Consider the following 143176-nt stretch of genomic DNA (forward strand, 5'->3'; position numbering starts at 1 on the left):
CTCTGTCAGCCAGGCAGGTTGGGCAGACTTGTTTCTTCCTGCTGGATTTTACAACTGTAAACAAGTCTTCAAAACAAAACAAAACAAAAAAATCAGCAGCAACACCAGCAGCCTTATTCTGAGCATGTGGGATGCTTCCCTGGATGCCTTTTCATTTCCTGGAGTGAAACTCAGACACACCAGTTCACTGCTGCCCTGAAGTGTGTGGAAGCTTTTTTTCCTTCTCCCTCCTTTTCTTTTCCCTCCTTCCTTGTGTTGATTTGTGGGACCAGAATGACTTTGATTTCAGCAAGTTTGCTGTTTATTCACGTCACAAGTTTGACAGCTTTACACCAAATCAGATTGCTGGGTTTCAGGAGAGCTCTGAGGCGTCACTGGGAGCTCCTTTAGATTAAACTCGCCTCCCCGGTCTCCCCCCTCTCCCCCTCCTTCAGAGCCATTTAAACCTCTCTGGGGCTTTAACAGAAACGTGCTCCCAAAAGCTGCATTTCATTCTGCCACTAATATGGTAAGTGCTCTTTGCATTTCTGTCGACCTCGAGGCAGAGGAGGAGAAGCTGGTCTCTCCCTTGGGGGAGTGCAATAGATTTTGTGCCCTCTTAAGATGGGAAAGAAAGGGGGCTCTTCTCTACCTGCCAGTGCAGTCTCTGCTGCTGTGCCTTCCCATGGGTGGGCAGACTCCCTGACTGAGACTCCAGGTTCTGCCGTTGCCTTTCTTGCAGAGATTTAGAGTTGCTGCAGATGAGGCTTATTTGGAGGAGGGAGAAAGGGTGAATCCAAAGACAACCCCAGGCTTTGCGGTCTGGGACTCCTGCAGAACTGCAGGGGCAGAAGAGAGTGCTAGCAGCCAGGAGGTGACTCTGCTGGCTCTGTGCTGCTGCTTTAGAGCTGAGTCGAACACCCATGGTGGCAGGAACGGTCTGGCTAAGGATAGCATTGGACCCCCCTTCACCCTAAACCCTCTCAGGACCGTAGCATTTCCCAAGAGTTTACAGGTGACCGAGCCGCCTCTCTGGCACAGCTGTGCTCGGAGCCCCAGTGCTGCGGGATCTGGCGGGGCGGCACTGCCCGCGCTCGGCGCACGGAGCGGTGCCACCGGGAAAACAGGGAGCGGGCACCGGGTCAGGGCTGGGCGCTGCCTCGGGGGCCGGCGGCGCCTGGCAGGGGCGGTGGGGCTGCCCCGCGATAGCACCTGAGCACAGCCCGGCCGGACAGCAGCGGGGAGAGCGCTGCCCCGCCGGGGAGCTTCTCCCGGGGCGGCACCGCTTCTCCCCGGGGCGCGCCGACCCCGCCGAGCGCCCCATCGCCTCGGCCCCTTCCCTCCGCAGAGCGCCGGCCGGCCGTGCCCCGAGCCGGACTTCGCCGGGGGCTCGGGCTGCGCCTGCCCCTGGTCCGCCCCCGCCGGGGTTTCCAAGGAGACCTGGGCCGCCGTCTGCGCCGCGGAGCCGCCGCACAGCCATGGCCGGCGGGAGGCTCGGCCGCCGGGTGAGTGCTCAGCTGCCGCCGGGGCGGCGGGAGCGGCCGCGGTTCCCAGCCGCGCTGGGAGCCGTACGGGGCCGGGATAACCCTGGCTCTCGTCCGCAGGCCAGTTCTGCAGCCCGCAGCTCGGTGCCCAGGACGCGGCGTGGCAGGGAGACCAGCTGTCCTCCCAGCTCTACAGAAACAAGCAGGTAAAGGCTCCGCGCCCCCCAGCACCCCCGGGTTTACCCCACGAGGCTCCCGAACTTTGTGTCACGGATTTCACCTTCTGGGTTAGCTTATGGCATGTCTCCCTGTCGCTGGCACAGATGTCGGAAGTGACACAAAACTGTTGTTCCTTGCTTGACATATTTGTCTCCCCCATGTTGTCCTGTGAAGTTGGACCAACTGTGGTGGGATTCCCTGTCCCTTCCTCCCCTCTTACATCGTATTTCAGCAGCAGCCTTGGCACTAAAGAAAACCAGGGGAATGAACAGGGGGGCCTCAGGCTCTGATGATGCTGTTGGCTAAAAGTGTGTCCTGATTCCACCAGGTGTAACTTCATGGGAAATGATTGCAGCAGAATTGCCTAATTGCATGGAAGATCAACCGTTTTGTTTTGACCAACAGGTTTTCCTTGTTACTTTATTTTCTCTTATATTTCATGTTTTTGTAAATCCCAACAAGAGACAGGAGAAACTCAGAACTGTTTTCAATGAAGGAACTCCGGTTTGATGACTATGATCAAGTACTTGGAATGATGTTTTGACACAGTCAAGTCAGTGAAAATTCAGATATTACCTTAAAGGTCCGTGGAATCAAACCATAGTTCCAGATGTCAGTGTACTTATTTCTTGGACTCTGCCTCAGTCATTTAAGTCTGTTTCTGACTAAGCCTATGCTCAGAAGATGCCTGTGATCCTTGCAGAAGATTCTTTGTCCTCCCAAAGAAGTCTCCAGAGCTATGATTAGGAGCCAAAAATCTATCTGTAAACTCTTAGATTTCCCATGGAAAAGTGTTAGGTTTCTGCCATACCTGTTCAGCTTTTGAGACCAGGGATTATCTCAACTCTATACATGTACCAGGGCTGGCAAAGTAGGGTCCAGAACTGAAGAGATCACTGAGTGCTACTTTATTATAAAAAATGGCAACTGCATCTTCCTTCTGCACTCTACTCCCATAAATTGTTAGTTTGCAACATTTTTTTTTTCACCAGCCAGCTCTAAATGGGAAGGAGGGGTGCAAAGGGATGTTTGCTGTGGCTCAAGAGATCCTGAAGCTGCTGTCATGCCCGTGACCATTTCTGGCTGCTCACAGGGCTACTTGTAATTCATTTCTATTATTATTCTGCGGTTGCAGGTTTTTTCAGAGTAATCTTTTCAAACACTCACTTAAAGATTAAAGGAAGTCAAAAGTGAAAACTGAACAGTCATGCCACTTAGATTTATAGAGACAAGAGGCTGGAGGGGGTGAGTTGAGCTCACAAAGCAAATACCCAGATCATCAAATCCAAGCAGCTTGTACCAGAGGGCAATTGCTATTAAGTTACAGAGTCAACATCTATTCATCAATATCTCTATTCCACAGCTTCAAGATACTTTGCTTCAGAAGGAAGAGGAACTTGCTAGGTTACATGAAGAAAATAATAACCTCCGACAATACCTGAATTCTGCCCTGATTAAGTGTTTAGAAGAAAAAGCCAAGGTATTGTGTTCAAACCTGTCATACAAATGTGTGCAGAAGGAACAGGTTGATTAGCTACATGCCAGTAAAATACATGAAAAATCTAAGAGTGTAGACAACCTGCAGCGGAACCCACATTCACATTTAAATTCACAAAAGTGACAGTTTGCTCCAGGAATGATATCCTATCAGGTTCTGACTGTGGAGACAGTGTAGCACCTGAGATAATTAAGTTTAATTTATTAGTTAGCTGTACGTAAGATAAGATTATATAGTCAAGGTAAAATTATTCCCTCTAATGCTTTTTTTTCCAGTAAAAAGTTCAAATTTGAATATATGTATTTTGAATGTCTCTCTTTTGTCCATTATCCCTTTGATAAGGATTTTTTTTTTCCAGTTTATTAATTAAAAAGTTGGGAGGGGGGTTTTATGTTGAAATACAAAATTAAACATTTCAGGTTAGATGAAACATTGTATTAAACTAAGTATGAAGGGTTGTTTCTTTAACATTTGAATTCTTTGTCTCACACCCAAACAAAAATAAAGAAAAAAAAAATTCTTTCTTGTCAGCTTAAAGACATTTTTTGCTATTCCAGCCTTGCCCATGAAACTGAACTATTGATTATTTGCTCAACTCTGTGGATTGGGCATGAGATAAAAAAAACTGTAGGACATAGGCAACTTTCCTTTTCCATCCTGTTGATGAGTTCATAGGATGACATCCTCCTTCCCATGGCCAGACCTGGCTCCTGGCATTAGAAAAGGTCTCATTTGTTGGCACAGCAGGGAGACATGGCCACCCCCTGTGGAGAAGGGTCCAGTGTGGAGCAGTGAATTCATGACATGGTGGGGAGCTTCCTTGTTTATTCTTGCCTTCATTTGACCGTACCTGGATGCCTGAAGGGCCCTTGTCCTGGGATAATGACAACTGAGGTGAATTGATGAGTGCAGTGCCACTCAGGCTGCTGCTCTGAGCAGTGCTTTGTCAGGATCACCCCGTTCCAGCAGGAGTTACCTTTGCAGGAGTTACCTTTGCAGGATGCAAAGGTAAGGCTGCCACTTTGCCCCCCATGCCCTGCTCACCTGCAGAGCATTGCTGGCACAGAGGCAGGTAGCAGCTCAGGGCTAGGAATGCCATCAAAGCACAGGTCTTATTGACATGGTCACACTCTTCTCTTTCAGGAACAGGGTTGTTGCAGACACTGTAAAGATACAAAATAGTTGGTCATACCCAACTGTTTAAGCAGAGGTTAAAAACAAAATGGCTCTGTAAGTACAGTAGTAATCAAGTAGTAACCATCTTGTGCATCTGAGGTCAGAAGCCTTCAGGTATCTAGAAATGCAAATTTTAATCTTCTGTCTCCACCTTGTTGGTTTGGTTTTTTTAATAGAAACTACTGTCTGACCATGGGCAAAAAACCTGTGCTATCCTCAGAAGTACCAAGAGGAGATTAAAGGAGGACCACTGCTTTGTTCCTCAAGAAACTCCTCATGCTTCCAAAGCTAGAAGGAACCTCTTCAATGAATTCACTGCCTGTGAAGAGCAAGCCAGCCCTGCTGTGGACAGCTGGGTCTTGCAGACCTTAGGATTAAAAGATGTGAACACCATTGATGAAGCTTCAGCTAACTACAGTGCTCTGTCCCCAGACCTTGGAAAAGACACCTACTGCCTGAGCCCTGGGGGAGCAGCAGACTATGAGCACAGGGAAGGAGCAGCAGCAGTGTTTAGCTGCAGCCATGTGCCTCCATCCAGCAGCAGCACCCACCCATGCAGCCAGGATTCTCCATTCCTTCCTCAATTTTCTTCAGCACCATGCATCTCTTCACCAGTGCCAAGTGTTTCCTCTGTCCCAGCCTATGGGTTGCCTTATTTGACTGGTGGTTTGTCACCCAACAAAACAGAAGTGGCCTTCACAACGTGCCTGAGTCCCCACCGCAATGTGAGAACGCACAGCTTCCACCAAGGACAGGCCTTTGTGCGCAGGGACGACGATGGGGGGTGGAGGTTCACCTGGGTGCCCAAGCAGCCTGAATGATGCACCTGATCAAGGCTCAGCCATAGAGGATGGAGGAGTCACACTTCACCTTGTGCATCAGACAGGTTCAGGCAGAAAACAGGACCCCTTTTGGGCTTCTCTAAGTGCTACTCTGTCACTAACCCACTCCTCATTCCCTCACAGATTTTCACAGATGTGACTCCAGATTGCACTTGGACAATTTTCTGCCTCACATGTTCAAGCTGGATTCCTTTCTCTTGTGCCTGTGTTGAGAAACCTGCTTTTACTTGTTTCCTGGGGTTTTGTCATCAGCTCCTCCTTGTTGCTGGTAATTTCCAAGCTGGAGGGCTTTCACCTTTGATGATTACTTTCAAATCCCCCAAACAGGAAAGCACTTTAGGAATATACCTCTCTCCCTTTGGAAATAGCACCTGTCTCATAGATATCCACAGATAACAAAGGTGGCATAGGTTGGGGGCTGAGGATCAGTTGTTTCTAAATGATTTATGTCTCTCTTGACTACACAGATAGCCTTGGATTTTACAAGCACCCATGGTTGCCTTAGGTGCTGCACAAGGCTGACCTACCTGCAGTTCCATGGTGCTGTCACATTCTTTGATGATGCCTCAAAATAAAAACAGGATTTACTTCTAATGCTTGGAGACTCCTTAGTTACAAGAGATTCAGCAAGGGCAGGGGATCTTCCTAAGGTGTGATTAAGAGACTGATGTGTTTACTAATATGTTTTAAAGGTATTTTGTCTTAATAATTAATTATTATTATAATGTCTTAATTTTTAAGGCTTTTTTGTCTTAATAAAGGGAGTTCACATGTGGGGAGGCAGTATCACTTAGTGGCTGGAGTGGGTCTTTGGGAACCCCAGCCTTCAATGCCAGCTCCTGCCTCTCTGTGTCTTCCAGGCTGGGATGGGCTGAGGGTAAGACCAGCATTTCTTTGAGAAGGCTTTAAAACTCTCTGAGAGAAAGTGCTGTAGCACTGTACAGGACTTAACTGTCACTAGTGCTTCTAAATGATATGAATATTTGATGATATGAAGTCAATGGCATGAAGGAAGTTCACTAGTTCTGTTTTCTGTTACCTTTGTCTTCAGTTCTACAGTAGTTTGACACCTAATATTCAAAATAGATTGACTTGGTTATTCTTGCTTTCAGAATGGAGCCACTGACATTGAGGAAGGACTTAGGTAAAAATAACCAAAATAGAGGATTTTTTTCCAGTGGCTTATTTTTATATAGAAAACAGGATATTCCTCTATTTTTAGAGGATATAAATATCTTCTAATAGCCTGTTGTGCCTTAGAATTGCAATATTTGAGACACTCCATGAGGAGCAGTAATGATTTCCCAAAGGACTTCCAAATAAACAAACTATATTTCTGGGTAGTTACTTTAACTGTGGCAGACTTCCAGAATAGGCATTATAAAATCATTGATTGTAGGCATTATTTCACTGGATTACAAAGCCAACTAAACTAAAAGATAAACATCATAAACCCACACAACAATGACTGCAGAAGAAAACCACGACAAAAACTCACTAAAACCCCAGAAAACCCAAACCAAACAATGCTCATGGAATAAATACAAGTATTTGTTTGGGGAGCTTGTTGTAGTCCATAACATTGTGGTCTATTGATGAAGACTGGTCAGACAAGACCACTGTTTCTCTAGCACCTTTCAGCTTTTCAGTGAAAGCTGAAGAAAAATCCTGTCTGACAAACAACTCATTTTTTTTCTCAAAGCATTTCTTTTCTACTCTCCCCTTGACCCACTATATAAGAGAGCATTGAAGAAAATGCTCCTATAACTGGAGTTTTTGTTGATGTGTGTGGTAGTGCAGGAAATGCCTGAACTTAACCTGAGTATGTGATGGGAACCCCTGGTACAGGTGATGTGGAGCATGCACAGCAAACTGGGAATAAGGCAGTGTGGCCAGAGGACTACACCCAACACAGCTGTAGATGCCACATCTCTCACAGCAACTGTAAAACAGAAGTAGAGAAACATCTGTCTATGTTTTCTAACAATAGAATGCTATTACATGTGAACTTCAATGTTATGGAGTCAGCAGCACTAAGAAGTGCTTTTGTACTACCAACAAATCTTAAATCAGGGCTTTTTTCTCTGAAGAGAGAGAAAAGCTTTCCATTTGCCTGACATTTCCTTTCCACATTTCTATATCACTGCATGTGAGAACTTCTCCTGCAGAGAGCCAGAACAAAAGTGTGAGATCTTTAGTAGAATCCTGAATTAGAGTTTCAGTAGGAACAAACTGATGCTTGAGCCTTTGCCAGCCTTTTGTACAGGGGTGACCAACCCTTTGTCTCATAGCAAATAAATTATGAATGTGAGGAAATAATTTACCTGAATGAATCCTCTTCTTTTCCAGTGGGTTCCTGAATTTTACTCTATATGAAGGATCTGAGTCCTGTTGGAGAGATTTTTTTTCTGAGCCTGACTTTACTGGAGTTCATTTGGGTAGAGGATCCCATGGTGCTGCTCCTGTCAGCTGATGGGTGCTCCTGATCTGCACATGCAGACTTAAAATTCTGGTGTAGGCAACTGCTTGAGCAAAGTTCTCTGTGGTAATGATGCTGCTGGGCACTGAAGCAGAGGGAGCACACTGGAAAGGAAACAGAAAAATCCGCAAAGCATTTTAACAAATAAATTAGAGTGATTTGTTTTACCCTGACACCACCATTTGAAGCAATATTTCCTGAGTTACATGAAGAAGAATAGAAGCAGGGTTTGCCTAACACCAACCCCTAGCAAGCAAATCAGTGACCAAACCATTCCTTTAGATAAATATTGCTCCTACTGCCAAAATAAAGCCATTGTTCAGCATACCTCACTCTAAACTGCCTGCTTCCTCTGAAAATCCTGCCTTCCTACAGGTGTAAATAGGTGTGGAAAATGAGCAAGAGTCTGAAAACATCTCCTGGCAGATTACAGTCACATGGTGGGATGTGAGGACAGTTGCTGCCTGGTCTGGTGCTGGGTTGATGATATGCTGATTAACCTGCTGTGTGCCCATGATTTCCTTGGGCCTGGAAGCTGCATTAATGTGGTGCAGTTCTTTGGCCTGCAAAGATGTGGGGGAAGCACTCTTGCTGGTACAAAGCCTAGATGGAGCTTTGAAATGGGTATTCAGTCTTATTTTGTGGTCCATCCTCCCTGTTTGTCCTTTTGTATTCATTCCCAGTGGGGGAAAGAGGTTCAAAGCCACCCTGCTGCTCATGGAATGTCCGAGGTAAAGCTCAGGGAAGCTTGTGACACATTACTGTGCTCCAGAGGTAACTAGAGATCAATGGCAATGAAAGCAAATAGTGGAAACAAAATCCAGTTCTTCACACTGCCATCACAACTAGGTAGCCAGGAGATAGCAGAGACAAGTTTCAGCTTGGTACTGTATTTCTAATTTCAAAAAAACAGGCAGCTGGAAACAAAGGCCAGAAGGCAAAAGTTCTGGGTTCTGATGCTGCCTCTGGTGTTACAGTTGATTTCTATGCTTTGGATTCGATGGACTTCACCACTGGACCAGTTCATAGCTGTTTAACAAGAAAACACAACTCTTGCTGCTGCAAACTCCAAGAAGTTCCCTCTTGACAAGGATCAGTACCAGGCCCATAAAACTCCAGAATGGGGAACTGTGACTTGAATGGCCATAGGGCCCTGGGTGGTTCTTTGAGCAGCAGTGAACTTCCTTGTCTGTAAATATTCATCTTGTATTAACATAATTTGTTTTATTTTTTTATTTGAAGTTTGCTTTATTATGTGAATGTAATGTGCAGCTGCATAGTTTAAAATAATCTATGTTTCTAGAAAGGTACACTAACAGAAATGGAAGTTAATTTAACACTTAATATGCTGATGTTCCTGATTTTTGTGATTTAAAAAGGCCATGATTATATGTAAATGTCAATTTTACCACTGTCACTAAGTTATGTCTAATAAAACTTAGGATCCAATTGATGCAATTCTTTCTGCCCACTTTAGCACCCCTTAAACCATGCAGCTGTTGTTCACATAGCACAGCATCCACCTGGCACCTACATATCTCCCCAGAGCACTGAAAGGCACCTTTATTTCCTGCAGTCACAAGTGTCCACACAAGGACATGCCATGTTTTATGATACCAGATCCAGCTATATTGACAGCCACAGGTGTGCTCCTTTCAACCTGGGCTTGCCCAGCATATTGCAGTGATCCATTATTGCTTTGACTCAGGAATAGATGCCATGCTACCAAACAGCAAGGACAGAGGGAAATATTGTGCTTTTAGTCTGTTGTTTTTGCAGCATCTGGCTCTCTCACTTATACCTTCCCAGGCAGCTGAGCATCCTGATCCAGAACAACCTGATTCATTATAGTACTCTCACTTCTCCTGATTTTGACTCTGAAATGATGAATTGCAAAATGGCACTGAGGCATCACATAAAGAGACTGGAGGTGAGACAGAAAAGCCTGATTAAAAAATTCAAACCTTTACTTAGATCTACTTGACAACAAAGGAAAGCTGTGTTAGTTATTAACTTTCCCTTCTGTACATGAGCTGGTTTATTGGTAACCATGCACCAGCTGGGACCAGAGAGATTTTTCATTGGAATGGAGATGGCTTATTGCTTATGAAAAGGCACAAAGTGAACCTTCCTTAATCTCTTTTGCCCTCATCTTGAAGCCATATTAAGTCTATGAGATGATTCATAAACACTCTGGCCTGTTGCCGGGTAGCTGACACCCTGTCTTAAAGAGAGAGCAGTCTATAAATAATTCGAGGAATGAGCTGTGATTCACCTAAAATGCCATCTCTCCAGTCATTCCTCTTTCATTAGTTGTGCATCACTGAGTTATTTTAAGGCTGAATGCTGGAACATAGTGCAGCCCAAGGAAATCAGTATAATAATAGTTCACAAGGAACAGATTACAAAAATCAGTATAAGTATGAGGAGCTGGGAGGTCTGAGGTTCCCATTTTCCCTAATTTATTTTTTTAAACAACTGCTGCCTCCAAAGCTGTTACTAGTCAAAGATCACTCTAAATATTCATTTACCAAACAATGTTTGCATGTGTAACGTCTTCCACCACGACATTATTCTCTGTTAGTGATCACAGAACACAGGGTCAGGAACTGGGAGCTCTATGACGCTTTCAGGAGCACAAACAACGTAACCAAAGCCAGCTTCCAGCTGTGCAGAATGGGGGGCTGACGGCCCATTAGAGATCGCAGATGTGCTGTCAGTGTCCCAGATGTGCAGAAAGCAGCAGCCGCACAGCAGCGCAGTTACACCCAGGGGTGTGGAGCGATTCCCGCTGCGGGGCTGTGTCCCCAGGCTGGGACATCTGGGGGGTCTCGGTGCCCACCGAGCCTCTGCCGGCTCCCGGCACGACCCTCCCGCAGCCGCGGCCGCCGGCCCTGGCCAAGGTGCTGAAACGGCCGCGCTGCGGGCACGGGCTGCGAGAGCATCAGGGCGAGCTAGGGTCCCGAGCAGAGACAGAGCTGAGATATCCCACCCAAACGTGGTGCGACAGCTGGGACAGCCCTGTCCCCTTACCAGCAGCTACCAGGGCTCGAAGAACGCTGTCACACGTGATGGCATTGGTTAGAAAGAGGACTTTGCTTTGATCTCGATGCAATCTTTACCTGACAACACAGCCGGGGGCGAGGAAGCAGGGAGAAATACCACGGCCACGGTGCTACATCCTTGGTAACCAGAAGTGACACTTGACAGGTACAAGAAGTGCTGGGCTCCTCTGCACAGGCTGTGAGGCAGCAGGGTAATTTCAGAGTATCCTACTCTGTATCACTGCATGTAGAGGAAGTGTCAACTGGAAAACTCCCCATTATCAGTGTTATGAACTGCAGTTTATCCTGGATACAGAATAAAGAGGTTATCAACTGCCTCCCAGCTGGGACAGAAACCAAGAAATCCTTGTGACCTTTGAGAAGAGCATCTTTGTAACCTCCAAAGCATTGCATGTTTGATTATAAGCTTGATTCTACAGAAAAATCTGTTACTACAGATTTAAAATAATCATCACTCTATGTTATTGGATTATTTAGACTATCCAGGTAGGAATGTGATCTTCATTATATCGGAAATTATATCACAAATGTTAAACACTCTGTAGTAAATTTTGTTCTCCTTCCCCCCAGACTAGGATTCCCAACAGCCTCCCACATTCTAAAAGGTTTTTCCAAGTTACATTTATAAGTAGCACCTAAAATAGACATATATTGTTTCTGTTTTTTCTCCAACATCCACTCTGGAATTAATGAAAGACAGCTGCTATAATGATTTTCGGTAATCAAGAAACAGAATATAGTAATAACTACCTTTCTGCTGCTCTCCTACTTTTTGCTCATGCAGTCCAACTTGAAATCCAGGAGCTCAAAATTATCTGACAATATCAAAAATGATGAAAAAAAGGAAAACCTCTGCTGATATAAAGCCTCTAAGGAAACACTGGTTTTAGAGAAGTTTACATCTCTTTTGGTTATAAAACCACACAGTTCCAAGACACAAACAACTCCTCTTTCTAAGAAATACACATTCTTGTCCAAGTCTAGACAAAGTCTTCACCAACAGTGTCATCCAGGTCAGCTCATTCCCAAGTTCTGAATATTACTGTAAAGCAAAGATCAGCTCAGCAATATTCAAACTCAGCTGTAACTGTTGCACCTACTTTGAGTTCCAGTTCCCTCCCTTGGAGATAGACTCAAACAGAACAAGTAGGAACTACAGGATCCCTTCTTGCTTCAGAAAACAGGGCTAATTTTGTTTACCTATGGGTCATGAAATATTTAGTGATACCTTTCTGCAAGTGAATGGAGAAACACTGACTTAATACTGGTAGTATTGTTTAAACCTGCCAGCTTCAGTTCCCTCCAGAGCGTGATATTAGCCTGGTAATTTCTCTTGCCTTCTTACCTGAACAAATCAACAACACTGCTAGGGGAAGATGCTGCGTTCCTGCACTATAGTGGTTTCATTTAAACAAAAGTGTTTTTCTGAACTTTTACAGTCTATAAGAATTGCTGTAACCCACTGAAATCAGCATGGCTAAGTCTGACCCCAAGAATAAAATGGAGCTGAGAGAGCTTTAAGTTTCTTCTTAGTAAAAGAACTTTTATCAAAATGAAATATCATTACCTCAATGGCCCTGTGGCCATTCCAGAGGTATATAAACATTTGCTCCCTATCTGTAAGCCATTCAATTATAAAGATCTTGATGCTGTGTAAATATTTAACTACAATAGAGGATATAAATCAGAGAAAGTGATTCTGTTTCATTTCACTGGTGGCAGTAAATCACAGGCTATTCAGACTACTGGGCTACACCCAAATAAATTACTGAGCTGTGAATACAGGCAGACATTACCTAAAATTTCCTGTAAAGCAAGTCCTAATTTAATCCAGAATTCATAGAGGGAAGATTAGCAGTACCACAACTCCAGAAACCTGAAACACTTCCAGATATTTTTACTGTATCATCCAAGAAGGGAGAAGTTGCCAACACCCAACCTTTGGATGAGTTTACCAGAAGATGTGACCAGAAACGTGAAAGGGCTGCAAAAGCAGGTGCTCTTGAGTTTGGGCTCCTGGATATTAATGACAGAGGCAGCAGAGAAAGGGAGTAGCCAGTAAATTCTGGTCTCATTTAATCAGATAGGACTGAGTATAATTAGAAGCAGCAGCATGATGTAGTACAAGAGACCAGTCAATCCTTATCCAAGGGCTGGTCCACATTTCTGTGCTATAATGAAGGTCCTGGAGCTGCCACATGTGGAACAGCCATGCTGTATGTTACTGCTCCAGAGATGCAACACTGGGCTCCCCATCCCAACAAGGGCATGAGTTCAATGCACTGCAAACTGAAAGTTAAAGTCTTGTAGGACTTGGCTTTTTCTATGAGAATAAAAACTGCAAGTGCGTGGACTCGTTCTCAGCTGCAGCAGCAGCCACCAGGGACTGAGTCACTGGTCACCATTCTCCTGTGAACTGCCACTGCAATTCCTTCTCTTTGGTTTTCTGATGCACAAGGTTTGATGCCAGCCCTGGGTCCACAAGGATGGGTCACACTTCCTCATGTGATCACACTTTCTCATTTCAATACAACCGCTTATTTTGTCAGGACTTGTTTATACTCACATCCTCCTTTCTGCCTGTCACATCTTCTGCCATCAAAACACTTCAGCCAGAGGAACAGTTAGTGTCACCCAAGTGGCTTACAGACCCCTTCTGCAGTATTTAAAGGGACATCAAGGAGAGAAGAGACCAGACAATTTGAGAATCTAGAGTAGCAATGAGATGCTTCTACTGGGAAAATATGGGATGCTCCTGTGAACAACATATCACTGTCCTGGGGCACCTGACAGGGTCTCTGCTTACCTTTTGCTTTGCTCTGGAACTGGCTCTTTATCAGAGAGAAAAGCAAGATTTGCTCATGAAAAGATAAGAAATGGGTTTATTTCTATCAGTTTAGACTTAGGGTTTATCTTCCTGCTCACAGGACACTTCATCCCATCAATGCCACCTGAGGGGCCCAGCTCCACAGACCCATCCCCAAGGGGAGGAAGAGGAGGGTGAGCCAGAGATCCAACAACAATCAGAAATTCTGCACGACGCTGTGACTACAGAGACAGCAGGTATAAGCTATACACACTTTTCTCAACTTTTCCAAGCTTTATGCCCTCACCTTTTAATCTGAGCAAGAGCAAAAATTCTCTCTGCCTGCCCTCTTTTTTTCACTTGGCCCACAGGCAGGTACAAGTTCAATGAGTGCCTGCAAGCCCCAGTGCATACAAACGAGCCTTGTGCAGCATTATATTTTTTTGGTTTTCTCTACCCCCCTTTGGGCTCCCCAGCTAAAGCCAAAGAAACATTGAAAGCATCCAAGTAAATCAGTCTATTGCATTTTCTCATCAGCTTAAAATGCTCTCCTTGGTGCCAAAAAAATGACAATCCACCGAAGAACCAGGCTTGCAGGATAGTTGTATTGAAACTATTTCTTTTTGCCTTGCCATCTTGAGAGGGCTGCTGGCAGGGAGCACATCCCCCTGCTCTCCAGTCCAGTGTGCCATACTGAGCACACAAAATTATACACATGGCTCTGACAGAGGGTGTCCCAGCAGAAACCTGCCCCATGAACAGTTGCCTCCTACCATGGTCATCCTAAAACAGGTCAAATGCACCATAATAAAATAAATGCACCATAATAAAATAAAACTACTCAATAAATATCATAATAAATGTCATAAGACAGGAACCCAGATGTGTTTTTAACCCACCTTGAGGGACAGGGCTGAATCCATGAACCACCCTGAGCCCAAGAGCTTGGGGGTTGGGTGACCCCCAGCAGGCTGAGCCCTGGGCTGGCAGCAGGGTCTGAGCCCTCTGTCATGTTCTGCAACACTACCCACTCTCCTCTGCCCTGCACCTGAGCAGTTGAGCCCATGGCAGCTACTTCTGTCACCAGCAAAGCTCAGGCTGCCTGTGACCAACTGCAGCACTTCACCCTGCTCTCCCCTTCCACAGCAACAGAGGACAGGCACAGAACCCCAGAGAAAGGAAGAGAGGAAAAGTGGGTTATCCACTGCTGAAAACAATGAACATTGACTACAATTATTATTTGTAATATATTATCCAAACAAAAAAAGCAGGGTCTGAACATCAGCTCAGAGAAAGGAATTAGTTGCTGAGTTGCATGTGAACAGTTTAGAAACACCTGTTTTACAGAAGTCTGGGGAAGTTTTAGAAGGATAGAAGAGATATAAAAAATATAACTCTGAAACTCTGTGATAACAGTTTCCTGGCTATTGCCTGAGTCCAAGTCAGAGCAGTTAACATGCAATGGGAGGCAGCAGTCAAGGCTGGAGTAAAGGGGAGCAATAGTGGCATGTTTTTCTTTCTTATTGATTTAATTTTCAGCACACTCTGGAATTGGCTGTTCATTTCAGCATGGATGCACTCAGCAGTTTGTGACACACTGTGCTGCTTTGCTCTGCCAGCTGTGCTGTGCCTGCCAACATTTGTTGAGAAATAACAGGAGGTCACACATGGTGTCAAAAAAAAAATACCCCTGGCACAGCACATAGAAAAAAGGCATTGTATTAGTGGCAATGAATTCAGACCTACTGATGGTGGAATTAATGAAATCCATGGCTGGCACTCTCTTTGCATCCCAATGAAGGCTACAGCAAACAAAGAAAATGTACTGGCCACTAGCCCATGGGGTCAGCAAACCAGCCTTGTCCAGGGCAGCTGGAAGCCCATTGCCTTCCTTGGCAGGCCCTGAAGTGGAGAATGGAATTCAAGTGCTTCCCTTGGACCTCTCTTCTCTGACTCTTAGGCAACAGGAAACCAGGAGACAGGCAAGCAAGGAGCTAAGTAATGCTCATGGAGAAAAAAAGCCCAGAATGGTGAGAGGCATTTGATTATTTTAGTTTAATTTTCTTGGTTTCTTAAGCTCTTTTTTTATTAGCCACAAGGAAAGGACATCTTTCCCTTTGATTCTTATTTGCCCTGAAGCTGAAACTCATCTCCTGAGCATCAATATTGTTCTTTTTTTTCCTCAAGGGTTTCAAGTCCCTTTCAGGAAACCCTCAGAGACATTTATCTCCCTCAGAGAATTTGTCTCCCCATTCTCTTTATGCTGCCCAGAGACAACTAAGGATACATACATCTCCACATAAAGACAAAATTCCTCACAATAAAAGCAAGGATTTAGGTAGTTGATGTGCATCCTTGGACATGGTCAGCAGGTGGCTGGACAAAGCCCCGAGCAGCCCAATTCCATTTTGAAGTTACCCCTTTGAGCTGAAATTCTGAGCAGAAAACCTTTGTATGTCTCTTTCTACCTTCATGTTTTCAATATTTTAGTGATTCTAAATCCACATCTGATCAGCCATCTCTTCATGTACTATCTACATGCAAGTGAAACTCAGTCAGCACTCACCAGCCTTAGACTAGCTGACCTTAGCTGGAGCATGATTCACCACTTGCCTTTTTCCCTTATAAAACAGGACTATGGATTTTTTGCTTTTATCTTCACACTTTCTACCTTTGTCCAAATGCATTTGGGAGCAGAATCCAGAAATTGCAGCTGTTGAGGCATCTCAAAGCACAGAGTCACTTGTTGATGCTTCTGCATTAACCCCAGCTGGGTGTTTATTCCCTTTTGAAAGGATAATTTAACTCCTACTGCAGTTCAAAAATATAGTTGGGTGCACCAAGCCACACACATGCCAGTGTCAAATCTAGAAGAACCACCCACTGATCAAAAAGACACAAGTAATTCCTTTCTCCTAGAGCATTTTAATGCAACTCTTTCATGTTTAATGTGAGTGGAATAGTAGTTTGTCTCTTGCTATCCCCCATTAACACAGATCAGAGGCACCAGATGCTTATATTCAACTTAATACTTCCCAGTTGGTCACCCAACCAATAAGTTCAACATGGGGAAAAGACTGTACAATTGGAAGCCTTTCCTCTCAGATAGTTTCAGTAACTAATCATGGATGCGAGCCCCTCCTCACACCACATTATTCTGCAATTCCACTGTAACTCATCCCTTGTAGCAACCTGAGAAATCTGATAACAATTTTTACCATTACAGATTGACAGATTCTCCCTGAAGCTAAGCTGAAAACAGGTGATTCTGTCATGTTGGGTACTGATATTATACCCTTTTTTTTCTCTTTGGGAAAAAAAAAAATCACTGGACAAGGAAAATTAAGGATTTTTACATCAAAGGCTTTGAAGTAGAACATTTGTGGTTCATTTTATGCCTGAACTGGAATTCTACTCAAAATCAGTAGCATCCATTACATCCCCTCTCATCTGGAAGACCACACTGCTCACAGACAAAGGTCCTGGAAGAATCAGTTTTTCACAAAAACTCTGCTTAAGCTGAGCAAGGAGGTGGACAAAGAGACAGTAACTAGTGATTTATGGATGCTCAACTGTTTCTCCAAGCTCATGACCAGCCTGCAGCAGGGAAGCACTACTCATCAGCTCCAAGGAAGCCAACTGTCTAGGGCTTGCACGTAAGGAGGGAATTGCCAGATAGTACCAACGATCTGGTCTTGGGGTTGAAACAGCTTTTGGAAGACAGAGGAGGCAACCATGTGTGCTGATAAAGCCAAAAAACTTGGAACCAAGGCCTTTTGTTTTCTTTCCTCTGATGCCAAGGAGAGGAGCGTGCCTGGGTCTGCACAGAGTGTTCCCACTGAACAATGTCAGACACACGCCAGTTTGGAGGTCTGCCAGTCTAGAGCCACCTCAGTGAATTCATGTGGCAAGGCAGAAGAAACACACAAAGACCAGACCAAGGTTATCAGAGTCTTCCCAGAGAAGGCCAAAGCAACCATTTGTCATCATTATGTTCACTCTCTATTCTTATTTCTGTGCTCCCTAGAAAATAAAGTAATGCTTACAAAGAAATAAAAAGAAGGAAGAAAAAACCTGAATACCTGAGACTGGCTAAACTGATGGAGAAGATGATGAATAACCAGCATGGATGGCAAAACTCCTATTCTTCCTTTATGAATGTTAGACACCCACTGCTTAAAATATCAGAGCCTTGATTTATTACTTGCCACAGTGTAAACAGGTTTTGATTGCTTGGCACCTCTCTTCTGTCAAAAAAAGAATTTGAAGAAAGCATCCATTGGTGGTTCTCTATGCATGTCCTATATAGCTGAGAGTCACTTTTGCAGACTCAACTTCCAGCAGACTTCTCAGCAAGTACCCTGCTGGACTGGAACTCATGTCAGTTCAGTGGAGGCTCTACACCTCCTACTAAAATACATTTACACGTGAAAGCCCGGAATGCGACATGTAAGTACTAAAGGAACAGAAACCAGAGAAAAACAGATAAAAACAGTGGGAAAATGCAAAGATAGAAATGATAGTATTTTTCCATCAATTAATCTATATTTGCAGCATTTTGCACTTGTCTCAGGTTTTGCTCGCTTCTCCTTAGCAGAGAAATTCCCTGGTCAGATTTGCCTTTTCACTGTAGTCTTACATAAGAGGAGAGTAAGAGCCCAGCACCACACAGCCCACAGCTAAAATGTGCCAGAGTCAAAGACAGGGACAAGCCTTGCCTGCATAGAAGGGCAAACTGGAACACACACCCTGAAGCACACAGCTCCTGATTGAACCTTCATCTCAGCTGTTATCCCCACACCCTGTCCATGGTGCCTGGGAACAGGCAGGAGAGGATGGATGGTCATCCTTGCCTCTGACAGACAGCCCTGGTATCACAGCAAGTATTCAGCCTCTGCCTCACATCCATCATCCTGCTGGCTGAGCCTTCACCACAAACAGTGACTGCCTTGGCTCCACAGATCCACTCCTGTAATCCCAGCACTGAGCAATCAGTGAGGGACAGAATAATTAAAAAAAAATCACAGTTCAGCATCAAGTGACACAGAAGAATGAACACATTCATGTTGCATCCTGCCATATACCTTTGCAGTCAACCCTCCCCAAGCATGAATTAGGGTTTCAGAAGGTGTCCCAGGAAGCAAACCAACCAATTTGGACTATTTAACCAAAGTTTTCCCACTGGGGACATAACCTCTATAGACTGTCCCTAAAGAAATCTGAATTGCAGCCTGGCAAATGATATCAAGCAGAGAAAATGGTACACTCAGATACTTCCAGTGCCATGAAATGAGAGGGTTGTGATCATCAGCCCCCACAGGAGGAGGATGTGCCAGGTTAATCCAAAACCAAGGAAAGGCAAACAGAGTGGGCATGGGGCACCTGTGGAGGCGTGTGCAATAATTGTGCTGTCCTGGGTCTGATCATTTATGCCAGCAGCCCTTGATTAGCTTCTTCCTTGTTGACACTGGGTCTGGCTGAGTTGTTAAAGAACAGCAGAGGACACTGGAGAGTCTTCATTGTAACTGCTGAATTGAGAGCAAACAAGGAAGCTAAAATTAATCACTTGCTCTTAGATTGCCATCATGGTGCACAACACACACCACAGATAATCTCCCTTCCCCTACAGGGAGAGCCTTGAATGCTGTCCTGCCCCAAAAAGGAGATGCAGAATAGCAGGTCTGGGAGCTACAGTCAGTTTGGGTAGCTGAAAGCACCTCAGCAGGACTGTGAAATGGTGGGGTATGAGCTCCTATCTCAAGAGATCACCTGAGGCAATCAGCATGGATCAGGCAATGAGGCAAGCTGTCAGCCTGGCTCTTTACACTAACTTCTGACTTTGTCCCCGTGGTGGTTTTACTTCTCTTCTAGTCTGATCTCTTCAGCATTCTCCTGCTGTCCATCTTCCTCCTGGAAACACATCTCACTTTCTGGGGATCAGCAAAGGACCCTGTGCAAAGTTTGCAAACACTTTACTGTCTTTGTTTCTGTTTGAGGGGGAAGTTTGTAATAACTGATCATTCACTGAGGTCAGAAGAACTGCTTGGTTCTAAGTTATTCCTCAGTAGTAAAACCCCTCTGTTTTTGGGTACTCAGCTTTGCAGTCAATCATGGAAAAAGTAAAGGAGGAGAGAAATTTCCTCTTCTACCACAGTGAGTTTGCCTCTACCAACTCCACTCTCCTACTTCTGATGGGTATTAGGAGTCAGCATAATAAAAATTATAGCAAGAGTTTAGTGGCAAATATCATCTTTTGAAGAGTCCCATGAACTTCTTATCTTATGTGAAGAATCAAGGTCTTTCTAGAGGTGAGAGTAAAACCAGAAGAAATGCAGCACAAAGTGCTCTAGGGGATACATCTCATGATGGAACCAGAGCTGCCACACCAGGAAAAACACCCTCATGTCCCTGGAACAGAGTAATACTTTTTCTGAGCCTCTAGCTCCTGAAGGGCAACTACACAGCTTCATTTTCACTGGTGCTGAGGAATCTCTGGCAATGAACCTTGTGTTAAAACTACATTCCCGCTTTAGAAATCAACACATTCTAACAAATCTTCCCCTACACTGTTAAAAGCCTCTCAGCTGAAGCTCCAGGGGAATATCTACCCTGGGCTCCAGTGCTCAAGTGAATCTTCAGCCATGTGGTCTTCCCAAAGTCCTTAAAACACAGCTGCTAAATGTTTTTTGGGCTTTACAACCACTGTGCAGTCCATGGAAATCAGATATGAAAGATCAGTTAAGGGACAATTGATTTTAAACTTGCACCTCCATTCCCTCCCTGCTGCATGTGCTCAGACACTGCCCACTGGTGACTTTGTGTAGAGGTGGAGCTGGGTTTTTTAATTATTAAAACAACAACAACAAAAACCTGCCTGGAAGGATTTGACATATAAACTGTGATCAGCTTGAAGCATCACAGTACGATACTTGATAAAAAAATAAAGTGTAAAACCTCATTTCTCATTGCCATCTTCTGGCCAGAGCAGTGTAGTGTATTCTCTTACTAAAACAAGCTGCAGTGTAGAGCACAGGCATGCAAGATGCAGCCCTGGTTTGGCTGCAGTATGTGCTGCTCTACAGGCAGGGTATGAAAGCAGCTATCTGGGATTCACCATCCAGCGGGAACAGCTGCTCAAGAAGTGAATCTGTGAAAAATTATACATTTGAAAGTATTTGAAAGCAAATCTCACTGAAACCTTTATCTGAAATGGCATTTATCCACCAAGCTCTTTCTCAGACTCTAGTTATATTAAAATGGTTATCAATTATTTCAACACCCTCATCATGCTAAAAGTAAAAATACCCTTTAAAAATCACTCTTTAGTTAATCTAATTTCTTCCAAACCACTGTCCTCCAGCAAACTGTAATCTTTGGGGCTAGGCTAGTACATCTATATTCAATGAACAATACTGGCAATAACTGACCATTTATTTCTGATCCAGAGGCCAAATTAGACTTGGCACAAATGCACCACACATCTTGCAGTAGTCTGATTGTGCACCTATTGCCCCACTATTCAGATTACAGTCCCAGTCAGTCTGCAAGTTTATGTTTATACACCAAATAGACACAGATAGGAGATGATGTGGAGGAGATTGATCACTATCAAACTGATCTGACAACTGGATGGGAAGCGAGTCTCCCTGTCCTTAGTTCTTCCTGCTTTGTAATCACCTGCACAAGTGAAAGATTCTTAGTCTTAGCAGAGAACACTATTCTCTGCATCACTGTGGAAGAGCATTGCTCATAATCACCTTTCCCAGTATTTTCCCATCTTGAATACAACATCCCAAGCTGCTTCACCTAAAGGCCATTTAAAATACACACGATTTCTCCAGATTTCCAGATTAAGAGTCAGTGCACAGAGGTTTTTTCCAGCTCTCCCTGCAGAGTGGAGGACAAAGGAGAGATCTGGATGCCCTCTGCTTGCCTTTACCCTTGTAGGGGAGCACCTGCCCTGTGGCCATGAGTAACACCTCAATGGAGAAGCAGCATGTGTATATTTACACATGACACACCTCTTGAATCTATAAGAATTTTGACAGTTTTTGACCAGTCCCTAACCTCTGCTGTCTTTAGCCTTTAGTTAAACAAGTTGGAGGGTTTAACTGGGAATTTAAAATAGAATAACAAGAAAAGAGCAAAGTAAATAAGTTCAATCAAAGGTAATATAATGTAGCAGGATAAAGGAATAAAACCACAAGCATCATAGCAGTGGGTATTTGCAATAATCAAGTTCCCTACTCCTCTTGCAGAAATACACCTGAGTCAAGGAGTGGTACAGTGCCAGAGCTGCACCAGGTGGTCTGGAGGCTCTGCAATTTTTCTCCAGAGCAGCACAGCACTGGGATTCTGCTCATGCTTTCCCAGACATTCTTCACACTGCCCTTCTTCCCTGTGCTCTCTGTAGAGGTTCCCTGTGTTCTCTGTTTCAAGTCCTTCCTGTGGAGCATCAGCACATGCTGGCAGCTTTTCCTAATCCTGTGCTGCTCATCATGTGCTACTGTGACAGTGCTGACAATCCTCAATGGTCTCAGCCTGGCTGCTCTTTTTCCAGTCGTGTTCCTAAACTGAACTGCAGACAGTTTCTTTTCACCACTTGTTTGTAATGGCTTGGTTAACACCCTGATCTTTCCTCATGGTCTTTTACCATGACATATTTTCAAAGACCCATTTGTTCTCTGAGCCTTGGATTTGAGGACAATATGTTGTATATTCTTGCTTTACAAAAAATCATCTTCATAAATCCATATTCCCTTTGGGTTCCCTCGTAATTATTCAAACTGTTCAGTAGACGAAGATGGGGATTATCTAAACATATAGTTGTATTTGTTTATAGAGTCTGTTCTACTCAGTAACTATTTTAGAACACTATTAGGATGTTGAAACCCAATCAGATTAGGCCTGTCTCTTGTATATGTTTATACAGACATCAGTCTTCAATTGAAGTTTTTACCCACTAGTGCCACTGCTTTTCTGGATGAGTAATTGTATCCAAGCTCCATAAAATAAGTCCTTGTTATAAGAGAATCCTGCAGCAGTTCCTTCATGAGTACTTCCAGGAAAGGCATCCAGATTTGTTTGAAAGCAACTCCACCTTCCAAGTGAATGATTGATGTCATTGTTACTCTTTAAAGCACACAAATCACATCTTGGCCATCATTATAATGTGCTTTTACACATAGCAAAAGCTGGGTTGCTTTGAATAAAAAATTTAGACCTTGAATAACTTGCACTAGAAAAAGGGAACACATAATATCACCTGAATGCTCCTTTTACAGGCTGTGCAGCCCATGAGGCCTGGAAGGCAATAAAGGAAAAAAATAAGGAACACATCTGAGGGCAGCAAGTAGCAGTGAGAGACCCAGCCAAGACTTATGTTTTTTTCTACTTATTCTCTGAGCAACTGTAATACTTTTCTCTTGTTCAATTGTGCCATGCTAAGCTAGTTACTGGATCATTCACTGTGAAAACATAATTAGCAACAATTAATAAAGGAGAAATGGCTTGTATAACAGCCTACACAGGACATCTTGCCAGGAGACCACTTACGAAACACCACTTATTAACACCATAATTATGACTATCAGCTGCTTGCATTGTATTTGCAGGTTTAAGCTCCACTGCATAAATTGTGTACAAAATAATGCTCTAGGACCAGACTCCAAGCACCTAATAAATAGATCTACAAGTTTAGGATCTGGCCCACTAGTAACATTTTGCACCATTGGGTGCTACTACACATGCTGTGTGAAGAACATATGGAAACAATTTGCTGTGCCCTGCAGCTGTGCCTGCAGTGGGTGCTGGCAAAATTGCAGCAAAAAACAGTTGAGGTGGTTGAGATTAATTCAGTGAAACAGCTGCAGCTTTGAGGCAATCCAGGAGGCTTCTCTGAATTTATGCAAATAAACAACACTTACAGGACAGGAAGGAATCACAACAATTTAGGGTTTCCACCATGTCTTGGCAGCAGCCTGACTCATACCTGCTGTTTGTGGTTGCAGAATATTTTACACTGAGGTTGTCAAGCAGACAATTCATGGACTGTGTAGAGTCCCTGGATGCACACAGGTGGCCTGCATTAAGTGCCCATATGCTCCACAATTTCAGCTTTCAGACAGTAAAAGACTTTCAAGCAAAAAATAAAGATTAGGCAGGCTGGCCGGAGGGAAAAATAAAACAGAAGTCAGAGGAAGATGAAGCAGAAGAAAATGAAGAAGGGAAGAGAGAGATAAAGCAGCAGCTCATGAAAAATGAGCTCCCTCACAAAGCAGCTCTGTCAAATATGACAGACTGAGATGTTAGTCTGATTGATGCTGAATTAAAGACTGGCACCACCTGGGAAGGCTGTGCAAGCCCTACCTGAAGGAGCACACTGAAGAGTGCAACAACCCCCACATGTTACCAGTTACCAGAGCCAGTAGGACACCTTGAAACCCAGGATTCATCCCCCTCCCTGGAGGACAGCAGCCCTCAGCCTTGTTCTCTGATCTCAGACCACTTTAACCAGCTTGTCCTGAACACTCAGACACGACAGTCTGGATTCCAGTCGAGCAGCATAAAGTGCATGGTCTGTTGCAGCTGAGGCAAGGGAGATGCTGGCAATGCAGCCCCTATTGTTTGCACAGCAAGGGCTCTGGTTTTGTTTCAAAACACAATAGGTTGATTTGAAGGAATTTTCCCCCTTGAAGTAACTCATTTAAATCACATGACAAAATAGATTTTGAAACAAAAACTAGTTTTTCAAACCCCACAGCTCTTTCAAGAACTAGGAACTCGGACAATGTGTCCCCTGTAGTCAGCACCAGTGAGGCCACGCCTTGAGTGCTGTGTCCAGTTCTGGGCCCTTCAATTCAGGAAGGACATTGAGGGGCAGGAGTGAGTCCAGAGAAGGACAGTGAAGCTGGTGAAGGGTCTGAAGCACAAATTCTGTGAGGAATGCCTGAGGGAGCTGTGGAGAGTTTAGCCTGGAGAAAAGGAGGCTCAGAGGGGACCTTCTCTCTCTCTACAGCTCCCTGAAAAGAGGGTGCAGCCAGGTTGGGGCCAGGCTCTTCTAATAGGTAACCAATGACAGGATGGGAGGACATGCTCTCAGGCTGCACTGGGAGACATTCAGGTTGGACATTAGGAGGAATTTCTTCACAGAAATGCTGATTAAACATTGGGATGGGCTGTCCAGCCTGGTGGTAGAGTCACCATCCCTGGAGGTGTTTAAGGAAAGACTAGATGTGGCACTCACTGCCACGGTCCAGTTGACATAATGGTGTTTGATCAAAGGTTGGACTTGATGATCTCTCAACCTAATGGATTATGTAAATTCAAGTATTTTCAACAGGCAGGACAGTTAAACATTTCCCAAGGCATTCACAAAAGCAATCCTATTTATTTATTCCCAAGAGCAACCATGTCTATCTGCTAACATTCCTCACACCCACCTTTACTCACTGCCAGTGACAACAGCATCCTCTTTAGAGCAGGGTCTATTATTGGTAAATCCTGAATTCCAGCCCTCTCTGGTATGTGAGCTTATGAAAAGCAAAACAAAAGCAGCCAGAAGCTTGGATATTACTCTAGTAAGTATTTACATTTCACCAGCACCTGGAATCATGACCAAAACCACACAAAGGTAGGTGCTCCATATGCACTGAAAAGATAACCCTAGACAAAAAGCGTTTACAAACCTGGCATACTATGGGGTCTTGGTCACGCCTATTCATCTACTACTGACATCTGCAGGGGTCACAGACCTGGCACTTTCTGTGCCAAGGCTGGCTGCAGTGAGTGCAGGGTCCTGCCAAGGGCCAAATTCCTGCCCTGCACCCAGCGAAGGGGTGTGCAGAGGAGGCAGAGGCTGAAAACAGGCTGCCACACGTGCTCTTTCTCCAGAGCAAAGTCTGCATGGGGTGCAGGAGCAGTATATTCCTTAATCCCCTTTTGTTAGAATGGAAAGGAAACCCTCAAAGTAAAGGCATATCTCTGATGCTCTTACCCACAGTGAAAACTGCCTGAACAATTCCATGGCTAAATCAATTGATTTAGGAAATTCAACTACTGCATTGAAATCTTTGGCATTCAAGGTGCCCAGCACATTTACAAGAACTGACTGGCAGCACTGGCCCTCACCAGCCAGGAGCCCATCCACAATACTCAAGCAAGGCAGGCTCAGCTGAGAATTCAGATTGCTGGAGAATCCATGATGATGAGGCAGGTTTGAAACCACAGGTCAGACTCAGGTGGATCCACAGCAACAAGGCACATGCAGAGCCAGGGCAGACGTCACTGTGAGCACTGGAGTCTGGATCAGTGGGATTCATGGCCAGGAAAGTGCATGGCCAAACTGCAGACCACCCCAATCCTGCAGCAGAGCTCAAACTAGAGCTCAGGCCCCAGTCTGAGCCTAAATAGGATCCCTGGGCTGATGAGCAAGGGCTGTGGGTGGAGGTGAGGCAGCTCAGGACAATGAGGAGCCATTGGTGCAATCAGAGCCCCCACACCTGTGTAGAAGAAGCAGCTGTGGGCTGTGATGGCACTTTTGTCAGCAGCGCCACTGGCCACTAGAAGACAAATGATGGAATTACTCTGGGATCTGGGGGATTCTGCAGCCTCCTGCTTGCTTAGTGCCAATCCATTTTAATCTGTCCTAGAAAGAGCCTTCTGCAGCTGTGACTTGAGCCATAAACAGTTGCCTCTGTAAGACAATGGAAAGCTCAAAGAAATTAATAGAAAACTCTTTTCCAGTTATTGGAGTGGACTTTAAATCATCATGCAACAGCACATCAGCACCTATTGTCTGGGAGCCACAGGGGCAGTGTGTGCTGAAGGAATCATTCCCACTGCTCATCTGGCTGCTGAACTAGAGGTTTAGTTTTGCCACTGCTGCCTCTTCAGAGTTCCCATTTCATTAGTTACACCCATATTGTGCATTAGCCCCATCACCAGCACTGCCCTAGCTGTATCTCTGTTGATGACATATGGGAAAACAGCTCTCAGTAATTCTTTTTCTAAATCATTTGTCCAAAATGGCATATATTGTTCTGACTGACTGCAACTGGAATTTGTTAGTACTTTTCTATGCAAAATGAGATTAGAGGTAAATATTCTGACTTGCTGAGGAAGTGCCAAATGGAGATACATGGGGTATAAAGGCCTCTCTGTCTGCACACCAGTTAGATATTCAGGTAGAGGCAAGACAAGTTTGGTTTGAAACAAAAAGTGCTCTTGATTCTTGAAATTAAAAGAAATGTTGCAACCTGAGGGAAGAATCTTCATGATGGCACTGCCAGGCCAGAATAAAGGAAAACTGACTCAACAAGACAAGAAGAAATATCCAGCAACACTCTCAGCTTTTGGGGATCTGCTCCCCAGGTCTGCTTGCAAGTGTTTTAGGAGCTGTTCCAGTTTGATGCATGCATGTAGAGACAGCAATGACACCTGATGTGTGCAGGTCACATGTCAGTGCATGTGTGTGTGTGTGTACACATAACAATTCAGATTTCCATTATATTTTTGATTATACTCCCTTTTCCTCTGGTGAAACACCCCCAAAGAGCTTAGAAAATGCAAAATACAGGAAGAAATGCCTAACAAAGCAACCAAAGGCATTTCACCTCAAAGATGCAGGGCACATTATGGACCTAGCTTGCCAAAGATGATTTCTAATGTTCAGTTTTTATTTTATTAAAAGAATCACTGAATATTTTTATTCTATTATTTCTTGTTTCCTCTTGATCAAAGTTTCTCTGCCTTTCAGCATACTAACATCAGTAACTTTTAAATGCTATAAAGTGTGGAATGATGACTTTCACTTCACCTTCTTTTTTACCAGCCAAAATGTCCAAGTCAGAACCCTGTTGTATTTGGTGCAATATAGGCAGTGAACACAATCCAAGAGCTCTAAAAACTATAAGAGATTAAATACATGAAGCTAAATGAAATTCGTACATGAAGAAATGGCTGATAGGAGAAGCCACAGGGATGGTGATGTTCAGTGCATTTATCTTGGTAGATGTGAGTGTGGTGTCCAGCAGGCTGAGGGTTGGCAGTTGAACTGCTGGGAGCATTGGCTGTCAGGAAGAGGGATCCTATGCAGTTGTATTCCTTTTGCTTGTTGTTTCGTCTGTATTAATTTTCCCAGGGCTTCTTCATTTTATGTACAGAGAGCTTTTAGCAGAGTGGGCTGAGTTTCTAAGAGAGGTTCCAGTCTGCTCTCTAGCCACAGCACCCACTCACACCAGAAGTCTCCACTCTTGTCCATTAGCAAGAGAAAATGTGAGTGAGATCTGCCATGGAGGGCCCAGGTCAGGGAGGGAGAGCAACACCAGAAGCATTTGGAGAATGAGGACATGGAAAATGGTCATGAACAATTTCCAGAAATGTCCCAGGAGATCATTGCCTTATTTAATGCCTCTCATTTCTGCCAGACTATTTTTGTCCCAGCCCTGAATGTGTCCATCTCAGTATGTGCAGCTAACTTGGTAAATTTTAACTCACGGCACTAATTGAATTGTTATTGAATGTGATTAATTAGAACTGGAACGAGCCTCTAACAAAGAACTTATCAGATCCCTCCACTGACTCACTGCTTCCCAATGGCTTTGAAACCTGCAAATTGGACATGCTCCTACAATCTTTGGCAGGTCCCAGGTATCTGAACTCCACTGGAACCTGCTGCCTTATGGACATGATGGCTGTGTGGGCACCCTGGGCCCCTCCACCCTAAAATGAGCCTCTAGGGGAGGGCAGCTTTTTTGCTTGCACATTCTCATCTCCAAGAGCATCAAGGCTGGCTCAGCAGACCTTTGCTCAGAGCTGCAGCACTCCAGCCACAGTAACTGAGCTGGAATAATGCACACTCCATAGCAGGACAAGAGGAGTGTCCTTCAGCCTGTCTGGGCTCCTAGACTTCAGTAGGAACTTGGATCTTTAGTACAGATTAGGGTTAAATATCTTTGTGGCACAAACAGGGTCGCAGAAGACTTAATATTATGTGCAAATATCTTAGAATGATTTAGGATACCTCTGGAGATGTGTGTGTGCGTCCAGGCACACACAGATGCACATTCATCTCAAGTGCAAGACTTTTCATGTATCTTGTGGTATTCTTGACCACAGTGATGTCAAATAACACTGATTTCCCAGCCTGATTATTCCTGCAATGGAAAAATGTAGTTTTAATTAGATTTTACCTTGTTTTTTTTTATTTCTTTGGGCATATCTTCCTCTATTTCCCATGGGAGTAAGCAAGGAATACTTCACTTAGAGGTCCCTGGGCAGGAAACCTGCTGTTCTTGTGTTAACTGGAAATCCTGTGTAATGGGCATCAAGGAAAGGAGCACTTTGATTCCAGGAGCTGCATCTTTCAGATCATGGACCCAGGATACAGGCTCTGCCTGGACAGATCAAGATGATGCTTTTGATGTTGTTCCTGTGCCTTCTACTGGGCATGTTTTGTACAGGAGAGGAGCAAGAAGACAATAAGACAGTCAGAGGGGAGGTTTTAACTGAGCTACTTGTCAACCAAAATATCATTTTCATCTAAATGGAAAAGCAGTGTATAAAAGTCAAAAATAGAATGATGCTTTTCTAAACCACTGAAGAACTTTTACATTCAACATTTAAATTTTTTATTTTCAAATTGTCTTTCAAAATTAAATAATAATTGGCTTTTTACTTCTTTCAAGGGAAGCCACATTTGTTTTTAATCTGGAATTCAAAATATGCTGAAATACTGACTTGTCCTGGAATATTCAGTTCTGCTGTGGGACAGCTTCAGGCCAAAATCAGTCCAAAATGGAGTAATTTTTTGACTGTTTGATGATGAAGGTCAAACAATCTGTGAGAAATTATCATTCTCTGGAAATTATTTCAAGCATTGAGGTACCTCTTCTGCATGCATAAAACTGAGTTTCTTTTAGGTGGTTACATGAACTTGAGACTTCAAAAAAGCTTAGGAAAAGTCTTCCAGCTTCTCTGAATATAGATGAAAGAATTCAAGTCCTGGCTCAAGCAACCCCAAATTTATTAAGCTAACCCCAAAATATGCCCAGGGAATTGCTAACTCACAGAGAATTATGGAAAATAAGATGGAAATTAAAAAATAACAAAAAAGGAAAATAAAACAAAACACAAAAGCATGGCAAAGCTTTTCTGTTTGTTTGTCCAGTGCCCAAGCAAGACACAAAATTTTGATGTGTTTCACCCCTGGCCTAGCCATGAAGTGCTGGATGGGTGGTAAATGGAAGCTTTGGACACCAGACCCAAGTGCCCATCCTGTTCTCCTTGGCTGAGTACGTGCTGCTTAGGAATCCAGAGAGAAAAGAGATGCAGCCTAGCATCAGCTCAGCTCAAGTATTATTTTAAAACATGAGATATAGCACACTTAGACAATTGGACTGAAAAACAAACAGAAGTATGTTGATAGCTATTTACACTAGATTTAGAGTTGCCTTTTCCATGATGTCTCAACTTACAAAAAATACACATATTTGATTCTAATTTTCCAAAGCCTTCGTATATTCATCGTGGAAACGTGCTTTGGCACCTGAGTCCAAAGGAAAAGAAATGAGGACAGAACAAATATATGCAAAGAAAGTTCAGTCCTGCCCATTTATTTGAGCTAATCATCTCATCTGTACATGCTCAGCAAACAAAAGGTGATCCAAATCAGTTGTCCTCCCTGGGTTGCCTGGGGAACATAGAGCAGGTAGACCATGTCACCTGGGGGGCGAATTCATCATTGCTTCTCCTGCCAGCTCACCAGAAGTCCTGTTCTAGAAGCTTTGGGGTTATGAGTGCATCCAAAGGGAAGGGGGAAAGGGAAAAAAAAAAAAAAGAAAAAAAAAAAAAGGAGATTTACTATCAAATTGTTAAGTTTGGAATTGAAAACCCTCTCATTCTTTCCCCAGTGGTGACTTCAGTGGGTGTTATGGAGCAACTTGTAACACAAACTGGCAGCAGTATTTGAGCAGTCTTCAGTTTTCCCTCTGGGCCCTGGGTCCCTGTCTGTACACATTTTTCCAACATTTCTCTGGCTCAAAGAAGTTTGGAGATGATAAAGAGGCTTGGCTTCCACATCTTAAAGGGCAGGTCTTGGACTGATGATAAGGACAGACAGTGAACTTTTGCTTTGGATTTTTCATCACTTCACCTGCTGCAAGCTGCCACCCCCCCTCTATCTCCTTCAAAGGTAACTAATGTAAAATCCCCCTCTGGGGACCAGAGAAAGGATTTCCCCTGTGATACTGGACTTAAGGGAAGATGGAATAATTGTTCCCACTCATTCCCCATACAACTCTCCTGTATGGCCAGTAAAAAGTTGAAAGGGAAATGGCAGTTAATTGTGGATTACAGGAAATTAAATGCCAATACAGCACCTTTGACAGCAGCAGTGCCTAACAGGCTGAATTGATTGTCATAACACAGGAACAACCTCATCCAATTTTAGCCATCACTGATGTTTAAGATGTGTTCTTTATGGCCTCACTTCAGGGAAATGACTGAGAATATTTTGCTTTTATCTGAGAGCAAAACAATTGGGAAGTTAACAGTGTCCCAGACTTCTCCATTATTGCTGCTCTGGTGGCTTTATGCCAGATAAGATGAGATATTTTCACTGCTGCTCCACTGTGGATGTGACACTCTTCAAACCAGCTCCTGGCAGCCCTGCTAGCAGCACAGATGTGCCACAGGAGCTCAGGACCCTGCCCTGGATGGGAGACAAATGCTGAGGCACCCAGTCCTCACTGTCATCTCCACATGGGTGTTCCCACCCTGACAAGTGTGAACCTACCCCTCTCTGGACATGTGCCTCACAGCTTTTGGGGGTGTTTAATTTTGCAACTCCCTGTCAAGAGCTCCAACTGTCTTCTGACATCACAAGATGCAACTTTTGTCCAGCATGGCCAAGACACGTCCTTAGATTCAAGGTGTATTGAAGAGGTACTGGAGGAACACTCACTTACTACCAACTACTTAAATTCCTTTTTTCCTTTCCACCCAACAAATATTTCTCCAAGCCAAACACAAAGAGTTATACTGTACACAGTCTTTGAAATGTACACTTCATTTTCAAGGAGCTGGCTTCAAGGAGGGCAGCATACTTGTAGGTATTTTGAAGTAGCAAAAGAAAAGAAAAAAGATAATGCAATAGCAGAGAACTGAAGCATGACTTTTCCGATGTTTGGGGTTTTTTTTTCTGTGCCAACAAAGATTCAATAGTATGGAGCATTTGTCTGCAAAGTCAATCTTTGCCCTCCTTCCTTTTCTTTCCATTTCACCCCGCCCCCTCAGCTCTAGTAATTCTTTACTCTCATGATAGTTCACAAGATGCCTCATTTGCAAAATAAAGTATGACCAGCACCTGCTAGGTAAAGGAAATCATGGCCAGCAAGGTGCTGTAGCCTCTTGACAGGATAAAAATAGACCAGCGAGGTGCTCAGGTGGGAAATCACCCAGGCTGTAGGAGCTGGTGAGTGTTGCAAGATGTATTTCTCCTTTCAGTCAATTATAAACCACTGTGTTTGCAGAAGTGATACATAAGCTGCAAACACAGGGGCTGTGACTATTCATATTCACTGAGTCGCTTCTTTTTGCTAAGTTCAAATATGCCCTTAAATCCCAAAGCCCTACACTGAGTTTCAAAGTCTGTGTTTGTAAGAATTTCCACTTGCAGATCTCCTGTCTGTAAGGACAGTTGGCTGATTAATTCTCTCTGTATCAATTTTCTTTCCATGAAATCTGTGTCCACAAAGGCCTGGTAAAACTGACCAAGAAGAGGGCAAGGCTTCTACCAAGGTGGTCTGGAAAAAGATGGATCCCAAAATTCAGACATCTACTGAAGGGCAACTGCAGTGACATCCATTGACCTCTGTAGATTACACCAGAGAGTGTAACACATAAAAAAACCCCATAAATGAGTGTCTTGGGTGCTGATGACACAGCATTTCAGAGTATGAGGCATCAGAGAGGTAAAAATCAAATAGAACAAAGTAAATTCAATAGGTTATAATTTTGTCAGAGTTGTTAATCTTTTACATTTTAATTGTTCATCATTTCCTTAACAGTCCTGCAAAAAGAATATTTAAAGTCTTGGATTATAGAAGAAGTAGCACATCTTAATAGAGAGCAAACTTTCAGCCAAAGGGGTGTTTGGCAAAAGAGCAGGACTGTTGATATTTTACATAATCCTTTTTTTTTCTCCAATTGCAAAAAAAATATAATAAAAACTGTATTGCAGATCTAGACATCAAATCTGGTCTTGATTTACAGCATCATCATGAACCTCCTCCTAAATGTTTATGGTAACTGCATTACTTAGGGGTAAGAAAATTGCAGGTAAAGTGATTGTCTGTTATTACTTGAATGTGGGTAGCAGCAGGTGGGGGTGTTAGCACCTGTGTGCAAGTGTCTGTGAGAGAGAGAAAGATTAAAAAACTTGATGATAAATAGGTTTCTAGACACGTGGAAAATGTTTTGGCATGGAATTTTGTACAATTCAGAGCTGCTCTTGAAGTCCCATAGCACAGACAGGTCCATCAGAAGAATCACAGATTTGCTCCCTTTCCAATGAGGGATTCCCAGCCCCAACAATTTACTATATTGTAGAAATAAGAATTTTATCTATATGGAAATTTTAAAAAAGAACATTGACATCTGTGACAATAGAAAAGTTGCATTTCACAGAGCTTGCAGGCAGACAGGTAACACACAACACAGCTGGACTCACTTAATTTTGTACATTTACTTTATGGTTATGCTGGAAGTGCTTAGACATGAAGCCTTCAAATTCACTGAGGATCACCTGTGGATTTTCTAAGACAAATTTGCATTAGCAAATAGGATTAACTAAGAGGAGCAGAGCCAAGGACTAGGAAGATTTTTGCTGAGGACTTGACATCCACAGTAAATGCATTTCTTGGTTTTATTGCTTGAGGCTTTGCTGTTTGGTTTTTTCCACTTTTTAAATTCTTGTCAACCACAGTCTGGTTCCCAATGGTGCCTGGAATGGATTAGGGAACCACATATTCCAGACAAGTTTCTTTCAAAGGGACAGTAATTCAAGCATCCTTAAGATGGCACCACAATGCAAACCAATCTAATTTTACAGGGAGCTCCTGATCTGAGCTGAAACCCTAATGCAGACAACTCAGGGCTTCACAGCAGTCTAAATCAATGGATCAGTAATCTCAATTGATATTTGAGAAGGAAAACACAGTTAGTAGTCCTCAAGTATTTCTGCTCTCTGGGATCCCACCAAATGAGGCATTGTGGTTACTAAAGTTATTAATTTATGTGTTTTATCAACTCTCCAGTGACATAAAGCTAATGTTAAAAACTTCCCATCTTGAAGGGAGTGGGGAAAAAAAAGGGGGGGGGGGCAGGAGGACTGAGAAATAAATAAATAAACAAGAAATTAAGAGATAAGATCAAGACTACTATTCATTTGTCCTAAGTGTGTGAGATAAATTAAAGAATAGAGATCTCTATCAGGGCAAAATGTGCATCCAGTACCCTTCTTCCCCTCCACTGAAGTAGGAAATAAGTAGTTTATGACCAGCTGGGACAATCTCTACTGAATGGCTTTGAAGCAATAAATCACAGAAGCTGGTTTGTCCACATTTCTTTCTTTTCTTCAGACTGTTTGGCTAAATCTCCCATGGAGAAAGTTACGCCATGCAGGGGATTCAGCAAAATGCATGAAAAATGTACTCATGTCACCTACAAATTCCTCAGTTCTGGCTGAAGTCCATTTGTGGCTTTAGTACGAGACAATGCCTTACTGCTCTCCTTCCCTGAATCCTACAAGGGCAGCTGTTCAAACATTTATCATTAAATGTTTCAAAGAAGAGAGCTCACTGTAGCACAATGATGCCATTTGAGCTTTCACGTTTGTTTCCGGGACCCATGGAACACGTGTGGGTTTGGGTGGGGTCATCCCACAGCCCCACAGTTGGCTTATTTTGCTCACATTCATGCTGAACTAAATACATCACTAATGATTTTTTCTCTGTATGTTCTGATTCTTCACAAATTTGGTTTAGCAAATCCAAAGCTGTGGCAAAGACCCAGCATGTTGGGAAAAGGCTTCCTTACAGCTGCATCAAGGAGGAATTGAGCCAGAGGAAAGCTGGCTTGTTTTCTCCCACTGCTTCCAACTGTTCTTCATGTCTATTCCCTGCAATTCAATTCTCAGATTGATTTGTTCCTGTCTAGGGATGGTGTGGATACAATAGGTCTGTGGGAAAAGCAGGAGGACAGAGAAACTTCCTGAAATAGAAATGTATAGAGCTGCTCAAGATAGAGAAAATCCTTCTGGCTCTGACCCTTCCTAAACAGTAAATAGTTGCATTTGGGAGATTCAGATGTCCCAGCCAAGCTCTTGCATGTTTTTACATGGATCCACTAGCGGATAAAGCATATTGGAAGAGCTGGAGCTTTGGACTGAGATGGTATGGCCACCCCTCTACTCAAAGGAGACCACTTACATGGGATACCTCACAGGGGCATTCTCCTGTGGGCAGATTCCTAAAGGGACAGAAGTCAGCCCTTTCCACAGCAGGATACCAAGAGTCACTGTTTGAACAGCCTTCCAGCCTGAACCAGTCATGAATCAATGATCTAAAAGCATAAAACTCTGCCACTTGCAGAGGTCCTGTGGGGCTGTGGATCTCCTCTGTGTTCTGAAAACATGGTTTCAGGAAAAGTTTAATTTCTCCAGAGAAAGGAGTTTATTAAATGCTAGTGTGGACTTCATGGCACCTGTTTGAAGGCTCCCAAGTTGCCTGTGCTCTTGTGGTGCAGCAGGAGACAACAGCATGACCAGCCAGCCTGCACCCAGCACCAATCTGAGCCTCTGTTTGCCTTGCAACAGCCCAATTTCTTCAGCCTAGGTGGCTGAAATGAGGCAGCTAATGCTATACTTAATGACCTATTTAATGGCCCATTTTCCAGAAGTGATGAGAACTTTCAATTATCCCTGTGCTCAGTGTGAGCTGTGGCTGCTTTGCAAACAAAAAGTCCAGACTAGGCATTCAGCTACCCCACTTTAAAGGGGCAAAAGTAAAAAAACCTCAAGTCTTAGATCCTTGACCTTCCTGCAGTAACATCAAACATCAATACATCAGAATAAAAGACATCCTCCCACTGACTTTCATGGGACTCTCAGTGTGACCTGGGAGAATTGGTCTTTCCCAAAAGCACAGTAGCTCCAGCCAGTGGCTCAGCAGCTTCTGCACGCCCTGGCCCCACTCTGCATCACATGTGCTGCTCACCACTAGTTCACCAGTCTCTGCTGAGAGCACCACTTGGAGCTGGCTGCCCATGGGAGCAAATCTGGGATCCTGTTGACTGGAAAGTCCTTTGGATTGCCAGACCTTCCTGACCATTACAGCCTCTCTGCTCATTTCAGGGTAATAGAAGATCTCAGCTAAATGGCTCAGTGTAGGACATGTCCACAACTCACAAAGCAATTATCATTTCCCAGCAGCCAGGCCTGAGCATAGGCTTTGTTGATTTTGGCTCAGAATTGGGAACACTGACTCACCTGAGGTGCTGTTTATGAGCTTGCCATCACATCTATTGACTGAAAAGCCTTTCCTGCACAGCAAAAACAGGCTGGCACTCTGGAAAGGGAAACCCTGCCACTCATATGGAATCCCTTGTCAGCTCAGGGCTGGCTTTTTCCACCTGGGTCTCAATTCACCTCTGCATCACCAGGTGCCATCAGCCAAACTGTCCCTGCCGTGTTGGCTGGCCCACAGCAACCACCACTCTCCACATGAGAGGGATTTAGTAATTGGCAGAGCATAGTGTGAAGGAGGCTGTGACTGCAGACATGGATTTCAATTTCAGTACTCAAAAACTTCCAGCTAAATTGGTTGAAAAATGGGGATTCAGGTCAGTGAGAACAGTGGAAGGTGTTTTCTAAGTGTTTCACTCAAATTTGAAACACTTTGGATTGAAGTATGCTCCAGGCAGCAAGTCTTGAAGCCCAACATTTAGTTTTGAAACACCAAAACATATCTGATTTTAATTCAGAAGGCTTAATATTCACCAAGATACTGAGAACCATGAAGTTCAGCAGCACAAGTCTCATGTTTAAACAGTCAGGGCTTCTTGCTGCATAAACACTCTCCAAAGGCCTTTTAGAGCACACTAACATGAAAACAGCTTACTTTTGGAATAATGTCAACAGATTTTACTCCTACACATGAGATACTTCAGGCTTCATTGGCATCTCTTGTTATCCTGGCTTAGGTGGGTTTTCACATGTTGAGGCTGCAGTCATGTTTTTTTCAAAAGGAAACTGTTTTGTTGCCCTGGAGTTGTCATCTCTATATTTTGCTCTCCCAGGGTCTTCCTATGCTCTGTCAGTCAATTTTTCCCCAGTTAGCTTCACACTGACATCCAGGGGTGGTTTCTGACCTGCCATGCAAGATGAATGACCTAATCAATGTCCAAACCACCGCCTACATTAGGAACTTTCACCCCAGAAGAAAAAATTAATAGGTGAGAACATGGCACAGCTGCTTTAATTCACAATGGGCTTGCTGAGGATGAAAAGGGGGCTGCAGCTTTCTGCTTCTGGTATCAGCCTGGGAGGACATGGTGTGAAGAAATCAGGCAGCATGTTCAAGAGAGACCAAAGGAGGTGTTTTTTTTCACACAAAGCTAAGTAAACTTCACTACTTCAATGCAAGAGCACTGTAAATACCTAAGGGCTACTGAGATGCAAAAAATAATCAGAAGTTAAAGAAAGATCTGCGTGTTTTCTACAAAGGTCTGAGCTCTGCATCCTAAATTATCATCTAATACATAGCTGGCTGGGAGGACATTCTAGGGAAAACAGCTCAATGAAGTTTACCCTTGGCATCTCCTAGTAGCAAGACTGGATGGAAGCTGCACAGCGAGGACCCTGAAAGATGCTTTTACCTGAACAAAACATTATCATAGGTGCCAACACTGTGTCCAAAACCAGAAACACATGAGAACTGCAGTCTCTGGGCAAACTTGAGTATGTCCCAAACCAGCTAAGTCAGCAGTCAGGCTGGGACTGTCCAGCTCTGTCCCTGCAGACAGAACCACACCAGAGCCTCATAAGACAAAGGCAAGGGCCAGGGAGCCTCCCTTGAGGGTTGCAGGTTTCCTTTATGGAGACCTGCTTTGCCCTCTAGTGACTGTTCAGGATAAACCAGGAAATCAAGTACCATCTATTCCCATCAATAAAATTCATGTCCAGCTACATCAGCTGTCTGGGAGACAAGCAGTGGGGCTGTTCTGACTTTGTTTGGCCCAATTGAGACTATTTTTCTCCCGAGGCAGCCTGTCCATGCAGGATAGAGCAAGGGAAGGAGATGCTATTCAGAAAAGTTGAGAACAGACACCCTAAATTGGGAAATGAATGTCCAAGGGATTGGTAAAGGAAAATCCCCCAGGGCTGTTGCTATTTCTAGTCTGCACATGCCTTGGAACTGAAAAGAGACTATTTGGGGGGAAAAGAAATGGAAGAATAATGGAAGCAAAAATAGTTGCTCCAAATTCCATTCCAAAGCCATGTTGCCTACGAACTCTTTGCAAACAACTGACAATTCATCAGAACATGAGCTCATATTTTGTGATCTATGGGGCCATAGACTTTGTGAGATATCGTCTACGTGACTATTAAAAGAGCTCTTTTTTGGAAAAATAACAACACTGATCTTTGTTTAAAGAGTAGCAAGGGAAGAGAGGGATTAGAATAGATATCTAGATTTGTGCAAATGCTATGCTATTTGAAAAGCAAACTATTGGAAAACACTATAGAGAAAACATTTCCTTTAAACTTAAGAATAAATTCTTATATTTTCAGTTTTGAAGATGCTTGTCTGTCTTTGCTAATTTAAGGAGACTTGCTACAAAATAATCCAGTAATGCAAATTGAGTTAAATTCCTTAGTATCACAGAAATTAAAAGAAATCAAACTTCCATTTGGGGACTCTCAGACTCTCATTCAGCCAGTTTTTGTGACCACAAATAGGATTATTATCGTGTGATTGAAATACACTTTTCCTGTGTATTTCTTTATAAACTATTTTACATAAACTCAAATTCAGTCTAGATGCTTTGATATTAGTTTTTTCACAAACAATAAAACAAGAGAGACATTTTGTGTTCTAATGCTCACTCAATAAAAAAACCTGGGGAACATGAATTAATTTTAACAGAAAACTTAAGCCCAGAAATTGCTTTGAGCTTTTATGCAAAGGTTGATTTACAGGAATATTTCAGGCAGGCTGGAACCATTCTCTGACACTACTGACTAGAGTCAGAGGAAAAAAACCAAACACACAAACCAAAACAGAAAGAAAATAAAAGACGAAGTCCATCCCAGCTGATTTGTGAATGAAAGAGGAGAGGCTGCATTAGATGACTTGCTCAGTCACTGATTTCTAGACTTATTTCATTAGACTCTTACAATACCTGCAGTTGTGCCTAAGAACTCAATCCTAAATAGGATTTTTTGCGAGGCTGTGTCATCAGCTGGGATACTGTTGGCAGAGGAAAAATGTTAGGCTTGGGTTGTTAAATCACTTGGACATATTACAGGACTTAGAAGGAGCTGGGAAAGACTCACACAAAGTCTGTAATCATATTTGAAACCACTGTCAATCTGTCAGCTCCTCAGCCGTACTGGATACCCAATGCTTCACATTAGCGTCTGTAGTTTTTTAAGGATGCTCCTTTACTTGTTTTTCTACACCCAAATCACTTTCACAAATGGTTTTCTGATAGGTTTTCTAGGCTACAGCTGCCCAAACTCTGCTGACCCATGTCTATGCCGGGGTCTGACATGGATTTGGTGGCTTGGTTCATGACAGTAGATGATTAAGAGTGTTCTTACCTGACTTTTAACTTTATTCCTCCAAAAATAACCATTACTTGCAATGCCCACATCCCAAAAGCTGGGCTGTTGTATGAATCCACTGAGAGCTCTTTCCCCAGCAGCCACCAGATGGCCTGCAGAGAGGTGCTGTACCTTGGAGCAGTTCTTACAGGTTAGTTAGAAACCAGCTTTAGAACCAGTACACCCAAAAGGTGTCTGTGACACATGGGCTGCTCTCATGTGGGCAGATTGTTAACCTGCACTCACCAGCATATACAGCACATGCAGGTGTCTGTCCAGGCTTGGCTTTACCATCTCAGAGGACTAAACACTAATGCAGACAGTCCTTCTAAAGGAGGGGTTCTTTCAGATCAGCTAGAAAATGCTGATAGTCTGAAATAGTGATTTTGAGGCTTTTAAAAACTACTTCCTGGGTTTTGACCCTTTAGAGACATAGGTGTGACTACCCCATAAGTAGGGTAGATCTTGCTTCTGATAATAACCAAGTGCTTCAGAGGAAGGAAAACCACAGCAGCAGGTGTTTGATAGTCACTCGCACAAAGTCTGTTATTGCATGTTAGTTTGCTATTGATCTTAGTAGGTCATGACTGATTTAGACCTGAAAAACTAGAATGGAATCATTTGATTTTCATGGATCAGAGTTCTTAGCTCTTCTTGACATCTCCAAGAGGTAGAGAAAGCATCAGGAAAGGAATGTGTAGGTCATTTCAGAACAGTGACAGCTATCCTGCCGTCCAGCTCAGGAGTGTCAGGAAGCAATAGAATGGGTTAATCAGAAGTATTTATCCTCTGAGTTCCCGTATTTGTACCTAAGTGAGCCAGTTTCATGCCAATTTCATATTGAGATGTGTCCTTTTTGGCAGAGCCATGGGTATTGCCAGGCAGCTCCAGCTCTGCAGAGCCATAGGATAGGGTTGGACACAGTTGAGGCAGTACTGAGGTCCCTTGTGGGGAGCTCCAAGGATGGCATTCCCGTCAGCCTGGGGAACCAGGTAACACACAGAGACAAGTTTAGTCACACTGCTGAAATCTACTCAGGGCAGATCTAACTGCACTAAAATTAGTAAATGCATAAGAGGGCACAAACTCTCTTCAGAGTTGTCCACCTGTACCCAAGTGCTGCTGAAAAAGTCTTGCAGTCCCATGAAGGTTTTCCCAAGAGCAGACAGGTGTTATCAGCATGCACATCCCACCTGATTCTCTGACTCTGAAGGTTTCTTTGTGTCCCTCTTTTTTTTTTTTTTTTTTAATGAGAGTCCTGAGAAGGCAACACTTTGGCCTGGTGATCGAAAAGGAGGGAGTTGGAGGTGCAAGGGAAAGAGGAATAGGCTGTGACAAAAGATGCTACTGACTTACTGCTTTTTTGGGGAAAAGAGCAAATATCTGAAAAAAAGCATATTAAAACTGAAAGACTCAAAATTAATCCTGCTCTATTTTTCACAAACAAGTAAATTCCAGCAGGGCAAATTGTATAACAGACTAGGTTACTGTGAAGGAGCATAGTGAAAGAATGATCTCAAGAAATATCCAGACTTTAAAAAACTCCATGTATTCAAACTGGCAAGAGCTGCTGAAATTCCCCCTGGAGTGCTTATAGAAAGAATTAGCTTAATTAAACCTCTGAACCATTAGTGATTGCATTTGAGGAAGCAAAGACAGCATCAGAGGTCTCAAAGGAATGGAAAAGGGCAAGCAAGTTACTTATTTTGAGAAGAGAGCAAAGAGAGGCTCTGGGATTAGCCTTTCCAAGATCCAGGACATGAGAGTGGTTACGGAGCACCCCATTTAGTACTGAATGGATAATGAAACCATAAGGACCTGGCAGCAGGGGTTTGATGAAAACAAGCATGTCAAATCAACCTGAACTCCATGAGAAGGTTAGTGACCTGATGGAGAGGAGGGAACAAATGTGTGTGATCCTAATTGGAGATCCTGGCTTTCAGTTATTTTTCCCTTCATATGTTAATTGAGGAATTGGGCTGTAATCACTTCTAACTCACATCATGAGCAGCTGGGCAGGGAAGTGCTGATATTCCTGTCATTCCTTTGGTACATGTGTTTCCCACCAGTTTCATTATACCGAGAGCATCTCCTGTTTCTTACCTGCGCAGGATCGAGTCTCACGTCCCCACCATAACTGATGACACTGGGAGTTTTAGTGCAGACCTTTAAAGATCAGCACCCATGAGGCCATTGCAGATCATAAATGTAGTCCAAAAAAATTATATGAATGTGGAGATAGTCCAGGACAAAAGGCTGGATTCTCCCTGGCACTGAATTTTGAGTAGTTTTATTTTTTTTTTAATTAAGGGGTTTATAACCCCACCCACCCCATACCTTTATTAGGATTTTAACCAACAGCCACCTCGGCTAAATTCTTGTTCTAGCAGTAGAGTGCATTTATGAATTAGATTCTGTGCCCAGCTTTGTGGGAATGTGTCCAGTGTCAGAAATGGGGTAAGTCTCTTTTCCCTTCTACAGGCTATTGAGATGTTTTCTACAGCAACCAGAGAGAGAAAATAATTCTAATCTTGAACCAAATTCCATCAAAAGAGATCTGCTTTGCCTGCCTCCAACTTTTTGAGAAAAACTGCCATTCCTTGAAATGGTACAGCATTTTCTGATCCCCTCTACCAGAGTCCCCTTCAAAAAGGGAAGCATGAGAAAGCAGCTTGGCAGAGCCTGCTTGACAAGGCTTGACATCTAAATTGAACATCCAGGCCTCAAGTTCCTGATTTGATTGAAAAGCCACTGGAATTACTTCTTGGAGACTTGAGGACTGCAAAACTGGCTGTGTGCTCCTCCAGATAAGGGCTCCTTTGTGCCGCGTTGTGTAACGGCTGCCACAGGGTTGATGTGGGCCAGGCCATAAATAACTTCTGCATAAATATTTTTAGCAAATACTTTCTGCTCTCTTGAAATACACTGGACAGCTTGAAGTGTGTGTATCTGTGTGTGAAGGCGGGGCGGGGGGAGCTAGCAGAGCTCCCATCGGGAGCACAGAGCAAATATCACAGCGCTCCCGATGCGCAGGATAACGCGGCAGGAGCTGACACCTCCACCCAGGAGTGTCCAGAGCAAGCACGATGTCCCCAGAGAGCTGCCTTATCAGAGTGGCAAGGCCTGCTGGGCTGTGGCAGAAATATCAATGAGCCCAGTGCACACAGGAGGTGGATGCCAGCACAAGTGCTCTGAGCAAGACTATCCCCAGGCAAGCCCTGAGCTGCCAGCCTGTCTGAAGGACCCCTTCCAAGGCATCTGCTGACCTTTTTGATGTGCTTAGTGCAGAGGGAACTGCTGGTTGCATTCCCTGGGGGCATAACCTGCCTTTTGTTCTGCACCTGAAGGGCCCTGTCTGACTCCAGCTGTAGACAAAACCACTGATCTCTATAGATGAGTGCACACAAAGCAAGGGTTAACAGGGAAGCACAGCTGCTAGAAGACTCCAGCTACAAGGGAAAAACAAAATGAACCCTTCATACATTAGTCCTTACACTAGGAGCCCAAAGATCCCTGAAAATGCAGAACAGGGCAAAGTCACCTACTCACATTTTCTCCCCACCCCAGAGGCACTTCAGGAAAGTGTGATACACTGGTGATGTGTAAAACAGCCCCTACTGGCTATGGCTGATGGCACAGTGGGGAAGGTGCTCGCTGGTACAGATCCTGTGTATTTAGAGTTACTGATTTTCTGACTACTTCTGTGCAGAGCAAGCCATGAACACAGTGCCAGGGAGGATTCTGTGTATGTCTCTTCAGCACCAAAGAGGTCAGGAGAGAAGGAGTAGTAAAAAGCTGAGGGGAGGGGAATCAAGAGAGGGAAAAAAATGGTCTGGGTTGATGCAGACTGGGATTGTCCATCATAGCCTGTACATTGCAACTGCTAGCGAAGGGGAGATTCATAAATAGGGCTAACTTCATAAAAATGTGGAGAGGGAGCACGAACACTGAAGTCTGTTAAGCTCTCTAGCTAAAATATACACTTGGCATGCAATAGGACAGGAGGATATGGGAGTGAGCAATCTTGTCTAGTGCGCTCTGCAGCTCTGGGGACTCTGCATCCCCAAAACTCAAAGGAGCTTCTCCTGAAATTGGCAGGGAAGCACCAGCACATTTTCCTTCAGTTTTTCCACAGAGACAACACAGAAGTCACATTTCAACTGAACAAACTGAGCTTAATGGCTGGAAAATTTTCTTTCTCTGTTAGGAAGTCTGCACGTAGCCAGGGGCAATTACTTAGACTAAGGTATCTGGAAACACTCAGATATCCACCTTTCAGAACCTTTTATCAATGGAGGCAATAAACCATACTTTACCATAGGGATCCGTAGGAGAAGTGATCTCTGGGGATTTTCTGGTAATATATCTCAATCCAGCCCCAGTTCTCAGACATTTCTGTGAGGGGTAGCTTGTCTAGCTGTATTCATCAGACACAGCTGATGTGATTAATAAATGTTGACTGATTATTTAATGGGGTGACCTGAAGAGAGTTGCCTGAGGCAGTAAAGGAGTTGTTACAGGTGGGACTTGTTGCAAAGATTTTACTTTCCACCTGCTAGCAATGTTACTTAATTATTTGGTGCCTTCTATCTTTCAAAAATGAAGGAAAATATTAATGTAACTAATCTAATATTAATCCAGTCTGCTCTGCTTGTGCAGACAGGAATGGGAGATAGCAAGAGCTTCAAACTTTCCCTAATTATAACACGAGGGAGGTTGCAGCACAAGGTATTTTGAAAGAAAGGCCAAATGCCAACCTGAGAGGAAAGCAACAAAAATCAAATAATGAAGTAGGTCCAATTCAGTGATAAAGGTGACAACGGGGAATGCTGCTAAGGTGTCAGCCAGGCAGACAGGAATTCTCAACAATAACCCTAGAGCTTGGGCAATTCTCTCCTTATTCCAGTGCTTCTGTAAAAGCATTGACTAAACAGAGAATAATGAAGGTTGCCTTTAGTCTGTGAAATGAGTGGTGACATTTTCACTTTGTAGTAGTATAATGGAGAGCTGCTATTTGCCTGCCAAGTACTGTATTTCAAAAGAAAAAAAAAAGGAAAGAAAAAAAAGAGGAAAAAGAAAGAGAGAAGTCAATAACCCTATCATAAATAAAACTATAAAAGTAAAACTGGAAATGCCAGGATGAATACAATTTTTTTATTGAATTATGTGAATCTACTTGTGGAATGTGAATCTACTAATGGAATTATGTGATCGACTTTTTCTCTCACATTTTTCCTTGTCCCATATCCTTTCAGAAGATCACCTACTAGAGACTAAATATAAGCCACTCACCCAGCTGAAACAGCCGGTGACAGGAGGTGCCACCCTGCAGGCTGCTCTGATCTGGCTGCTCCAGCATTTTGTGTAACTGGCAGACGGACAGACGTCTGCACACAGACGTGGGCCAGGCTTGCTGATGAAGTCAGTGCTCCAAAGCATCTGTTGTGTTGACCCTTGCTCTGGAAGCAGGGCCAAACTGAACAAATTTAGTGTACCTTGAGGAAGTTTGCTGTCAGACAGCTGGGATTGTACAAAATAAGAGTGAAGTCCCTTAGAGATGGAGTCCTCTGACATCCACACAGTGCCTTGCACACCCTCCCTTAGCCATGGAGGATGGAGAATATGCTGGAGACTGAATTATCTGGCTACTGATGGAGCAGAGGGGTGTAAGGACAGGAGATGAGCAGCTGTTCTTCAAAGAAGAATAAGTGATAGAAAGCAAGCAAGCAGGTTGGGATGGAGTACAGCCAGATGGTGAGGCCCAGCCACCTGCTAAGCTGTCCCTCTCTAATAGTCAGGGTGGTGTGCAGAGCAGCTGGTAACTGGATGCTGCTTGTGTGCATGGCAATGGTTATCAGGAAGCTTCAGACTAAGACCGGCAAGACAGAGGGGTAGCTAAATCAGAGGGGTAGCTAAGACAGAGGGGTAGCTAAATTAGAAAAGAAGATGGGAAGCTAAATCATCTTGATCTAGTTTTACAGAGTGGTGAACTTGGGTCCCCCCTTGGCATAAAATTCATGTAAGAGAAGTTGCAAGCAGTTGAGCTGGACTGAGCAAAGCTTTAAGTTTGGAGTGAGATCTGGGCATCTTCCCAATTATGTCTGTGTGTAGGAGCTTGGCAGGAGTTAAAAGCAGCATGTGGGAGAGGTCTGGCTAACTGATAACAACAAAAAGAAACAGAAGTGCAGGATGTCCCCAGGGAAAAGGGTAACTTAGCCCAGCGACTTAAATCTTCTTACCTAACCCCCCAAGAAGCAATAATAAATGCTTAAAATTAGTGATATGAATGGATCCTGATGACACTGTGGGCACTTATTAAACTGTAGCCTTCAAGTCCTCAAGGGAGCAAGGAGCATCAAGCCAAGCCAGCAGAAAACTGGGACTCAGCACTAACAGAGCAGCCTAGCAGTGGGTCTGATGGTTATTTGAGGAGCTGGGTAGTAGCCACATGTTGACATTGCCCAGAAACCCGCACTTTTCTTCATTCAAGTCCAGCTTGGTGCCAAATGAGCCAAAACTATTGTTTGGGTCAGATAGAACACTGAGAGTATCATGCTGCTGGAGTAGATGAAACATGGCAAAACAGTTGTGGGTATCAGGGGGAAACGGCAGATATTTGTTGGCTGTTTTGGAGTGGGTTTTCTTCATGTATGCAGATCTGAAATGGATAGGGAGTGAGTTTGAAATGCTGTTTGATGTTGAGTGCAGGTAAATGAACATGTGCCAGGGAGGCTGACACTGAATGGGAGCCAGCAGCTGCTCTCTCCTGCATCCCCAAATGGAGCAGATGCTTTCAAGGCAGAGATGCAAAACAAAATGATAGATGTTACTCTTGCTTGCCTCCAGAATGGAGCATGCAATTAAAATGTAAGCATGAATGGAGCAGAATTTTCTTTCAGTGGCAACAGTGTGCATGGAAAGAGTGAGAGCAAAGCAGAAGGCATGGATTGCTGTCTGCAGAGACATCCCCATTTGTGTTGGCAGTGTACAGAGGAGAGAGCTAGTAAGGTATTATCCAAAGCCAAGTTCTTGGACCTGATACACAAACATGAGTGTGACTTGAGGAGCTGATACAATCTGATATGCAAACATGTTGATTTTTTCCAGCAAGCTGTAAGAACATAGTTCGAGGCTTTTCAATTGCTAGAGGGCTGGTTAGGGAGCTCATGGCAGCACTGACCTAAATCTTTAATAAATCTTAGCAGACTGAGAAACTGCAAATACTGAAAACTGAGAGTGCTGGGCCAATATGCAGAAAAGGGCATTTATAACCAGTGCAGATCTGATGTGTTTATAATGAAATCTGCTTTCCAAAGGAAACTACTGTTTTCATTTAAGTTGAAATGTTTTAAAAGGCACTAGTCTTAACAAAGCATGCTGTAAGCAAAACAGAAGTGAAATACCAGACTGATTTTGATACTCTCAGTATAGTACATTTTGAGTTTTGTTTAAAAACTTTTCAAAACATTTTTATGTTAAATAAAATATAATTTTAAATGGCAATCACGTTTTCCATTTTCATGGAAAATTTTGATGTTGTCTTGTGCTGTTTTTCTTCTGCTTGAGGACAGAAGAGGAGGAAAAAAGATAAAATTAAAGAAATGGGATTTGCTGTGAATGGAAAACTCAAGTCGTTTGTGATTCTGTCTAGTTCACTGCAGGCTCATTCCCAGACTGGTCAATATGGAACTGCCCACATGTGGAATTTCAAGGTGTTACTGTAATCAGCAGCAGCCAGTGAAAACAGCTCAATGGGATCAGATATTCCCAAATTACCTTCTTCCATCAATAGTACTTCCAGCTTGGCTGGTAACTGTGGGTACATAGCTGTGGTAATGTTTTGTAAGCATCACCCTGCACACATTAATAGCAGACTTTTGGTTCTTCATTAACCTACAGATCTGAGAAGGTAAAAAACTTGTTATTGAACAAGTTTCTGATGGGAGTCAGTGTCTCAGTGTCTTCATGGCTGATCTGGAGATAAATAAAACATCATTTGCTAATAACCACGGCAGATGGAACAAGGATTGCCTGTCATCGCTATTTCCCGCTTCACCGAGCATGCAACGTGATCTGCCTTGCCTGATGAACTGGCCCCAAGCAGGCACAGTGCACTGTAACAAAAATTCATCTAAGACCATGCCAGTGGAATGCCCAGAGACACCTCAGCCGTAGCACTTCCTTGGGAAAGGTGTTGGACACAATGGGCAATCAAGTCCAGTTTCCTACTAAGATGCAGTGGGATGAAGAGTGTCAGTGGGAAGCAGTGAATTCCTGCAGGTCAGAGACTTAACTTCCTTGTTCAGCCCAGGCAACAGGAGAGACACTCTGCCACCTGTGGTCTGAAAATTATTAATAGCAAAGAAAAGGAAGAAAACCATTTGGAAAACAATCCTTTTGCGGGCAATGGGTTGTCAAATGATTTGGCAATAGAGTGCAAGTATTCCCACAGACAGAAAAATACCTGAAAAGTCTCTTTGCTGCAGCAGAGGAATAGAACCAGCACCCCATCTGGAAGCAAAATCCAGGTTACAAAACAATCAGGCACATTATTAAGGCTAAAGCTGAATATTCACTTGTACAAATACTGATGAGTTGGAAAACTCATCGGTGTTTTAAAGCCAAATGAGTTTGTGGCAGATACATTTTAGTGAAGTACAAATCATTAGCCTGATTACAGGCACATCAGTGGAAATGCTGTGTCCCCTGATGTCTGGCCATTACTGTGTCTGGTGCTACAAAGAATTCAAGTCATATTCTTCTATAAACCATTCTGCAGCATCTCTATTTGTCATAAACATCTTTGCAAAAGGAGCCTGCATGGTACGTTTATGATGCCATTGAAGAGCCACAGCCTTTTCCCAGCACGACCAGTGATGGTATCCAGTGTGAGCATCCATGTGGGCAACAATCAAACCCCAGCACCTCTTTCACATGGATTTGGGCAGGCAGCTGCAGGGTCATTCATGTTGCTCACTGCTTGGTCCATAATGTTTTAACTTGTGCATTTCCAGAACAGCACCACATTTCTTTGGATGCCAGGTGAGGCCAAATACCTGGGTGGTGAGCAGAGAGCACATATATCCCCCTATAGACCCTGATATGGTCTGCCTTCCCCTGCTTTACATGGCCCTGGGTTATACTCCTAGGTTGGGTGTGTCACACAGGGTAAACACCATCCTAGAGGTGGTGCTGCTCTTCACAGATATTGGTGGTGAATCAACCACAGAAGATAAAATATAAATGTGGAGCAAGGATTAAAGGTTGGAAGCATTTTTTCCCCTATTTCTGGCATCTGTTGGTTCCTTCACAATCTTGTCATTGTTTGGAAAAATGTCTGCTATAAATACACTTAGATCAGATGCTCTGAGATCAGCATCTAATGTAACAGATGAGAATAAAAATCTGTTTGATGTTAGAAAGAGAGTTTCTTTTAATTCTTGCAGGTTAGTGATTTATCTGGCATTTCAGACGTGAGGAGCAGCCCATTATTGGCATGTCAAGTGGCACTTGCTAGGGAGAGACCTCCTAGGCACCAGAACTTTGCAGTCACTGAAGTGAAGACAGGTTGATGTTGAGATGGACCATGTGGCTTGTCTGTGTCCCCTAACTGTTTAGTTACCTGTGTTCAGTGTCTTCCTGACAGCACCAGCCTTCCACAGTTTAAAAACCTCTAGGAAGCAGTGGAAATCTTGTTCAAATGGCTCTGCACATCATAACATGGTAGCCTTCTACCATTGCATGCTTAGGTAGGATATTCAACTTTGTATGACCTTTTTTTATATTAAGATACAGTAGAAATTGTACATATATACTAACTCTGCTCCTGCTGAACTGTTCTTTTGAAAGAACAATGTTGGGTGAAGGAGGCTGTAATACTGTGCTGCCAGTTAACTTTGGAAATTATTACATTTTTGTATTTAATTGGCAAATGCATGTGTACCAGAGAAGAGAGCAGTGACTACAGTCCATCTGCAGTAGTCAGTGTCAGATGGGACATGAACAGATTTTAACAGATTTTCAGAGAGCAGAATTCAACTCTGCAACGAGTTTGTTCTGCTCCTAAAGTAGGACATTGAGATGGGATATAGGGTATTTCTAACACCTTCCTCTGCATGAGAGACAAACACAATGGAAATTGGTTCTAGGGTTTTTTCCCATATCCTTGCTCAGACATCTCTCCAACATTATGTGCCTTTGGCCTCTGGGACCTTGGCCTTGGAAGGCAGGATCTCTGCACACAGTGGAAATCCAGCATGTCTCAGTATTTTTTATGAGAGCGAACAAGCTCCTGGATCCAGTTAATGGGGCAGAAAAGAAGTGGCAAAATTGCATTGGTTCTGTTGAAGCCTCAGGAAAAGCAGTGGTCATTACTAGTTTGCATTTGTTCTTTCATGAAGAGATGACAGTTTGCCCCAAAAGGCTGCATTTGGCCATGTATGCATCTGTGAGGAGCTCCAGCTGTTGTTTCCTCTATCTTTGCATTGTTGTAGTCAACCACGACAATGCCACATTCAAATAAGGGCAAAGTCCATAAATAAAAGCTGATTAAATGCCAACAAATAACAAATATGTTGACTCTGGAGGCTGATTGATTACAAATTATTTATATTTTGTAGCTGCACTTTTCATCACTACCAGACTCACTGACAGTACCATCCCACATTTAATTGTAAGCAACTGGAGTAATTTCATGGCATTTTGATTACGTCTTACAATCCATCCTGCAATGTGTCAGCTTGCTTTCCAAATATCTCATTCCTGCTTCTCCTCTGATCACTGAGAATAGCCACATATGTACAAAGCTTTTCTGAGCAATTTACAATGTTTCTGATAGAAATTAGAGAGAAATCCACACCTGGAAACTCCTCCAGAGACTGAATTTTTAACTCCTATGAGTTGGTAGGGGTTTGTTGCCCATATTTTATTTAGGTTGACTCAGCACCAGGTTTTTTGGTTTCTATTTCTCAGTCTGTTGCAGGAGGCTGTTAGGATTCAGCTCACAGAGGCTTCTAACAGGAGAGCTGTCAGCTGTGCTTGATCTCAGAAGGAAAGGATGAAAAAAGTCAGGGCAATACTGAGGAAGAGGGTCTGCTGACGGAAGGGAAATGATACATGAATTATAACTGGACTTGAGCACTATTAAAATGGGTGAGACACGGCCCCATCCTTCCTCACAGCTCCAGTAAGTTCACCTGAAGCCATTAGACAGGGGTCCTGGGGTCACCAGACCCTGTACCCCAAGGGCTCAGATCATATTTTCAAGGCAGAAGAAAAATAATTACTTGTCAATCTGATACACAATTACTGGACTGACTAGAGTGGTGAAGGAGACCGTTTTTGGTCTCAGGGAAAGAAAACAAATGCAGTGTATTAGCAGGTCTGTCATGCCAAAGCATCAGCTGAAGGCGAGCAACTGGCTGCCAGGATTAGCACCCTTCCTTGGTGGGGAGAGAAGTCCTTACACAATGTGGAATGAGGCAAATGAAGTTTTCAGTGCAGGAGAAGAATGGGAAACACTGCTGACAGCCAGCTCAACAGAGCTGATGAAGCAGCAGCCCCAGGGAGACTGTTCAAAGGCTCTTTTGGTTATTTAATGAAGTGTGGTTGAGTTTTGACCCCTCAGATTCAGCGCCGGAGGTTTTCTGTGAGCGTTTGAGGTCTTGCTCCTATCCCTGGGCTCACTGGCTACTCAGAGAATTTTTTTAATCATATTCCCTGTAATGGTTTTCTTTCCTGCTGAGTGGAAGGCCTCTCAACTGACAGAACAAATTCCTCATATGGTGAAGTGGAGATGGGGACTAGCCCAGGAGCCCACTGCAAGCTCAGGGAACAGAAGGGGACCTCAGCCAGCTTGGGTAAACCACATCTCCAGGCACCACCTGGTGAATATACAGCATTTACCAGTTCCTATGGAACTTTTCACAACAGCAGGTTAAACAAATCAATTTTATTTAGAGAGAAAGGGCTTGTCTTGAAACTGCTGAGCAAGTTCTTCTAAGACCACAGTGGATAACTGAGGTGGCAGGGGCTCCCATTGCCCTCATTAGCCAAGTTTTAGCCTTTGCAAAACGCAGGCTTGCTCCCCTTTCCCCAGAGGTTACTGCCAGCAGGATGGCTTCTCCCTGCTCCCTCCCTCCCAGGCCCCAGCTGGGGACCTGCCCTCCTACACCCGACCCCTGCAGCAGCCCTGCTGCAAACACAGCCACGGTGTAGAAAAGCAACACCAGAGAAACGCATTTTCAGCTCCACTTTGTAATTTAAATTCAGGAGAAGCACCCGGGCAGGAAGGCCCCAGCCGCTGCTCTGTGCATGGTGGCAAGTCCCTGGCCCAGGTCACCAGCAGTGGCATTTCTGCAGTCCTCCATGCAGGCATGGCACTGACACTCAACGGCACCGTGCCAGCCTGTGACACGGTAAAAATATCCTGAGGCCGCAGTGAGTTTCTTTCAGTGGGCCAGCACCAGCAGCGCTTCGGCCTGTGGGTTAGAGCACGTAGAAGTCATTGTTGTTTGACAGGTCACTGTAATGGCAGAGGGCGAGAGCGGGGCCCTGTGCCGGCGGGGGCTCGGCTCGGGCCCTGCCATGAGGGCCCTGTGCCGGGGGCCTGCCCGAGCCCGGGTTGCAGAGGTGACTGTCCCACCTGGGCTCGGCCACGGCCTGCTGCTTGTGTCTGCTGCTGCCATTGCAGGAGGTCCCGCAGCACCGACACGTCAGGAAGTGCTTGGCTCGCTGTTTGGCCTTTGACTCAGAGGCCGAGGCCGTCCCACCACGAGTGAGAGTCACAGGAGTAGCACCCCGGGGGTCGGACTGCCCTTTCAAGCGGCTCCTTCTCCTCTGCACGGGGTCCAGGCTGATGTCGGACTGGGAGGAGCAGCTCTCGTTCCAGCCGGCGCTGGCGCTCAGGCTGCGCAGCGGCAGGGCGAGCCGCAGCGCCTTCCAGAACTGCGAGCCCGAGCGCTTGGACTTCTCTCCCTTCCAGGTGACGAAGGAGACAGACTCCTTCAGCTGGAGGATGCTGGGGTGGGTGCACTGCAGCGGCCTGTACTCCACCACGATGAGCTTGGTGGCTATGGCGTTCTGGCACATGATGCCCAGCTTGAACTCCAGAAGGCTGATGCTCTTCTCTGTCAGGTAGTCAGGGCTCAGGACCACGATCATCCTGCGGCTCCTCTGGATGAAGTCGAACACGGCTTCAGTGGTATCTAAGAGTGCAAGGATAGAGGAATTGGGGTGCACAAGGAGAAGGGAGTGGGGAGAGAAAAGCTGAGGAAGCTGTTTGGTGGCATACCTGCACAGATCCCTCTTCCCACAGAGGGAAATCTGGCACAAGCTCTGTGACTTTCAACTTGCCCACACTCCTGCTGGCAGCATTTTTGCTGAGCAGGGGTTTTTTGAGAAGACTGAGATGGTAAATGAGAAGCCAGGATGTGCCATGATTGTTCTCTGACTTCTGCACAGCATTGGTCATGCCCAGAGAAGTGCAGGCATTTGATAAAGGGTGGGTCTTGTTTGGGATCCACCTGCCCACAGCTTGAGCAATTCTTTGCATTAGGATCAAAGCAATCATGTCATCCTGCCCCAGCTCAAACTGCAACAGCTGACCCACCTCCCCCCATCATGCTCTCTCATCTTTAAGAAGAAACCTCCAAATTTAGAAAGCAAAAATATCAGCCTTAAACCCCTCTACCAGTTCCCCTAAGCATCATGGGGAGGTGGAAATACTGTTCTTCAAAGCATTTCTTGGGATTAATTGCAAGTTGTAAAGCTTAGAAAGAAGCTTAGCTGAAATGGTGCCAGCCAAGAGCAACATCTCTTTTATTACCAATTTTGAAAAGCGGCAAACCTGAAGGATGTCCTTGGACTTCTACCTGTGGCTTGGGACACAGAAAGTATATTGAAAGTGTAGGGCTAAAGGGTGAGCAGTGGAAAGGATGGGAACTATATGGCTGTGGCACTCAGCAATTTAACAAAAGCTTAGTAATAAACTGTAAAAAAAATTTTAAAACCCATACACTTACTAAGCGCTGGGACCTGAGATGATAGGGGATCCAAGGACAAACTGGTGTTCAAGCAAGACAAGGATCATTAGAGTAAGAGCTCTTGCACATTCAGAGAGAAAAATCTGCCTCTAGGAATGTCTTTCAAAGAGCTGTTCTGGGAAGAAGAGTTACCTCCTGCTTCTCTTCCATTTCACACTGCTAAAGCCTTCATTCCTCAGGCTGGAGACTCTCTTCTCTCCCTGACAGTGGAACACTGCTCTTTCATATGAATAAAAATACTGTTCCTTCCCTGCAATGGCAATGCCTCTTGATTCTCCCAGCATTTGGCTGTCTCTTATCTCACAGCAGAAGGTGTAGTGTGCTGCATCTGAATGCACCTTATTTTAATATGGTACAGAGCAGTACTTTTCAAAGAAGTATGACTAGCTGTAAAACTCATTGTCACTAGATTATTTGGAGACCCAGACAGGAAAAATGATCATACAGTAAAATGCTAATGGAGAAAGTAGGGCATTGTTTGGTTAATATAATACTGGAATTAAAATAAAATTATTTTGAGGGGTTTTTCTTCTTGTATAAAAATGTTGGTGGGATTTTTACCCCCAACACACACAGGAAAACACTGATTCATTGAAACCAAAAGTAGATGATAGTCAGTTCTGTCAGAATTGTCACCACCATGACATGTTTTTACCACCCTATTTCAAAGGCATAAAGAATTGGCAGCAATCTCCTAAGTCCAGACCTCATTCAAACTTTTCTACAAGTGATTGAAATCTATTTTGAAAACAGCCAGGCTTCAACAGTTTGTGAAAGAAAAAGCTCTTTTGCTGTTTGAAAGGTCTTTCTTTTTGAAACTGGAATCACAGAACCACAGCAAAATGTAAGCAGGAGCAGCCCCTAGGAGGTCTACCTGCCTGCTCAAAAACCCAGGTTCAATTAACATGAATGACTCTGATGCTGCTGAAATGAAATGTTTTGATTGAGGTGACAGTGCTGGTTTTCTTTTATCAATTTTGAATTTGCAATGCTTTTTGAGACTTTTAATTTTGAGACTCATGTTTTTTGACACTTTTTTTTTTTTTTGCAAGGAAGGTGTTCAAATTTCCAAAGATATATTTGATTTTCAGAAAAGGATGCATTTAGACTTGGCTGACCAGGATACCTTGGGATGTTCAGTTTGCAATGTTTACCCAGCTCAGGAAAAATCCTGAGCAGACACTTCACAGTGTGCAGGTAGGATCTTCACTCCCAGTGAAACAGCACTGGATGGGACAGGCAGCAATAACACTGCAGGGGCTTGGGGATTCAATATTCCTGGTTATCTGCTTTTTACTAAAAAACCTTCCATCTTTTCTAAATGTTTGCAAAAGGCACTGTGTATTTTTATTGTTTTACTTGTGTCTCCCCAGTGCACCCCAAAGATGCAGATTATAAGGATCCCATATCCATAAACCTCAAATCCAAAGATGGGCACAGGTACTCATTTTGCTAGTGGTCTGCAAGTGCCAGGCTGTCTCTCAACTTACCTGCAGGCAGGCAAACAAGGGAAATGGGCAAGAAAGTGACTTGGATGAGAAAATATGAAGCTGACTGAACCTAGAAACGGATGGGCGAAGTAGCCTGAGAGTGAGTTTGATTTCTGTGGTTTTGGCAGATTTCTAAAATGCTGATTTGATATTTAAAGCAGAGATTATGTTGCCTTCCCATCTTTCTGTCTTGTGATTGCCAAGTGAGCACTCTTCAGATCAGGGACTTTCTGTGTATATGTGTCTACTGCTGTGAGACATCTGAATGCTGTGTGTCACTGTGTTTCTGCTTGGATGGTCCTGGAAGCTCAGGTGCCTCTGCAGGCACAGCATGAAACAGCCAGAAAAATGTCCTATTCCAAGGAGGAGCCCCAAATGATCTTCATGCTTGGACTACACACAATCATCTTTCTTTAACAGCATTTCGCAGACGTAATGGGAAGATGGTACTTATGAGAAATGCACAAGGACTGAAATGCAAAAATGAAAATGTTTTATTGAAAAGCAAAATAAAATAATACTGACACTTCACAAACCAAATCACACAAAGGCAAAAACATACAGAAAAGGGAAAACTCTGGACCAGCTATACAACATCAAACAGCACGGGAAGGGAAGATATTTTTTCCAATTTGTGCCACGCTGTTTCCCAATGAAAAAACAATGAGGGACTTTGCATGAGCTGCATATTGATAAGTGTTAGGTTAGAGCACAGAAACGCAAATGAACCAACTGATTCAGATGGACGCTGTGACAGAATCCCACAATGGAAACTGCACGTGGCATAGAATGAAATGACAGGCGTAGCTGGGGCACTTGCACATCTACTTTACAGTTGGGACTGGGCTTTACCCTTGGCCTGAAATACCCCAGCAAAGCCACTGGTAAAGCTCCTGGGTGAGTGGAGCCTGCTTCTGGACTGTTCCTTCCACATTGCTCCCTCTGACCTCTCAGGCCCCTTCCAAACCATGGCACCTTTCGCCTTGTGGCTGCTCTGCTGATGTCATCCAGTAAACCTGTTCTGGGGTTGCACTGACACCAAAGGCCACTACAGCATATGCCTGAGAAAGTCCAGGCCTGTGAATTATTTGGACAATTCTTCCAATAAAATCAGCAAAATACATGAGGTGGATTTAACTTCCTAAGATAATCAGACGTGCAAAAACATCAGCATAAAACCTCTTGGTGACTCAGGTAAAAGTGAGATGTGATGTAAGGTCTGGGCTGTCAATTCAATTTATGAGTATTTGGGAGTCAATCTTTTTAAAATCATATGGGAATCTAACACAGCTCTGCTTTGGCTTCAGGGCCTTCCCTCTGCCTGCAGATCTAGCAGCTGATCACAGAGATGCTTAAAACATAAACAAAAAGGTGAAGCTGGGCACAATGACAGGGTTGCAATGGGTTCACAAAGCTGAGCACAGGTTTGGGTGCTATCTCTTATAAATGAAGTTTTCTGGAGTGTGGGAAGCAGCTCTGTCCCTCCACAGACAACCACAGTAAAAAAGCTCATAACAAAACTTTTAAGCACCTCTGAGTAGATGAGGAGCTCCACTGCCTCCAGTGAAGCTGACTGCAATTCTACCTGCTTAAATCAAAGCTTACTTGGGGTGGGGAAGATGAAGAGGATGGTAAGAAAGAAGCCCTCTTTGTTACACGTCTGTACAGTGTCCTGGTTCCTGCCAGGACAGGGTTAGTTTTTGCAGTAGTCAGGAGGGGGCATGTCCAGGACACTGAAGTTATTCTACATCACCTTGCATTTGCAAGGGGTGGAGGGAAGGGGGTCTCTTTTGGAGACAAAGGGACCCAGCACAGCGCAGCTGGGCCAGTGCAGGGCAGCAGAAGGAATGGTTGGATATGGTCAATTGTCAGGGGGTTTGTCCATGGGAATGATTCATTTCTTGTACCTTCTATCACCAATACTGTTGTTAATGTTCATTTTCTTATCTCATTATAGTTTCTAGTAAATTTTTCTTATCTCATGGCAGGATCTTGACCTTTTTTGCCCCCAATTCTCCTCTCCCTCCCTCTGCAGAAGGAGGGAGAGGGGGAAAATGAGGGGCACATGGTTTCAGGGGGAGTCCTGAATTGTGAGGTACCATTCTTAACATACAGTACCTGACTAAGGGCAAGGGGGGCTGTAGCTCCCTGCAGCCCTGGAATAACATTATTAATGATAAAATGCTCAGGGCAAGAGGTTTTCCTGACACCGTTCAGTCCCACACCTTTAAGGCTGGGCTTTTTACTGGGACGCCCTCGAAGCTCCCAGCTCAGCTGGGTGAACAGTGCATAGACTCCTAATTGTAGTGCTTTTATAGTGCCATTATAAATGTTTATGCCTCACCCAATGGACACCAAGAGAATAAATGCATGAGTCAAAGGTGACTCAGGAGCAACCATCACCAATAAAAATAAGTATGCACTTGGTGTGTGTAATACTGAACTCCACAATTAAGTGGGCAGGTCCTTGCACTAAGAGCTGCAGGAGTATGGAGACACCCCCAGAGCCTGAAGTTTTATTTGAAAACGTTGTGAACCATAGCACCAGTCAATGCCAGGGCCCCACTGTGCTTTGGTTTGTCCTACAAGAGAGATTAAACTCCCCTCCTCAGCATGAACTGCCTGATGGGGGTTAACTCACCATGCCCTCTCCTGCTGAAGCAAGGACACCTACACAGCGGGTTTTTGTGCTTCTGTTTTGTGCAAATGTTACAGAAGCTGAGATACACTCTCTGTTCTGCAGCTTTGGGCTGGAATCAAGATGGGGAGAGACTTGCTTTGTAAAGCCACAGCTAGTTTAAACCTAAACCCTGAATTGGAAATGGCAACATTGTTCAAAACCAGGCATTGAAGACAGAGTCTTTATAAAATCATAGAATGATTTGGGTTGGGAAGAACCTTCAAAGGCCACCCTCCCTGCAACAAGCAAGGACATACTCAGCTGGATCAGATTGCTCACAACCTTGTCCAACCTGGCCTTGAATGGTTCCAGGGATGGGGTATCCACCTCCCTTGGCAACTTGTGCCAGTGTTCTACCACCCTCATTGTAAAAGCTGTCCTCCTTAAATGTAGCCTGAATCTACTCTCTTTTCATTTAAAACCATTACCCCTTGTCCATAAAGGGGTAATTGCAAAAGGCCCTACTAAAAATTCTGTCCCCACTTTTCTTATAAGCTCCCTTTAAGCACTGAAAGGCCACAAAAAGGTCTCCCAGGAGCCTTCTCCAGGGAGAATATCCCCAGCTTTCTCAGCCTGTCTTCACAGTCTTACCTACATGGACAGAACTAGTAGTTTTTAGGAAGTTCAAGTAAGTTTCTGAGCTGTCCTTCTCAGTTGGACATATATCCATGCAATTCCAAGGACCTTGGAAGGACCTTGCATGATGCTTTCCCCCAGCCAGTGGCAGAGAGAGTAGGCAGGTTGAGTAGTACATTGGGGTTCCTTGTAGTGCTTGTGAAGTCCCTGAGTTTACTCTACAAATAAACATCTCTCATATGCTCCACAGCCTGTACTCATGAGAGATTTCCCTGGATTACAAGCAGCTCTGAAGGATCTGGGGCACTTGTGAGACTGTAGAGTCCCAGAGACTCTGGATACAAATACTCTCAATACAAATAGCACCCAGTAGAGTTGTGGGGGTTTTTTAAATGCTTCTGTAACAGACATTTCCCATTGCCAAACTACCTGGATGCATCTGCTTCAAAGGAAATTTGGGGAACAAAGATGAGGAGCTTCAAAAGTCCATGCTCCCCACAGTGCAGCAGGAGTCTGTGATCCCACAAGTGATTGGGACTACAGACCTGGGACATGCAGGAACGGCTCTACACTGGAGCCACCTTGTAAATTGTTCCTCAGCCTCTGCAGCAGGGACTGAGGACCAGAAAGGAGTGAAGTTACTTAGGACTGGAAAGAAGCTCTGTCCTGGACGCTAATGAAGGTCCCATAGGAACTGGATCTAGGAGTACTGGCCATGTTATCACAAGGTGCTGGATGCATCCCACCTAGATAGCAAATTTAAACCTTAAGCCCAGGGCTTGTGTGGTTGATAACAAGGACATATATTTGCAGAAAGCAGGTGTTTGCATCTTCAGTCTCTCTAATGACAGAGCAATATCAAAGCTGCAGGGAAAACACGACTATCCTCTGAAATGCTTGGGACATGGTTCCTCATGGAAAAAACCCTGAGTTCCGCCCCACTCCCTGGCCTAACTTGTGGATTTTTGAGGCATGTTTTGGTTTGTTTTCTGACTGGGTCAAACATTTTTCAGGGATATGCATCAACCCATCAAGGCTTAAACTCCTGCTAATCTTTTTCACTGGCATTTCCACCTGCAGCTGCTTCCAGAACCTGCCCTTTGGGAACTTGGATTTCTCTCCTTTCCATTTAATGACATTCAAGGCTGCCTTGGCCTGCTTCAGCTCCTTCACTTTGCTCTTCTTGATGGCTTTGTACTGCACTAGAATGACTTTGATGTTGCCCTTGGAGGCCATATTCTCTAGGCCAGCCTTGAGCTCCAGCAGGGCCTGTGTCCCCTGCAAGACGTAGTTGGGGCTCAGGACAACAAGCAGACGTCGACTTTTCTGGATGAAGCTCAGGGTTTCATCTGTGACAACTGGGAGAAAGAAACATTGAGGTGGTTAGTGATGCCCAAGAACATGCTGCTGAGCTGCTGCTGTGACAGCAGGTGACTCTTGAAGGGAACAATATATCCCTTGAAGGCCCTTTCTAGGCTCCACTGGTGCTTTCCAACCCTGTTAGTGACTCCAGGTGGGACTTCCTACACCAGGGCTGGTTCCCACTACCCCATACAGTGGCATATTCTCCATCAATCCAGACTACCTATAGATGCCTTTTCTCCTCCCCATTCTACACAGAGATAACCAACAGAGCTACACCTAAAAGTCACTGTACCACATTAGTGATGCCACCCAGTGCTGTGAGGATGCCTTGTGGCCAAAAGGGCTGCTAACCTCAGGCTGAGATTTAGCTTCCTTCTAATGAGAGGGGAAAAAGAGACTCTCTGGAGCAAAGCAGGGAAACTGCCAGCTGCACATGAACTCAAGGGAAAGACTCACCCTGAAGAGGCTTCAGGAAGTCTGAATGTCTATGCTTACATCCTCATCTGGCAGATGTCCAGAAGGACTCTGGATATTCCCTTCACTCCTCTTGCCTCAGTTTCCCCACACAAAGTAAGTATTCACACCATCCCCAAGTGTCCTCATTGGATAATTTGCTTTGGTAATGCTACCATCCTAACTCCCATTACTCATCCATCTGTTCCTGCTGCCGTCATCTATGAAAGCAGATTAGAGCATTTTTAGAATTGACTCTGAGGACTTTTAGTGAAGTGTCCCAAAAATGACATCCTTGGAGCTAGAGAAATGTCATGGTAACTGTGGATCCTCTTTAAATTTCTAACATCTGCAGGTAGACTGTCCTTGGCCATCATCTATACTTAATGTGAAAATCCCTTGTAAGTGTGAATCTGGGTGCTTGTACTCTCTGCTGCAGGATCTCCCACACTTCCTTGATAAGGGAACACACTTGACTGGTCAGAAATTACAATGGAGAGTAAAATAATGCTGACAGACAGCTTCATTTAGCTGTCAAGCACGTTTGATTAGTTCCTGTCAGCTAACTCACAGGATAATCCATCTCCCACTGTTTCTTCATCAAGGACAACATAACTCCCTACCCATGACACAGATGCACGCTCTGGAGGCATGACACCAGCTGCCAAAAGCTATTTCCTGGCCCCCGTGCTTTCCTGGGAAGGAGATTAGTCAAATCCTGGCTAAGAAGCTCCGGGGAAGCCCCAGCAGCATCACGGACGGCAGTGCGATGACAAACCACTCCGGTAGCACTCCGCAGGGCTGGCACTGCCTTGGGGCTGGCAGAGACTGAGGGGGGCACAGATGGAAACGTTTGGGGGTGAGGTGAGGGACAGAGAGCCCAGGAGATCAGTGCTGGGAGGAAAATGACACCCCCTAAAGTGAACAGGGTAAGAAGTAGCAGAGGGAACAGGAGGGAGATGGACATCTGGTGAAAATGGCTCAGAGCAAACCTGTTCTGAGCCTGACATTGGCATCAAGGAAATTGAGCCTGGAGGGTGTTCTGCCACATCATTCAGGCTCTCTTCAAGGAGGAACAGCACCAGGATTGCAGCTGTCTCACCGAGACACACATATTTATTTACCCTCAAACTCTAAGATGCTCCTAGATCCTGGCAACAATCCAGGAGAAAAAGATAACAGAACCCAGACTGATTCTGCTCCCTTTGTCAGGTAGGTGGGCTGAGAATCCAGCAGTCCCCCCTGTTCCTACTCAAAAGGGACACCCCGATGGACTTTCCCAGCACAGGTTTGTCACAAAAAAAACCAACTTTGGGGTCCTCAGCCAAAGCCCATGAAATCAAAGCAGGGTGGTCTGCACCAGCAGAAATTCAGACTTTGAACTTTTAATAGGCATCAGGATAATGCAACCAACTCAGCCTCCAAAAAACTAAAAATCAAGAGTGTTGTCTAGATTTGTGCCCTCGCTGTGGAACTTGAGCGAAAGTATGTGTGTCTGGATAGCTTCACAAACTTCCATTCTTGGTGATTCCCTGCCTCCCTGAAGCAGACATTATGTCCAGAACCTTGTATGGTTTATCTCAAAACAGTAGAAAAGGACTACATCTTACTGAAGAGATGAGTCTCACTACCTGCAACAAAGTCCTTTTGATAATAGCAGCTAAATTGTATGCCATATTAGACACAAACTCCCTAATTAACGAGGATGAATGGGATGCACATTATCTTCTCACTAGAAGCTTTGACACCTGGCACTCCTTCCTGAAGTAGACACTCCTGGTTTTTACAAAGATTCTCCATTACCCTCTGTAAACTGATCCAGTATAACACTTTCCCTGCCTCTTCTAGCCTTGACTTTATCCAATTTTTTAAGGAAGCTCAGAGGGCTTGTGTGAAGATCAGTTTTCTGGTTCCCCATGCCGACATTCCTGCACATCACTCCTGGAAAGAGCAACTGAAACAACCAACCACCATCCCCACAGCAGCCACTTTGGTGGCCTGGAGCATCTGCAACACTGTCATGTGAAGCAAAAACATTAGAAGACACTAAAAAGAATTCATTAACAGTGACAGGGAAAAAAACCAAAACATAACCTGGATAGGCTCATTGCAATCAATGATCAATACCTCAAAGAACAATACAGAGGACGTGCATGGAGCACAGCCCCCTGTGAGATACTCACTTCCCCCAGGGAGGCTGTCTCTGTCGAAGATACACAGCTTGTACCCGAACTCGTTCTCCAGGACTCCGCGCAGCGTCAGCAGCACAAACTCCTCCTCCTCGGCGTTGCGCGCGTAGGACACGTACACATCATACTCCTTCCCGTCTGGGCACGTGAGCACAGGGGGACACAAAGGGCACAAGGGACACCGGTGATACTGCCCATACTGGGCCTTTGACTTGCAAGAGAAGCAGGCAGGAAGGCTCACTTGGAGCCCAGGCACTGCAGGTTAAGGCCCGTAGATTCCCATAGACCAACCCGTTCTGTCCAGGCTTCTTTTGCCTTTTGACACCTCTGACTCTGCTCCCTCTCACTGCTGTCTATCCACATGAGCAGTCCTACCAGACAGAGACTTGCACCCTGCCTACACCCTCTGAGAGCTGCTGCACCCCGTGGCAGGTTCACACCACAAGCTGCAAGGGCTCAAACACCCTCCTCCTCCTCCAGAGGAGAAAATCTCACCTCAGAGTCCCTAGCAATGAACTCCCAGTAACACAGGGAAGAACTGAGGACAGAACGGTGATTTCCACATCCATCCTTTTGGATGCCTTCCCACATTTTAAAGCAGATCACTCTGGATCAGATCGTGAATCCTTTACAGAGAGTCACCAGGGAAACAAGGGACTTATTGAAACCTGATGACGTATCTTGACAATCTAGATTGGATGATACAGCTAGATCAGCAGGGCAGGGCCCTGGGGAGCCTGGCATGTCCATTCTCCACCTCTGCAGAGAATACAGAGGACCTCTTTCTCCTTCTCCCTGAGCCAAAAGCCTGACTCCTCTTGCTTTAATGAGCAATGACCCACACAACTGCATATAGAAATGGAAGGTCAAAATGTCATTGTGCTGTGAAGAGGTTTAAAAATAGCTTATAGGAAAACTCCTCTATGAAAATAAAGGGCCTGCAGCAGGATAAATAAAAGAAAGCATTTAACTCCTTACCTAGAATGGTTTCATCTGTTCCAAAATGAGCCCGATAGAAGAGGACCATTTCAAGCCAATACACGTGATAGATGACTATGAGCACCACAACGAGCAGGATGGTGGCCCCCAGGCCACAGGCCAGCTCCACAGTGTACTTGGGTGCTACAACTGAGAACAAAAATAGACAGGGGGGTCAGGGTTAAAGAACAGGTTGGACCTTCAGCTGGGCAGGAACAAGCTTGTGTCATGTGCAGCCGAACACCACAGAGGAACAGCCAAGAGCCAAGCTGCCCCTTCAGAGTAAGGTGGCCAAGCCAAGGCTTTTCTGACAGGAAATGTGATAGCTGGCCACCCTGGGGCCCCTTTATGGGTTATTAGGTCTGCTTATGCTGGCAGAGCAAGTCCATAGCACAGGCTGGAATTCTGTCTCTGAGTGAGACCCTGGGAGCAGCCAGGTGATAGAATGACCTGTTGGTGGAAAAAACCTGCACAGTCCAAAGCCAGAACATGAACATGACCTTCTCAGCAGTATCAGCAAACTCTTGGGGGAAGATAACTTCTCTGACTTCTAAGAGATCCAGATAAAGCATCTGCAGCAAAATAAAGGCAATGGTTACCATTCTCCCTCCCTATCAGACACAGGTTTCGTGGCTTGTCCCAGACTGACACCCAGGATATAACAAGCCATGGCCTGACTCTTTTCTACCATGAAAGAAGAAGCAGAATTCCTTACAGAAAAGCTGAAATGCTTGCAAACAAACAGGGCAACCTGTAGGCATCAAGCCAAAACATCACAGGCCCCCTCCAACTTATGCACTGTCTGTCACACCACTACTGCTTCTTTGTACTAAGGACAGAAAATTTCTAACTGTATCCCTGGGCAACTCTGTTGGTGGCAGTTGATGTGCAAATTGGCAAACTGCACAAAAGCAGAACAACAGGGAAACACCACCATATTCCCATATTTAATAAGCTGCTAATAAAACTGAATTACAAAATCGAAAATGGAAGGAATTTATCAATGTTCATTAGGTGATGAGCAGCAGAAGTACATGAAAAGGAGAGGGAAATCATCCAGAAAAAGCAAGAAATGTATATGACCTCATGTAATGGAAGAGTTGGAGCCAATATATAGAGCCACTTGCTAAAAGCCAGGTGCTGAGGGGTTCGTTTCTGGCATGCCTGATGCTCCTATGGGATGTGCAGTGGGATGGGCTGCACTGAGCTTAGCATAAGGTTGCTCTGCCAGCAGCAGCTAGGGATGGCTCTTGGACTTTGCTGTGGAATGAAGCAGGACGAAGGAGTGGTGGGTAACCACATCTGCTCAGAGCAAACCCAGTCAACTAACCAAGAACACACGTGGGGAGGAAAATGGAGGACAGTACAGGTCAGTCCACTAGAAAACAGTTTTTAGGCACTGATATTTAGAGAAAGAATATGAGTATTTCAGACTCACTTCTGCTACATGTACAAATATTATCACCCCAGAAAATTATATATGGAGTATAAACTCACTGACAGATGGTTTCAGCCTTTCTCAGTTTTGTGTGTGGTCTATTGTTCCTTCCTAACAATCCAGAAAAGGTTTATCTCAAAGGAATGAGACTAAAACAGAAGGAGGACAAGTACCAGAAAGAAAAAGTCTTCCAGTGAAGACTTCCAAGAGCTTTCCCATGCTTGTAATGCAGAGTAGAGGGAAGAAGGTGTCTGGTGTGAGCTACACAAGCCACGGCAGCATTCCCTGTGGGAGAGGGGACATCTGGCTTACAGAAAAAGCAGGTGTTGAAGATCTAGATAAGACTGATCAGGAGGCAGAAAAATCCACCTTAATCAGGAAATCTCACATAGCTTTTATTACTGAGAGGTGGGTCTGGGAAACAGGAACCAAATCTTTGATGAAAAAAAGATGTTGGAAAAACCCACACAGAACAGAACTGAATCAGTCTATACCATCCATGCTGAGGTGGCTGTATCTAGACTGCAGCATCATGACAGCAAGGAGTAAAAGCAGAGAGCACCGTGGTGTGACTGTCTCACTCCCTGAGCAATGCCAGCGAGTGCAGACTGTCTTCTGGAGGATGCCAACTGCTAGCTGTTGTGTCATGCAAAACCCTTACACAACCAAACAACCTGAAATAATTTCAAGCAGCCTGTGCCCTCAGCTCTGCTTCAGTTGTGGCACAGGGATGGGATGAGGACAACAGATGAACTTGCCCATGGTGGGGCCCTTTGTTCCCTGCCTCCGAGAAGTGGCACAGTATGCCAGCAGTGCCTACAGAACAGACTGTGTTAGGCACAAAGGGCGGATGGAACTCTTTGTCCCCTTACTGTTTTGCAGGGCAAGGCTGAAGGCAGCAGCAGACCCCCCCCAGCACCCCCCTGCCCTGCAGGCACTGCACCTTTCATGCGCACCACGGCCTGGCTGCGCGCCTCGCCCTTGGCGTTCCTGGCATGGCAAGTGTAATTCCGCTTCAGCTCCTCCGCTGTGGCTTTTGCAACTGTTAGAGTCCTTACCAGAGTTTTGTCTTCAAAATCTCTGGTAATTTCACTGTAAGAGAAAAAGTAGAGCATTACACATGTGAAAGTGCAGCAAGTTTTTAGCGACAGATATTCTTTTCCCTGATATAACCTCTTCCTTTAAAAAGGCCAAAACACATAACTTGATATTTATAAATCAATATACACTTCAGATTGTAATACAGCTGCAGCTATTCCTTTATCTGATTTTCCTTAATATTTATTTTACTGCTCATAATTTTCTCATTGCAGCTGTGCCACATTGCCTTTTAGAGGAAATGGAAGTTCTTGCCTATAAACAAGAAGATCTCATGAACTCAAGATTCACAGCTCACGTCACATCCCCTATGCAGTCCTGGATGAGTCACTTTGTCTCTCTCTGACTGAATTGACCGTCTGCAAAATTAGGATACAGTATTTCCTTTTGCCTTTCCTTTTTCTACATTGGTTTGCAAGTCAGCTGGGGCAGTGGCTGCCTTCCACTTGTAACTCAGCATCCAGCAAAAGGGACTTTGATCCTCATTTGGGTTCTTGATGTGATTGAATCTCTATTCTTCCTAATCAATACTATGTATAAAACTACATTTTTGTTTTCAGCCTCTGTTTTTCTGAAACCCTTTTATACCCTATGCTATTTGGAAACACTCCTCTAAATAGAATTGCCAGCCCCTGTTTTATAAGTCCCACAACAACAGAAGCTGTTGGCATCACTACCAGGACCTGAACAAATGATGATGTGAACTGGTTAACAAAGCTCCCTCAAATCCATCTGTAAGATATGACACTGTCCAGGTCTGGAGGCCTCCTCCTTGGAGGTCCTGGTGCTCATCACAGCAGGGTGCAGACACAGGGGCTTCTGATTAACAGGGAGACTACACTCCATTAGGACTGTCACATGCCTGTACCCCCACAGGACCCAGGGGATTAGAAATGAAGGTTCACATTACATGTTACCTTTGTGTGACTTTTATCTTGGGGTCCGTGATGTCATCTGTGTTTCTTCCATCTATGGTCCACCACACCTCAGTCCGGGAGTCCTTCAGGAATGTGAAGAAAACCTCACAGGGCAGGATGAGGTCATCACCTGCAAAGAAAGGAACATCATCTCCTAGGAGAAAAGGTATTGCAGTGCAAGAACAGCAACCCTTTCACTTTAGTGCTTTTCAAAATCCTACCAGACTAAGCTCTGTGTTCCTTCAGGAAAGAATGAGGCCAACATCCACTTTCTGACATAAACTGTAATAACAGCTTAACATCCCTGGACATGAGGATTTGTGACAGACAGATAAATTGAAAAAGATGTCCTGCCTCCTCAAATGTGTCACAAATTCCTTGACTGCATGAAGTGACCCACCCAAAGGGACATGCTCCATGCCAACCACTTCCTTGGAAACCCAGGCAGTGCTAATCAACCCCACTGTACAGGGGACAGATGCCATAAAGTGAAGGCTCAAGCTCCACAAAAGCATTTTGGTTTGGAAATACGTCTTCAGGAATTTGACTTCTGCTCAAGATCAGACTTGGGAGTGTGAATATCTTGGTGATCAGTAAGTGATTTTATCTTACAAAGGACTATGGATGAAATCTGACCTTCTGAGCCAAAAGAGCTGTTCCTTAAAGTGAAGACTCTGGTGCTAATCATCATCATTGCCACCACATTTATTACAGCAATGTAATGGGACACAATCCATTTGATATAGGGAATTGCTCCAAAAAGCTGTTATGTAAAACTGATGGTGTGGGGGAAGGGGTGATGGAAAGGGTGTGGTACCCCTTTACCCAGGGCTGCAAGGTCAGCAGAGGAGAGCTGTCATTAATTAGGAAGTCATCAGCCAAAAAAAGGGGAGATGAGCAAGAACTGGCTAGAAGACTAAAGCCCTAAAGCCACTCTAGGGGTGAATGAGGGAGGATGGGAGCAAACCACAGCCAGGGCCAGGGCTGAAACAAGGTCCTACAGGAATTCTCCCAAGCAGCTAAGTGTCCCCATTTCATTGGCTTCTGCAGCTGCAGTTCTGTATCATCACGCCTGAATATCTTGCAAAAAATCAGCTTTTGAAGCTGAGCTCTCCATCAAAAACTAGCATCCCATACTGTCCACCAGGCACCCGTGGCAGCTCGAGTGCTCTGTGACGGAAAGCACTGGGGATGCAGTGGAAGGGGAGAGCTTTGTGCCTGGCTGGGTCTCCCTGTCCCACTGGCACGCTGTGAGTGTTGGACTTTACCTGCTTCCGGTTCGTACACAACTTTCTCATTTGGAGAGGTGAACTGTGGTGGCAAGGCCTTGTTTGGAGATCCTGCAGGAGACAACAGAGAGCCCCCATGGGCCCCCAGACTTCATGAAAACCTGGAATCCTTGCATCCCCACTCCCTCGTGCTGCACCGCACATTCCCCAGACTAGCTTGTGATGCATTCCTGCTGCAGAGTTCTACGCACACACAAATCTAATCCCCAAACTCAGGGCCAGGTCCAGATTTCAAGGCTCCCTCAAAGTTTAGGTAAGCTAGTTTGGGCCTCTCACATGAGAAGAGCTCCATAACCTTCTCATCTTCCCAAGGCATAACCTGCACCAATTTCTTTTTACTGCTGCTTCTAAAAAACAAAATACAAACCTCATTTTGTGTCACAAATATCTATTTCAACCCTTAAAACAGCTGTTTCCATGGAACTCAGAATGTATCCTACAGCTCACTAGGTTTTTAAACTCTGCAATTCCCTGGCAGGTAGGCTCAGCCTCTGTGCCTGGGACAGATGTGTCCAAGCAGTGGGTACCTGGAGCTCTGCCTAGCTAATTAGCAGTCTCAACCCCAGCACAAATGGCTTTGAGATTCCAAGAAGATCAAGACAAGCTGGCTATGAAGTGATAATCCCACAAATAGTGACGAGCAAAGGGCACAAGAGACCACGAGCAGGAGTGCCAAGGTTATGCATTCACGTGCCAGCAGAGGGTACCCCTGGCCATCTCATAGAGTGAACCTCACCAGCCTGAGGCCGGCCACTCTGTATTCGGGGCATTTGACAAGATGGTAGGAGAGACACCTACTGCAGTATGTTCTGGACAGTCACACAAGTCTGATCCCAGCCCAGGTCAGCTGGGTAACACAGATTGACTACAACCACAAATGGATCCTACAACAAACTCTTCCAGCTGTTTTTACCACTTCTGCAGTTACCCACATGCATTTTACACATTTTAAAGTCATTCTTACCCACCACCTTCATCTTTATGGTTCTGGTGAGATTATAGGTTCTTCCGTGGTCCTTGAATGTCACAATGCAAGTGTAATTCCCTTTATAGGCACTGCGGACAATGGCAATGACAAGCCTGGGCCCCTGGGGATATCGCTCATAGAAGCCATCCACCGAGTTGCAGTTCTGGAGTCAGGCAGAAAAATACTTGAGTTTGGGACTCAAAAGTGCAGATATTGGTTTAAATGCTTCCACAAAGGTCTTATTTAAACTATTAATAAGACACTTGGGATCATGATGTAGATCAGACCTAAATACCATGAACTTTGAGCATGTTGGAGTATAGACCACTATGTTCACCTTGAGAATGAAGTGATGAAGCAGATCACCCTAATAACTTCATTCCACTTTAAACACAGACAATTTTATAAAGGAGAGATCTCTAATCCAGAAGTTCCTTGGCAATCAAAGTGAGCACCTCAGCAGAGTGAAGAACAAAGTAAAAAGTGATAAGAAGAAAATGATGACGTATTCACAAATGGATACCAGGACTAAAGGACATGTACCCCATTGATGTCCATCTTTTGGGACTAATCAAGCTCTCCTGGCTGCCTTCAGCTGAGGATGAGGCCCCAGAATTTGCAAATAGCAAACGAGAATCTATAGTACATAAACCTTAATAACTCCTCTCTTTCTGTCAGGCAAGACAGGAAAACTGCCAAAATACCAAGCTGGAAATCCCTTTTCAGAAAGAGGTTATGCAGATAACATCTTGATTGTCATAAAACCCAAAGATGTGCACATTTTCTAAGAGATTATTTTTGAATGGTACATTTCCAAATCTGATACATCCTAATGGAGTAGTTTAGGACAGGGGTCATATACCATTTTTAATGATTTTTATTAGGCATGGGATGACTTGCTGCCTGAAAAATTACTTCCAAGGGGCTTTTTGTTTCATTCTCCTAATTGATTGCCGAGATGTGAATTTCAATGAATGATAGAAGTAAAGCATTTAAACTACTGGAGTGAAATGGCTCCTCTTGATACAAGAGGAAGTTTTTCCTGAAAGATTTTAGAGGTGGGGTTTTCCTTTTGGGTCTTTTTAATTTCTTTTTTAAATCAGCACATACATTTGTTGACAATTTCTCTTATTATTAAATTCATTTATACAAAATCTTCTATCTAGAAATACAAAAGCACTTTATAGAATGTTATTGAAGAATTTATTCCCATAACTCTCATACTTTACATCCCCTGAGACTTCTTATTCTCTACTGACTAAAGGCATCCACCTAGAGAGAAAGAGTGAAATCAAATTTAAGAAAATTGAGCAGTAATTCTGTAGGCAAGACCCTGAGGATGGCTGGAGACAGTCTAATAATCAGAAAAGTATGGAGGGTGGGGTAGAGATATATCAGTCTTCACAAAAGAGGTTTCCTGAATTGTGTCAAACAGGACACCCATCGTCTTTGCACAGCCTGATGTACAACTTCACTTCCTGACCTCAGAGGATTTTGGAAAGGATGTAATTTTCATTAACAGGTGGGGTTTTTTAAAGAAGAGGGAATACCAATGGCAGTCTCCTTTACAGGAAATTGAGAGGCTCACACACAGCAGGTCAGTCACACTGCCCACAACTGAACTGAGCCACCTAAATCCCTCTTAGGAGTATTTTTCACTTGTGCACGCTGGTCAAAAAAGCTTCAGTGTTAGCTCTCAATTTCTTTCCAGGAGCAGTTTTACCCTTAAACTCAATGGAAGCAGAGCTCTTAAAATTAGTAAAGCTTCATTAACAGTATCATCACTGGGAAGACTGAAACGCAGTTCCATGACTGCCATGCCAACCACTGCTTTTTCACACACACCACTGCATCCCCCTGCTGCCCAAGTAAGTTCTTCTTACCAGGTACCACTTGACAGTTGGTGTCACACTGGCAGGGTAAAACCCATCAATATCTGGACATGTGATCTTCTGATTGGCATGCTCCAAGTAGAACATCTCCTCAGTGGGTTTTATGGAATGGCTCACACAAGAGTGCTGGTCTTTTGGAACAACTTCCAAGGGAAAAGCAACTTTGCTGCAGTAGGTTGTGTTCCTAAGGGTGGACAAGAACAGGGCTGATTAGCTGAAACTTGTTTACTCCTACAGCAGTGGAGTGGAATGAAATAAAAATCACATCTGCAATAACAAGCATCACAGCGCTGATGAGGTATGTACAGCCTTAGTTGACTCATTTGTAAATGGGAAAGAAAACCCCACCAGAGGTGGCCACACAAGCTCACAAAAGCCTATAAAGATGACTAACAAGCAACATCCAATCTCCTGCTGCTAAAGCAGATCATAAGGTCAAAGACACAGACAAAAGACAATGTGAGGAAGACCAAAAAGAGCTCTTACGCATAGCAGCTGCTATGTTCATTTTGCACCACAGTTAGAGACAATTTTAATTTCCTAGAAGTCTGAATCTCATGAATCTTTGCCAAATTAGCGTGCAGTCAAAACATTACCCCTGCATCTGAAGCTATTTTTACTCTAGACATGCAGATCACTTCTTAATGGTGAGTGCCTGTGGATTTTGCCATGGGCTCAGCAATAAAATTTTCACGGACACTTGCAGCAAGGAGAGGCACGCTCATTAGTGTCTGTAAGGCTCCAAGCATTACTGCCATGTAAATTGGCTCAGCACTAAGCAGTCCTATAATTGCAACATTCTTTTCCCATTAATGCTTTTGTAAATGGTAGTCTCCCCACAGGAAGTTCTGGTGCTAACAGCATCATTTCCCCACCTTTGATTGCACTGGAGATGTACAGAAACTGCACCACATGACCTACCTGAGCATGCAGGTGTAATTCCCAGTGTCATTGAGAAGAGCAGGCCAGAACCAAAGGGTGTCTTTATCCTTACTGATGTGATTATCAGGGAGACGATAATTAATGGGCTCCTCCAGATCCCGGTCCTGCGCGATCCGGTACCAGATCAGGGTTAGGCCAGCAGAATGGGCTGTGCTGTAGTTGTACTTCAAGAAGGTTTCAAAAAGTGGGCACTTGATCTTGGCAGGTTCCCCATCATAAATCTGGATCTGCTTCATGGTGTCCACACCCCAGTCATCGCAGCGCTCTGCAGCCAGGAAGAACAAGGTGCCTTAGGCTTGCAAGTCTGCAGGAGGAAAACAGTTCTGCCCGTGCTCCCCACAGCCCTTGGTTCTGTCCCCATTAAAATCAGAGACAAAAACCATAGTGTTCTCAATGAAAGCAAACTGAGCTTTTATAAAACAGAACAAGAACACTGTGATCATTTCTAGAGAACCTGGAAACTTCTGTTTTCATTAGTACACCTCCTACGTTTATGCCAAGCTATTTATCTCTCATCAGGACAATAGAATAGGATATTCCTGCATAAAACTAGACTTCCTACAGAGCTCCAAGAAAATTTACCGCAAAAGTCTTATGAGGGAAGATAAAATTTGGATGACAACAATGCCAGAGTAGTGTGTGCATCCATACACAATGATAGGGAAGATGGAAACAGATGTGCTGAAATAGGAGGGGAAAAAAAAAAAGAAATCAAACATCAACACTCCGTTAATGCTGTGGGTCACTTTCCCTGCAGAAGAAGCTGGACTGTGGGTTCCAAAAGTGAGGACTGTCTTTCCTGTGATGGATTCATGTGACACCTGTGCACACCAGGACAACACAATGAGAACAAGCAGTAATAAGTGACACAGAAAGTGTTGAGAACTGAGTTGTTTAGAACTGGAGCCTAGGGGGCAGAAGGAACCATATGGAGCAGGTAGCAGGAGGTTCTCTTGTATTCCCAGGCAGTGCCAGGTGCAAGCCCCAAGCACAGTTCAACAACAGGCAGTGGCTCAGTGTGGCTCACAGCAGACTTGGACCGACACAGAAAACAGCCAGCATGAGACAAACCTGTATAGAGCTTCTTTTCTTTAATTACTTTCTTTTAAAAAATATTCTTGTCATTAGCAAACAGTTTCACCACAAAAAGCACAGTCCAAACCTATTTCTCTTTCAAGGACTCCTCTCCACTCCACTCCTCCTACCCATCAGGATGCCCAGGCAGGCAGGACTCGGTGCAAGCAAAGCACAGTCCCAGGGTGTCAGCAAACCTGGGAACAACCTGCACTGTCAGAGCCAACTGAGACACACAGGGAGGCTGCTGTCACTGCACCTCCTGCCTCCCCACGCTGACAAGGCAGAGCACAGCATGGCACACTTCCCACAGTGCCTCTCTTGGAGCTGCTGGGAGGCATTGCTAGGGCAGCCTGACGTCTGAGAACCCAAAATGAGTCAAACGGGAGAGGGGTGTGCTGCCTGCAGCAGTCCTTGGGAGCAGTGTCTCAGCACATTACACATAGGCTCACCAGAGACAACACTGCAAAGCCTCTCCCATTTGTAGATATTAGAACTCAGACTGAGAGGAGAAACAGAATACAATATGCTCTTTGAGCCCAATTCTTCTGAATTCTTCTGAACTGACTTCACAGGCCCAAAGCAGGATTTCTGGCATTTATTCTTCCTTAAATAGACAGTGGGATGTAGCTTGCCCCCAAATTCATACTTAATTAAAAAAAGCAGAGATAAACCTTTGCGAAGACAGGCCTGCAGCACTTAAAGGCAGTGATGCTAACTCCTGTGGCTCAGCAATGGTTAGTCATGGGCAGGAGGAATCTGGGCCAGTAAGAATAGAAATGTTTTCTGGCGGGTTTACGCATAAATGTAAATGCAAGCTTCACTGCTCCTCCTGCAGTACGCCAAACACCCATATGACAGAGTGCTACTTCTGGAGGAAGAGAATGAATTGGGCTAGGAAAAGGTGGTGAAGCTACCCAGAACACAAGCATTTGTTCAGAGGAACCCCAACCCCAAATTTCTGGAGAGTGCTCATCATCTAAAAACAAACAGATCTTTCAAAAGTGCACAGCATCACACACTATGGCTGCTACCACAGACGGTGCTGAGGCTCCTTTTCAAAGACCAAACCACTGTTGGAAGCCTCACACCCTGGGAAGGAGCATAATGACCCATCAGACCCTGATCAGGGCAAACTGGAACCAGCAGACTGCTTTATGCTGCTGGGGCCATGAACCAGCATGGGGGCATGGTCAAGTGTCCTTAGAGTGGCAATGAGACAAATGAGCCTGCAGAGACTGCCTGCTAACTGCATGATAAAGCATGGACTGCTACTCATGGAGACAGGGCATTTTTTTCTGTAAAGAAAGGCTTCCCCTCTGAAAGGAGCAGACCTGGCTCTGTAAATCAGGATGCCCAGGTTCTCTTCCCAGCATCTGACTTGCGTCTCCTCTTGGGCTGCATAAAGGCAAATCATCCTTATTACTTCAAATGGCAGGACTGGGGAGAGAAGAAACTATATAAAACATTACTGTACTGAAATTCTTGGAGTCAAGATCAATGAAATTTGCAATCATGAGCAGCTCTTGCATTTTGCAACAGCCCATAAATCAGCACTGTAAAACTACTTACCCATTCAACCTGAATGAGTTATTGAAAATAAATACAACTATTTTCTTTTTTTTTTCCTTCCTACATTTCTCTAAAACAATGCCCAGGCCTTACCTTCTTGGCTTGGGAAGAGGGGACTGTTATTGTTTTACTCTAAGAGATGTAGCTGAAGGTTTTGTCTCAGAGCTGGCCTGGCTTCAGGGACACTGTCACAGCAAACTGGTGGTGCTAAGGCTCCCCACGTGCCCTGCCCTGGGGTGCTGCAAACTCTGAGCTGAACCCCAGACATAGCACATTACTGCTGGTAATGAACAGCTACACCCAGAGCACAAGAGCAGCTGTGCAGGGGCAGATCCCAGGCTGTGCCTCCCTCCCAAGGCAAGGACTCCTCCTTGCTGCCAGGGCAAAGCCACCCAGCACGACCCCGAGGCTCAGGAATAATGCCATGACCCATCACTCACAGCAGAGATGGCAGGAACACCACAGGCTGCAGCAAAATGTCCTTACATAAAACACTGAGGACAGAAATTGAGGTGCTTTGCATAGCTTCTCTCCTCCCTGTGCCATGCTGACAGTTACACTGCTAGTTCTACGTTTTGGGGTGTTTTACTTCCAAGATAGCCAGGCTCTGCCTGATATAGTGTGTGAGAACTTCATAGGAGAGGTGCTCCAGCTCTCAGATCAACTTCATGCCCTCCCCTGGACTCACTCCAACTGATTGATGTCCTTTGTATGCTGAACACAGCACTGCAGGTGGGGTCTCACCAAAACAGAGTAGAGGGGCAGAATCACCTCCCTTGACCTCCTGGCCACACTTCTTTTGTTATGACCCATGACACGGCTTTTTGGGGCTTCCAAGTAATATCTCAACAGCTTCCTACTTTCTTCACCTGTCCCTGCTGCAATACCTTAAAGCAAAGCTGGTATGAGTCAGCCACTACCTGAGGGGCACAGCAAGGCCAGCCTGTTATCATGATGCACAAATCAGCATCAATAAGGCAGAAAAAGCTGATGACACAAAGAAATTAAGCAAGAATTAATCATTACTACCTTAAAAAAAAATTTCCTCACCACCATCTTTCAAACTCAGTCGGTGAGAAGGAAGGAGAGGAAGCCAGGCTTAATGGAGAAGCCGTGCTGTGAGCACAGGAGGCACCAGCTGTGGCCAGCACCATACGTGGGTGCATCTCCCATTTATGCCATTGCCAGGAGCACCCACTCTCCCCACTGTGTCTGCATTCCTCCTTTTCCACCCTGCACGAGACCACCCCCTGTTCCCTGGCTGTGTTCTTTGCTCAGTAGTATCCCATCTGACCATACAACAGGGCAGAAGAATAGACACACAGAACAAAACAAATGAGAAGCACTGCCCTTAACTAGGAGAAGAGGCACAAATCAAAACACGCTGAGATGGGTGGGAATGACACAGAAGTTGGGTTAGGCCCAGCCAAGATCAGCTGGCTCTCACCGTTTGCTCTCACTACTTCTGCAGCAGTGACGGTGGCCACAGAACACCTAAAATCTGGTTGTAGCTGAATGCTGCCTTGGAGGCTCAGCCTAGAGGCTGTGCCAACTCTGCAGAAATTTATAATCTCACTTCCAGTGGAAACACATCCAAAGAGGCCTCTCATAACCCCACTGCCTTCCTCCCACAGCCTCTCCAGTAAGAGCAAGGATGTGGAAGTGGTCCTGGCACAAACCTCCTACACAGCCCAACCCCATCCATGGAGTTCTGCTGTGATGGCATTGGTGACATGGTTTTACATTTCTCCCAAGTTTCATCATATTCATCCTGCATTGCCACTGAGCTGTGATGCCCCCACAGAAGCCTCTCATCTGGATGCTGCACACTGGGATAGAGTCTCTATCTCCGCCCAAGTGCTTTTATCATTTGAATAGGTAGGACAGCTCAGAAAAGAAGGAAAAGGACTTTCTATTGCAGAATGGCTCAGTTTTGAAAAGCACCTGTACATGGCAGTTGATTAACTTTAGACCCTGAATGCCTAATTTAAACAGGTGTGAAAACTTGCCTCTGCCAAAGTCATGGAAAACAAGCTGACTGGATAAACTTCTGTTGACTTCAGGGGAAGCAGCCAAAGGAAGACATCCAAAAAACTATGATTCTGTAATGGAGCCCAGAGCTTCTGACTCTGAATCGCCTTATCTCATCAAGCACAGCCTGTAACACTGGGTAGTCCTTATTTGTGTCTCTTAGAACTCCTCCACTGTGAGCTCTGTGACTTCACTCTCTATCTGTGCATAAAGCTGTTTACTGTATGTGGCAGAGTATTTTGGTTACCCCCAGCAACTGGGCCAAAAAAAAAAAAAAAAAATCAGATTTTTCTAGCAAGCTTGACATATTTTTCTGGAGGCTTTCTTTAAATTTGAGATCAAAACGATAAAGGTAGGGGCATGAACTGCTTCCCTGAAGGATAAGAAGAGCAAACAGCTACTTTCCATCCCACTTCATTGAGAAAATTTATGCGTGAAGCAAAGCAGAGCAGCATAGGAAGAGGTACAGGAAATGGAACACCCCATTGCAAAGTCATCTGTAGGAGAGGCAGCATGAAAAGGGGGTTTATCTGATCAGCATCACTGCTGAGCTCTGCTTAAGCTGAGCTGTGCTGGCAGAGGCTCTTGCATGCCTGGGACACCACACTGGGACTTGACAAGGTCCGGGCTAAACTCCTGGCTCTGCCAGCAGGCTTGCTTAGCTAAACCCATGCACCCCAGTCACTGCACTTAGCCAGGTGCTCTGTTGCCTGCTTTAAAATACAGTCAGCAATTCTTCCCTGTCCATCCCACAGGGATGTCCGCATTACAAAGATGCTGCAGCAGTTGTCCTCGGACAAGGATGGGAACCAAGCAAACACAGCGGGCAGTAAAATGCACTACAAGGGTCCAAGAGTCCAGCAGAGTCACCTGGGTGCCACAAAACCTCCGAGAGCACAGCCCTGTGGCTGTGAAAGGGGGACATGACAGCTCCCTGATGCCCTATTTGATACACACACAGGAGCAAAGGTGACTGTTCAATGCTGTATCAGCAACGCACCCAGAAAGGGCTGCTTTCCTCCACACGCTCCTGCACTTCAATGCAGATAGGTCACACCATGATGCCTGCACAGAGCTCACCCCTCACAACCCATTTCCTCAGCTGACAAGAAGCAGACGTGAGGTTTTATCTCCTCAGTGGGCACAGCTCTGGCGGGTGTGGAGAGAGGCTGCCGGCTGTGGGGACACATCTGCACCCAGGTCAGCTCTGCTCCACGGGTTTTATCTCCATCCACTCCAGGGCTGTGCAGCTTTCAACACCCTCAGTGTCAATGACTTCATGCCCCCAAGTGCCATAAACTTCTACAACCACAGTAGCTCACAGATGGGTATGGATGGTTATAAAATCACGTCCTAAATTAGGACAGGAAGAAGCTGAGATTGGAAGAGTAGGAGGAAGTCAGGAAATCCCAGGAGATGGTGGTGGGGGAGGGATTTAGTCTCTTTAGAAAACAATAATGCAGTTTAATCTGTTTTTCTTTTGACTTTACACACTAAAATAAGCTTCTCAGCTTCTGGAGCTGTCACAAATCAGAAGGAAAATAAGGCGACTGACACCCCATCAGTAGAGTAAGAGCCATATAGTAATAATCCTGAGGAGCTGCACAGGGCTTTCCATCTTCAAAGTGTTTTACAGACAGTAATTTATTAATCTGCAAATTTCCCCTGGCCAAAAGCAACTGTTCTGCCTCTCTGCTAAGCATGAGATCCACAGTGCAGTTCAGCACTCGGGAGAGACAGTGCAGGCAATGCCTCTGACCTCTGGAGCTAGACCTCTCTTTCTTTCTCGCTGCAGCCAGAACTCTACTGCTCCAACCACCACTTGAACCCAAAAGCATTGATGATATCAATAACCATCAAAAACCAAAGTAGCTGAAAGCCTCTGATATGGGGGAGTGTAAACAGACATGTTCACAATCCAGCAAATAACAGCAAAGCCTGAAATAAAGCTCCCAGAAGAGAAACTCCTGGCTGCCTTCCAGCTACTCCCTGCCATGCTGGGGTATCATTCTGGCCCAGTCCTGGGATCATCCTACCACACAGCCTGTCTGATAGCCCCCAAGGGAGCTACAGAGGCATTTCCTATGCACACATGATGATTCCCCCCACCAAAGGGCTATTTATGCACAGCAGGTACCTGCTCACACTACACAGGTCCATTCGATAATCAGCATGAGGCTGCTCCTCCTCTCCTGGCAGCAATATTCTGCTTTTGCAATTCCCTAAGATAGTACTCCCAACTACGGTCATCTCCCCAGCCCTCACACTACAAAAGCTCTTGGAGGGTGAGAGAGCAGCCTGGTTAGCAGAGAGGAAAAAATGGAACAAGAAGCACAATTACAGCCACATCTTATTTATAAGTTGGTATCTAACACTGGCCAGCTTCATTCAGAAACAAGAAGATAACTTTATTCTGTATTCAGAGTGGCTGTTATATTCTTTGTCTGACTGGTTTTTCATCTCTTGTGGGCCAGTGTATATTTATATGACTTCAGTAGTGCCAAAGAAACTTTTGTGCAACCAGACCCAGGTCCATCAGGTTTTGTTATCCTTCCCTGGCTATCAGAATGCCTGGGTTCTAAGCATCCTACAACACGAGTTCCATCTTGAGGATGGCTTAGCTAGGCAGGGGAAGCAGAAGACCTTGACTGCCACTGTAAACACTGACCCAAAGGTGACGAGTGATGCACTCCTGCACTCCATGCACTGCAGGTCATGGATATTGTCAAGGCCAGGAGAAGATTTACCCACGTGTTCAGCATGAGTGAACAGAAGATTCAGGCACCAGTTCAGTCTCAGGCTCTGCATCTCTTACTCCATACTACTCTGATCACATTTCTTCCCTCAAACAGCTTGCATCCCCCTTACAGCAACTGATTTTGTTTCAGCACCAGCCTCCATACGCAGCAGAAACAGCAGAGCCCAGAGAACAGATGTTTAGAGCCACAGTGCTGTAGGCAAAATCTGCAGGGGAAATAAAGTTTGTGGGTTTGTCTCTCCAGTAGGAAGCAGGGTGAAACGTAATGCTAAAGCTTTCTGACACACTGCCAGAGAGACTGACAGCCATAGTGGCTTAACTGGATGGAAAGGCCACTTGCAGCCAGAGCAATGCTGGTATTTTAGAGCTGAAATTTAGCAAGTGTTGGTTCCTCACCTCCTCTGCAAGCTCACAGAACCTAGGACTCAGCAGAGTTGGTACCCCTGGCTTGGGCAGTCCCAGATCATTATTGCTGACCAGACTGCTCCACTGGGAAGGATGGCAGAGACAGGAAAAGCGACAGCAAACCACAAGACAACTCCTGTCCCTGCCTCCAGCCTTCCTCAGTCCAACCTGGGCTGGATAGAGAGCTGGTTCCAACAATACAGCATTACATGACTTAATGTTCAAAGCACAGAAAAGGACTCAGCTGAAATGACAAATCCCTACCAAGCCACACATGTTAAATATCCCAGGAAACAGGTTCCCCAGTGAGAGCTACCCATCTCCATGGCCCTGCCTGATGTTAGATGACCACCAGGGCAGCTGTAGACTGCATTCACTCCAGAATAGCTCAGCTCTGCTCCCCCCACCTACACATATCCTGCTCCAAGAAGGAAAAACAAGCCCAAATGCTGTAACATTTCCAGAACAAGGCCACTCTACCATACTGCTATGTATTTATGACTTTGCAAGGGTGAAACGAGCTCCAGTCTCCTTTTGGTGCCAGTCCCAGGAAACCCTGCAGTGAAACAGAGGGCTGCACAGACGGCTGCCCCTCCATCCAAGTACAAACAGCCATCCAAACCCATCGTGAATAACAAAGGACATTCTGACAGCCCAAACCAGTTTATGAAGTCCATGGCACAAAAAAGGAAGCTTTGAACTGAAGACTGCATCTGACATCCACAGACCTGCAGAAAATTAAATGCATACAATGCAGTGCATTTGCAGAAGTGTGTTTTACCTGACCACGTGTCTCATGTATTGAGACTTGACTTACATTCTTGCAGCACTCTACAAGGGTTCTGGCCACCCTGTACAGCAAATCTCTGCTAAAGGAGATATGTTTAAAAAGTACTAAATGCCCTGCAGAAATGCATGGAGGGTTCTGGTTCTGTCAGATCAATTGGCACGAGCCTGCGTGACCCAAATGCCAGGGTGCTCATTTCTGAAATCAGCTTCTTCCCAGCCAACTGTGTTAGCTTCTAGAGCTGCTCTAACATTTCCTGGGCAATCCTGATTCAATTGCACCTACGTCTCATTTCTGCAAAATCCCAAGATGAGCGCACGTGGGGTGTTGTAATGCTGCCTCAGCAGGAGGAGGATGTTGCGTTGGTGGAGAGCAGAACAGCTCGTCCAGAAGCACAAGCAAAGCAGGGATTTTCCCAGTGAGCAGCTGAGATCCATGTCGCTGGGCCCCTCCTTCCCCACACACTCCTACTGCCTAGGGCTCAGTGGAGGAGACCTTGGCCATGTATTTTCTCCTCTGCTGTTTCCCCTTTGCTCACCACTTCCACCCAGCCCCTGTTAGCCAGGATGGGACATCCTCCACTAAAGATCATAGCCTACTGTGAGTGCCTGCAGTCCTTGGGCAGCCCAAGGAGAAAAACCTCCCAGGCTTCTGCCTCTGCAATGAACACTGCACTGAGATGAACCTTGCTGAAGTGCACGTTGTGAATCTGGCCCACAATAATTCAGTGTAGTCCAAGAGAGAATGACAGAAGAGCTGTTCATCTGCTCGGGGTATATTGTAACTGCTTGTTTGCCAGCATTGCAGAGGGACAAGAGTTCATGAGGGGACTCGTTAAACCCCTGTACAGCCCTTATTTCTGAACATTTCCCCCCATAAAACCAGCTCCTGTTCTTTCCTCCCTCCCCCTTTCCACTTGCCTCCTGCAAATCATGCTGTCTCCTTCCACCCCCAAATAGGAAGTCCGGAGCCGAGACATGCACAATCTGCCTCTTCACAAGAGCTGGGCTGAACGAGTGCCAGAGGAGCTGCGAGCATGACAACATATTTCCTGTCAGGAAAGTGACTCAGTGAGACTGGTATCAGAGCTCCTCTTACTCTAGAAGTTCCCCTCTCCCCTTGCATTGCTAAGGCATGAGTCAGAATTGGAGAGCTGATTCTCAGTCCCGTCCGGATCCAACCAGGGATAGCAGAGTTCAGGTTCAAGCCTGGGTCCTTCCTGCAGCTCAGTGACAAGGCAGTTCCATGGGCCAAGCCCTGGATTCACCCCTCACAGAAGGGCAATAATGATACTGACAAAGGGGACAGCTGGAGTTTGAAAGCACTTTAAGGTGGAGGTGCTGTTGCTATTTGCTCATGCACCTCTTCACACCACACTGGTCGTCTCTACGCAGAGCATTGTACAACAGCCCCCCAGAACCAACACTGTGTCCATCCATTTTACTAAAGTGTTTTATACACAACCATTTAATACAGAAACACTGCAAATGCTCAAAACTCACTGCTGACAGTTTTCTTCTCTGCACAGGAAGTGGGCAGGTCCATCACATGCCACGTCCTTACCTGAGCCTCGGCCAAGGGTGACCATGGACAGCCAGAGCGAAACCAGCAGGACACTGACCATCTTCATCCTGGGAGACAAAGCACACAGACCTGGTTACTTGACACTGTTTTACCACTGCAGGCCACTTTTAAACTCTATTTGTTTATTCCTCCATTCACCCAGGGATCCTTTAATTCTGGCACATCCCTGTTTTATTTCATTAAGATTCCTTAAGAACAGCACAGGCACGGCAGCATCGCTCTGCCTGCGGGCAGCTTGCCAAGCCTGGGAGGTGATGGCTCTGAAGAGGACAGCCCAGCTCATTGACTTAAGCCACCAGAATGGTCTGTATCAGGGAGCACAAGGAGTCAAATGGATGTTTGCAAGCTACAACTCCCAAGCTTTGACTCCCAAAAGAAGGTCCTTTGCCAAGACCTCCTTCTGGTCATCTCTAAGAACAAGTGTAGAGAGTGCTCGCAGTGGCTGTGGCACATCTGCACTAAATGTGTGTGACAGTGACAGGACAGCCACACCAGAGCAGTCCCAACTGGCAAGGTGTGCAGCCAGTGACCTGCAAAGGGGCCAGCTCCACAGCCTGCTTCAACCTGCTCCTGAAGGCAGTGGAGGCAAGACAGAGCCTCACCAGCTCTTCCCAGTCAAACCCTCCTTGGAACTCGCAGGAGTAAACAAACGCCAGGTTTGTACACTTTTCAGAAAGGATCTAAACAAAGGCTTATACTTTCTAGGCATCAGTGATAAGCAAAAAACAATCCCAAACTTTTGCATTCCCACTACAGAACACAATTTCCTGTAATTTGAGATAAATGTACACTGCCAGAGTTTCACTGGCTGCCCACTCCAGTATCTGGCATTCGGCTCTCAGAGCTGTTCACTCACTGGAATTAAATATCCCTCTGTTTCTAGGTTTTTCAGGATGCAATTTATAAGCTGGTAGTCATGAAAACTGACATCTACTAGATGCTCTCATTAAAGGGGTTAAGGTCACATTTGATATTCCTGTGTGCTGTCAGATCACAAAGGGAGAAGAGATGGTTAAAAGGCTGAACTTCATCAAAGCATCTCAGCTCTGCCAGGCAGATGCAGTAATGAGCATGGTGATACTGTCAGGAATGTGCTCATGAGATGACAGAGAAACCTGCTCCATCAGGGTGTGTTAAAAGTGTGGGGGGAGAAGCCAAAGAGCTCCCTTAAACATCTCCCTCAAAAACCTGTCCAGAATATATACAGTACACAGAAGGGCTTTGAGCATAGGCAGAGAACACCTAAGATTGCACAGATTGCAGAGATTAACAAGAATGCGACACGTGAACTGCACTACTCAAAACCCAGCAGCGGATATTGAATCCTTCCTTTTCAGTGCTCACATCTGAAAAGCCTTTGTGTGATGCCTTCCCTCTGCTGGGCTCATCTCAAAGAGACAAAGGAAATCTGAAGCATGCCTGTTCTTCCCTGCACAGTCCATAGAAAGGGCTGCACACTGACTCTGAAGCCATCAGGCTTTCAAAAATGGTCAAGAAGCAAGGAAGGAAGTGAGGGTTTTTTTTCCCTGGGGTCCAGCTGAAGGGCTGATCATCCCCTACCACCTTCCTCCAAATTGAAATGCCAGCTGCTTATCAAACCTCTCTCTATTGCCACCTACAACCAGCTCCCAATGTTACTTAAGACTCCATAGGGAAGAAACAATATTAAGTACTCCCACCCCTTGGAAATGCTGAAGAAAGATAAAACATTTTTATGCCATCAGATTGGACAGCGAGATCCTACATGCTGCACTTCTGGTAGGAATTAAGGAACTTTTGGTAATTGAGATGCTTGAAGAGAGGGGGTGTAAAGAGTGGCAGGGAATCATTCCCATAATCAAGATCCCTCATGGATCCCTCTCCATTTGTCATTAGCTAAATGCACAGTGTGTCCTAACTCACCCTTATTTTCCAGTGACTCTCTCCTGCATTTTGCACAAATCAAACTGAATTCAGCCCTGAAGCAAGCAGGAACCACTACGGACTTTGGATGAGTATTCATCTTTCCCTTGTATTGAGCAAGGCCATTTCCGTGGCCTGAGGCCAAAATAAACTACTACTGGGTGATTTCACTGGGTGATACATGAACTCTGCAGTGAGCTAATATTTACATCCATTAATTGTGCTCACAGGAACATGCTCCTTTCAACTGTCTCTCAGACCCACCAGGTCTCTGTTCCCATGAGCAAGGTATCCAAGATTTCCATGCTCTGCCTACTAGTAGGAAAATCCTTTTTTTCTTGCTCTACCCAGCTATAAAATCAGGAGCCTTACACACAGAGTGATTGACTTCTGGTTCATTCCAGGCTTTCCAGAGATCTTATCAGCGGAGACAGACAGACACAGAGCCTGTCAGATTACAGCAATTTCTCCATTACAGAGAAGGGACACAGCTGACCACAGCCCTGGCTGCTCCCACTCTACACAAAATGCAAAGGACCATGGAAGGGGCAGGCACAGAGTCAAGGGCTGGTCAAGGGGAGGCATCACACCCTCCTGGATGCCCTGACCATGCCAGAATTTGCCAGCCCAGCTCCTTTCCTGTGGCACATGATTACTCAAAAATACTCCAAAACCCAAATAGCCCCAAACCTGTGATATCCCCCCAAATAAAAAAGCCTTCCCACAGCAGTCCTATGCTGACACAGGAGAAGAGCATTGCATCCTGCTGCAGAGAGGGGTGGGTTTTGCAATGCCATTAAGAACCTGACACCACAGGACTACAACCCACCCTGCTCTTGCCAGGAACAGAAGAGTTTTCTCAACCTTTCCCAGCAACCTGCTTCTGTGTTTCGTGATAGAACAGAGCATGTTGCCATTTTTCCTGCCTGTGATGCAATTCCAGCGGTGTCTGATGAACTTCTTGTGCAATTCTGTAGAACTGCACCAAACACCAGCTTCTGTGGCTAAAACTGAAGGAGCCAGAGGCCAGGGAGTGCAGGCTGCAGCAGAAGGCTTCTCCCAACTGCATCCACCCAGTGCAAATAAAAGTAAAAGGAGAATAAAATCAGTGAGCAGGAGAGCTTACCAGCTCAGAAACCACACTGCAGCTAGAAAGCAGAGCAGCCAGGAGGCAGCTGGAGAGCTCTGATACATCCTCAGCACTCCAGGAACTTCTCACGAGACCAATATACTCTGAGGTGCTCTTAATATCTCCATAAATTAACATTTTAATAATAATTCATAGAGCAGTTAGGGAAAATTATCTATCACAGCCCTTGCTAGAAATTTTTTTAAGGAACTTAACTTGAAATGTTCACTTTGTTTCAAATCAGAAATTGTTCCCTTTTCCCTCCCTAGCACTTTTTTCTTCAAACTTTCACCTTCTGTCTGTTGAGGAGCAAAGAAAAGTGGGGTGGGGGGAAGCACAGTCATGGAAGTGTCTCATGCTCTTAACATCAAAGGGGGTGGAAAGTCTAACTTTTTTTCATTTTATACTGGTCACAAGTAGCTTTTCTGTCAGAAAAAAAAACCCATTAATATTTTTATATAAAACACCTTTTAATGAAACATCCTTGCCAAAGAGACCTCAGCAAGGCATCATTCCCTCCTGCCTTTAGCAGCACGGACTCTGCAAAGCCCACGCACTCTACCAGCAATTATAAAACCAAAGACAGATGTCAAGTAATTAACAAAGAGAACTCAGAGTAACTACTGCACACCTATTCTCAAAGACACTGTACCAATTCTACAGAACAATGCTGCATTTTACAGGAAAAATGCCTTTGTCCCTCCTAACCAGAAGCCTCTAGGGAGAGCTGATAGGTTTTTTGCTTTTCGTGGAGAAGTCACACTACAGCCTGCAGAACAAAAGCGCCCTTCAGAACCTTGCTACTAAGTGCTCTGACTGAAAGAGAGTGTAAAATAAAGCAGTTTCTGAAAGAGGAAATAAATAATTTCAGCCAAAGCACGTTTTGCATCGTATTTTCTTTCTCTAATTCTGTCCCAACTCAAAAGCGTTTGAGAGCCTCAAAAAATGGGATACAGACACAGGAAGGTAGGCAAAATGCAGAGTGGGCTAGCTTAGGAAATGCTATGGTTCTATGCCACAGGGACTTGGAGATGGAGGTTGATTGATGGGCTCAGAGCAGAGCTGGTGCTCAGGAAAGGGGCTCAGCTCTCTGCTCCCAGACACAGCGTGCCCACAAACCCTGGGCCCCTGCATCATCCCACAGCAGCATTGGAGAAGGCTGCTCGATGAGTTTGCTGGGTTTTCTTATGGAGAAAAATAGATGCACAGTTCAAGTAAATTCAAAGAATCCAAAAGGCAGACAAAGGGCAGCCTGAAAAAGCAGCTGCAGAAAAGTAACAGCAAAATCACTAATGGAAAATGGGAAAAGGCCCTTCAGCCCCGCAGGAAACACTTTTGCTTTTCAGTATGTGCAGGAGTAAGTCAGACAAAAGGAGGAATTACTGTAGCATAAACCATCTTGGTGCCACTTAGCCAGGGTCTGCACAGTGTCTCTCTGACCCTGCATCTCCTCCAGAGGCCACGTGGGCACTGCCTGGCACTGCCCTTTGCTGTGGTGCCCATGCTCCCACTCTGTCCTGCCCAAAGGGAGCCCCTCCTGCACAGAACTGCTCAGTGCCAGGGACAGCCCTCCAGAGGAACAGAATGTGACACCTAGGCAGAAAGACAGGCCATGGCTTTTGGAAGTCCAGCCTTTACTGCCCAGGAGGAATGACCGCATTCACGACAATTTTCATCCCCAGACAGCTCCCAGGAGCAGAGCAGGGAGGAAGCTAGCAGCAGTTTGATCATGAGCACCCAAAGCAGCTTGCAGCACTCTCCCTGCTCTCGTGCATGCTACGCCACACTCATCACTTCAAACACAGCACAGTGACCAGAGGGCCCCAGCGCTGTCCTTGGAGAAAACACATCTCTCCTGAGGGCAGGGAGCCCAATTTGTCTCAGCAGCAGCAGCCCCCAAACAGCCAGGCACATTTCAGCAGGGATCAAGCAGAGCTGAAGCGTGCCCTGCAATCAGGGATATCACAGGAGCCATAGGTCTGACCCAGTCACTGCATCTACTGGTGACACATCCAAGGCAGGGACCTGCAAAATCAGTGCTGGAGTCCCACCTGTGCCAGGGTAGCTGCACTCACCAGGCCATTGCCTGCCTGACATCAGAGCAGGCTGAAAGGAATTTGTTCTGAAATATTTCTATTACAAAAGTAATTTATGTCATCAGAACCACAGGAAATGCTGAAATTCGAGCAGCCTGAAAGCTTTTCACCAGCTAGAATCACAGCAGATATTATACACCTGCTTTTGCAGAGGGGAACAAGAATTAAACTAGTGGGAGTCAGATGGAAAGTAGCCCTGGTGAGAGGTGTCTCCTGTTACCAGCACAAAGGCTTTTCTGCCTTGCTTGGTCAGACCTGGCCATTGGCACACAGCTTTACAGCCACAGCTACTGCAAACCAAACACACAACAAGAAAATCTGGAAATAGTCTTCTTAACCAGTGGCTCAGCCAGCTCACTGCCAGCCAAGGACATGACACCAGGCATCCAAGGTGGTTCCACTTGCCTGTCACCCACCATGGCCCCTCCCCAGCTTCCTGCCTCCACATCCAGGCCAAGGGCTGCAGCCTGATGGCTTGTTAATAAAGACATTTCACAAGCTCAGCAGTGTGATGCTCCAGAGTCACCATGGGAGGTGATCCCAAGCTATTTCTCCTTCAACAGAGCAGCACAAATTGCAGAAGCAAGGCTGCCCTTCCAGGAGCACCAAGAGCTCCCCAGGGCAGAGCTGGCAGCAGCCTCCCCTCAAGCTCAGATGCTTGGGAAAAAGTGTGGAGACTTTCATTCACAGTGAGTCATTCCTGGGAACTTCCTTGGTAGTGCAAGATTTGCCAGTGCCAGTGCCAATGTTTGGGACATGGAGGTGAGATTTCCAGGCAGGGAATTTGTGATTTGCTATTGGCACTTACATATCATCTCCTGGTATCCTTTTGGCTCAGCAGATTTAACGCTAACAATGAGAATTCAGAGGTTTTTTTCACCCTCACAAAAGAAAGAAGTGCAATCTAGGCATGTGGAGAGAAATGGAGGGGGGGCTTGAAAATGTACCTGAAGAAATTTGTAATCCTCTGCTTCCCTTTGCAGATCTCCTGGGGTCCTCTCAGGACTTGGAAAAGCAGAAATGCTACAGATTTTGCACACTGCTCTGCTGGAGTCCAGGGTGCCACTGATTATACTCTGCCACCAATTTAGCAGGTAGAGCACACTACATTTCATACATCCAAAATAAACGAGCTCTCTGTCACCTCTACAAAATATGCACACCTGGACAAGTCAAATAAGCAGCTGGGACTATTGCCTAGAGAGCTGTGGAGCCGCCTGGAGAGGGGCAAGCAGAGCCACAGCTATAAAATCAAACAGCATGGATTACAAATGGATCCACACTGGCCACTGAGCAGTTCAAACATTAAGCTACAAGAGCACTTCTGTGCTCAAGCAAAAGCTGTCCAGCTAAGATAGTCTATTTTTTATGTGTGAATAGCCAGGGAATGAAAAGTTCCCAACCATGCTTCAAAGAGAGCTGAGATCTTCCATGAAGCCAGACACAATGCTTCTATTTTGGACAGCTATGTTATAGTGAAGGGAGAGTTCTGAGAAACACACACACAAAATAAACTGAGAAACCAATCTTTGCACAGAAAAAAGGAAATCTGCAATCAGTGTGGCCCAAAGACCTGAGAAGACCTAAGGAATCCAAAGTGAGATCCCCCCTCACTGGAAAAGTTCCTGTTAACTGTCAGAGAACCCTTGGAGACATCTGACAACCAGCATTTAATTGATACATTCTGCCTCCTGACCTTTGTAGTGGTTTTACAATGTAAGCAGCTCCACGACCCTCCCTGGGAGCTTGTTCCACTGCCCCAGTGGACACAGCAGCACATCCACACTGTGCATCAGATTGCACAGCTGCAGCCCCAAGCTAGCTCAGCACAAGTCTCTAAATCCAGAAAATACAATGCAGATTTGAGCAGGTTTTCAGATGGGCTTGATGCCTTTTTCAGGACAGGCCCAGGACTCTCAAACCCCAGAGCAGCTTTCCCAGGAGGTGTTTCCTTGCAAGCCCAGCCTGGTCCAGCCAGTGCCCTGCAGCCCCACTCCCCATCTCCCCTGTGACACCAGGGGCTGCACCCAACCCTGCTCAGCATAACCTGCAATAGGCTCTCAGTGTCAAAATCACTCTAAGAGTTTCTTTTCTTAAGTTCAAGCCCTTGCTGGCAGCTATGTACCTGCTCCTTCACTTCATCTCCTCCCCTCACAGCACTAAGTGCTTGAGCACCAGATTCCCAGGATGGCTGCTCCATATTCAGACAACATCCCTCCCTTCTAGTTCCTCCAGAGAGGGACATAACAGGCAAAAATCCTCCAAGCACCACCAGGCTCCTGAGCACATCACTGTCTTTCCCAGGACATCACTTCCTGCTGTCTTTCCACATCACTTCCCTTCCCAGGAATCTGCTTTCCTGTGGTGCCACAAATTCCTCAGGCAGCTGCCATGTCTCCAGCACTACTACCAGGTTTGCCTGTGCTGCTGCCAGCGGGGAAGCCCAGCTCTTCCTGAGGCACAGGAGAATGATTTCCTCAAGTGACTCTGGGTATCCTGGGATGAGCAACATATTCAAGGGTAAAAGCAAGTCAGATGAGTTTTTCTTTTTCAAGTTTGGGCCACACAGCATTTCCACACCTGGTACTTATATTAATCATGTTATTTTAATCCCATTTAACCTTACAAGTAAAAGCAAACAAGAATAAGACATCAAGATGCTTCAATCCCTGTCCTGCAGCTCAGATAGGCTGCTCCAAGTTTGCTTTACACATCAATCAGTTTCAAGCAATATAAAAATAGAAAGCCCAGGAGCTACCAGCCTCCCCCAAGACAGCACCTCACTTAAAAGCAGTTCTCTGGAGGTCCTTCCAGCCCTCCACATTCCCAGCCCACCCACCTGGTCCTCCTGGTGACTATCAGGCAGCTTTCTTTTGCATACCTGTCCCCTTCTGGCCAGCATAGTATAGTTGCATTCTGCAAAGGGGACTGGAAAAAGCTGTGTACACACAGAAAAAAGGAGGAGAAGAGAAACAAGAGTGAGACAATCCTTCCCACCCCCCGCCACCGTGATGTGTATTCCTTTTGCTCCCCATGTCTCTAACACTTCCCTCTGCAAATATTTGGTTGAACCATCACAGGGAACTTGCTCAGGCTCTGCCTGCACTGGCCCCATCAGTGCATCTTGAAATTCAACCTTCAAAGAACAGCACCCTGAAATTTGAAGTCCAGGAGCCTCCTGCCAGAAATTCTGCTCTGCGACCCACAGCACCTACACAGTGGGAAAGCTGAGATGGAGCTGCAGGCAGCAGTATGCTGTGACTGTCATCAATATTAATTATTTGGGGAGAATATGATTGATCTCACAAGGGCAATGAATTCATTTCTCCAGCTGAATGACAAACAAAAGGCAATACACACGCTGCTGACATTTCCAAAGGCTACGAGGTGCAGAGACACAAGGAAATGCTGCTCTGCACTAAAGTCCTGCTGCAAAGGGCCACAAATCTAAAAAGCCTCTGAAATTTTCATTTCTGAGCACCTTCAATGCCAGGAAGTAAATGCCTTCATATTCTCAAATCTGTGCTGATCCCAGCCCTGGGCTGGCTCCCATCTTTGCATGGAGAGGAAGTAATCTCTGAGTATCTTTGGGAAGTTGGTGTCATGGTTTGACTCTGGCCCAATGCCAGGCACCCACAAAAGCTGCTCACTCACCCTCCCCTCCTGTGCCACAGCTGGGCAGAGGAGAGAAGAAATTAATGAAGGGTTCATGAGTTTAGATAAGGACCAGGATAAAACACTCCAAGGACAAAACAGGCTCAGCTTAGAGGTACAAAGTGAATTTATTACTAGAAGAAGATAATGAGAAGTAAAAGAAAGCCCTTAAACCACTTTTTTTCCCCAAAGCCCTTCTTCTTTCCCACCAACACCACAGAGCGACAGGGAATGGGAGGTTTTGGGTCTGTTTTTCACCGAGATTCTCTTCTGCTGCTCCAGGAGGGGAGTCCTTCCCTGTGAGCCCGTGGGGTCCCTCCACAGGAGACAGCTCTCCCAGAACTGCTGTGCCATGGGTCAGTCTTCCATGGGGTGCAGTCCTCCAAGGACAGGCTGCTCCAGCCTGGAAGCAGGGCACTCTCTCCACTGGGTTTGCCACTGGATCACAGCCCCCTCCAGGCATCCACCTGCTCCAGCATGGGCGCCTTCCCCATGGGCTGGGGGTGGATCTCTGCATCCCCCATGGATCCCCATGGGCTGGGGGTGGATCTCTGCATCCCCCATGGATCCCCATGGGCTGCAGGGGCACAGCTGCTTCACCCTGGTCTCACCACAGCCTGCAGAGGATTCATGACACCAGCACCTGGAGCACCTCCTCCCTCCTGCACTGGCCTTGGGGTCCCCACATTGTTTCCCTCACACATCCTCACCTCCTCTTCATCTCTGACTGGAAGAAAAACTGCACCTGCCCCACTTTGTCTTGATCCTCCTCACAAATATGTTATCACAGAGGTGCCACTAGCCCCTCCAACTGGCCCAGCCTAGGCCAGCAGCATGCCCATCTTCAGAGTCACCAGGGACCAGCTCTGCCAGGGATGGTGGAAGCCTCCAGAAGCTTCCCACAGAAGCCACCTCTGTAGCCCCCCATCACCACCAAAAACCAACACAGTTGGGTTGAGTTTCCCTCCTGCTCTTTGACACTTCATGTCAGCAACTACAGACTCATTGCACCTGACAGATATAGAAGCAAAAAAATATTCTAAGGAGGAAACACAACCCTCCTGGACTATTCAACAGGGCTGAAATGCAAGGTACAGCTCCCCTGTGCAATGGGAGAAAAGGAAGACACAGCCAGCCCGGAGAAAAGCATTTCTATCTCTCCAAGGGGTCAGGAGTCTGTGTGTGTGAAACCTCCCAAGGGGACAGAGTTAACCAGGCTCCCAAAATTCCACACAGCAACGTGGGAGAGAACAAGGAAGGAGGAGAAAGGTAAATGCACTGGGGCTATTTTTTCAAGAGAATGGATATGGGGGAAATCCCATCCCAGTCCACAGGGATGTTATTCCAGTGGAGTCTGAGTTCTGTCCTTCAGTCACCCCAACACATCAGCTCAAATGCAACCAGCACAATTTGCTAGAGCAACACATTTTGGGATCCACAAGCACATCTGTGTTCATTCAGAGAGGCTGGGTGCCCTCAAGACCTCCACAGCTTGCCCGCTGAGCAGCAACATCCTCTTCCCACTACCCAGACCCCTTCTTAAAAACAAGGGCTGGGAGGTATCTGTGCTTGAAGGAAGAGGGGTTATTTCTCAATAGAACAAATCCAATTATTTGTACTAGAGTGAATTTGCATGCCTCTTACTAACAAATTAAGTATTTTTTTACACATCTCAGAGCTTTGACTCAACAGATTGCTAATAAATTCATGTAGGTGGGGCTCTGGATGTTACTATGGTGGGAGGGAGGTGAGGTTTTACTTTTTGCAACAGGACTAACCTGAGAAAAAATAACTAGCAATTTGGACTCCTTACACTGCCATTTACTAGGCTCCTGTAAGTCTCTAAGGTTGAAGATTTTAAAACAGTCTCTAGTTTAGGGTAGAAATATGAGTTTCTGGCTAATAAACATGAAATCTGTATATAGGCATCAATCATCAAATGCAGTACATGAAAAATTGTAGTGCCTCCCTGATAATCAGGAATTAGAGAACTTATAAATGGCTGGTCCCTGAACTGAGTGCATTAGTAGAGGCTTCTGAAATCTGTGCCTCTGTTTCCCCAGCCACATTTAGAATAGCCTCTCCCCATCTCACACCACAGCAGTGCATCTTAATATCTCTAAAGTGCTTAGAGATGCTGAGATGAAAGATAACATATGAGTGCAAAGTATAGATTAATTCCCTGAGCTCAACAGTCAGTGGAGCTGATGGAGCTAAAAGTAACACATACCCACCACAAAAAACTGGGGTTCTGAGCCTATCTTAAATAGTAACTACTTAAGGAACAGGTCCCTTGGAATAAGTATTTTTGGGGCTGGTTAGTTGGGCACATGGAGCCCCAGCAAGCAGGAAGCAGAGAAATGCAATGCACTACTATGAAAAATGGATGCTTTTCCAGAAGGTTTTCAACCTGTTCCTACAGAATTTGGCGGTGGGATTTGAACTCATTTCAGTTAGAGCTGTTCACATTTTAGCAACCATTACATAAAGAACATGACCAAACATAATTTGAAAAGCTATTTCCCTTTCTGTTTGTTTTTATAAATTATTAAAAATCCAGTTTAAATATTGCAAAGAAAACTTTAAATTGAGCAAGATAAGTTTTGGCATCCTTCCAAATAGAAGGCAAACCCCAAAATGTTACTGCAAATCCAACAGATGGGTGTTATTTTTCACGCTTTAAAATTTCATTCCTTTGCACTGAGATTAACTGTAATTAGCTCTTTATTTACATCTAAAACAAAACGTAAAATGATAAAGAAAGGCAGCTATAACCACAACTCACAGGCAGAAAAAGGCCAAAAAAAGAAAACCAACAAAAATTCGCTCTGAGAAGAAAACATGTCTTTCTTGCCAAGCAGCATAATTGTTACAAATATACAGTTAAACAACTCCACAACATCCTGTCAGCACTAAGGATAAACATTTAAGTCACGCAAACTGATCAAATACCTAAGAAATACCTAAGAATCTTCCTCAGAACACTGGAAAAATCTTGCATCCCTCTAAATAAACAGCATCAGGCCTAAGAGAGGCAAGATACTCCACTACACTTTTATTTCAGTAATGCAAAGGATTAAAGAAAACTGTGAGGAAAACAAACAAACAAAAAAGCAAACCCAGCAGTTTTCCCAGATAATGAGAGAGGTATTAAAACCTACTCTTTTTTCTTTACTTTTTTTTAAAGCCCTCTTCCAATTCTGATAACACTTTGGCTTAGTAAAGCTGAAGAGGCTCCTTAAGTGTTTGTGTAAGTGAATGATTCTCGTTGTATCTTCGTGTCTCAGCTGCAGCACAGCAAAGCTGTCCAGGGAGCTGCATGGGGAGCCCAGCTCCATGCTCTGACCTGGCACTGCCAGGCTGCACCACGGAGCTCCCACCTGCACCCAGAGAGCCCCTGAGCCATGGCCACAGCAGCGCTGCAAGGGTTAAACAGCACAGCCTGCCCAGCCTGGCCTAAACAAGCTGTTGGCCATGAAAAAGAGTGAGTGGGCTTGAAGGCAGCCTCAAATGCTTCAGAAGCAAGTGGAAGCTGTGCCATGGCAGCTCAGGGCTCTCAGTGCCCGCGATGGACACGGGACGGGAGTGCTGGGGCACGAGGGGCTCCTGCCAGGCACGGCAGTGGGGCTCCTTCTGCGGGCACCTGGGAGAGCTGGGGAGGGCTGGTAGCTCCTGATGGCCCTGCTCTGAGTGGGATTTCCAAGCTAATGGCTCTCTGGCATCTTCCCAGTGTTCCCAGGAGAAGGAGCCACCTACCACTTCCCTGACTGAGCCCAGGATTCATGGAAATGTCTTATTCTCTGCTGCAAATAGAGCATTTAAGTTAACAGTCTCATTTTGTTAACACATGTAAATGTAAAAAGACTCCCTAAGAATCAATGTAACTTTTTCATCTAAATATCAAGTCAACACACAAGAAGACAGAGTAGAGGGAGGGAGAGAAGAGGAGGGAGGAAGAGGGAGGGAGATCCAAACACCAGGGACCTTGAATCCACTCACTGCAAAAGTTAAGGACTGAAATAATTCTCATTTACTCATATGAGAAAGTGAAGCTCTCACTTTCTCACTCTCTCCTTCTCTTTCCCTAACGCTCTCAGATACGTCTATCTTTAGCCAATTATCCTTGCTGTAATTTTCTTTAAATTGTAATTGGATAATCATTCAGACTCAGGGGAAACCTTTGTCAGAGGAATTCCTGGGGATATATTCCCATCTGATGAAACTGAGAGTTGTTAGGTTAACAAAGGACTGACTAAAGACATGATTCTTCACTTGCAGTGAAAATACTGTTTTACAAGCAACTATTTTTAGAGAACCCTGTAACAAAATACACACACCTGTACACTCATTTTCCTGTATTTTATTTTCTGTAAAATCAGACCCCAAAATTATGAATATCATGTTCTGTGCGTGTGTCTTATTGGAACCTCTGAGGCTGAACACAGTAAACACAGTGGCCAAGACTGAAATTCCCCAAAGGGCAGGCACCACTGAAGAACTTCCCCAAATCAGTTCCCTTCCTGCCCTCTCTCTGAGCTCATCTGGCTCAGTCATGTGCAAGAGCCTCACACAGACCAGCACTGTGGCTGAGAAACATCAGATTAGACCTCTGCCTGGCAAAAGCACTGCTGGGGTGGAGGGGGGAGAAATCCTAAAATACCTCCCAAAAGAAGAAGCTGCTTTATTCCAGTTTAGCAGGGAATCTCAGCCGCACGTTTTGCTGATGGTGGAGCAGAACAAAGCAGCCACAAAGCGTGGATGGCAGAGCCCCACCTGTACACAGCTCCCCAGCCTCCTGCAGGGTGTGGAGAAGGGCATGGCACACCTGAGCCAGCTCTGCCTCCTTCTGCCTTTGCATCTGTCCCACTTTGCCCAGCCAGAGATGCTCCAGCTCACCTCCAGGCACAGAGCTGCCACCAGCCAGGCTGCAACAGCCTGGCAGCACAGAGGACACAGGCTCTGCTCATGGGGCCACTGAAATCCATGAGCTGTGTCAAGAGAAAGAGAGGAGAGGAAGGAGGAGAGCAGAGCTGCACTGTAGAACGTGTTTCAGTTCCCAGATAACGTGGCGCTGTTCACAGATTTCAGCTTATATAGGCTTTTCCCTATTTCTATTTTTATTCCCAAAGCACTCCCCATTACCGTATGATAAGGAAAAAAAAGACCTGAATGCATTCACATGCTGATATAATCTTCCTAAGTGTCCACCTGGCTAATGCAACCTGCACTCTGAGAGCCAGGCTGGGGCACCTCCTCTCCCACACCACCAGTCACACGGGCTTTATGGCGAGGTTTTGCAAGTCAGAGTCTTGCTGAAATGGGAGGACACTTGACAAGAGAGGGGATCCAGGACACACAGGGAAAGAAATATGAATCATGTGCCTGCCAAAATAACCAACAGAGAAATCCAAACAGAAGTGAGAAGAAGGAATAAAACCTCAAATTTTGGACTCTTATTCTGAAAGAATATAATTCTTCCTCCCTAGAGCTGGCATCTGGCTCATGCAGGTCTTGAAGGAATAAGGCTAGGACAAAATCCTTCTGCCTCATTCTTCCTGAGTGCTTATTTTAGAGCTTAAAATTACAGCTCTGAGGCCAGCAGGGAGGCATTTCCCACACCTCCAAGTATCCAGGCTGCTACATCACTCCTGCTACCCTCCTAGGTCTCTCTTATCTGTGTGTGCTTTGTGGTGCCGTGTGGTTTTGGGTAGTGCTACCTGACCCCGAGGATGAGGCTGCTGGAGCCCAGAGCAGGGCAGTACTCATCCCCACTGCACATGCTCATGCTCAAATGCAGAATACCTGCACAGACCAATGGAGTCTGGAAAGGGAGAGCCCAGAAGTGTTCATATACAAGCTTTCCTTCCACACCCTGGAGGGATCAGAGGACCTTCTGGACTCTGGGGAGGAATGGACAGACATCAGCAAGCATCAAATCAAATGCAGACACTTTGAACTCAAGCTAGAATCAGAGACATGGAAAGCAATCCCAGGGCTGTGTGGATGCAGCTCTGCCTTGCACAGAGGCATGGAGTTAGAAACAATCTCTCACCCCACAGCCCCCTCCTCCAGCTCCATGCAGCAGCTCCCACCTTCCCAGCTTAACATTTCCAGTCATTGCAGTGCCCTGCAGGCTTCCACCACCCCAAGTTCTCTCAGGCTTACTCTCCATGTCCCTCATTATCCTACATCCTTAGCTGCTCCTCCAGACAAGGTGATCCCAGCAACAGCACTGTGCCTACTTCCAGGGAAGAATATCTGGGTTTTAGAGTTTAAATCTCTCTGCTTGCCCTCTCCTGCTCACCACAGGCAGGCAGTGGAGACAGAAAGCAGAAGCCTTTCCAGCACCAAGCCTGCCCACCTGAGAGCCTGTGGGCTGGAGTGATGCTCTCCATGAAAACAAGGGATGCCTTTCCTGCAAGGAATACAAGACAGCAAGTAAATCTTCCAGAGCTGCCAAAGGCAACCTATTATAAATGACCCTCTAAGTTATGAGATATGGACTCTCCACAGTACAGTTAATAAATAACACCTCACAATCCTTCTAGGTATGGAAGCGTATGTTGGGTGACACTTCTGCTTGCCCAAGAGGGGCACAGTTAAAAATGGAGTGTCAGGAAAATAATACTTTTTAATTACGAAGGAGATAAGTGTTTTTATAATACAAGAAGCTTGCTGCAATCTCACAAATCCAGAAGTGAAAAGCCTTTCCTAGGACAAAAAAAAAAAAAAAAAAAAACCTGAATGCATGGAACAAAATCCATCATTTTATAAAAAAAGAAAAATCTGTAAAACCAACCAGAATTTTATCCAAGCATTATAACCAGCTATTCACAAAGCAGAGGTCAGGATGAAAAGAGAGAGTGTGCAAGTGAGAGGGCATTTATAATCCAGTTTACTGTGACATCCTAAGGCCCCAAGATCAGGATTCTGTTGTGCCAAGCACTGTACAGGCACACTGCAAGAAATCAGCCCAGAGAGAAGAACAAGCACTGCCACTGTAACAGGGGAAAGCAACATTGTCACAGAAAAGGGACACCTGAAATAGCGAAGCACTGATGGTTTCCTTTTCCCCCTTCTTTTTCAGGAAACCATCCAGTTTCTCTCCAGATACACACCCTCACCCCCTACCCACCCCACCCACCCCCAAAAGAAAAAAAAAAAAAACCTGCTTCACATAAGGGGACAGCTGCCCCCAACAAACACAGCAAAGGCCATCTTGCTGCCAGCATCTAATCGCTTCCAGTCTGTTTTCTTGGACATGTCTCTTCCACTTTATTTCCCGGCTACGGCTTAAGCCTGACCCCTTCCTCTCCCCACTTCCATTTGAGACCCGTTTTACAGAAGAGAGCAGCTATCAGAGGCTCAAGAATTTGCAATCCGGATGAAAATTAAAGTTGCATTTCTCAGCGTGCAGCGCTCCAGCCAGGAACACCCAGATCTCCACGGCCCACGGGAGCGAATTAAAGCCAATCCCTCCGCATGTCGGGGACCGGGAGCATCGCCAGCCCGCCTGCAGGAGCGGCGGAGGCAAACCCGCGGTCCCGCGGCTGGGCTCGGTCCCCGCACACCGCGGGATCGCCCAGGGTCCCCCGAGGTCTGCGGGGGTCCCCGGCCCCGCGGCGGCTCCGGCACCATCGCGCCCAGCCCGCTCCGCTCCCCCATCTCCGGCCCCGCACGCTCGCTCCCACCGTGCCCACCTGTCCTCCCTCGCTCGTGGCCGCCGGGCGCTGCTCCTTGGGCTCTCCCGAGCGGTTCCTCTTCTTTCCTTCCTATCCTCCCCGTGCCAGCAGAGGAGCTGGGGCCGCTGCCGGCTGCGCTCCGCCGCCGCCCGGCTCCCCCCGCGCCGGGGCTGGAATCCGCTTCCTCCGACACAAACTTTCCCTTCGCGTGCGGGGAAGTTCACGGCCGGAGCGCGGCGGGACAGGCTCCGCTGTCCCTTGTCCCTGCTCCCGCCCACGCCTACAGGAACACGGGCGTCCCCCGCAGCGCCCCAGCCAGCGCGGCTCACCTGAGGACGCGGGGAGCGCGCAGCAGTGCCCGGCGCGCCGCGCTCTTCTCGTCTTCCTCCTCTTCTTCCTCCTCTTCTTCCTCCTCTTCTTCCTTCTCTTCTGCCTCCTCGCCGTCGTGCCCGATCCGCGCCCCCGGGCTCCGCTCCGCTCCGCCCCGCCCGCCCCTCTCCCCGCGGCCGCGCTCCGCAGGCGCTCGGGGCGGTCCCGCCGCGGTCACTGCGGGGCCGGGGCCGGCGGGCCGGGCCAGGCACAGGCGCCGGCACAGCTCCGTCCCTCCGCAGCTGCCAGCTCGGCTCGGGCCGGGGGAGGCGGGGTGCGAGGCGGGGTGCGCGGGGCCACGGCTCCCTCTCCTGGCCGGAGCCGTCCTGCCGGCGGCAGCTGCCAGGGGCGGGAGGCGCCCGGAGCCCTTGAAGCCGGCCCGGAGCCCTTGAAGCCGGCCCGGAGCCCGTGAAGCCGGCCCGGAGCCCTTGTACACGTTCTGGACACAGTGGACGGAGCGGGCTGGCGGACACGGCCCTGCCGCTGCCGCAGCCCCTGAGCGTTCTGCGGGCCACCTGCCCCCTGGGAAAGTAAAGTTTCCCATTCTCCTCTCCGGTGTGCTGGGATTCCTTCCTAGTAAGTTCCTCTCAGGGCTCCCTGGACATTCTGATGCCACCTCGACCCAGAGAAGTGGCACCGTTTTTGCTCTATCGCTGCCACAGATACTGCCTTGATGAGGCTGAAATTGTTGGTGGATGAGGAGTGGGCACCTGAAACAGATTGCAAGGGCAGTGTCAGGGAGTCTGAGAAGTGGAATAAAATTCTGCAGAGATCTGGGCCAGCACCTGCTCCTGGAGAATGTGGCCAGCGATTTTAAGTGCAGCCCCTAGTGTAGGAGTGCCCTTGCCCAGGAAAGCTCATTGTCTTCTCAGGTTGGCCTGGAGTCTCTTCCATCCTGGCAATGAGTAACCTGCCCTTATTGGTACTTTTATCACATCTTGGCAGGCTGACAGCAGAGAGAAATGGCTGGACACAAAGCCTGTAGTGCTAAGGAAACTCCTGTCTGCTCAAAGTGCTGCAGTGCTTCTTAGCACTGTTGGCTACAACACCTGGACTGAGTTCAACACCTCGACTGAGTTCAACACCTCAGTTGTTATCCTCAGAAGGTGATTCCAGGATATCTAGGAGACCAAATTTCACCCCATCCCATGGAGCTCCTCTGCAACAAACCTGTCCTGGGGTGCAGGGTCTGGCCAAGGCACCAGAGCCATTGATAGCCCCCATCTCCCCATCCCTCTGCAAGGCTGCATGAGGCACTGCTGCACACGAGGCTGCTGTGAGAGGGGGTCCCTGCCCTCAGCAGCCCCATCACCTCTCCAAGGTGGGCACCCCTAAAGCTCCCCCCACCCTGAGGAACAGGAGCTGCAGCCTGGCTGGGAAAGAGCTGTGGTGGGAAGCCAGTGCTGTTCCTGCAGCTCCAGCAGGAAATCTCTTCCTCCTGTACCTCTCTCTCCTTCCCTTCCCAGGGTTCTGGCACAGCAAAATTAGGCAGAAAGTTTCTTATCTCAGCAGCTTCTGTGTCCTGGTGGTGAATGCCCTTGAAAATCTGCCTACTTGGCTTGTGCTTAGAATCAGCTCTACTCAAGCCATCTCTAACCCAATTCCATCCAAATATTAAAGCAACTTGTTAAGGCAGAGCTCTGTGGAGAGTAATTTACCCCACTCTGAGGGCAGATTGGTACATATTTTGCTCCATGCGACCTGCACAGCTCCAGGACCCCATCTTGTCTGGAGCTACTTTAGGTGTCTGTATAATTTGGCTGCAATACTGAATAGAGACAAAACTGGAATTGCAAGGCACATTTTATGAGCTGTATTTTCCAACATACTTACTGAGAAATATGTGCTTAAAATCATTTGTTGAAATATGACAGTCCACTTTTCTCATAGAAGATGAAATAACAAAAGGATTGCATATTTTAGTCATGATAGCTAATGCAGCTGTGGGAATAGCTCAGCTGCCTGGTGATTGTTACAAGAATTTAATAATAATAGTAATAATAATAATGGTTCCTTGTTCTATGTAATATCTGCCATCCATAGATACAGATCTGGGATGGGACATGTCGTGATTCTTGTTTGGGAGGATCCAGGCACTGTTGCAATACTGGTAAAGCAGGTTAACAGTCACCAACACACACACCCTGGGAAATTCAACTGTTCCAAACTCCAAGCCTGCCAGTGCAAATTAGGGTCTTTAGGCCAGGGTTATTAATTTTCTCTGATCTTGATGAAAAGCCAGAATTCAACTTTTTCATCTCTTTAGTCTTCATTGAAAGGCTCATAAAAAAGATTCAAGACCAAATTTCCAGAGACTGGTTAAAAGCTACAGCTGATAGCAAAGCCCCAAACCACAGCTTCCTATTATGTTTTCATGGGAAAGATTTCAAACCCTATTGTTTATGGATTAAAAGAGTCAAAAATTTCCTACTGTAAAATAAGGGTAATATTTCTCACTTGGGCTCAGTGTTGTCATAAGGATATTTTTGAATTGCTATTTTTTCTCCCATCCTCTCTCCACACTTGCACATGCTATTTCTGTGCAGGTTAAAATGCAACACAGTTACACTCTAGAGTGAATTATACTATGTTTTGAAGAGCAATCAGTAAATAGAAAACATTTTTAAGCTCAAAAAGGCAGCATTGTTCCACAATTTTTTGGACAGGGAGCAAAGAGTAGCATTACTAAGTGAAACCACGGGGGGGACTTAAATAGCAGAGGAACGTGTTGGTGTTGAGCCAGGACACTGGAGCTTCTGGCATTGCAACTGCTGTGAAAATATTCCACAGACCTCCAGTAACAAGTGGCCAAAGGCTTTGTTTTGCTGCTGTTCTATTCCTGTTAGGCAATTTGAAGTTACAAGCACAGGAGGATCCTGGATCATAGAGCCCAGTTCTCTGCTGTGCCAGGAATAATGTTGTTTATGGTCCTTTTCATGAAAGGACCATGCTCTGACTTTAAACAATTTTGTGGTTTTGCCTGTTACCCCTCTGTGAGGTTCTCCTAGGCTGTCCATGTCCCTGCTGGTCAGGAACCCTTCCCCACATGTTCTGGCACCAGCTGTGGCTCTCATTCCAGTAGCTGTTTTGCTCACTTCTCCTTACTCAGGTATTTTTGTGCAGATGGTTCTTGTCTGCCTTTCTCACTGAGCTACAGAGGACTGGCTTTTCAATCTTCTTTCCTAAATGACTCTCAGTTCACCTCAGACCTCTTCCCTCCATCTGCTGTGGTGTCAATTAATCTCAAAGTTCATATGGGTTACCAAAAGTAGTTAGAGTATTAAATGGGAGGAGGTCTCACTGATGCTTCATACACTGAAATTAAGGTCCCCATTTCTCACTGAAATATCTCACCTGGTAATCCCAAGATTGCATTTATCTTTCTGCAAATAAGCTGTAGTGGTGACCTCCTATTTCTCCTCCATTTTTGCTTGCAATACTAAGTTCCCAGCCTCAATCAGAGACTTGTTACTATTCCCTTGTCAGTTCCCAATTCCCTTGTTTTTGTCCCAACTCTCAGCCTGCACAGAGTTTTCTGATTTGTTTGTTCTTAGCCAGCATTTCTGATACTGGGAGATCAAGGTAGTTTCATAACCTCTAAAAGACATGTTCTTGCTTGTTACTCACACCCACCTAACCCATTTTTCCTCCTTCCTAGATGAGGAAATAAGCCCTAGACTACATGTAATTATAGTCTGTGCAGTTATAAATGAACGTGCCTTCTGTGTTTGACACCTACCTTTTAACTGGCATTGAGAGGAGCACGCCTGATAACCTAAGATACAGGACACAAGGAAGATGGGAGAATGACAGATATTTCTGACATAGCAGCACATGGACCTCCCATCTGCTTCTCTCAAGGGAGCTGATGTTACCCACACATGGAGCTGAACGTTTTCTGCTGAGACCATTTTGCAGCGAGGAACCTGTGCCTGGCTGAGCAGGCAGGCATGGCTTTCAGACAGGTATGAACTGCACGTTCACCAAAATGCATGAGGAGTCACAATTGCATGTGTCAGGTGAGCCTGACTGACAGATTGTATAGTCTCTGCTGTATTGGCTATGTCCAAACCACATCTTGGATCTCACTGCCCAGTGAGGCATTTTGTGTGAACCTCTGTAAGAGTCCTGAACAATGAGGAGGATTGGAAGCACAGCTTTGTTATGAGTACATCTGTGTTCATTCTTGAGGATGTAGCAAATAGCTTTTGCCCATGTTAATATGCTAAATATCATTAGTGTCTCTTCCCCTGTGCTACTACAGTGGTAGGACTGCTAATGCAAATGGTTCTTAAATGGAAACTTGACCTTACATGACTTGCATCCAAGTCCATTTAAATCTCTGTCACACGTGTTTTGATACAGCCTAAGGCCGGAGATATTTCCAGTCCTATGAGTCTGTGTTTCATACAAACTAAAGCTGTTTCAAAGCAGTGGTGAAGAGGAATATCTTATCCTACTGAAGGCTTTGGCTTTTGCCAGGTATCTGACCCACAAGTACATACACGTTGGACACTTTTGTGTTTAGGATGCCTGAACATCCTTTTGCACAGTGTATTCAAACACACCAAATCTGTGTAAATTGCCTGACTGTGGAGGCTGCAGGAACTCTTAAACTGGGATGGCATTTCTGCTGGGCAAGACCAGCATCTGTCTCAGTCAGTCTTTGAAGAAAGCCTCTAGCCTGGCCATTAATTAGGCTGCAGTTTACCTCGCTTGCTCAGTGATGCCAGTGAGAAGTGGCAGGCTGTCAGCAGATTAATAAAGCTAGATAGGCTGAATACAGCCTTGGCATCGAGGCAATTCCCTACTGATGGGTATTTCTACAGGGAGTGGTCTCTTGAGATGATTTCAAACTCCTGGCTTCTCTGGCTGATGGTTTGCTGACACCACTGCAGAAGGAAAAAGGCACTGAATTAACACATTGTCTTTTCTGGGTAAATGGAGCCAAGTAAAAGATCTTATAAAAGCAAGAAAAGGCTTAATACAGTGTATTTTTATCCTATGTATTTGCAAGAGTTCCTCCTGCCTTGACATAGGTCTATACAGGTGTTTTGATGCTTTAATAATTTTTCAACAGTTTTTTTTTCTGAACAAAACCCAACTTCTCTGGATAATGTCTGATAATAAACTGCAATGGTTGAGGAAAAAAAGAGAGCATCAAGTGTGGTAAATGAAAAAAAATCCATTAGCATATTCTGAAATCTTATTATTATAGTCAATAACAGTTTGTTTTCCCCTAAAAATGCAAGATCATTCTGCAGAATGACTTTTTAAATCTTTGATTTCACTTCAGCAGTGATGAAGCAACATTAACCTCAAGACTCTGAGTTTATCTGTGCATATGTTAAAGATTTCTTAAGGAAAACAATTCTTTTGTGTAGCTCATAAAAAGATTACACAAGCAACAGAAGATTTTAGGAGCAAATTCAAGAGATTGCAGAAAACCTTGCACAGTCACTGGAAAGGGGAGCTGCAGGTTAGCAAGACCTTGATGAAGGGAGATGCTGTTACTTGCCAAAATCGGGAATTCCTCTGTAACAGGCTGGCATGATTTGACCAAAGGGCAGGACCCTCTGCTCCTGTTAATCAGCCTGCTAATGGAGATGTAGCAGTTCACACTGGCGGAGGTTTTTGGCAAAGCTGATTGCTCTGGTTAGGCAGAATACCCATCTGCACAGAGAGTGATTTCTGGCATTCTTGCAGCTCTTTTCCCAGGTCAGTGTGTTTCCAGGCGTTTGAAAGTTCCTTTCTCTTAATAGCTGCCATCCATCCTTATAAAAATGAGGATAACAGATGAAGCAGAATGGCCAGTTTTGCTCTACCTCTATTGACCTCACTGGATTTACATTAGAGAGGATTTTGGAGTAATAAATTTGCATTTGCACAATTACTAGGAACTGTAATTCCTCCCACCCTGACTGCTATTGATTCCCAGGTGCCAGATCAGTGCAATGCAGCCCTGTGCCACTGCAAAAGTGCAACAAATATTGTTAGCCTCCCAGGATAAAACAAGCCTGGACAAAGTTTTTTGAAGGAATGGGTGAGCCACAAGAATATTTCAATAGTTTTGTAGATGGTGTTCAGAGAACAGCTGTAAAGGCAAGCAGAGGAAGTATTCCATTTGTATGGAGAATGATGAAAGGCTGCTGCCTGCATGTGTGGGTAAAACCTCCAGCTCTCACAGGAATGTGGGCATCTTGAGGAAAACACTTCGTTTAGGGCAGTTAATTACTGCTATGCAACTTGACAAAAAAAGACTGAATTAAGTCAATGGAAATTGGATGGATATGCAGGCAGCCTTACTCCACAAGCCATGCTTATGGAAACTTCTTTTTTTTGGAAGCAGATCTCCCACCTGCCTCTTCCTTATGAAATGAGAGATCTTAAAGATCACTGAAGAGGAGGGAATCAAGAGCAACGCATTTGTTAGCAAGTCATAAATTTGCAGGGAGAAAGCGCGGGGAGCAGAAAAAGAATGAACTCGAATTTCACAAGGGCGAGAGGCGCCCTCGAAGCCCAGCAGTTGCTCGGCTCATGGCACAGAGCCATCAGCTGGGAGATGCAAAGTCGCAGAGCAGCATCTGACAATGAAGTTCACAAGTCGTTAACCAGCAATGTAAAGATGTTCTCGGCAGGCTGCAAGTGAAACGACCTCCCAGGTTTAACACTTAGTCTTCATAATATGCCAGAGACGTTTCTGAAGAGAGTAATTGGCCAAAAGGAAATGAACAATAAACCCTATGATGGAAGCCAATGCTCCTGAGAACTTCTAATTTTTTTCAGTTAATATTCTCTGTATTGCTATTTCTCTGTATGTAGCATGGATGAAAGATCCTGGGTGAACTGGAGTCCTCTGCCCACCCTGGGAAGGCTGAACTTAGAGGACATTTCAAATCAAGGTTGTTCATCCTGGTAAACATAAAATCTTCGTCTTATCTGAAACAAAAGGTGTCCTTTCATGCTTGAGCCACTCAACTTTTTTTTAAACCACTTAAAATACTTCAGATTTGCATTTTTTTCTTTAAGATTTTGATTTCTATTTCAAGCACATTAAAATTCTCCCCTCCACTCCTTTTTAGTCAAAACTCTTCACTGAATTCTTCTTCAGTTTATAAATAGTTTTGGTCCCTCTAAACCATCATTTTTATGACTTTCATATTTCTGGAAAAAAAGGCACTGCTATTATTAGCCATCTACAGTCTTCAAGACATTACCCAAAGTATTGTCAAACAACTCCTGTCCCACTGTTGCTGGGAGGACACCCTATTAAATGGATGGGGGTTTTTTATTTGGCCAGTCACTTCAGACAGGTTTCTCAACCCACAGCTGTGAAATCAGCCAGCAAATTGAGGTTGAAAAACACCCTAGGAGGAAATTTCCAGTTTGTTCTCACATGGCTGTGTGCTCCCAGTAGCCTTTTGCCTGAGCCCAAGCCACCATGTTGAGGTTCACCAAGAACTACACCTGTCCATGTGGATGGGGAATGCGTGTGAGATCCCACCCTAATGGACAAGTGCATTGGATTGGGCTGAAAAGTCAGGAAAATATCATGTGCTGGTGCTACTGTATAACACAGGAAATTTAGTGTGTTGGATATCAACACAGGTTCATGAGGAGGGAGCTGTTTATAAATAAGCTGTGACTCCCCATTACTTTCCAGATATATCTGTGGGTAATGTCTGGTTGGTTCTTTCTTTTAGCTCCACTTTTCTGCTCTTGCCACACCTGAGATACAATTACAACCTGTGTTACCTGTACCTAAGTCAGGTTTAAAGTACAATTTTTAGCACATCCAATGAAATAAAAGTTCTCCTTTGCAAAGGGTAATAGGAGAAAAGGTAATAAAAAACAAATGTTACCTGGCAAGTCAGATAAATAACTTCAAATCTGGACTTCCTTGTGAGGAAAAATACGGGGCTGCAACACTTCCATTCTCCATGAGCACTCTGCTCTGCTGGTGAAAAGATACTTCCTTAAGCTTTTTATCTGGTGAAATCACCTAACCTATCCTTTTCAGACATGGAATTTTTCTGCTCACACATGCTGTCAGTTGTTCTATGAGGTTATTTCTCATGCAAACCAAAATAGTTCCTGATTTAAAATGTTCCTCAACCTGACTGTTCACATGATAAATGACATAATGGAGTCGCATTCGTTAGCACCAGAAGCAAACTCCAAAATAGAAGCAGACAATTACTAAACAAACATTCTGTAATTATCTTTTCTTTCCTGACCAGCTGAACGATGAAGAAAGCAGCAATGTGTAGAGCTCATGATTAGAGCTGGTCATTTAGGCAAGAAAAAATATCGGACTCTGGTGTATTTCATCAATCCGAACGTGGAGGGAGCTGCTTTCAGCCGATGGGACCAATATTGTGGTGGATGTTGATCATTTTCCAAATGTTGCCTCCCACTGGCTTCCCTTTTTATATTTTTAATCTGTCTCCTAAATCACTTCATGCAGCTGTCTCTGGCTTATTGTCTTCTGTCTCGCATTAATAATTAATTCCATTGCTTTTGGTATGTCCTTGACCTTCAGCCACTTCCAACACTTTGATTAAAATCTTTGGATGTATTGCATTATGTACTCCATTATACATGTTTGAATACTACATGGAGGTGTTCACATGCTGGCCTGTCCTCATAACAACTGCAAGAGTCTTTTACAGACCTTTTTTACTACTTCTTTGGTGCTCATTAGTCCATTATCTGGCAAAACACCAGTCTTATTCTGAGGCACACCACTATTTCAATTACAGAATGATCATAATTAGACTCTCTGCTCATTAGGACTTCATTGCTTCATCTACACATGGGAACCTGTATAAATCTTAATTAAAATAAGAAGAATTGCTTGTTGTTTAAACATGAGTTTAACCTTAAATAGGAATCTGCAAATTAAGGAAATGTTTAAGGGCTCTTTTACATATAGGTATGGTAACACTTACTGAGGGGTTGCCCAAAAAGAATAAGTGTTCCAGATGTTCAAGGCAAAACAGCTGTGGGATTATTTGTTGGGGATTCAGGGAAGGCTCAGGGCAGTTCCTGCCTGATGTACTGTTGGGTCACTTCTACCCGCTGGTAAAGCCACACCCTGCCTGGCAGTAGAGGGGCAGAGAGTTTGGTTTCTCTTAGATTAAATGTTAGGAAGAAATTCTTTACTGTGAGGGCACTGAGAAGCTGGCACAGGTTGCCCAGAGAAGTTTTGGATGCCCCACACCTGGAAGGGTTCAAGGCCAGGTTTGATGGGGCTCTGAGCCACCTGGTCTAGTGAATGGTGTCCCTGCCCATGGCAGACGTGTTGGAACTGGATGATCTTTAAGGTCTTTTCCAACCCAAACCCTTCTATGATTCTTAATATGCCATTCTAGCAAACATTTAATTTGTTGAATGAAGAAGCAGTTTCTTTCGATGTGAAGCAAATATTGTCACTGGGGAATATCTTAAAGGGGAGAGTCTGAAGTGTAATAATTATTTGTTAAAAATATTCAGCATGTATTTACAAAGAATGAGGCTCAACTGCAATGCAGTCTGATGTTTTGCCATTCCCAAAAGTATTTGTGACAGATATTATCATTAGTTAACTCCTGATGAGCCCTAACATGGGAGTGTTTGGCACCATGAAGTCGTGTGGCTCTGTGGAGCTGGGTTTCTGAAAAACCATGGCACAAGTTCTCACGGGGGTTTGTTCTGTACAGTGAAAAACCAAGCTGAAGGGATTGCTAGAGACTTGCCTACTGCAGAGCATGGACACCCAGCTGCAGAGCTTGTGAATCCCACAGGCCTCCTGCCTGCCTGCCTGCCTGCCTGCCTGCCTGCAGAAGAGGGAGCTGCTCAAGTCTCCAGGGAGCAGCTCTCCAGTTTTCCTCTCCCGCTGTAGCCAGGTCTGCTTGTGCCTCTGGAAGTAGCTAAGCAAGTCTTTTGCATTTCAGTTACATATCCAAAGGGCTTGTGCTTTTGTTATTGCTGGCAGCATCAGTCAGCTCCTGAAACAACTTCCAGGTGTGCAGTAGATAAAATTTGGTGGTACTATGGATCAAGTCAACTACTGCTGGTTTCAAAATAAGGAACATCCCAGCCTTGTCTTCAACAAAGAAAGAAGGTTTAATTTGCAAAGCAATAATTCACAAAGCATCAGTTATCCTCTTTCTATTAACCTTCAGATTAGCCAAGAGAAACATGGAACATCCTTTTCCCCTCCAAGCAGTGTCCAGGGCTTGAACTGATACCAGTGCTTCCAGGTAAAAACAGCTCTATCTTATGGGGTTTTTATAACAAGGAGTGGATTAAAGATCCAAGCATAGCTACTTCATCATCTTGGTCTAATGACATTCAGTAAATACAAGTGAACCACTTAGATTCCAGAAGCAGGAGGAGCAATGACTGATTAAGCCTTCAATGTTCAAGATCAGAAATAAAGTCAGGGGGATGCTGCAAAAAGCCAGGAAAAAGCAGGAAAAACTGATTGAAAGTCCCATCAAGTGTTGAGGGAGCATCTCATCCTCCCAATGTCCAGGGAAAACATTTATTTTTAATAGCTTTTTTTTTTTTTAAATCAGTCAGTATCACCAAACTCATTCTGGTGGTAGACACCATTCTAATCTTCCCAATTTTTATATGCTCAGCAGATTATGCAATATCAGATTGAATGTTATTGCTCAAGGATTCGTGCCTTGTGGTTCAAAGATGCAACCTGAAGTGGAAGTGCTGGGGCAGAAGTGCTGTGCCCACCATGGCTGGTGGTAAGAGCAGCGAGTGGCAGGGACAAGCAGAGCTGCTGGCTCAGGGCTCACCTGCCCACTTGTCAGACACACGAGTTTCCCTGGGAGAGCTGGGAACCTTTTGGCTTCGGTAATGAATCAAAAAAGTGGAAAGATTGTTCTAAACACTCCTAAAATCAAATATATGGAGCTCTACCTTTTTATCTGGTGAGTACTTGGCCCTATTTCATGCTAGTGAAATAAACACTCAGAAGTATCATACAAGGGTTGAATTGCTCAGGTATTGAGAACAGTGTTATAAAATCAAAGCTTATGAAATTACAAGTATAAAAATCAGTCAGTTTTTTCATTTCCTTACTTTTTGAAAATATCTCTTCTGCTGTTTGTTTAGACAAAATTATTGAGTATGGCTCACATTAATTTGTTGGGGTTTTTCCAAAAAGTATTGTCTTGGTAAGAACAGAAAATTCTGTCTCTCTGTGCAGTCTATCTCTGCATACAAATTATTGTTTTTAGCTGTGATTTCCTAACTCCCGAGGGAATTAATGAGTAAAGAAGAGCTCTCCATAATGCATGCATGTATGTGTATAAGTCTGTATATACAGTTTATATTGCTTATTTATTATTTATGTCACAGGAGCTTATTCAAAACATTGCTCTATCTTTTTTCTTTGAAAATATTCATCTAGAAAAATTACTGACCTGTCTCTCTGCCTTGTCCCTCTCAGTGCCAGATCAGGTCCCTTTCTGTGATCCCACAGTGGGTCCAGTGCAATGACCCAGTCTGTGCCAGGCCTGGGCTGGAGCTGAAGGGCCTGATTCATTCTGAGGGTTCCAGTTGCTGCTTCATCTGAGACCTCCTGTGTGACACCAGGTAAGTCCCCTGCAGGGATGGCAGTGGGGAGAGGGGCTCTGGACAGCGTGGGTTGCAGTCCATGGCCCTGTGGAGCAGAGCCTCCCCACACCCTGAGGAAAGCCTCCACCACTCCCCAGGGAGCTGGGACCAGAGACTGCAGCATCCTGCTGGCAATGTCAGTCTTCTGAGGCAGAAAGACACAGTAGGCTCTTTTCATTAAAAATAGGTCAAGAATTAATTGAAATGAAGGAACATTTTTGGTAGTGCAGAAATTTGAACCAGAGTTGAACCTTCCTTCCCCCCCCCCCATTTGATGCTCAGAATTTGAAAGATTTCTGGGTTTCTGCAGTTGGTGGTGATCCAGGAATGTAATGAAGCTCTTCCCTCACTGCCCTCTCCCCCAAAATAATTTCTGAAGATTTATTCATCATTTCACACATCACTAAGTAAACATCCCCCTTCCCATCACTGGCCTGATGGAGACTTAGTACATTACTGTGTAAAGCAGAATGATCATGATCTGAAATGCAATACACAGGCAATCTCAGTATCCTTGAGGTATCTCTGCCAGGAACATGGAAAGCAGTTCAATTTCAAGAGTAATGAGACTAATTTGCAAGTCTCTTCTACTGAGCCTTTTGTGATTTTGCTGTTCTCTCCTACAGTTACAAGTCTTGACTAATAAACAGTGTTATTATATATAATACAGAACATTTCCATGTCTCACTGTGCAGTGTGGCTGGAGAGGATAGACCTCAGCTTGAGTTTTGTAATATTTTCCAATTAGATGACCAGACACTAGTGTTCAAAATTCCTGTTTGGTGGAGGTTTGCAATCATTGTTCCTTAGCAACTGAAGTAATGTTAAATAAAACTGATAAATGATGCTCTAAAAAAAAATTAAGAACTTAATCAGAGTGATTAATTTGTGATGCCCTTTTAGGAAAGGTTTACAGGATGTGTTGTGCATTTTCTATCTGCCAAGTACAGTTCTTCATCAACTGGGTACACAGGCTTTGAAAAACTCTTTTCTGATGAAGCGGAGAGTAGACCTACTCACCCCTCCCAGCTGATGAGGAAAGATCTACCCCTTTTAAAAGTCTTTTTTTTCACCCTGCCTGCAGTCCTGGGAAGTGCTGGCCAGGCTGGGAGATGTCAAAGCTGTCACTCGAGGCACAGATCAGCCCTCAGGGCTGGAACATCAGGAGATGATGCGGTGGATAAACTCACTCCAGCACCAGTTTCCACCATGCTGGGCCACTTCTTCTCATGCACAAAATACTGAACTTACAAACAAAAAAGCACAACCTCCACACCCTAAACTCTGTTTTACCATTCCTCCTCTGTCTTTTCCTCCTTGGTTTCATTAAAACCAGAGTTTTTATCCAGCAGATGGAAGACTTTGAGACTAAGCCTATTCATTTCTTGGTGATGAGACAGAGCTTGCTTTGTCCACTCAGAGGGACAGGCAGCATGTCCTGTCTCCTACAAGCTGCTCCTCCAGGTAGGCTTTCATGGTGGACAGTGTGAGGCAGACTTCTGGGGGGTGGAGGCAGCAGGAGTGAGGCTTGGGGTGCATCTCATGCACAGAGAGGTGATGCTGTGCCTACCATCCCAAGGCCATCCTGGGAGCCTGCCTTCAGGAACCTGGAGAAAAGGACCAACACTCAGGTCAAGGCAAGGCTTCAGGCACTTCTTGACTGAGCTCCCCAGCCGTTTCCATCTTTCCTCTGGACTATCCTGACATGTACCACTGGCCTGCCACGACTTCCAGCCCCTTCACAATGAAGTCACTAGTGAAAAGCTGCTTGTTTTATACCCTCCAGCTCCCTTTTCTTTTTCAGTGATTGCTGTCGATTGCTGGCAATCCTTCTGACATGTGCACTTAATCAGTTTGTGACAGGAAGATGGGTCAATGGGCAAGCTCTGAATAAACAGTAAGAGCTCCAAACTGGAAACATTGAGAGCTCAAAACTGGAAAATTGCTTTGCTGAGCACAATTCTGGTGTCCTGGCTCCCACTACAGCCAGAGGAAAGTAAGAGAGTAATTATGAGTTATGTTTCTTCTGCACCTCTGTTAGTGTGAATCTAGTTTATGCATCATAACAGAAAAGCTTTCCAAAAAATATTGTTCTGCAAGTTTTCCATAGCGATGTCCAATTTTTCTTCTGAATTATGTTTGGCTCTTGTCCTAAATAATTTCCAGCAGCCTTGGATTTCACAGGGCATTTATACACTTGCTGTAAAATCTTCTGATGAGTTTTAAAAGGTTGGATTAAAGGATTTGACACCCATGAACTACCTGCCAGTTGGCTGACAGTGCCTTCCAGCTTCACTCCCTTCTGTTGTTGTCATCAAGCAAATTCTTGCCCAGAGATTATTTCCAATTTGCCTTGATCATGGCAGGGATTCTCAAAGTATCTTCTTTGATAAAGACTGAACAATGTCAGGCTGGCCTCCATCAAATACACAAATTTCTCTCATGGGATTGCACAGTCTTGGGGTGTGACCTGATCCTTTCCTAAGCCATTAGAGATGGAAGCACATCCCTTCAGGTTAGTTATTTCATCTCCAGGTGAGCTAGTCCATCCTTAGGCTGCTCCATCTGCTTTCCCAGACAACATAAAGCTGAGCTCCACCACATGTTTTCCACTCTTCTTCTTAGCATCTTTTACAGCAGGACTTATCTCTGCTTCTTATTCTGCGAGCATCACCCACAGACCAGCGAGCAGCTCACTTGCTCCTGGCAGTCTCCTCTTGCATCTCATGGCAGTCCTCTGTGATCTCTCCCTGCTATGCACAATCACATTTTCCAGTGTTTGTGCAGAATAATAGACATCCACGGAATCTGTGCAGCCCCCACCTTCCTTCTGTTGGGCAAACATGGCCTTTCTAGCATTACATGCCCAGCAGTCTGCAAAACACCAGACTATGGGCCCCAGAGGAGTACAGGAAGCCCAGCTACCACACTGATCTTAGTGGGGTGGATCTGTTTTAGTGCAATGCTCCTACTGTTCTGTTGTTTTTCAGAAAATGACATAAAAATATTCCTAGACATCTTGTGAGCACCAAGAAAACAGGTGTTTTGTCATGGAGCACACAAGATCTTGTTGTTTCCTCTCACTTTTAATGTCACCACCCATGAATTCTTTTTATAACGTTTTGGATAGACCACTGTGTTTCCCTTGCTCCATACTGTCCTCAAGCTCTTCAGACAGACAGCAGCTCTGTCACTGAGCTGGATGTGATACTGGCACTTACCTTCCATCAAGGAAGATGATTTTCCATAGTGTAATTCCAGATTTATTGAATCAAGTCTTAAAACTCCAGAGGTAAAGTGGGCTGTATTTTATACAGAAAATGGTTTTCCCTGCCAGATGAAATCTTAGGGCAGAGTGCCTCATTTTATATAGCTGCTTGGACATTTCTTCTCTCTTGGGATTAATGGTGATGGGGTAATTTAGATTCTGTAGCAACCTGAGATGGCTGGATTTACAGAGTTATCAGTCCAGCCACTTACAGGCATCTTTGCTTTAATTGAGTTTAGTGCTGTGAAAATGATGAACTCGATGAAGGAAAGCCTTTTCCACTTGCCTTGAGAATAAAAGCCCATCTGAGGCAGGACCAGCACAGTGCCTTCCTTGCCAGTGCAGCACCCACAGGTGGGATGGCAGAGTGATGCTGTCTGGGAGTGCTCCCAGCCTGTGCAGAGCAGGAGGGAGCTTTGCTGCCTTGTGGTGCATGTCCCAGCTTCTGAGCTGAAGCAGGGCAAGGGGTGCTTCGAGACCTGGCAACTCTGTACTTGAGGTGCTTTTGTTTGCATCACCTAATCTCTTAAAGGAAGAGAGTGGTTTGGACATATGACTGATGAACTGATGTCCATCTATCTGATTCCTCTGGCTCCATAAACTGTCAGCCATTTTTAGCCTGGTTTGAATCATCCCAAACCAGCTCAAACCTAATCATGACGTCCTACAAGTTTAAAAAAAAAAAAAAGTAGTTGACAGATAGAAAAGATAGAAAAGAGAGAACTGTTAATCCTCCCCTGAGGAGGAGGACACATCAAATGCAACAACATTGGGACAATATGAATCTGGAGCTGTCAGACTGAGACCTCAAGTGGGAAAGGACCATCTCCCTAACCAGGACCAGCTTCTCAGCTTTACCCAGTGCATCAGAAATGCCAATCTCCTGCTGTCTCACTCAAAGCCTGGCCACCCTCTCATTTTTCTCACTGTGTTGGCAGGAGATTTGTGAGTACATCACCATGTGCCATTTCAAGCTTCATTTGAATAAGCGTCCCATATAATAGACTTTTATAGCTCTCTTCTGTGAATTCTAAATTAACACAACTAATTAAAATGTTCCAAAGTTTTATGTAAATAACTAATTAGCATTTGAGAGGGAATAGTAAATTCACAGATGGTCATGCTCCACTCAGGGCCCACTGTGCACGGTCTTGGGCCCTTGGCACAACATCCAGCCTGGCAGGACTGGACTGCCCAGGTTTCACCCCAAGCATGACCCAGCACAATCAATCCTGCCTGCAGGTTTTGGGAACTCTGCACCTCATGGGATTAGGCCCATTCTCTCTGTCCCTGACATCAGGGCTTGCAAGAGTAAGGAGAGCACAGGAGCATGGATGAGACCATCAAGGAAGAAGAGGTCTGTGCACAGGAGATGAGGTAAATGTCTGAGCTGGGATTTTCAGTGTTTGTACTGGCATTTCTGTAAGGATGTTTCCCTAGAAAACCTTCCTCAGGGGTACCTTTTAGGAGTAGAAGCTGCTATACTTCACACAACACAGTTGAACCTCAGCACTGTGGGTTCCAGCCTCAACACTCCCACTGAGACTCTGGATGTCAGTTCTGTCACACAAGCCATGTGTCCATGGACCACAACTGGGAATGAAGCTAAATATTTTGCTCCTCTCCCATAGGATTAGAGCTCATTGATATCTGTAACACAGTGGAGAGGTGATGCAGGGGTAATACCCCTGTAAGAATGGGGAGATTTAAAAAATAGATCTGCATCAAATTGCCTCCAGGTGGAAGTTGGAAAGTTGGAAAGTCAGCATCTGGACTCTCATATGTACCAGGAGCCCTACATTTCTGCAGCCCATGGCACCCTCACATCTAAGTGCTGTTGCATCACAAAAAGGATCTCCACAAATGCAAGGAAGGAGTTGGCCAGTTGGAGATTGCTCTAGAAGACAGAGATTATCATTAGAGCAAGTGAGGAGGGAAATTCATATTTCCTTCATATTGAACAGGTCCTACAGGATTAACCTCACCGGTTCCAAGGGCAGCTCTGACTGTTTGCACCTTTTGCTCCAGAGCTGCAAAGACCTGTGGGAGATGGGGAGGTTATAAAAGTCTGCTTTTGAGTAAGATAAGGGGTTTTGGTGTATTTGAACAGGTCTCTAAGGAGAGAAAATGAGCTTGGGAAGATTGCTAGGACAATTTTTCTTGGCCAGAGGGAAATCGAGAGAGCAGAAGCAGAAGTTGGTGGGGAAATCAAAGGGTGAGTTAAAAGAAAGGAGTGTGAAGAGCCTGGCTGTTTGTGTTGAAATTATAAACAGGAGTGTGTTTTTCAGATATATTCTTGGGGAAGATGTAAAAGTGGGAGATTAAGTAAAACAGTAAAGCTGTTGAGGGGGAGAAAGGGCTAAGCTAAGCCTTCCTATTGCGTGGTCTTATTTGCAGTCCCTGTCTGCCCTGGAAGCTTCCCCCATATCTCTCTCTGTTTATACATGCAGAAAACTCCTGCAGAGTGGGGAGGAAGATGCAAGCTCTCCATCTGGTCTTCCAGACGTTGTTTCTCATCCTGGCACCAGCCTGGAGAGGAGGTGAGCTCTGAATTGGGTGGCCAGAGGGCAGCCTGGCCATGGTACAGGGCTTTGGAGGCTCATGGGGAGGGGAAGCAAGCCCAGAGGAGCCTCATTGTCCCATCCTTTCCCTGATCCCAGACACGTTGCTCCAACATCCTTGGGGAGCACGAGGTGGGTATGCACACAGCATCTCACCCCAACCATCAGCTCACTGTTCCCAGGCAGAGCATCTGGCATTTTATCTGTCACAAGAGGAAGCTGGAGAGCAGCCTGCTGATCCCATGTTTCTTGAATCCATAAGTGCTGGTACCAGCCCTCGCTAATTCTGGGTACACAGGAGCATGGTTAGAGCTTGTTCTGAACTGACCCTGCCTGCAAGGAATGAGGGTCTGAAATCACTGCCCTTCCCTGCATGGAGCCCAGGGGGGCTGGGGGTGCTTGGCTGCACCTGAGGTCCCAACAATTCAAAATAAACCCAGAAAGGGCACCTGGAAGGAATTCAAGGTTCATGGGAGGCTGGTAAGCAATCAAGTGTGGTAAAGGTATGTGGATCATCTGAGGAAGGCTTATCATCTTAGGCTGAAATGTGAGCAGGTGCCTACACTTAAGGACAAGCACAGGGTGCCCCTGTGGTGCCTGGAGCCCGGCTGATGCAGAAGGCACAGGGGACATGTCCCTGTCCCTGTGCCCACGTGACCCCTCTTGCAGAACAAGCCCCTGGACCACGGGGTTTCCTGCTGAAGAAGCACATGTGCCAGCTGATAATGACCAGCATTCATTTGTGTTTCAGCATTCATTGCTAAACTGTTCTGCCTGGAAAATTGCCTTGAAAATGTGTTTCAGGATGTGCCAGATAGTCTCATGCTAATTTCTCAGCCAAAGCCTCCCATGTGGTGTCCAATGTGATATCAGTAACTCAAAGGCAGGGGAAAATGAAGCCTCTATTTGCTTTCAAGCAATTTATTCTCTTGTTGTCTTTTTATATCCAGCAGCTAAGTAAATTACAGGGATGAAAATACTAAAGGCTTTTAATTTTTTCACTGTAATTTCTTAGCCCCTGGCAACTGAATGACAACAAAAAAAAGAGATATTATGAAAAAGTACTAAAGCCTAACTATAATTTTTAATTATTAAATCCACATAAAATTTTAACTGATTAAAAGTAAGAGGATCTGTTGGAGTACAAAGAAACAGCAGCAGGCTTCAGAGTTCAAGTGGTTGTGATCAGCTTCAATTTCTTATTAGAAAATGAAAGGAGAAAAATTTCTGCTGGTGATAACTTTGTATTTCTAGTATACTTCATCTTTCTCTTTTTTCAAGCTGCTTTTAATTCTATCAGCTTTAACCTTATTTCTGCTTTTGTGTTTCTTAACTCTTGAGGATCGTCCAGCACTTTGAACTGATTTCTGACGTGCTCTGTGTGAGGTACAGTGGTATCTGGAGAGATTGAGATGAAAGATCTCTTTAACTCTTTTTCTGGCTGGGCTGTAACACACAGAATTTCATGGATATTTGGGAAATCAGTGATAAAGCTCAGAATTATCTCGTGTCCTAATGTCCAAACTGGAAATAAGAGAAGCCCCACTGTCATTCAGGTACAGTAGATTTTAAAATGTAATTCTGAGCTCTGAATTCTCATGCAGCAAAACAGCTGCTAGGCTTACCCAAATCCTGTTATTTTAGCACCTTTTATTTTTTTAGGATCCAGCTTGAGTTTTAAAGACAAAACTCAACTTAGAAGAGGAAAGGAAATAGTCACTTCTCTAAACTCTTTCAGTCACCCTGCCCCACCACAACACAGCTCTCAGGAAATCACTGCACACTGATTTCTGTGTTTAATGGTGAGAGCAGAAGCAGCTCCAAAGTCATCAGCACATGCAAAATGTTTGCTGGAAATAGACATTCTCAAAGTGCAAGAATTCCAGAGCAAGAAAGCTCCTGCCTCAGTCCTTTCAGATAAGCTTAACATTTCAGTTGTTACACTATTTATTTCAGGTGTTCATTATAAGGTTGGAACAGTAGTTTTTGGACAAATCACAACAATTTCTCACAAAACTTCAATGTTGGGACTTCAGATAGTTTTAAAGTTTTGACTTCCCTGAATATATGAACACCTGTATATTGAGTTCAGTTTTCTGCAGTTCTCAGCAGGGGATATGCATGCACATATAGGAGAAATCTCACATGTATAACCTAGAGGAGATTCCTTTTTCTTTATCTTCCTGCCAGACAGGAGCCTTCACTGACCCCATTCTCTGCTGGATTTTCCCCACTGACACACCAAGGTAAACAAAAACACTCTCTGGACCATCCAACATGATGAGGTAGCTGCAGTTGCCTCAGATCTGAGGGGTGACCTCCGAAGCCCCGCTCCTGGGGAGGATGCAGCAGAACAAAGTCATCCTTGTTGGCATTCATTCCAACCCCTGTGCAGAGTCTGTCCTTCCCCCTGCAGCACATCCCCCACACTGGCTCACAAAGGGCTGCATTCATCAGGGACCAGCAACTGGGTACAATCCTTTTGAAAGACAACAGGCCCTGCCAGCTCCTCCAGACCTTGGTGTAAAATGTTCATCCTTCCTCCCTAACTCAAGCCCAGGGCCACCTTGGCTGACTCGTGCACGTGGAGGGGTTTGAGGGTCTAAGGACCCACTGGGGTGGTTCTGTGGGATGGGAAAAGGGCTCCCTGGGTCAGCAAGTCCTGTTGAAGTGGTTACATGTTGTGTGGGAGCTCGCTGACTTGTGTCCCAGAAGCTGTTTGGTTTCATGCCCACACTCCTCCCACAGACAAGCTGCTGCTCAACCTCGCTGCTCTGGATGGGGCGAACCTTCTTTGCTTTTCCAGCCTCAATTTATTCATGGTTGGTTTGCTCTCATTTGTTCCTGTGCCAGCACTGGCCATTAGCTTAAAAAGCTCTCCCCAGAGCTGGATTTAGTCATCTCAGTGTGTGTAGGGAACGAGCAGCTCCTTGTGGCTTCCATTTACAGAGGATGAGACCAAAGCTGCTTTCATTCTCCCATTGCAGAGAGGAAATGCTCAGTCCTCCCCATTGCTCTGGCCTTCTCCTGGGCTAAATAAACTGGATTTGCCTGCTGAGTCATCCCAGGCCAGGCAGGAGAGATCAGGGATCCCAGGCCAGGCCAGGTGTCAGCCTGACAGAGCCTTGATGCCAAGGATGTGGCTGCAGAAGCAAAGACTGAGATGGTTGTGGTAGTGCAGTCAAGTAGGGAGAGGAGACATGCCAGTGGCCTTGAACTGGAGCAAGAATTGATTGTGGGGTGATGTGAAAACACTGCAGCCTAAAAAAGTGAACACATGCTTAACCCTTGTCAGTTGACCTTAATGTAGAGAGTGGGGCTGCCCTGATTTTCCTTGTCTCTTTTCCACATGTCTGTGTGTTCTCCATTCTGTTCCATATCCAACTACTTCTGCTGTCAGTCTCCTTCTTCTCCTTCTGAGTATTTGACAGTCTTACTCTGGACTCTTCTGGGAGGCTGATCAGAACTTAGCAAGGTGATAGCTTTCCAAAAAGTCATCCCCAGCAACCACCAAATGCTCTGAAGGCAGCCTAGGAAGAGCTTGAAACAAGTTTAAGCTGCTAGCTGTACTTACAGGCTGCAAGGTGTTTTATGTGGGCTTCTGTTTGCCAGTGAATTGCCTCCCACTCTTACCAAGATCCAAAAATCCCCAGGTTGTTCCCTGAAATTTTGTCTTAATCTAAAAGCTTATTTGAAATTGTATGACACCCAATGAAACATAGGCCATCAGTTCTAGTGCACACAAATACAATCTGGAGCCCATCTCCTGAAATTCAGACCCCTGACACAACCCTGGCCCTCTCAGACTTGACAAGGTAAATCAGCTCCCAAATTCCTCCTGTCTCCCCATCTTGCATTCCCTTTCCCTTTTGTGAAACCCAGCATGAGCCAGCCCCCAGTGGAGGTGGTTTCTGTGGCAACTCTGGAAGTCACCCTGTGAGTGACCCTAGAACTGTACCCCTTCCCACTGGAAGGAGCAGGCACTTTAAGGAAAGCCATAATGGGCAGTCAGAAATTGCCCTATGTTTTGGTAGCTCCTGTTGCTGCCTGGGAGATGCATTTGTCACCTAGCAACGACATAAGGTGATGAGGAAATAACAGCACGTTAATCTAATGAGTTACCATCTATCAAGGAGCAGCCTACCAAGTCCACCAATCAGGTGAATATAATTGAGGAGGAAAGATATCAAACTTTTCATCCAGTAAGTAGAGGAGGAGTGAGCAGAGGTTATCTTCATGTGTGTGTGCAAATGTATCTCCTCATGGGGGGATGACAAAATCCCTGGAGATATCCCTCAGACTGGAGCTAGCCCTCAGACTCAGAGCTATCCAGAAGATGGGTCTCAGTTTTGCAAAACCCAAAGGCAGCAGTGCCACAGCAGGCAGGGAGCAGCAGGAAGGTGCTAGCCCACCAGAATTTCAGTGCAAAACCTCTCTGGGTTTTTGCTGTCCAGTCCTGACTGTCTTAGAGCAAGTGCTGAGGCTCTTTATGACATCCATGTATTCAAGCTGCTCAGCTGATCATGGACAGGGAGAGTTTTCCTGCTGAAGCAGGGATTCTTTTCAGTATTGGAATCACTCCTGAAGCAAAAGACTGGGCTATTCATGGACCCCCTTTTAGCCAACTCTCTCTCTTTTTGACATCATTACAGAGAGTGCAGGACAGGCTTCACAAATTGCCATCATCCCTTGGAATCCCTGTATGGGTCCAACCAGCAGAAAACATCAAAGTTGGCCTCAAGACCAGGAGTTGAGCAGTGATAGAATTCAATTCTTTCCCTTTTCTTCTGGAAATAGATCCAGAACAGAGGCCCTGTGTTATTTTTCAGTACCAGGAGCTCATTGAGGTACCTGCTCCCTGAAATACTGGGGTTGATCCATTTGGTGGCTCTAAATTGAAAGTACCCTGGATGCTGACATGAGGGAAGTAATTGTGAGAGGAAGAAAACTGAAATTAGTTCAATGATGGATGACCTCATTGAAGCCTGAAATTTTAAGAGTCACAGAGTTCCCAGCAAGGCTGTGCACATTTTTATACTGCAGGAGCTTTTTCTTTAAGAAAACAGCTAAGAAATTGGTTTGGCAATTTACTGTTGAGCAGCACTGAAAAGGATTTTTCTGAAGCAGGACAGCATGTTCAGACCATTTATTTTGTGTAGCACATGCACTTAGCACCATCATGAGAGATGCTTTCTCAGCGAGCATCATTTTAGGGGCTCGCCCTTCATTAGTGCTGAGCTGAAAGTAAACATTAGAGAACACCAGAGCTTGGCCTGGGTTTATGCAAAACTTGAACATTAAATAACAAACCCATGTTGTGCATGTATATCACAGCTGGTTAGACTTCTTGACCTTTCAGCTGAAGCAAAGCCACAGAGGTACATCTCAAGAGCAGCTCGGCTTTGTCAATCATTACAGAAGTAATGGCATCCCAACATAATGCTTAACTCCAGAGTGACAGCTAAACATATTCATGGCAACACCCTTTGTGTTAAAATCTGGAAGAGCCACAGTTAATGGTGCATTTCAGCCACGGGCTGTAAACTTCAGTGACAACCTATTACTGACTGCTGAACAAACTGGGTTTGTCCCTTCCAAGGGGATCAGAGCTATGGTGCAGACCATCTTCTACCCCTGTTTAACCACATAACCTGGATGGCTCTGCAGGAATTGAATGTGCAGTGAAATTTTGTGTCCCTTGTAAGAAGCATTGGGGATGTATGGGGTTTTTTAACCTGCATTTTGCTGGCAAACCCTGAAAGCTGCATAACAGCAGTACTGGTGCTGGTGGTGGGTGTCTGAGGCTGGGAAATGTTTCCTTCATCCTTGGTGCAGGTTTGAGTTGGTAGGCACAGTGCACAGGACATGGTTTGTGCTAACTCTGATTTTTCTGTAATGCCAATATTCCATCTGAAGGTAGCATGCCATGAAAGTGTGTCCCCAGTGCACAGACACCAGTGACTCTGTTTGTAGCAAGTCCTGTTAAATGCAGCCGTGGGTTAATATAGAACTAAGCCTCAGTAGCAGGAATTTGTGAACAGTTCAGAAAATACCCAAACAACTGCAAGGTGCTGACCTTAAACCAGTGTTCTTTTAACTTCTGGTAGCTGTTCGTGTCCCTGCAAACCCAAATTCACTCCCTGGCTAGCGGTAATTTCTGAGGTGCAGGAGGCCATTGGGTAACGTGTTCTCTGGCTGCAGGCACCATGTGCAGAGAAGTTTTAAAAGCCCCAAATCACAGAGGGTAAAACACTGCTGCAAACAAAGCCCTTCCAATGTTTCTCACACTAATGATGCGGAGACCTGGAGCTTTGTGTTTAACTTCATGGATCACAGCAGGAACTGCAGTTCTGTCTTTAACCTTCTTCCAGGTAACCAAACCCTTCACTGGGACCAGGCTGATTTTGGGGATTTTTGGTGGGGGGGAAGGTTCCAACTTTTATAGAATTTAGTAATCAGTTTTCTTTTTTTATTATTATTTTGTGAAGGATTTTTTTGAGGACCTAATGAATTTGGGGAAGATTTAATGCTTCCAAAAATTCAATTAATATAGAGAAAATACTACTGCCTTTGTCCTTTATTTCGTCTGTGGCTATTGAGATGGAAGAGCTTGGGGCTTCAGCAGCAGGGGTGGGTGTTTGGCTGCTGTGACAGATTCCTGCCTCAGAGGAGATGCACTTTGCTGCAGTTTAACTACCCTAAGGTGGCTCTGCTGCGCTGGTTTGAAGGAAGATAAAAGAGAGGCTAGAAGTTGTCATTCAGCCATGAAAAATACTCAGGATACATGTAATCACAGCAATCAGCTATCTGCTTTTGACTTGTTATTTAATAATCAGCTGAAATGCAAAAAACCCCAAAAGAATTAAAATATTCTGCATCAGGGTGCATGTGTGACATGGCAAATTAGCTCAGTTTTAAAAGGACACGTCTGGAAGAGTTGAAGCTTCTGTCTTTTTCTCTATTCCTCATTTGGATTTCAGCCACTCATGAAATTTCACAGATAATGCTTTATATGAAAGACTTACTATACCCAAAGACCTCTGGTGAAACTAGGGACTGAAAGGCAGTGTGTGCACAGGATCAGACACATTATAGAGATGTGAGGGGGGATTTCTGTCTGTTTACAGTGGCTTGAGCTTTGCATAACAAAAAGAACCTGTTAACTAGAGATTTTAAAAGTGATTTTTCAGTTATGCATATTCAATACAAATTTCTAGTTCAGAACAGAGTCTTCAGTTTGACTCAAAGTCAAAAATCTCTAAGTGTTTTGGATATATGCAGAGGGAGATCCACAGTAATTATTTACAAATTACATTCTAATACGGTTTTTTTCCCAAGAAACAAATTTAAATTCCTCTATCTTGCTCATTCTGCTTTCCAGTGTTATCACAACTCTATACCTGATCTGATTTTTTTTTTTTTTTTGGTAGCAACATTGAGCAACTGTAATAACACACCTAACATCAGTCAGCCAAAAGAATCTATTGAATTGGATTCAATTATACTGATGAACTGCTCTGGTTACTTTTTGCACGGATAATATGAAACTGAGGCTAAGATCAACAAGGATTGCAAAAATAAACTGGCTTAAGCTTAGAATAGAAAATATACCTGAAAAACAAGTTTCAGGTTCACATATTTGCAATACCTAAAACTTGACTCTGGGAATGATGCACTACTACTATCTGAAAACAGGAAAATACTGGGTAGAGCACACTTCTGGTCTAAACAGCTCCAATTCACTGCTGCATTCACAATTAGTTCCCGAAAAAAAAAAAAAAAAAAAAAAAAAAAGAACCACAAAAGAAGAATTTGGTCATGGGCATTTTCAGCAGGTATTTCTGAATAGCAAAGCCCAGTGCAGCAAGCAGGTCTCAGACTCCAGCCGGTGTTTCCCTGCTCTTGCTGTTCCCTCTTTCACATCAAAAGGAATGCTTTCTCCTTGGCCTAGCTTTCATCTGCAAGCTATTGAATTTATTGAGCTCTTGGTGAGGTTCTCTGCTGGTCTTGATTTGGGCTGGCTCAAAGCAGAGCCCCACAGAGGCAGATCCCTAAGGAGAGGTCTGGTTTCAACCCTGTAGGATCAGCACTCCTTTTGCTCTTCCTCTCCAACTTTCCACTCTAAAAACAGTAATTATACCAGTAAATTGTAAAAAAACAAAAAATGTACCTGTCCTGTCTGATTTATATGTGTGTTTTCAGTCAGCAGACTCCGGGTCGGACTGTGGGCTTGGCGAGAGGTGAGTGTGGCTTCCTTCTCTCACCCACAGCTGCCCCTACCCCAGGCTCTTTCAGGGGTGCTGTGCTCCTGCCTGACACAGCAGAGGAATGAGGACTTCCTTGAAAAGGCCATTTAGGGTTGGTTGTTTTTCCAAAAGAGGAAATAGAGGCTGGCAATCTTTTGGGTTTTCAGCAAAAACGCTGGTGGTGGGAGCCAGTGTTGAAAGGCAACCAAGTGGCACTCTGTTTCTTGCATCATCTGCATTGCTCACATTTACAGAGAAAAATTTTTAGTGGGCTCTCTTCATGGAAGAAACCTCTCAATCTCCTACTTACTGATGGTGCTTGTCTTTGTGTTGGTAGATGTGGGGTGGATACAGCAGGGGTGGATACAGCAGCCCCCTCACACTGGACCAGGAGTCCTTTTTATTCTTCCCTTTTTTAGGTGCGTTGGACAGAGCGAAGAAAACTTTAGCAGCTGGTATGTGTGGTAAGCTTCAGATCTGCTTTAAGGGGAAAACTGGAAAATAATATTCTTTGATGGATATATGGAGAGAAAGGCATTAAGAGAGACTGATAGCTAGAGAGCATTGCTCCTGGGCTGTCCCTGTGTTCTGTCTTTACAAACTAATGGAAATCATTTATCCATATCCTCCTCACTGTACACTGACAACTGAGCTGGGAAAAAATGACGGATTGTGTCAGGGAGAAATTTTGAATTTCCAGCCAGCACTGGCTGCTGAGCACTCAGGAGTGAGACATTGGTTTCTGGGGACTTTGATCATGTCCAGTGTGCTGGTGGGGAAACGGCAACATTAAACGGCTATTTGCAAAAGATGTTAATGAATATGTTGATTTGAAGACATGCAGCCATCTGTCGGCGCTGCCCGCAGATGGTGACAGTGCTGTTCCCCCCCTGCTGCCTCTGCCTTAGGTTCCTGGTGTTGTTTTTCCTGGCCCTGCTCCTGTCCTGTGGGATCTGCTGCTGCCTGCAGTGCTGGCTGAAGCGGCGGAGCTGCCTCCCCCGACGCACCGTGGCTGTCTTTGCCCTCAGCAGCTCAGATGCCTTTTGTGGTTAGTCCTGTCCCTGCTGCAAGATCCTGCTGGCCCTGGTGGCCTTCCTGTGGCCCATTCAAAACCCAGTAAAAAGCAGCCTGGCTTGGGAGCTGGGATGCAGCCAGGGGCTGTATTGCTGGTGAACAGTGGGGTGCCCAGCTCTGGCATATTGGGGACATGTTGAGACCATGGACATGGGGGCTGAAGCCACATCTACTTTTCACTGAGCCGTACCTTGGTGCTGTCCCTTGTGCCTCCATGTGTCCTAAAGGTGCATAGCTGGGGCTTGGCCAGGAAAACACTGGAGGTGTGTGGGACTTTCTCCTTGGTGCCAGGTCACTTGTGGTCCAAGAGATGCAGCCACAGGCTCTGGGGTCAGGCAGCCCTTTCCAGCATGTGTCCTTCATTTCTTACTCAGGCAAAACTGTACTGGTCTAACTCGAGCCACCCCAGTACAGCTCGACTGGCTAACACACCCTGGTCTGTCAAAAGATTGTCCTGCTGGGTGCTGTTCATTGTGGCAGCCACCCTCAACATTCCCCCAGGAGCACCCAGATTTTTCGGACTGGGCTATAATGACTGTGTAGCAACCAGAACTGATGTGGAGTATGGCCAGCAGCATCAGCAGGCTGAGCCAGACAACATCCCTCCAAGAAAAATAAAACTAATCCTGTCATTAGGCTAAGCCCTTCCCAGAGGACATATTACCTGCTTCCTGGGTGGTCATTGACAGTGTCTCCACAGGGAGGACCTGCCCAAACCCACCCAAATTCCTCTGTCCCAACTTCTTGTATCTGGAGTTTGTGGTGAAAGATTTTGTGATGCCATCCTTCAAAAATTACATCCGTGCCTTTCTTGTTTCCAAGTGGTTTGGCAGCTCCTCCTGGGCTCACCCCTCTCACTCCCACACTTGCCCTTCACACCTGTCTGCTGTACAGTGGTGACTTTGCTTTTTCCCCAGCTACTGAAGCACCTCCGTGCCCATTCTCCGGATCCCTGAGCTCCTGCAGGACTGCAGAGATTTCCTCTTCTCCTGCCCCTTGCTTCAGCCTCGGGGGAACTGAATTGCCTCCATCTTATGAGGATGTTATGAAGGAAAACAAACTCTAGACACCACATGTTGGCTTTCAGGGATCCTACTTGGTTCATCAGAGATCTTCCATCCCGCCAAAGGAGTGCGAGATCAAATCAGCGTTTTCCACAGGTCGGCTGAGACTGAAAAGCAGCACAAATTTCATATGAACCTGAAAGACGAGACTAAATGCAACAGAATAAATGCCAAAAGTATGTGTTGAATCTGTCACAGGAGTTCAGCTTGACATTTTGATATCTCTGGATTTTAAGAAGATTCCTCAAAGGCCTGTCTGCATTTGGGGTTTCTGGCTCAGCCTTTAGTTTTATCTCTCTAAGGCTGCTTGAGATGGTGCAACCCCATGTATTTTAGGACTAAATGTTGAAAAATGACTTGGTAGTTACTTCTCAAGCTTGGGCTGCCTCCTTCACTCGGCACTGTGCCAGGAAACACCCTCTGGCAAAGTCATGTTGTTCTAATACATTGCAATGCAATCATGCCACTCTGTGATGAAGGATCATTTGCCACATTTAAAATATTTAGCACAGCATATCAGATTTGTCTAGTGCAAAAGGCAGCAAATTTATGGCCAGGGAAGAGAAAACAAGAGACAGGGTTTATGTAGGAGTAGCAGTGGCAGGAGCTGGTTACAGAACCTTAAAAAAAAGTGAGTTTGCTCATTTGAGCTGTTCTTAATTTCATGATGACTGTCCTCAGCTATTCTTGCCCTAGCATTGCAGACCAGAAGGCTTTGACTGGCCCAAGACCCATGTGGAAGTTCCCCACAGTTATGAATTAGGGGCTTAGGTACTTAGTACTTAGCAACAGAAATCTATTAGGATAAAGAATGCCATTTTCTTTGAGGTGATCACTGCAGACAGGATGGAAAAATACTTTAAGAAGCCATCCAGACTGCCTTGTGCCCAAGCAGGATCATCTCAACCAAAGTCTTTCCTTGGAGGCATTAGCCTAACTAGCTCTCAAATTATTGAAGAAAGACGCTGAATTTTCCCCTTAGCTGAATTCCAGGTGAAAGCAAAGATTCCCCTTTGTTTGTCATGGGCTGGGCAGGTCACTGAAGGCTGAATTCAGCCTGCCTGACCTCTCTGCCTCTGCTCTCTCAGTGGCAAGGGCTGGGGGTGCAGTCAGACCTCTCCTGCTGCAGAAGGTAATGTCAGCTGTGGTCCCGTACTCTGTACTCCCATGGACCATGGGCCCAATTTGGGCAGCTGGGTCCATCTGGGATTAGAATCCCAAAAGATCAATGGGAGCCCACAGCCTGCCTCATGGAGCACCTCCCCACCTGTAGAGTGAGGTTAGCACCAGTTCCCGTGCTCAGGAAGGAAACTGGGAAGATAAATGCACTAAAGGTTATCATATTCTCATTATAATGATTCTATGTAAGCACATTTGTTAGATAAAGAATTGCAATTAATTTTGAGAAAAAATTATTTGTCAAAACCACTGCAAATTATCTCCCTAAAATCTTTTTTTGGAAGCAGCTTTAATGTTTGACACTTGTGTGAAAGGAAATAAATGTCACTTGTAGCCAAATGAATGTTTGTGCCAGCAGGCTAAAATATTATTGGGTTTATTAATAAGGAAAATTAGCAAGTACAGACTCAGCCAGGGGAGAAATCGAGCAACTTCTGAGTGTCCTTTTGCTGGCTGAACTTAGTAAGAATTGCAGGTAATCAGCACCTCTCAGGATCAGATCTTTCATGTACATAACTGCTTCCACCACTCAACCCCTTCAATTTATGCCCTGAAGCATGAGATTTGATTATGTTTGTCACTGCTGCTTGCATAGCCTGTTAGTGGGCATTAAATCAGCTGTCACTTGATTCCCACCTACACACTGTTAGCTTCAGTGACCCCTTCATGGCAGAGAACTCCACAGGTTGTCTGCATTATGTGCTGCATAAAACATTACTGCCTCCTGCTTATTAATGGCTTGGCTCTAAATAAATTGCTGCCTTTAATTTCACTGAATGTCACCTTCTAATCAGATGGCTGGAGAGGCTAACAAGCAAGGACTGCTCAGGTTTCAATGCCTCCAATCCCTCTGCATCCCTCTTTCTCCAGGACCAGTGATTCCCGAGGTGGTAAATCCTTCCCCAGCCACCCAACAGAGGGCAAGCAAGACTTTCAGCATACAAAACACTCGAGGGAAGGGGTTTGTTCCCCTGCTGCTTGTGTGCATTCAAGTGTGTTCAGTTTCATGTTGGAGGCACTTTAATTATGCATAAAAGGAATCAAATTTTTCCATCAGAATTGCAACAAGTGGCTCACAGTAAAGTAAGCCCGTGGCTGTCCCAAAATCAGGCTCCATCTGGAATCACCAGCGTGGGAGAATCTGTGTGCTGTGGTACCTGTGGAACACCACAGGAGCCACAGGAGCTTCCAAACACTGCTGAAAGCCAGGAGGTATCTGCAAAAAAGAGCTCACATAGAGCTGCTGTGGGGAGGACATAAACTAATATTGCTGCTGGCTTGGGGTAAGGAAGGAAAGTCCCATGGGAAGGGGCACAGGGCCCTGGTCCTTGGCCTCCTGATCACTGGAATGGAGAAGAGGATGGGTTTCTTTCTTCTACAAAAGCATTTTGGGTGGCCCCACCAACCTATTATTCCCCATGAAAGCTGCTTGTCCCAGCTTGCCACCTCACTCCTGGGTTCTCCAGCAGAGCAGACAAGGTTTCTCCAGACCTGTGTTCCCATTCTAACACAAGCAGAGATTTTGCTGGGTAATTGATATTTTTACAAGTGCTCAGCTTTTAATGAGGGCAGTTAAAGCAGTTTGGCTGATGCTTCCAGAACTGCAAACAGAGGAGAACCATTTCCTTACAATTCATCACCTTAGGAATAGGGTTCACCTTGGAAAAGCACTTGTCCTGCTGTGGCTCTCTGGCTGCCACTCATCCTCTGGTTTACACTGCCTGCTGACTTTGAGACGAAATGGCAAACAGCTCTAGAAAAAAGCAGAAAACACTAGAAGGCAGATGTGTTTCTGGGGGAACTTGTCACCAGCAAGACTCGTGGGGGGAAATGGGAGTGGTGCAGAGGAGCCAATTGTTTGGTGACCAAGCAAAAGACAGAGGGAACATGGTGAGGCACACGGCTGGACTTTCACATCTGCAGATTAAGAGCTGAATAATAAAGTCATAAAGTGGGTCTCAGTCAAAATAGAGCAAAACCAAAGATAGCTGAGCCATAACAGGGCATCAGTTTGGAATGCCAGGACGGTTGGACATGAAATATGGGAAAATAATTTACATGCTCATTAATTTTATTTTTTTTCTAATTGTCATCCAAAATTCTGCATTATGGGCTAAAATTGCTGCACAGGAAGGGTGAGGACAGGGATGGGTACAGATGCCCGCTCTCTTTGGGTCACTAGATGGCACAATTCTGGCTCTTTTCCTCCTTGCTCAAAGGCAGGAACCCCGCAGCTACAGGGAGAAAATAGTTCTCGCTGCCTTAACAGCGGTTGGACAGAGCATTTCAGTCATTAATCACTTGCCCACAATATTTAACAGATGCAGAAGAGCAAACAGTGGGAGTCCAGCCCCAGCTGAGACAGAAAACTTTGTGTTCTTGTTGGAATTTTACTTGTCTCTCCTGGAAAGTTTAGGAAATGACTCTCAGTAGATGTGCCTAAGCTGAGACAAAGTCTTCAGCTGCTGAAGATGAATTGCTGCAGGTGTGCACTGGGGTCTGAGCTTTGTAGCTACCAGCAAAGGTCTAGGCAGCCTCTAAAACCAATCCCCGAATGCCCAAGGGCTGATCCTACTTGTGCTGCTGCCTTTTGTGTGTCCTTGCAGGAGAGCAGTGATTCCCTCCACAAGAGTCAAAGCAGGTCACTTGGCAGAACAGCTCCTGTGCAAAACCTGGATGCAGGTTAGGGAGACACAACATTCAAAGGCAATTGTGTTTATTGTATCCCACTGATGTTGCAGCATGTAAGGAAAACACAGTTCTGCACTGCTGCTCCTGTCTCCTGGAAATAATTGTTCAGATCCACTGAATTCACACCAAAATCGCATGGCAATGTCTGTGAAAAGGCAGGAAATCCATATCCCGGGAAACACTGATGCAGCTGCAGTAGGAGATTGCCTAGTTCACAAGGTCACAGTAAGAGTGAGCACTAATTACAGCTGGAGATGTTAAAAGCCCTCATGAGCAAGGCTGATCCAGGCAGGGAGAGGGTGAGATGCTGCAGGCAGAAAAGGACAGCCATTGCAGGTGTCATTTTTTAATCTCCCTCACTTGCTTGTATCAAAATGGGAAATCAATAGTTATCTGTAAGGCATGGAATCAATTTAGCAAAGGTCTTACCTAAACATTTTACTGTTTTCCATAACCTGCAACCAGCCCTGGCAGAGTGCACGGAGATGTCAGGGAGAGGACAGCAGGGAGCCCCAGTTCAAGGAAGCACCCTGAGGCAGGCACACAGGCAGGCAAGGTGCTACTCCAGCTCTCAGCTAAATCCCTGACTCTCCCTGTGCCCTGGGAAATGAAGACAGAGGTACCCAAACACAGAAAAATGTGTAAGCTTTTTTAACTTTGTAAGCTAGTGAAAATATGGAGAAACCTAAAAATCTGTTGGAACTGATGGATTAAATGTTGGGCCTCAGCTCAGCTGGAAATTGCAATTGAGCAAAAAGCTTTGGTAAGCCATCAATGGCCATCAGGAGAGGAAAATCAGTCTATTGTCATTCCTAGTGAGCTGCTGCTGAATGGAATGCAGGAAGGTATTAAGGAAATACCTTAATAACTGAGCTCACCTGATACATCTTTAGCCTTAGGGACTGGTTGTGATTTTGAAAGAATAAATAAGTCCTGTTTACTTTCTGGGAGGTTTCTTACTAATGAATATATAATTAAACTAGAATAGATCTGCATTGTGACCTGATAATGAGCTAATGAGGAGTGAATCCTGCAGTCATGAAACCGGTGTCAGTATTAAATCAAACAGGGATTAACAATTAAATATTAACAGCTGATCAAAACATCAGCTAGGCTGTCAGCAGAATTTGAATAATGAAGCAATGCAGTACTGGACTTGTTACAAAACATTAACCTAGCAAAACTAAGAGTTGCTGTGACCTTTTCCTGGTCCTCTTGTGCAGGAGATAGGTCCTCAAAGCCTACCATGGAGTTTGGCTACAATAGAAGTATGATTAAGGAATTCACTCTTACTCGATACACGTACTGAAGAGAGGCTCACAAGTGTTGATGCAAAATTCCTGTTATACAAAGAATATTTGTACATGAATTCTTTGCATGTGAAGTGTATTTGAGGAGGATGAGTTAAGGTAGTATTTGTGCTCTATTTGTGTACCCCAAGGAGGAACACAGGGCTGGAGGGACCAAAGAAACTAATCCTTAATATTCACCCCTGTTCAGGGCATAGACATGCAGTGCCCACTGAGCCACTGCTTGGTGTGACCCATGCATTGCAAGTCACAAAACAGCTCCCACCACCTTGAAACAAACTGAAGACCATCTAAGATAAAGGCCAAGAAATCTCCTCAATCACTGAACAGGAGAAATAAGTGATCTGAGATTTGTAATTACACCTGCATTTTTCTCTGCTAAACAAGAAATAAATCTTCACAGCAAGAAATAACTTTTGTGCTTAGGAAAAGCTACAAAAAACAGCAGCAAGAGGCTGGCAGGCATCTCTGAGTGTTTGTGGGGAGGGATAATGTGCTGGCTGCATAGGCTGGGGAGTTTTTGATTCAGAGTTGATGATGTCATTGCTGGGTACCTCTTCCCCAGGAACATCTCTGAGCTGGATGAGCCAGGCTGAGACTGCCTGCAGCATCTCTCCTCCCTCAGGGAGGCTGAGCGAGCATTTGCCTCTCTGGGCAGGAGCAGGGATGTGGGCAGTGGAGCAGTCACTGAACACAGCTCTGCCTCTGGGGTGTGATCACCCTCCATCTCCTGCCCACTGTGTCTCTGAAGGAGCAGAGCAGCAAGGACACAGCCCAGGAAGCAGACTCAAAAATGTTCCCAGAGTTTTCCTGCCCTGGCAGAGAGTATCAGCAGTATCAGCTCTCCTGCTCCAAAGACCCACAAAAAACACATTTCTGATGGGGCTGTAAAAAAGTTAAAAAAAAAAAAAACAACCACCAAGCTCTGAATGCAGTTTCCTGCAATAACAGACAAAAATTCCTGTCACCTCCAGATCTCTTTGTGCATTCTTGGTACAATCTGTGAATTCACCATATCGCTCATAACTCTTGTACTCGTTGTCTCTCAGGACCTTGTAAAAAAGCCTCCATCACCCCTCCTACTGTGTTTACATCTGTTTGATACAGCTCATCTGTTGGCAGTAACCTGCTCCCAGTTTGGCTGGCATAAACGTCTGCCAGCCCAACAGCACAAACTCTGCAGGCACGAGCCTCCCTTGCCTGGGCAGCAGAGCTGCCACCAGGGCTCTTGCTGAGATGGTTGTGCTGTGCTCTGAGCCCTGTGGAGGTGCCTGGGCCTGCAGCAGAGCCATATGGACCTGCTGTTGTCCTGTCTGTTTCAGGCCCTGGGTGCTTCTCAACTTGGAACCAGGGCTTGGGTTATGTTTTGGCCTTGCTGGTCAGTTCTGTGCAGCAGCACAAGGTGTTGCTTCCAGGGGAACCCATCAGAGGACTTAGCCCTTCATTTTCCATCATAGGAGTTATCACAAATGCTGCTTGAGATGCAGCTCGCTCCAGCCTCAGCCAGCCCATCTCCCTCTGGCCCACACTACTTAAAGTTTCACTCCGTGCTGTCTGGGAGAAGGAAATCCAGCCTCCCCATCAAGCAGTCCATGGAGGAAGCCTCCCTCTGGTAGTGCTTCAGCACCCACAGCTGTGCATACCCAGCTGACACTCCAGCTTTGTTTCTCCACTGCCGCTAAGCAGATAAATCTCTGTGCTGGGAGACTTTTCTCAACCCTCAATGGCCATGATATGGTGTGGTGCCCATGGTCAGAAAGGACTGGATTTGGACAGTTCCTACCAACCCTAAGAAAACTCTGTCTCAGCTTCTCTCTCTACTAAAGGCATGAAAAAACTGTTCACATCCATCCTTAGGGAACATGCTAAGCCATACAGGCATTTTCCTCCCCCACCCTAGCAAAGACCTGGCTGATGCCCTAACCTCATCCAGCCTATGGCAGCCTGGATTGCAGCCAGGGACAGCAGTCCTGAACTAGGTTTAAATACCTTTTGATGGAAAGGGGCAATTATCATTTATCCTAGCTTCTAGTTAATGTAGACATATTGTAATGCACAAGTTCAGATTTTGGATCTTCACTCACTTTGCCCAAGCAATGTTTTTATTAAGCAGAATGAAGCTGGCAATTTCCAGATTTCACCGAGTTTAGTACTGCACCTTTTAACACTGACTGAGAAGGACTGTATTTTTCAGGCAAGAATGCACCTGCATTTACAATCATTTCTCAGTGCAGACTCATGGACCAAAGAGAGGGTCAGATATTTAACACAGCTCTTATCTCTTAAAAAGCTCCCCAGGTGCCTGTGAGAGGGGCAGACCCCCCTGCTGAGGGCACAGGGTCCAGATGTTGGTCAGGCAGTCAGTCCCTCCCTTTGGCAGGATTTTCTCCTTTGTACACTCTGTTGACACATTGCCAGACATGGAACAGATCCATCTTGCAGTTTGGGGGTCTTCATGCAGAACACTGCAGTCTGATTCAGGAATGGCTGATTTATCTCACTTCCACCAATAGTGTAGAAATTAATGCTGAAAAAAGTTTGTGTTGGTTATTTCAGTCTGTGCTTATACAAGTGGTCTCAGCACTCAAATCAAGAGGATTCCAGAAAGCAGGATCTTCTCAGAGCTTACTTTCTTGAAGGAAAAGTATTTTGAAGCTCTCGTAATGCAAACATTGTAGCATACAGTAGACCCTTGAAATTCAACTGCGTCTGTATCACAACCACAAGAGCTTGAATTTCTGTGCAATCCACTACAAATTAAAGCAGAACTCTTTCTGGAGCACTTACCTCCTCCTCACACCCTTGTGTCCACTGCATACATTTTGGAGGTGGCTGTTTGTGAGGATGGCAAATGCACATTGGTTACGACAGTCGCAGCTGAGGAATAGCCTTTCCTCAAGGAGTAGGCAGAATGGAATCTTCCAGAACTGCTCTCTGTGAGGCACAGGGAGAGAAACAGGAACTGCTAATGAGTGCTTGGTGACTTGCAGCTGCAAAGTGTTGTTATTCAGGGAAAGCAGCACTCCAAGACGTGACATAATAACAACATACTTTATGTCATCCTTACGCTTCAGCTCCCACATAAAGACCTTGATGTGCTTTCTAGAGCTGACTAAGACTATTCCCATTTTACAGGTGAAAAGATCACCCCTGGAGATAAGCAACCATGCCAAAGGACTTTCCCCACCCTGCGCACCTGTAACGCCCTGAGCAATGGCTCTGTCCCTGAGCTGTGCCTCAGCCATGCTTCCTCACCTCTGAAGAGATACATGCACCAGGTGAGCAGGGACCCGGACAAGAAGCAGCCAAGTGACCCCGCCATGCCAAGCCAGCAGGACCAACCAAACTTGTACTGGATGCCCAGGAAGATGTTGTGGAAGAGCAGAGAGGAGCGCTCCACGTAGACATCCACGGCGTACCACACAGAGCCCGTGATGCCAGGGAGACCTGCAGGGCAGAGAGAGGAGCCACGCTCAGAACCATGGGGGATCAGATCTAAAGCTATAGCTGCAGGGTGGGAAGACTTTCCTGGGATGGCAGGTTTTGGCCCCTGTCTGTACTCTTCACCCTGGCTCTCCTGCTGATATCCTGTGCTGCCAGGCAGAGGCTGCACCTCTTGGCTTGGCACTCAGACACACTTCCAGCAGACTGGCAGCACTCAGGTTTCTGCAGCAAAAGGCAGGAAGTTCCTTCCCTCTCAGCTGCTTGTAAAGTTGTCTCCAGAATTCAATTTTCTGATCTGTTTTGATTTTCAGAACTCTGATGATGCTTTTCAGACAAACTTTGAGAAGTGAATTGGAAGATGCTTAAAAGAGCCTCTCAATGTGTTTTACCTGTGCTCCCAGTGGCTGGGGTGAGTCATTAAATCTGCTTAGACTGAAGAAGAGGTAGCTTCTTGATATTGGCATAAAGTCAAATTATATTATTTGGTACCTAGTTGGCTATTTATTTTTGTGTTCAAAATTCTCCCACTGTTACTGGCTGTAACAGCAAAGCACTTCAGCCAGTTAGATATTTATCACCTAGAAGGGACAGACATGTTATTATCCTTTTATTGGAGATCAGCTGCAGAGATTTTGGGCTGAGTGACTTGTCCAAGGTCACACAATCTGTGGCAGAGCCAGGAACCAAACCAGGATGCCAGGACTTTCTAGTCTTTCAGCAATTGGTCTAGAGACCTACAGCAAGGTGTCTTTGCTGCATCAACAACCTCAACAGCTCCACAGTGAAACAGCCATAAGTGGAAGTCAGTCAACTCAAAGCCAACTCACCTGGGTCAAAACATGAACTGAAAGCAGATAAACTCAACTACATGCTGTTTGAGGCAGGTGGTGAAGAGAAGAAGCTGCATTACATAAATAAATCAAATAATTTATTTATTTAATCAAATTTCCCCCAACAGAAAATCACCAGCCAAAATAAAAGAAGGCTTTTAATGCTTCTCCACTTTGCTAAAGGGTGTCCTACAGAATGAGAACACAGCAGGGAAATACCTGCAAGGAGCAACATAACCCCAGCCACCAGGCAGATGCGCAGCTTGACGAGCGGCTCATCAGGAAGGAATTTCACACAATCCAGTCCCAGGACCAGGAAGAGAAATCCAAATCCTGACAGGAGGTCTGCTGTTATCATCATGGCTCGAGTCAGCACCAGTTTCACTGAAGGACAAAAGCAGATCATTCCATTGCACAAGGAATGGAAATGTGGGCAGGTAATGGGGTCAGATCCCACAGGAACATTTTTTTTCTGGTGTTCAGCTTTTTTCAGCTTCCCCTGGGAGTAATACCTGACTGAGAAAAGAAATGTGCCTCTAATTATCTGTCACTGAGTAGAACAGATACTCTTAGTCTACACTCAAGTGTCCCCAGCACTTGCAGAAACATCTCTGACTCTTACATACCAGAATGCTCGGCGTAGATGGAGTCGTACTCATCACAAGTTTGGATCCCATCAAAAACGTTTGTGACACATTCCCACCACAGACCACGGCATTTTGTACTCACCTGTGGATAGAGAGGACAAAAAAGACCATAGGTTAAAATATCCACCAATGCAGCAGGTGGTTGTCTTAGCCCTTTCAACAGAAATCCTGGTCCAGTTGCAATGATAGTAAACCAGAGCATTTAGCTTGAAGAGAAAAAGCAGAACTATGGAGGAAAAGGACAATGTTTTCTATGTTCCTACTAATGTTTTTACATTAGAGCAAAAAAAAATCAGACTAGACATGAGGAAAAAAACCTTTGCCTACTAGTCAGGATAAAAATTTTTAAGGAAATTTCTGGGAGGAGCTGGGGGGTGGCTGACCAGAAAGATCTAAGAGCAGGTTTGCTCACTCATTGCCAAACTCTTGTCTAGGCTGAGCTGGGCAGGGCCATGGACCAGACACCCTGAGATTTTGCCGCCTGTGCTCCCCTTCCTTACATCATCCTCCTGATGGCTAAGGAGCTGCTAAGAGAGTGGGAGAGGAGTGCAGAGGAGTCTGGATGTGAGCTCCTCTGCAGACACCCGGGGAGGGCTGCCCCCAGATGACTCAGCTGTAAACACTCGCTGGAAAACCAGAGGCAGCTGGTGCTGATCCCAGCCCATGGGACCACGCGTGCCCAAGCCACAGTCATCACTGAGACATCCCGACTGGGGCAGGCGAGGCAGCAGCATCGTGGTTAATTGTCTCCGCTGTCCTCGAGCTGTAGATACCATTCCCAGCCCAGCCTTCCGTAAATCACTTTAATATGGGAGGCATTTCCATTACCAATGCAAATATGGCAACAAGCACCTTTAAAATATTCCTGGAATTGCTCATACGAGGAGCAGAGTTAATGTCGGTGCAGCTTTGGACTCCAGCCTGCCCACTTCTGCCAGCGACACCCGCTGCAGTTAATGGAAAGAGAAACTCTTCCAGCAAATGAGTTTCACGCAGGGGAAGGGGACCAGGCTTGCTTGGATGATGCAATAAATTCATTTTTCTTGCACTGTGTTAATCACAAAGCAGATAATAACATATCTCGGACACATAATAAAATCTTATTCAGGATGTACTGAGGTCTGTAGTCAACTGTAATATTTTCTCCACAACACAATGTCTGAGCCAAGCTGTGCACCTCCTCTGTGATACTGCTGTCTAGATCAAAGGGGAGGAAAAATGACTCGCTACTTCAGACTGGCAGAAGAGATGCTATTTATATTTGAATGAAAATAATCTACATGTTTTGTTTCATGAAGATGAGAAGTGCTCAATGTTTCTGAGAATTTTAGGGCATATTTAATGAAAAATACGATGAAAAATGAGAAGCAGTGATGGAAAAAACTAATTTCATTTATTCTGTGCTTTTCAGAAGAACAGGGTTGCATAAAACAATTTGCCATGTTTACATTCAATATATTTTTACCATGGCCCTCTTAATGCAGTTGCAGGTCCTCTTCTGTCTTAACTCACCACTGCTCAGGCTGTGCTTGAAATTAGCATATTTTTATTAAATTACATTTTGTTCCACTTGTGTTTATATAATTTCTCTTTCCTCCCAAACCACCATAGGCTTATTTATACTACTCTGCATTCAGCTAATCATGTCACTTACTTCCTCACTTGCTGATATTATTACTGTTTTTTAAATGTTACAAGCAGCATCTAGATCTAAATTATTTATAAGGAGACTAACAGGATTCCAGGCTTTGTCACCCTCCAAGCAAAACAGAGGTCTTAAGCACAACAGTTATGGTCTAGCTTGTGAAATAACCCCCTTCCCAGACTAACAAAAACTTATTTAATGTTTTTCGTTTCTTGGGATGTTCCAGTTGTCACTACTGCTACAGCCAGCATGAGCAAAGCAGGAGCCAGCCCATCTCCACACAGCCAGTGTGCAGCCAGGGACAATTGTCCTATTGCCTGGTGCAGGAGGGATAGGAACAGGTGTCACTGTGGACAGCCATTGGGGACCTGTGGCTGCCCTCAGCTGCTGCCCTGAGCTGCTGCTGAGCTATTCTGGTTTCTGCTGCCAAGGGCCAACACTTGCTTCCCTCTACTTTGTGTACTGTTGATCCTTCTGGTTGTCAAGCCACCCTTGAGCATCTTCCCTTGTGCTCACAGCACAGACCTTCAGGCACACGGGAACTCTGCTGTAAAGGGGACAGGGGTCAGGGCATGGGCCATCATGTGGGGACATGGATTTCCCCATCCCATGGCTGGACTCCTGCACCATGTTGGTAGCACTAATTCCCCATCACCTCTCTCCCCCTACAGCAGATGTGCTCCAGCTGAGGACTCCCAGAGCAGCCAAACATCACAGCCAGGCTCCTCATCCCGCACTCGGATTACAAAACACATTGCCACGACCTGCTTTCCCTAACACAAGTATGCATGTAAAACATGAACTGCATAATGACTGTAATACATGTAATTATATCCTATTCATAATGTATAATTTATATTAAAATAATTCTCACGCAGAAAAAAAGGAAAATTACAGAACAAGCACACACTTCTCCTTCTGGGGAAAGCGGAGAAGACAAGCACGTAAGTGCTGTTAGTCACAGTGTTTTACCGCATTCTGAGAAGGTGCCAGCAGACAATGATTACAAGCTCAGCTTGAGAGTAAAACAGGCAGCATTTAACAGTAGTGGTGATATTTATAATCCACCTGCAACAGGGAGGGACTGTCTGCATAATACAGCACTCGTTGAGAAGAAGATTATGGCCTTTTTCCAGTATAAACCACCTCAAAAATTGACCCAGCCCTGTCCTGATGCTTCACAGGGAATCACTAACTTAAATAACTCTCTGTAACCTGTTGTTTCTCAAGGGAGGTGAGGGGCTGTGAAAGCTGAGTCAGGGCCCCGGCAGCCTCTCTGGAGGTGGCTGCTCCCCGGTCTCTTCTTCCTGGGATGCTCCTCTCCAGTGGGACCACAGGGAGGGCTTCATCCTCCCCAGCTGTGGGGGGCCAGGGTCAAAGCCAAGCAACCAGCCAAGATCCAGCAGCTGCCGAAGGATGGAGCTCCTTTCTCGTGGAACCAAAGTTGCCCAACTTACCCTTTTTCCAGCTGAAAACAGGAGTCACTGCGGACTCTAGCCATTCTGGCCATGGACATTCCCCTGTTTAGAGAGGCAGTGAGTCATTAGGGTCATTAAGATCAGTGGTCAGGTATTAAGGCTGGGGGCGTTTTGCTCCATTATTTAGTATTCACACTCAGAGCCGGAATGTGAGAATAGTGGTTGCTAATGACCAAACTGGGTGTTAATGGAGCACTTCGTACAGCCCATCGCAGGTGCCTTTGCGCCAGGAAGACAAGGTTACACAGCCTCAGAGTAATGGACCAGCTCTTTACTGGACTCACTCTGCTCAGGAGCTGGTCTTCTCTCATCTGGTTTTCCCTACAACTGGACTCCCTTGGCTTTTCTGAGTATACTGATACTTTCATCTGAGTACTTGCTGAAAAGAATCTGAAATATCTCCCAAATGAACAGTCACGTCCCATCCAGCATCACTGGGTGCACTCTATTTGTCCTGAAAAGAGGCTCACTGAGCAGATGTGCTGACCACCAGAAGCTGCACCGCATTGGATCATAGTTTCGGAACTTACATCCACCTTTCAGGGTTTCTGACAGTCAGAGTGTCAGGATTTCTTGTGGCATAGAGAAAAAAAGTCTTTATTGTAATTAGTTTTACCCTTCTTTCCTTGGATAATTAACCCCTTCACGTGCTACAGCTAAATGCTGCATTGCAACCACTGAGTGCAGAGGAGCACATGGTTTCATATGCTGGATAGCAGATAGAAAGTCTCCTCCTGATACATTCAGCCAAACTTTCTGTCCTGGAAGGTGTTTCACCTTCACTGCCTAAATGATCCAATTTGCCAGGGAGCAGATTCCTACACTGTGGACCTGCAGCTTAAATGTACAGAAATGAATGGCTGTGCTGGGAAGAAAATTACAAATTTGCAGTATTAAGTGCTGGAGAAACAGTGAGTGATGATTTTGGGCCTGGAGTCTTTGGGGCACACCTTGCCTGTAAGCAGCAATCTGCGCCCTTGATTGCAATTACCTTTTGCCAATAGCTTTCTCTAATATGAGAGTGCTACAGTTCACATGAGTTCCAGGAGATCTTGAATCCCCATGTTCCTCTTAAATTTCTGGTAGCCCTGTAGCTCAATGGCTGGTCAGAAAATGACTTGAAGAGCACAGTTGTACATACTGGATGTCTCTACCAAGTCTGAACTACAGAATTAGAAACGTCTTCAAAATATCCATGCAGGCTGGAGGCACAGGCTAACTCTTCTCAAGTTCACGCACATTTAAAACTGAGCCTGTAGATCTTTCATGAACTTACTAAGTAAGAGCACAGTCTAGATAAAAAAGTCTGGCAAAGAGAATTTCACAAAATGCCACTCTTCTCCTGCTCTTGCCACAGTAATTATTTCCATTCTCATCCACTTTCATCCAGAACAACAGGGAGAAAGAACATGAGAGTGGAATGGAGCAATGATACCAGGAACAAACTCTCTCTAGCACACATTGGTTTTGATGATCTCTCCTCACCCCAGTCTTACCTCCAGGGAGTCATCAGCATTCACCATCCAGCAGTCTGTCCAGGTAGATATTATCAAAAACCCAGCAGAGAAAAAAGCACAAAAGAAGCCCACATACTGGAGGAAAAACTTCATGTCAGCAGGTGCTCAGCACATCCAGGGGAGTGTGAGCAACAGCGCCCAGCCTTGTTCCCAAAGCCAGGATAGAGACAGAGTGTCAGTGTGCCAGATGCCCAGCAGTGACCATGAAGACCAGGACCTCCTCTCTTGTGCAGGTGCCATCTGGTAGTGATGGCTGCAGGAGCAGTGCTCACTGCCAGGGGTCAGGAGGGGGGTGAGAGTGCCCACGGGAGCTGCTGCAGCCAATCCGCCCTGCCCCGCCACAGCTCCTGTCATGCCTGACTGAAGAGAAATGGGGCTGTGCAGAAGGGACATGCAGGTAACTGCAGCCCTGGGCTGCCAGGGGAGGCAGGTATCATGGCAGGTTTTGTCAAAACAGAGATTAGAAAAAAAATAATCAAAACTTGTTCTGCAGGGCAGAAGCCCTGAGCCTTGCTGAGGCACACAGAGAGGAGCTCTCATATGCACACACACACACTTATTCCTGTTCAATGATTTATGCTTTATCAGGGAGCAATTAAGTGTCTTGGTGCAGACCCCAGGCCTCTTGGTTGTTACCCTATTGGTCTCTGGTGCAGTGATGCCCTAGTTCAATGCAGAAATGTCACCAGGGAGGAAAAGGAAAAGGCAGCAGTCATGGGCCTTCAGAGCCAACACCCACCCCCATCCTAGATACAGAACTCTATATTCTGATTTTAAGTCAAACCTAGATACCTCTCATGCCCTAGGCCTCAATTTCCACAACTCCCATGTGGAAATCTTGAAGCTTTCAGACTAGTGCCAGTCTGGAGGATTTCAGTTGGTTGGAATTTCCCTGCTTGCTTACTCTGACTGCAAACTTCTGTTTTCCTGCCGGGCCCTGCAGGTGAGCAGGGGTCACACAGGCTGCCAGGGGCAGAAGGCTGGGGCCTCTGTAAGAGGCTTCTCAATGTCTCCTCTCCTGCAGTGCTGAGAAAGCCACCAGGGCTCCAGAGCATCTTTCAGGAAAACCAAATGAGAGTGGGACTAGAAATTCCTCCCACCCTAAAGGTAGAAAAGCACACAAAACATCACATCCTCAGGGATCATTATTTTTGAATATGAAGAGAAGCAGTAACAGGCTGAAGACCTGCCTTGAATGGGCAAATATTCAACACAGGGCAGAGGAGCAGCCTCCCGCTCTGCATTCAGCTTTGCTTCCCAAGCTAGCAGTGTCTGTCGTCTGAGCTGTCACCTCCAGATGGAGCCAAGCGGCACCTTTATGGCACTGCTCAAAGCTTCTGCTTCTCCGGGATTCCCCTTCAAATACCGCAGCAATGAGAAGTTTATTCTTACAATAGATAACTCGGATAATTCCAATCATAACCTCATGAGGCGATTTTGATGACAGAGATCACAACTTTTACCCTCGATGCCAGGCTCACTCCACTCCTCAGAGGTCACCCTGTGGATTAGGTCCTCAGCCCATGTTTTGGGAGGCTTAAGTGGAGAACAGAAGTCCCAGGTCATAAAGCCAGGGTATGTAGGAGGCTCTTCTGCTTCAGCTTTCTACTTTCTGTTTCCTAATTCCATTTGTAGAAGTTGACAAGCGAGGAACTTTTCTTCTTCCATCTTTCCCAGATACAGGTCTTGATGTGATTATGCGGATATGATGCTTTCTACTGACTTTTCTTGTATCCAAATGTCTGGATAAATCAAAGAAACCTTCATGATTTTCACTTCATGGCTGTGACAAGGGTAGCTTTGTGTTTTCA

At 45.3% G+C, this 143176-nt stretch overlaps 4 protein-coding genes across 6 annotated transcripts in view; 2 read left to right on the plus strand and 2 right to left on the minus strand.

The window, feature by feature from the left end:
- GMNC (geminin coiled-coil domain containing) overlaps positions 1–9058 on the plus strand; it is a 10387-nt gene extending 1329 nt beyond the window's left edge. The window contains exons 2-6 of the mRNA XM_059855992.1: positions 1021–1168; positions 1328–1484; positions 1584–1669; positions 3046–3162; positions 4533–9058. Coding sequence (XP_059711975.1) covers positions 1021–1168; positions 1328–1484; positions 1584–1669; positions 3046–3162; positions 4533–5177 — 1153 coding nt within the window. The 3' untranslated portion in view covers positions 5178–9058. The remainder of the gene's footprint in view (positions 1–1020; positions 1169–1327; positions 1485–1583; positions 1670–3045; positions 3163–4532) is intronic.
- Positions 9059–51649: 42591 nt separating this feature from the next.
- IL1RAP (interleukin 1 receptor accessory protein) lies at positions 51650–98925 on the minus strand. 3 transcript variants are annotated; one of them, XM_059855490.1, is made up of 11 exons: positions 98442–98675; positions 81940–82007; positions 71729–72014; positions 70799–70991; positions 68913–69078; positions 67928–67999; positions 66660–66789; positions 65588–65736; positions 63207–63356; positions 62223–62366; positions 51650–52638 (listed from the first exon to the last, which is right to left on the minus strand). In XM_059855490.1, the coding sequence occupies exons 2-11, from the start codon at positions 82004–82006 to the stop codon at positions 51920–51922; spliced, it is 2076 nt and encodes a 691-aa protein (XP_059711473.1). In that variant the 5' UTR covers position 82007; positions 98442–98675; the 3' UTR covers positions 51650–51919. The 3 variants fall into 3 exon arrangements, with proteins under 3 accessions (XP_059711473.1, XP_059711471.1, XP_059711472.1); XM_059855488.1 differs by lacking the exons at positions 51650–52638; positions 98442–98675 and adding exons at positions 55437–59579; positions 98753–98925; XM_059855489.1 differs by lacking the exon at positions 51650–52638 and adding an exon at positions 55437–59579 and having other exon boundaries at positions 98442–98660.
- Positions 98926–122515: 23590 nt separating this feature from the next.
- On the plus strand, positions 122516–126681 carry TMEM207 (transmembrane protein 207). Its single transcript, XM_059854889.1, has 5 exons — positions 122516–122611; positions 124443–124480; positions 124906–124950; positions 125395–125534; positions 126478–126681. The coding sequence occupies exons 1-5, from the start codon at positions 122516–122518 to the stop codon at positions 126624–126626; spliced, it is 468 nt and encodes a 155-aa protein (XP_059710872.1). The 3' UTR covers positions 126627–126681.
- A 7207-nt stretch (positions 126682–133888) lies between these two features.
- On the minus strand, positions 133889–141371 carry CLDN16 (claudin 16). The gene is made up of 6 exons (XM_059855993.1): positions 141345–141371; positions 136705–136807; positions 136298–136462; positions 135060–135251; positions 134592–134738; positions 133889–134331 (listed from the first exon to the last, which is right to left on the minus strand). The coding sequence occupies exons 1-5, from the start codon at positions 141369–141371 to the stop codon at positions 134599–134601; spliced, it is 627 nt and encodes a 208-aa protein (XP_059711976.1). The 3' UTR covers positions 133889–134331; positions 134592–134598.
- Between the last annotated feature and the right edge of the window lie 1805 nt (positions 141372–143176).

The sequence above is a fragment of the Haemorhous mexicanus genome, chromosome 10 (assembly GCF_027477595.1).
Source record: "Haemorhous mexicanus isolate bHaeMex1 chromosome 10, bHaeMex1.pri, whole genome shotgun sequence".
Lineage (NCBI taxonomy): Eukaryota > Metazoa > Chordata > Aves > Passeriformes > Fringillidae > Haemorhous > Haemorhous mexicanus.

What these genes read in the sequence shown, in the direction of transcription:
- IL1RAP (XM_059855490.1), bottom strand. Translation starts at nt 82,006, where the DNA reads ATGAAGATGGTCAGTGTCCTGCTGGTTTCGCTCTGGCTGTCCATGGTC. An exon ending in CATAAAGATGAAGGTGGTGG is followed by an intron (nt 68,000 to 68,912) that starts GTAAGAATGACT and finishes TGTCTCCTGCAG; the next exon opens with GATCTCCAAACAAGGCCTTG. An exon ending in AACAGATGAAACCATTCTAG is followed by an intron (nt 62,367 to 63,206) that starts GTAAGGAGTTAA and finishes TCACGTGCCCAG; the next exon opens with ACGGGAAGGAGTATGATGTG.
- TMEM207 (XM_059854889.1), top strand. Translation starts at nt 122,516, where the DNA reads ATGTTTCTCACACTAATGATGCGGAGACCTGGAGCTTTGTGTTTAACT. An exon ending in TGTCTTTAACCTTCTTCCAG is followed by an intron (nt 122,612 to 124,442) that starts GTAACCAAACCC and finishes GTGTGTTTTCAG; the next exon opens with TCAGCAGACTCCGGGTCGGA. An exon ending in TTTAGCAGCTGGTATGTGTG is followed by an intron (nt 124,951 to 125,394) that starts GTAAGCTTCAGA and finishes CCTCTGCCTTAG; the next exon opens with GTTCCTGGTGTTGTTTTTCC.
- CLDN16 (XM_059855993.1), bottom strand. Translation starts at nt 141,371, where the DNA reads ATGGTGAATGCTGATGACTCCCTGGAG. An exon ending in ATGCTGATGACTCCCTGGAG is followed by an intron (nt 136,808 to 141,344) that starts GTAAGACTGGGG and finishes CTCTATCCACAG; the next exon opens with GTGAGTACAAAATGCCGTGG. An exon ending in CATCTACGCCGAGCATTCTG is followed by an intron (nt 136,463 to 136,704) that starts GTATGTAAGAGT and finishes TTTGTCCTTCAG; the next exon opens with TGAAACTGGTGCTGACTCGA.